Source organism: Hippoglossus hippoglossus, chromosome 16 (assembly GCF_009819705.1).
Source record: "Hippoglossus hippoglossus isolate fHipHip1 chromosome 16, fHipHip1.pri, whole genome shotgun sequence".
Classification (NCBI taxonomy): Eukaryota; Metazoa; Chordata; class Actinopteri; order Pleuronectiformes; family Pleuronectidae; genus Hippoglossus; species Hippoglossus hippoglossus.
The window spans coordinates 7,056,217-7,200,395 of NC_047166.1; the positions used below are offsets into that span (position 1 = coordinate 7,056,217).

The window sequence follows — 144,179 nt, forward strand, 5'->3', positions numbered from 1 at the left end:
GTTGTGATACTGTACTTCTTAGGTGGTCTAACTTACCAATTTGCGACCTCTCTTCATAGGATATTTTGCCAATGTTGAAATTTCTCCCTTGTGTCCTATGGTCGTCTCACTTGAAATATTCAATACAGTGCCCCCCCAGTGGTACTACTTTGCTCTGTCTGTCTCTTCTGTATCGGTAAGCTTTCACAAAAAGTGCAAAAATACAGACAAAATTAAGGTAAAGTACGTACTAACTTTCCTCAACATCAAACCTTCCTCATCATCTCCAAAAAATAACTCTGACCATCATACGTTATTTGTTTATAGCTTGATCAGCTGACCCCTTTAGGCTTTAAGATAAAACATAGTATTTTTATTCGGAAACATCAAAAAGTCTAAATCAAGAATTAGGGTATAAATCATTTAAAATAGATTTAGAGGATCCACTCAACCATTGGTCCATGAGATCTTCAGGTCTATAGGCTCCTGCAGAAGAATCTGAATAAAACCTAGCTTGTTTCCAGCTTTTGCTTGAATAAAGCACTAACGAGATAGCGATCACAGGGCCCAACTCCAAAGGCAGCCTGCTTGCCTGGCAGCGCTTGATAATCTCTTCGTTGGTTTCACTCAGCTTCCTTTAATCTGAGTTCACATAATCCTTTTTTCCCCTCCTGATCAAGTAAATGCTTAATTATGGCTAATGAATTCCATCCAGAGCTTGGGTAAACACGTCTATCAAACAAGATCATGCTGATTTTGAAGAGAGAAGAGACGGGACAACAACAAAAAAAACGGATATAGGAGAACAGTCACTAACGGTGAACATTTTAGCACCAAAATGACTGTGGTCCCACTTAGTACTTGGAAGAGAGATGGTTCTGTATCTCTAATAGCAGCAATTTACTGCTAAAAGGGGAGAAAAAAAGTGCCGTATACTGAATTCCCCTATGAAGGAATTTATGTGAGCACATTATCTTTTCCAGGATCAATCAATCCTGTAATGATATGCACTGTTCACTCCTTTGATTTACAAGTTATAACTAGTTTCAGCTAAGAGCTGCACTAGGAAGGGAGAGTAATGTTAGTGGAAGACATTCAGCAATACGGCATCTTTACTGTGGATTTGTAATGTACAACATATGCATGTAAAGATTGGATTTTTTCCAAAAACAATAGATAGAAATATGAGGTTTACTGTGTTCATCTGAGGGATAACTTTCATTGAACAAATTTAAGCTGCATTCAGACATGCACTCAAGTCTGGACATTCAATTTTCAGGAGGGGCTGAATTTGAGGATGCAAATGTCACAGTCAGTTGCTGCAGACATTTTCCTGAAGTGTTCCGTCCAGCCCCCTTGTAAAAATGTCTGGAAGATATGAGTGAGTGGATGTAAGGATACAGCCAGAAAATGCATGAAATTTCACAGCAAGCGAGTGGGTGTGTTGATGACATCAACGAAGAATACAAATATCTTGAGATGAAAAGACGGTTACATGCACGTAGAGGACACTAGCAAAGATGTCAACTTGGAAAAACAAGGAGTTATGAGGAAAATGCCGGTGTCGATGTGCTGTACACAAACATGAGATTTCCACAGCAGAGTTTATACATAATGTTCAGCCTCCTACATGCGCTACCTGAGCCTGAGCTGTCTGTACATTTTCCTATTTTTGTGAACATGTCTGACCCGGTCAATCTCTTGCATCTCTTGCTGCATTCTTCATATGTGAAAGGCATGTGTTTTGAGTTCATGTCTGAAAACAGCTTCATACTCGCAATAGTCAATGTGAAGGAAGAATATCAAGCATATTCTACGAAATGTGTCATATTTCCGACTGGTATCGGGCGTTGTTAGGGGAATTGGAACTTTCGTTATGTTGGTTTCTCATATACAGTAGATGCTTGTTGTTCTTGGCCTCTGTGCCTATGTGTGAATAAAGTTCATAAATTGTTGATAAGGAGTCCGCCGATGGCAGGAAAGCCAGAGAAAAAGCATAAAGCACTGGCAAGGCACCACTGTGTCATTACAAATGTGGTAGTCGACTAATTTGGAGGACTTGCTGCTTTTTGTGCCATTGGTTGGAACCATGTAGTGAATGCAAGTTGAAATTGTTATTCCATGGAGTTTAACACTGGCATTTATTTATGTCAGTGAAAATCAACAGATCTCGGCTGAAATAAAAGTAGTGCAATTAAGGTTTGTGTTTTGTAAGCCATTATACATAAAAATACACAACAAATGGAAGTGTGTGCATGTGTGTTCATGTCTCAGTAGTCAGTTGATTGGCGACCAAGCTGCCCTTCCCAAGATTTTATTTATTTCGAGGGGGCGACCACATTGAACCAATTTACCATGGTGCTACACAGGTGATGATTATGACACACTCCATCAGTTTTAGAAGCTCATTGCTTATCTTGGCTCTGAATGTTGTTTACTGTAGGATTTCAGCGATCTGCAAGAAGTGACTGTTTACTTTGGATTGCCATTGTCATTCTCTACCTATGCGTGACAGTTTGGTCTGAGCAATTTGTGCTTGGCATCCTTGAATAGGTTTCCCCTAATGAGGCTGATAGAATGACCATTCATCCACAGGGGGGCTCTTGATGTGCCACAGTTCAAATGTTAATCACCCGAGCTACTTTGGCAAATTGACAGAGCTCCATTCACTGCTTGCTCTGTGAATGTGTTCTCTCTAAAAGCTAGGCCTGTGTGTTTTCTCTCATCTCTTGATGTGGGACTCAACACAGGGAGTCCCCACTGACCCTGTTTTACAGTCCTCAGCTTACCTCTCCCTCATTTTTTCTATGTTAACGGACAGAGCGGTGGCACCCTCATCCGCTGTGGCACTGCTCTTGGGGATTGGCGGTGTGGCCTGCTGACAAGGTCCCATCCGGACTCCCTCCATCATTATGTCAGCTTTCAGTGGGAGTTCAGTCTCCTGAACAAAAGGGTCTTGTTTATACGTACAACTCAGCTAACCTCCCTGGCCCGGGTGTTTACAACCCCCTTCATTGAATGTGGATAACCAAACATTTTTATTCAAACTGATGCCTGAAAAAAATATTATAATAATAATTATATATATATATATATATTATTGCAATTAAATTACAGGGATAATCTGTTAACATCCTCCGTTTTATTTTTATCAAATTGAATAATTCATTCTGACTAGTATTTTTTAAATAACACTTTCATGTCATCATATCGCTGCATACCTGCACTGAAAGTAAATATCACATTGTCATAAATCTCTAATCATCCATGTCATGGTATCTACAGAAGTTGTACAAATGTACATAGGCAGCTGGACTTGCTTGTGTTTCTTGAAGATGGTTCACCTCTCATCCAAAAGGCTTTGTCAGTTCTCCACTGAAGTCCAGTTGTCTATGTACACTATGCAACTTCTGAAGACAACCAGAAATACTCTTTTGATCTAGACTCTGGTCATGAAGGTTTGCCCTATTCATCTCCTCCCTTAACATCTTACTCCAGATGAAATACAACGCTCCCTCATAAAACAAACAACCAGTCAAGTATCAACCAACTTCTGTCTGCCGTGTCGTACATCCACAAATCTCCTCCCTCCACTGAACCTGCTCAAAAGTACAAGCGCACCAGTCAAATCCATAGAGGTTATGTTTCTTTATAGATTGACCTGTTTACCTTGTGCAAACAAAACTGGCCTTGGTCATATGTTGGCAGAGATCAAACCCTCCCAGGTCTTGGTTATGGATTTTTCCTCCATGAGAGCAGAACAATATATATTTATAAAGCATGAAGTCCAAATGATCCAACGAGATTCAGTGTAGTCTGGGTACTCCATCACAGAGTGCACAACCTGCTCACACAGATCCACATGATTACACTCGAGTAGTGTATGACTACACCTCATTTCTGGGCTGTGGTTAAACCCTCAGTGGTCCTAATGGCCAGCAGCAGTGTACCTCCCTTGAAACAGGTGATGAATTACAGCAAGTGTTACATTTCAGCTGGGGAATCCCGAAGTAAATGGGCTCCTTTCTTGTCTGAGGCATTTTTGTGACACCAAATTGAGCCAAACATCAGGGGGACACTTGTTGAGGATGATACAATACCTCCTCTATCAACACATATAGCTAGATTGATATTCTTTTCAGAATAACACACACAGAGGAAGTCTTTCTGCGCTTGTCATGTTAGTCTATTTTGAAGAGCCTCTTCGGCGGCAGCTCGGTGTGTCAGGTTGGGGATCGCGCCATCTGTCGCTGACAGTAATGAAACAGCCGTTTAACGCAAGGCGACAACCAACACGTGTAGAATCATCACTTTCTCAAGGTGTGGAAGTGGCAATGTCATATTCTTAATCATAATATTCATCCCTGCTCTGAGGCCAGATTAAACAGACCGTTACACAGAATCTCATTAAAGTGCAGACAGACACCTTCATAGGTAGAATCCATTGTCCACAGTGGAGGGATATTTTTCACATAATTCTTGGAAGTATGGCTCTCAATGAAATCCTTCTCAGTATTATAATTATGTCAAAAATATTTACCAGTGATGGATGTGTCCTTTTTGTACAGTTTCATGACTTACAACCAAGGGGATAAACTAGTGCTGTCACAATTGACCAAAAAGTCATTGTTCCTTCTTAACAACCTAATGTTACATTTATTTTTGTGCATTATGTCGAGTGGAAATTTAGCAGTTTTTTGGGGATTTCTGGACCTCAGGCCATGCAATGCAGAGCACATCTTTGCCACAACAGATCTTGATATGTGTAACTGACTTAAATAGAGAGCAAGACCACAGTCCTGTTCAGTATCGAGCACTGATCTCTGAACAGATGTTGTCTGGTGCAAGAAGAGGAAGAAACAGCAAGCGCCAAACAACTGATGTCTCGGCAGGAGTTCGGCTGATGAACGGATATATTGTTCTGGACAAGCTGCCTGTCAGTGAGCCCAATGTGGCTACAATTAGCCCTGCTAGTGCAGACGTTAATGCGGAATTAAACAACTGCTCTGGAGTTGCTAAGCTAATATCACATCAGAGGATGGGCACAGCAGTAATATACACTGCTCTTGATACAGACCACCCCAGGAAGCTATTCCTGTTCCAACCAGCATCCGCGCACAGCTTTTAATAATAGACAGATTGTGCCAGATGATGCTTTTAATACTCTGAACATGGTTATATTAAATATCATGTCATTGGCTGGCAAGTAATAATAAATGATTTTATTATCGAGAAATACTTTGAATCTATGATTTGAATCAACTCCCCCAATCCTGAAAATCCTGAATATTTTCAGGAATAACTGATAAATTGCTGCTGAATACCTGTATTGAAAAGAACACCTGTTCTGACATGAGCTTTACTGACACATTGAATATCTGAATATCCAGGCTGTAAATGTCGAATCAATACAGCTGCAACACAGCTGCAGAGGAACATTTAAAGGGGACATATTATGAAAATTCCACTTTTTTAGTGCTTCTACACGTTAATTTGGGTATCTGGCATGTCTACCAACCCAAAAACTCTGGAAAAAAACCACTCGCGCGTTTTGTTATGGTTTCTCTAAGTCAGAAACGTCATGCTTGAGTGACTCGAATGAGCTTCCTATGTATTGTGTTGTCACAATACAGTGGGAGTCTCCCTACATGGCCTTGGCCCGCCCCCCCACACTCGTTACGCCGGGTTTACACCGGACGCGGAAGCGCCGCGCAGCAATTTATATTGTTTAAAATCATGGGGGGGGGGCGCATTTGCATTTAAAGGAACAGGCACTCAAAACAGGTCACTCTGTGGAGGGCTGTTTTAGACAGGGTAAAAAGGGTGCTGTTTTAAATGATCCTTGTGGTATTTTGACCAAAGTATGTTACAGACATTTTATTAAGACCCCAAGGAACTGTATCAACTTGTGGTAAAATGGGCATACGATGTCGCCTTTAAGACAAATTACTTTTGATTAATGGTGCATATTAGTTAAAACAAAAAAAAATGTTTTCCAATAAGAGTCAAGAGACAATTCAATATCATAGTTTTGCATATTAATACACTTCTTTGCGATTTTGACATTGCGACTCTAAATATAAGAATAAATTAATGTGTAGCTGTTTGTGTCGACATTACTTTTTACATTTAGAGAACATAATTACACTCTTAACTTATATTAAGACAGTGATCTAATAACTTTTCAACAAATCATGAGACTATACCTGATTTAGAATGGACTTAAAATAAAATAATAATAAAAAGAGAACAGAAAACATACATTTCAATGTCACACAGCTGGAAAGTTTGGTGGGATAAACTCCATGAAGCTATTAGTAGATAAGGAAGAAAATGAAAAAGATTATAGATAAAAAAAATGAGTTTTCCTTGCTGACATTTGGACAGACAAGTGTCAGTATACGTTCCCCTGGATCCCAGAGCATTTCAGGAAATGAGAACACACGCAATATGAGGGCAATATCCAGTAAACACTCATGAACAGGATTAAGATTTTCACTTCACTAAAAGAAGCAATGACGGACTCAGTCAAACCTGTCAGCTATTTTGTAAGTACACACTTGAATATGATTACTGCTCACACATTTGGGTTTTTAACATATTAATTATCGAAAATGTTTGAAAAAGAGATCGGTTTGAAAAAATAAATCTTTGGAATTTGCAAAAAAAATCTGTTCACTGTAAACACTATAGGTAAACAAGATCTTATTTTATTTTAATGAAAACAGCCAAGAAAAAAAATGGTCCATGTTATTTGAAGTTAAAGGAGACATATCCTCATATTCAGGTTCATAATTAAAATGTTGGTTATTGCTTTAAAAGGTTTACATGCTCTAATCTTCAGATTCCTGTCTCTTTAAGGCATCCCTTCCGATCAAGCCCAGTCTACTCTTATTGGCCCACTCTGTTTTAATGGGTCAACTGTTTGTAACCAGGAAGAGAAAATGTCGTCCTGTGCTCTCACTTTACCTGGCTCTGTTGGGGGGCATGCAAGACCAGCCGCTGGGTGTGCACAATGCAAAAGTGGAGCATTGTCATGTGACATCACAATGTACCTTTGCAGACCTTTTAAATAAACAAAAACTTATAAAACACACCAAAAGAAAGAGAAAATTAAAAAGTACAAATCCGGTTGCAAATCCTGGACAATAAATAAAAATCCTCAATTTGTATCCGTTACTATCACTGAAACATAATTGTATGAAGACAATCTCATATTAAATATTATGATGTTTTATGTTTCTTAACTCTGTAGAATGTTTTCTTTAGAGTGAGTAATTTACACTAAACAGTAGATCCACACATGAATACTAGACGTAGAGGGGAAAATAAAGCAGCCTTCCTAAAGTTTTTACCTCCTCCCTCGGGCGCTGAAACTTTTAAGGCAAATCTGCCAGTGGGTGGAGAGGGAGGCTATGCTCTTCATGCTACAGCTCACCTGGGAGCCTGACAAGACCTTGCTTTATGGGTCTGCAATTCCCTTCATGTACAACATTTGAGTTAATAGAAGTCTTCATCCCTGACCAACCTCATCAGGAGCTTACTGCCAAGGAAATTATGGGGCTAAAAATGGCGGCACGGCAGCAGCAGGGTAACTGTGGGGGGAGGGGGAGGCCTGCTGAGGTAGGACAAGGGAATATCATTACAAGGTTAGATGAGATACAGATATCACAAAAAATAATAATCAGAGGTGCGTTCATACACAGAGTGTGGCAGTGGGATACTTCAGATTAGCACATTGTAGTGGAGTGCCATTAACAAATTGCAGCACAGTGACATTACAAACCTCCTAAAAAGCATATTTTTATATTATATGACTACTCCACAATTTTTAGTTTTCTATCGAAAAATGAGGAAATATTCATGAATGTATTTGCCATGTTAAGAAAGGAGTATTTGTTTTCACTCCTGTATGCTTGTTGGTTGGCTAGTGGGATGGTTTGTTATCAGGATTACTCATAATATACGGAGCTTATTTCTATGATACTTGTTGGAAGGATGGGATATGAGACAAGAAAAAGAACCATTACATGTTGACAGAGAGTGGGGGGGGGGGTTCACTGATCAGTTAAGTAAAAACCTCTCGATTTGAGCTTTTATTAGTGGTAGTTTGTATGTTGAGCTCAACAGTGGAAAACCTCTGGGCAGATACATTATCAGACATACCAAGTGAGTAGAAGGTGGCGATCTAACAACCAAATAAAACCCCCAGTTTATTTTTGTGTGTGGCGTCTGGGAAGTGACTGCCTAAATGAGCTTTTGGGATTGATGCATTATAGGAAGGACAAAGGGAGTGCCAAAACTATGCCGTCAGTGCCACTTATGAGGGGAAAAGCTCCAGATTAACATATGGTGTATTCAATCTTGCTAAGCCTTGTGGGGGGGCAGCAATGAGTGATACAGTGAGGAGTTCCATTAAGGAACGGCTGCTTGTATTTGCACTTTATTATTACAAATAGATGCTCTCGCTCCTTCTCTTCCATTGTTTCACGAGCGCTCCATTTTCTCTGCTGATGTCCCCCTTGACAAAGCGCTGTTCGGGTTCTGCAATTTAGATTTTTGCTCATATTTACTTCCATTATTTTGTTGAGTGGAAAGCTTGTACACCAATTGATCAAGTTGTCTGCATAGCATAGAGTGGTCAAGTACAACGCACTGCTTTCCATTTAAGACAAACCTGCCAAAGAAGTAAATGTTTGTCTAACATATGAGAATGTCAAGCCCTGAAATCAGTCACTCAGGGTGCAGAGTACGAGAGTAACTAAAAGCAAACATTCCTGTGAGTACCGGGGACAGATTCATTCTCTTTGTCAGGAGCACCGTAAGCAGTAAGCAGGCGTCTCACTTCAGGGTTTATGGTTTTTTCCAAACAGTTTTGAATCCAGGATTCTTGCCAAGTGTTTTGATATATGACACCGCTATTCACCCAGATTACAGACCTCAAGCTCTGCCAAGTTAATGTCCCAACCCTTGCTAAAGATTGGTTAAAAGAGAAGGTAAACCTCCTCACAATCATTCCGACCTGCGAAAAAGACATCTGTCAAAAGCATCGGACAAATTGGGGTCATACATTATATTTTCCTCGTTGTTTATTCAACCCGGTAGATGTCAGGAGAAGGTATTTAATTCTCCTTATGTTGAAGCAATTCCTCCATAGAGCCAGCTGCAATGTGTCAGGAGCTTATAAATGACACCTAGCGTTTTCGAGGAAATAAGAAGTGATAACCTTCAACTATTCCAACAGCTGTTGTTCTCCAGTAGTCATATCATCACAGTAATATGTTAAGACACGGTGAAAGGTGTTTTCTGGAAACCTTGTCAGGTAATCGTTTGATTGACAATGAAAACATGGTCTGTCTGTGTCATGGCGCTGCATGGGAGGAGGGAAGAAACAGGGTGAATATAATCAGAGTGAGAGGAAAAACAAAACATCCTCCGCACCTGATTTGCAAAATATTTGTAGTGACATCCAAAATACTCGGCACACATGTGCGGCGAAGACAGTGCTGGCTGTAAGCACTGTCATTTTTAGCTGCTTGGGGAATCGGCTTGGCAGGGCTGACATGTTGCCATTCCTCAACATGTACAACACGCGCTCCAGCCAAATGAAATGTTCCCTCGAAATTGAGGTCATTTCTATTCAAATATTTGTTGTCCTGACGATCCAATGGTAAGGGAAACGCATTACGAAAATAACTGTGATGACAGTGGAAATATTCAGCCTAATCATAACATTGTCGGGCAGCAACCCGTGAAGAGAAATCTTTTTTTTTGTGTGTGTGTGTGTGTGTGTACCAAATTATTTTACACAATTACATGGGAGGAATGAAACATGAATAAATGCATGCCAGTTTTATTTACATTAATGGTGTCCGTTTATAATCTCGACATTTGTGGAAGGGTCAGTCTTTATAGTTATCCATAACTGCTGACAGATGAAGCCTGTTGTTTATGTAGGAAATATTTGCACATTCATTAAAAAAAATATTATTTGAAAGATTTGCAATGCAACATAAATTGGCTGAGCATCGGCCATAATATTTTACTTGCTTAATCAAACTGCACGAAAGGGTAATACACAGTACTAATTGGATTTTGTCATTTAATTTAATAATGAACACGAGAGAAAAAAAATAAACAATGAGCTACCCTACTCATTTATGCAATGTATTCAAAATTATACTGTCAGTGTCAGTAATGCAGTTATGTTAAAAGCTTGTATAATGCCAATACATGGTCAAGTGAAGTAGCTGTACTCCATTTGATTACGTTCAGTTCCTCATACAGATACAGTAATGCTCAGAGATGTAGTACAGCCGTGCTGGGGTTTCCCTGCTTTAATCCATCACCTGTATCACTCTGCACCTGCAGTTTGCATCCACCGTGAACCATATTTCATCTTACACACTTCTGTATCAAGTTTCACATTGAGGCCAATGAGATGATTAGCTACAGAAACTTTCTATCCTCGCTCCCTTAATATCAATGTTTCATCGACTGAATATTTGATACGGATTCTGCACCGCACCCTTTGGCATTATAGCCCTCTGTGACACGTCGTTATTTGCACAGCTGTAAAACACAAGTTGAAGTCCTGACGTTATGGTAGCACGGCTGAGTTTAAGTACCTCATAAAACATGGCTTTGGATGTCATGATCTGATTCTGATAAAATAAAGTCAGATTTTATTATGCTTTTAAAGTAAGGCAGCATAGTCATGATACTCCACCAGATCACGCACAGTATGAATCATCACACAGCTCGTTGTTGATTTTTATTCAGATTACGAAGCAAAGTAGCTCATCTTGATCCATCTTTGCAGAACAACATAAAGTTATCAGGCTTGTCCTGCCTGAAACTGACAGGATGGAAATGGGCTGTGGTTTGCCGGAGGCGTCTTCCCCAGGGAACACCCAGGACATATGGCTGTTGCGATGCAGAGACTTGTTATTCTGCAGTAAAGGAGTCCCACAGGACCAGTTAAGTAGTAATGACAGTACGAAATGAATTGACGAGAGTCATATTTCCACAGGTGCTGCACTGAAGTCCCACCCAAGGTTTGTGTGGGCTCTTTTAAACCGATGCCCTGGTTCATCAAAGAGCGTATTTCCCTTTAGAAAAATGGAGTGATATCTGTTGTGGTATTTCCTGAATAGTGTGAGCTCGCAGCGTTGGCTGGGGTTGTTATGGTGCTAGAGGCTAGTGCTTACCTTCCCTAGGCTAATAAGACTCTGATCACAGTTAGTACATCCTGATCTGGCAGGTCAACAAGCGTGTAAAAACCAGTGTTCTCATTAGAGCACGGAACATTGATTAAGATTAAAATGCGCAACGGCACAGTGAAGCCCAAGGACCATGCATAGGAACATCAGCAAGTTTCAATGCAACACAGCCTCTGTTTACTTTAGTATATATTTTAAGTTTTTCTTTGACTATTCTCCCCAATTATTATTAAAAAAAAAAAAAGTCAGCTATTTATACTATTAGAAAAAAAACATCACATTAAAAATAATAGTGAACGATACTATAAACACATGTACAGACATTGCTAAATCCTTTTTACCGAATCATCATGTATGTGAATGTGAGTTAATAAAGAGGGGATGGGTTTGTTTCCTCAGAGACAACCAGACTGGACATGTAGGGCCAGCTGAGAGCTGCAGAGAGGTGAGCAGCTTCTCGACTGTCTTGTGTCCACTGATTATGATCTGCCTGCGTCAAGCAGCTCCCAGCAGATATCAGCACATTATCTCAGGTTTAGTACAGCCTCTTAATCACACCAGGCACAGAATTCCATTAGTCTCTGTCACTTTCTCCCCAACTCAGGAAGCTAGATCCCAATCTGCCATTTGAACGTTATGGTCTCTCCCTCTCTGTCTATTTTCCCTCCAACTTTTTTTTTGCTCCATCCCTCAAGATGTTTCCCAAACACACTGGCTTACCATTACCTTTTCTGCATTTGTTGCATACTGTGTATTTCCATTTGTGTCCGGGCAGGAATCTCCCTGTATATCATCCCACGGTTCTATCAGCTTTATCCCTCCCAAAACACATTTTCTCCTCACACCTGTGTCAACAAGATGTATAGCGTACAAGGCAATCTTGCAGCTGGAGAGCTGACATTCTTTCCGATGTCATGCCTTGGGCATGTGAAGTTGTGATGCGACAACATTTATTTCCCCAAAAATTGATATAACCTTACAGAAAATATTGTCTTTATTTCTAGAAATAATGCATCAATTGAAAAAGATTGGCAAATCATTTCAATATGTATACACAGTGAATATACAACAGTATCAGAAGTTACAATGTCCCACATGAACCAAACAAAAACATTTAAATCTTGATCTTTAAAAAAACATGGAATATATTTTTGTTTATGCCTTCTGCAGACTATTTTTGCCTATAGAAAAATCAATAGAGCTTGAGTTATCAAATCCAACGTGTGTTGGAAGAGAGCGCAAAGGGGAGAGCGAGCGGCAGCAAAATCAATCCTGAGATATTGCCTTATTTAACAGGTGCCATAAATAGCAGCATTATGATGTTAACTATTGCTGAAGTTACAGAGAGGGCGAGGAGAGGTCAGACTACATGTTACACTCACTCTTTGCCCACTCAAATGCGTCCAGTGTCTCATCCAAGTATACAGTAGCCTCTCCTGTCTAACTTCACTCCTGTAGCCAGGTGCATTTCCAGTGTCTTCCGCATTATACGGCAACCAGATCACACTCATCAGATTTCATCAGCTAAACAGGGATCACTCATCTCCCTATGATATGGTAATCTGTAAACCAAACCTTCCTGGAGGAGCCAGAGCATGCACACATACAAAAATAAATGTTCAACCTAAATAAAGGAGACATTTGTGACAGGATAGTGAAAATGAATCAATGGAGACAATTAGGGGAACTCATGCAGTTTACAGAAATCAGTCTATCAATAAGGCAATAGATCATTTTGAAGAGGACTGGCAGGGCTAAATGGATTCCATTAGGTAAATAAATGTATAATCAGTGTGATTAATTGACAGATGAGGTGCATTAATAGAAGAAACCACTATAATAAAAGAGAGAATGAAGGTTAGGAGGGTCTAAATGCTCAGAAGAAATGACTGTTGTTAACTGCACAGTAGCACCAGCAGCAGATTTATGTTGCATGAATGTACTTTAAGAGGGGAATGCATGCATTTATTTTAAATTTGGTTTCATTCATTAACTCCACTGTGGATTTATATTACTATTGTGGTGAGGCAACTGTCAGCTAGTGCTTTTCTTATAATTAGCTGGGGCCTCCATACATAATATGTGACTATGTGGCAATGCTCCAGCAGCATCTGCTGAAGCTGTGCTTCCACCCTTAGTATGAACTACTGCAAGTGAGCCTCAGATTTAACCTCTTCCTAATCCTTCCACCACCTCCCTCCTCTGCACATGAGCCATCTTGGCAGAACTACAGAGAAAAAGGGGGCTTATTTGAAATTTTATTCATGTTGCCCAACGTCACAACTAGGTCTGCTTGCCATTCAAGTATAAATCGTGTTCCCCAAGTCTAAAAGTAACAGGATTAAAATGGGTAAACTAAACATGGGTAGTAACATCTGTAGTGTTGTGCATTTCAAACTAATGCAATGAAGAGTAGGTTTGCATTAGCTCTATTGTAGACAGACATTGATTCCATAATCTTAACTACGGAGAGAAATCTCATGATCACACTATATTGCAGTTACAACCATTCTCTCAATTGTATCACCCAAGATCAAACTCCTCCGAAGGTATTTTTGTAAATTGAAACTGTAGTAGTTCATATTTGGTGTTTTTGTGGCCAGATGTGCATACAACATCTGTACTACAGCTATACATTAGGTAGAATATATCATTCAGGTTGATTGGAACTAGCAATAGCCATAGCAAATCAAATCTCTCTTCTCTTTTTCTGTTTAACAGTGCTGCACCCCCTGCCACAGTGCACTGACAGCTTTATAATGGATAGTCGACGGGAGCTTCTGTGCAGATGAAACTACTTATGAAAGAACTTGCAGAGTTGCAAGGTGCAAATAAAGTATAGGGTACCGCACAACTAATCTAGGACACCTAGAGCGTAATGCCGATGACAGGTGTGGTCCATAAGTCATTTGAAAATGCATTTCAAGAGGGAAGGTACATTTCTAAGCAACTTAAAGAGCACTGTTATCATTAGATTTAAACAGATAAGCCATCTAACCGTTACTTTGCTTTAGATCTAAAATAGACAATCTGACAATGTTGCACAATTTCAACACATTTCAAATACTGCTGTCACTTTCTTACACATATAGTAATATATTTATGAACAAACCAATGCGATACAAAGCCCAGCTAATCAGCTTTCAGTGTTCTCCGAATATTTAATTATCCAGATCTTTTAAGGATTAAGATATCCTCACAGGCCGTTATCCCATTTCCTGCATATATATATATATATATATATATATATATATATATATATATATATGCAGGAAATGTGTATATATATATATATATATATATATATAGTGGAGACGTTAGAAGCCCGCAAACAAACAAATATAAAAATCCTGCAGCATTTCAGCACATGTACTTCTGGCAAGTGTATGAATTGCGCTGGATGTTCTCTGACTGCAGGTTCAACCTAGACATTCATAAAACAGTATTCCCTAGAAAGGCTTTCTGAGTATGCTGGCAGACATTTTGTTTCTGGCGAGTAGAGTTGCACCTGTTTTGTGTCTTTGTGTGTTTCTTTATCCAAACAGGAAGGGACTGTTGGCTCCATCCATAACAGGGAGAAAGGGAGAGAGAAAGACGAGTATTGCTGTCTTTGCTCTGACAGCTACAGAGGCACAAGAAGAATCTTGAGGTTACAGGTGCCATGCTGCAAATGTCACACTAGTAGATGAGCTCATGGGGTGTCCAACACGGAGACAGGGGAGGGAGATGGACGAAGGGGTCAACCATGCAATGATGATGAAAACCAATACTTTATACTCAATACAAGACTAAAGCTTGACGTTGACATGTTTCAGGGTAGGAAATTGAGAATCAGAAGTCATCCATCCAAATTGTGCCACTGATATCACAACCTGAAGGTCACTGCTGCCTTTTCAAGCCAACAGCAGCAAGACACCACAAACCAAGCAGTCAAGACAAATGTTCTCTCCAATGAGGAATAATGACGAAGCCTGCATCCGAGTCGATCCATCAGTAGTGAATGTTATCTCAGATGCTGCTAATCAGGATTCGAACATCTAGGAATGATGAATGTCATTGCTTGAGAAACACATCTTCAAAATCCCACTTGACAAGTGAGGGTAATGCTACTGTTTTTGAATATTTGTGTGTCTCTGTGGTTAAAAACACAGACAAAATAATTAATTACAAAAAATGCTTCACCTGCCTGTGGGTGGTGCTTAAATGTTTGTTTACTTCTTCCTGATTGGTCCAAAGTAAATGCATCCTTTGTAGAGGATGACAGCTTGTTTACTGTTGCCTTGTTTTAGAAATCTCATTCTTGCAACTGACTATCCCTGAGGGATTAAGTTTTCAAGTTTCTCATTTGTTGTCATTCCTGTCATTTTTTAAATCTACTGCCGTTCCACCATTTAATGGTTCATAGTCAAGCACTGCTGCATGTTCCATACAATACCCCTCATTATTTTGGAGCTGTTTGTTCAGTTACAGCAGAGTCACTGGTGGTTTGAGCTCAACAGATGAGGTCTCTCTCTCTGAGCAGCTGTTGCAGGTTATTGATGACCTCATTAGAATGCTGCCTGCGGCACAACGGCTGACTTTGAAGGACTTCCCATATGCAATGGCACAAACTGCCATCGAAGCCCGTGCCACTCGTTTCATGCCAGACAGCATTTCCTAACGGTCTTTTAGTCGCAGAAGTCAAAGGAAAGGAACTGTAGAGGGGTATTGTGGTTCTGAATCCTCGCTCTGAACTGGAGACTCTTTATACTAAAGTATAACTTGAGAGCTTGGACAAATTCCAGTTAGCAGCTTTCCAAGTTTCAGTCCTGACACAAATAAATCCACATCCCCTTCATTTAGCACATCAACAATACCCACAAAATTTTGTTTTTCATATAATTGAACTCAGAATTATAGTTAGCACATTATATCTCCAAATGGGCTCTTAAATTGAATTACTCAGCTATTCCATGCGGACAAAAGAGGTAATACACCATCCCATTTATGCTCGGCTACAGGTGCTGCCTCTTTATCTTTTATATCTGAGACACTAGCTTGCATTAACAAAGCCTCATTGAGCAATAATGCTCTGTAATTAAATATGACTTTACATTTGGCCCTACTCATAAATACAGGCAAGAAGGATCCACAAAAATAAAACACAGTGGGGGACATAAATTGTGATTTTCAGAGGCTACACATTAACATTTCTGCAACTTTGTGTGGACATTAAAACTAGTCTAGCTCAACGGAAGTCATCTGCCATAAATACTGAAAGTGCAACACACGTTTTAATCATGCACTTTACAGCTACAGTGTGTGACTTTGTTTGCTACCGCAGTATTTATTGTGGTATAAGGTGATAGTTAAATGTCTTAAACAAGGGAAACCCTGTCAAGAAAACATTCAAAAGAGTTGAAATCAACTCTTAACAGATGTTTATCACAGTATAATTCGAAAGACTAAATTAATTGTAGTAAACTAATTAAAATCGTTATTATTAAGATGTCCAGAGTCTATTCATTTTAGATAAAATGCCATTAAAATAGGTGTTTGTGAGATATAAAACAAAAGTACTTGTTTGGTCATCGAAGTCCGAAGCAGCTGTTCTGTCTCTTAACCACCACATTTTGGGTTAAACAAAGCTCCCAGCCATCGCTCGCAATCCCGCTTAAGGTGCCAAGAGAGTTGTATGCCAAGTCCCTCCAACTGTCACTTCCTTATTTAATATTAATGAGCAGTTTACGGTACACACATCCATGCCACTACCTCTCAAAATGTCAGACAGTTTTGAACAGGAGTTTTGATCGCTCAGTGATCGTCCTTTTCCTTCAACGTTCCATTGGAGCGCGACAGAGGGAGGAAGGTGACAGTTCTGTTTTGGCCTCCATCTGCACGCAGCTCAAATTGGCCTTCACAGCCCATAAACTTTCCCCCAGCTAGCCAGACACCCTCTAGCACCTTCCCTGTGGACAGGCCATATAATGTCCTCTTATAGAGGAGAGGAAAAAAGGAGAGACTGTCTGACTTCCATCATTGGGGATTTATCATGTTTTACTAAGGAGACAAAGAGAGTTTTGAAAAAGACACTCTTGAATTTAGCTGGTGGAATAATTACTTTTTCTCTGCAATAGTGATGCAAAATTGGCCTCAACATCTTGTACTAAAAGAGAGCCTCCATTTCACTTATCATCATAATCAAGTCGTTATAATTAATATACCAAGTAAGGACAGATGCTGCTATGCTGCCAATACTCAAAATGTGCTTTCAGCACATAAATGGCTTTGCAGAGACAAACCCAGACATCCGTAATGGTCATAGATAAGTCAAAACATATTGATTCTATACAATCTATATGTGTTGGATATGCACACTTTAGGGAGACATGAAAGAATATTGCTGCATGCATTGGCAGCTTCCCAAGCCAAAGTATTGAAATGTGGGGACACAGTCTGATAGAGAATACCAAATCATCTGCTGGTGAACTTCATCCCCATGTGGAACCAAATGGAATCTGGTCCTGGGCCAACATCAAACAGCCTTGCTGTAGGCTGCAGGCAACCGTGGGATAAAACACTGACAGCATTTCCTCAGGTAGAAACGAGTAAAGAGGTTTGGAGTTCCTGTCTGATGAAGAGAGACTTGCTTTGCACTAAAAATCCAGACATACCATCCTGCCATTTTATTTACGAATTCTAGCCAGTAACACTCAAGCTCATCTGTTAATGTTGACGATGTGAACGCAACTCAAGACACTAGCTCGTAACTTGTAATCCTCGCTTACAAACAGATGTGTTTACTAGGGTGTTGATTCACCAGAAGAGGGCGCTGTTCAGCTATCGGAACAGAAGTTCTTGTTTTAATCTATGCCACCTAGAGAAAAGGAAAGCTACAATAATAAAAGCAGAGTAATCCTGTGATTGGCCAATGAGCCACACTACGCTGTCATGCTTACACTAACTGGCAGGTATCCTGAGAGGGCTATCAATTCACTGAATTTGGTATACCTGCCTGTTAAGGACCGTACAAACATGATGGATTTTTTTATTTTTAAATGCATGGGCCTGCTGATTCAGTGAGATTTGTACTGGTCCCCCTGCTGGTCAGGTAAGAAGCAACTAAGTTAATAGATGTGCTGTGCACAGCTCTGCAATAAAGAAACAGTACACGATACTACATGAGAGATATTTTATCTTATTGTAAGAGGTGGGACATTTTTTTGTTGTTTATTATGAGACCGTTGCAGGACAAATTAAACTGTGGTGGTTCACCACAGTCAAGGTGATTAATGGGGGACACTAAGATATGGTGATGGTATATCCCACTGGCAAAGAAAGTAATAGCTGCTGCAATTTTAACTGGAATACCTCCTGCAGGCAACAAGCATTGCAGCTCTACAATTAGATGAAGCTTGCTTGCAACTGCATTGCAATGACAAAGCTGTCCCTGTTTCATCAAGAACAGACTCAATTCTTCAATGCTTGGACTCAACCAAATGCTTGAGGGTTTCAAGGGAATCTCAGTCTTTGATGACAGGATAACATCTAGCATTTTCTGAAGTAACTACAATGAAACATGCTCTGCTACCGTTTCAACCAGCTCATCTCAAAGGTATACTGCTGGTTTGTGATCCGTTGTTTGGGCTGATGGTCGGTCTTGTTGCAGCAGAAAAACACAGCAATTTCTGGATGTTTTGGAGACGTGTAATCTGGGTGAAATCACTTTGAATCTGCACCGTTTAAAAAATCCCAGTTATGACAGTTGAGAAAAACTGAAGACGATGAGTGTTATAGGTTATGAAGGCTGTTGGCATCCTTAATGCATGACATCTTTGTGGGGCAGGAAGTGTCAGCTTTTTACCATGGTAAAATGTTTTTTCTTGTTTAACTCTTTATTTTTGTGTCATTATTGTCCAGATGTTTTCAAATGTTATTGTACATATGTTTAAAATGTTCCTGACATCGACCTTTGTCCGGGATATTTAATAGTACTGTAATGGAGTAACATACAAATGCACACAACTTGAAACATCAATTTGGAAAAAGTTGATTAAAAAAACGGGCCAATTATATCTTATTGATTTGAAACGATGAGACAAAAACAATCCACTATTATAACAAGCCCTTTACCCTTTCACCACCACTGCTACTACAAGCATTAGGCGTTTTGTTTAGATTACAAACTGACTCTTTTCTGCTTTAACCAAGCACTGTTAAGGTATAATGAGCTGTGTACAAAAGAAATGTCCTTCGTGCGTAACTGCTGTATTTCAATATTGTTTGTGTTCTTGCGACCCATCTTCTTGACGCCTCATGAACCTGGTGTTTTTGCAATTGTTTGTGTTTCGTCTGCTGTGTAATTTCTTGGTAAGTCTTCAGATGTAAGCAGTAAACAATTACTCAGTTTCAAATTTAAAAGCACATCATTACTGCATCATTTCAATGTTAACCATTTAGTTTGATACTGTGTGTAATTGGGCCGACCCAAACCTTTGACCATTGCTATTGTAGTAATCAACATCCAAATCAGTATTCGAAAGCATCGAGTACTTTCATTATTATAAGCCTATATTATTTATGACAGAACAATCCCAAATGGCCTTTGAAATACTAAATAGTAATCCAAAATTACTCATCATGCATTATCATTAGATATTAGATGTTTGTTCTCAGACAAGGACGTTCGATAGTTTTGTGCATCACATAATGAAATCACACTAGCAGCAGTAACACTGGGACAGAGACACATGAGCACGTGACAAGTTTACAAGTTACATCTACACTACCAAGATACGGGAAAAAGACAATGTCTGGAATGAATTTCAAATTTATGAAGGTTATCCCTGCAAAAAGTCATGTTTGCCAAAGAAAAAAGACTAAATGCTAAATGTTTAGCAAATGTCCTAAAACTGTAGGTAAAATCAGAGCCATCTTGCAAATACTAAAATATACTGTCCATTTATTACAATAAAGCTGATGTAAGTGGATGCTGCTGCATGCTAACAATAAAACATTGAATAACATACACACACTCTGTAGAGGAGTGAATGATTTACATAAATGAAGAGGTGAATCTAGAGTGTCTATACTGAGTGCATAATACGATGTTAAACGGCAAAAGTACAGTACCTTCTTGACAAACACTCCTCTGCATTAAACGTTCATGAGTTTTGTTTTATGTACACTGGAGAAAAAATGCCTTTCATCCAATTCTATATTTATATTCATGAAAGCCTTTATTCCAGTCATTATCAGGGTCAAAGACGGAACAGAAAGAGCAAGTCACTAAGGCATTTCATGGGCAATGTCTCTAACGGGCTATTTCACATAAAGTCAAATGGATAATTCAACATGATAGTACGAAGATAAAACTCTGATACTGGTGCTGTGAGGGATTTTGCAATGAAAGAGACGGGGTCTGGGATAAACAATTGTTTTCTCTCATTCAGCCATATGGCGTCTCCCGGTACAAACACAATACATGTAATGCCAAACTCATTATGGAAGGGAGAATATGCACAAGTATTCCCACTATGGTACCACTTCATTCGAGCAGTGCGGTGTACTGTAATTACACACCCATTAATTGTTCATCCTTTTTAATGTTATTGGGATGGGCAGTGTTATCGACCTTCTATTAGTCTTGTAATCCAGCTCTGGCACGCTGCCCATGTATGAAAGTGAAAATTTATTCGTAGTTTCATATCTGACCTGGAGCACGTAAATACATGTGATGAGTCTCTGGTTTTCCTTTTTGTTACAAGGGCAAAGTTAGGATTTTGAATGTCCCTCTAATGAGTGAATAAAACTAAATGTTTGTTACCCATTATCTCTCATTTTAAAGTTATTTTTTCCCTCCAAGAAAAGCTGGATGTGCAGTTTGTCACTTGCAGCTCACTGATTCCTTTCATTACTCCCTGGTGAAAATTCAATAATGCACTATTGAAAAGGCACAGTTAATTTTCTATTGTGCAGGTCACATATTTAAGATTAAAAACTATTATACTGAGAAATAATTATAGAATGTAAATACAATCAAAACAATGAAATATCATTAAAATCCTCAGGAAGGAGTTAAATTCCCATGCCCAGTTTTTTAATACCGTCTTTTATTTGAAGGTGTTATCGACAGCCATTCCTCCAGAACAATTGTCTTTTAGCTTCATATCCTATTACAGCTACATATCCTGTGCTTCTTGAATTGAATTCATTTTTCTTGGATGATGACATTGCCCATAATAAGGTTCAGTGCACACTCGCCCTCCCATCAAGCCAATCCTCTGGTGCAGCTTCAGCCAGGATAGGTCTCTCACCCACTGGGTCCACGGAGATGGGCATGGCACGGGTCAGCCATTCATTCACCCCCAAATGGTCAATGATGCGCAGCCATTGGGCTCCAGCACATCACCCCGGAGTGTGAAGCAGAACATCACGCATTGACGGCACTGTCAAGGTCAACAAAAAGAGCACTGGTCTGGACATGTGCCATCAGAGTGAGAAATCCACCACCAGCCTGCATGAGCAACCGACCAGGGCAGGTCAGCTTTAGGTTGGACTTTCACCATGCAGAATCTCATTTGTACACTATATTGAAATATGTGAGGATAAATCTGAGGACATGAAGATGAATCTGTAAAGGTAACGCAAAGTCCTATTCACAACATTAGGGACACAATGTAACACCACTCTAGATAAATAGTTTATGGTTCTGCATTAGGCTGCAGCCCATTAACATTAAATCAAACATAGACTTTCCATTATAAAAAATGAGGGAAAAAACGTCCATTTAAATGTCGCCTTAAAAGCCGCTCTAACATAATTGAGCACCACCACATACAATTGGCTTTGAATAAAATGATTCATTTTAATAAAATCCATTTTGTAACTGTGTAGTTTATTTTCAGGAAGGCCTGTGTCTTAAAATAGTCTATATTCACTGACCTACATTATGGCAGCACTCAGTTTTCCAGCTGAACATATAGCTAATCTTAAAAGGCTTGTGCACACAGTAGCTTGTGGTGTTGTATCAGTCTTTCAACTAATTTAATTTTTTCTACGTTTGGTGTGGATCTAGGAGTTTTTTTCTCTTCTTTTAACATTGCGAGATATGATGTTTTTAGACATTTTTTGATTTCTCTGAGAACGATATTAAATAATAAAAATCTTAAGGGAACTGAGTGTATGTAATTTTTAGATCTTACAGATTTCAAATGTGCCTTCATAGGAAGAATGCAAGGCCTTGGTAGAGGTATATGCTCTTTTGAGTGCCATTCTAAATTCACTAAATTTCTTTTTATATTTATCTCATTTGATTCCTGACCTGTCTTCCATTGCTTATATCCTATAACAAAATCTTCCTCTCTTCACATTGTCGCTGATCCATTTTTCTTCTCTCTTCACTCTCAAACTGTTGTGGGTGTTCCTTTGAAATCATTCCCTCATTCTCCTTGGCTTTTTTCCTAATGTCATCCCATCTTTTTTCATTTTGCCCCACTGCTCCTGCTCCCTCCACCTCTCATGTCCTTTCACATCTTTCTCTCTTCATCTGGTTGGCTCCTATCCTCCCTCTGTTTCCCTCTCTCTCTCTCTTTTACATACTCCCGATGTGCTCCTGCTGGCCCCGGTCTGTCCAAAGGGATTAATTGATAGTGAAAGATAATAAATCTTCCCATTAGGCGCAAGGCCCCTGCCCATCGCTCATTATGAACCCGCTGCTCCTCAACGCCATGGCCTGGGGTTTCCCCTGCTTTTTTAACAGGCACGTCTGCCATCTCGACGCCAGCAAGGTTAATCTCTCTCTATCGCGGTTGATTGGCTACCTCACGTCACGACACATTCTCATTCATGCATGAGCACCGTTTGTGGCGGGTGTTTATTCCTTCCTTTCTCTCTCGATTTGCAGCGCACCGGGTTTTACATGAGAGATCCGAGCCTCGCCGGGCAGCAGCTGTTGCACGTGACTGCAAAGGTACTCTGCTGTAGGGGTTTGAATTTTATGGATCTCAAAGAAAGGACCTATATAAAAATTCTCATCTAGCAATGTGCATTTTTCCTTATTTACTAGTGATATGATGGATAAGAAATATAGAAACTATTCTAGTATCTGGGAGTTGTACTGAATTATTGCTACCTTGAGACCTGTTTGTGGGATCCTCAGACATTCAATCTTCAATGGTTCCTCCTTCTTTTTTCAGACCACAGATCTCCTACCTGCATTAGCCAGTAACTGTATCCTTCTCCCAGTCTGGGCAGCTACCTTCCTTATCTATCCTCACATCTGTTTCGCTTTGTTCCTGAATAATAACTGTGACAAAACACACTATGAATAATTGATCCTGCTCATCAGGCGATTTGAGTTTATGTTGTTTACCATTAGTCCTTGTAGTACTATTTCAGTAGAATAATCCCACTGCGATTACAGTTCAGTACATCCTTGTAGCTTTAAACTGTGGGCATCAACAGTACAGTTGATCTCGAGCAGTCAGAAACCAAAGGTCTTCTGAATTTGTAAATTATTGAAGATTTTTCCCTGAAGACATAGAGATGAAAACCTACACAATTTTGTTGGAAAAGAATCTCTTCATATTTGACTTAATAAACTTGTTAACTTCTGCAACACTTTAATAAGTACCAAGTACCTGTACCAAGCAAGCAAATATACAGTATTGGTGATAATCCTATTAAGTTGAATTTAATTGCAATGGTGGAGAAAATGATACTCACTGCACATTATAAGTGACTGTCACATGTTTTACTTAAACATGCTAAACCCATGTTTGCCTACATGATTTAAGCACGGAAGCACAACACAAATCAATCAGCAGCTGAACAGGAGATATAGATAGTTTGTATTTTTTATTTAAAACTTCATATAACCCATACAGCAAACTGTACAATTGAATTATTCACAGTGAGTTAAAAAGAAAATAATTCAATAGCTTTTCTTAAACATTTTGTTGAATTTCCCCGTGTTTTACTCAGATGTCGCTTATTCTAAGGTTCTCTTAACACATACAGTTACTAGGAAAACAAAATCTTTTTTTCCCTTTGTTTTTTACAAAACCTTACAAAAAACTATATTCATATAAATTCTGCATGTCCACAAGGAAAACCCTGGTTGGCACCAACATATTAATCATATCGTTTGAGAGGTTTTCTGCCAAATGATAGAAGCTTTGCAACTGAAAAGAAAGGAATACATAAAAAGGCATACCGTCATGACCGTTGGAAAATCAAAACTCACACACTGCTAATGGAACACAGGTTATGTAGCTTACATGTTGCATTACTTTTCTCTCACAGTTCATACAATTTTGTGTAAAATGACATTATTATTAACATTGATTTATAAAAAGATATATATATATATTTATATATTCAGTAACCAAACTGACTGAATCAGCCAAATCAGAAACCCTGTTGTAACTAATTTTGATTATGATGACTTCAGTTCTTTTCACATATCAGAGACGTGAAATACAGGCAAACTTGAGTCTTTGACCTGCATGAAAAGCTACAGTACACATGAGGGTAACGTTATGTAGTATAGCCACGTTTCAACTGTGGCCACACAATAGACCAGGGGCCCTATTCACAAACATTCTGAGAACACTCTCATACAACTCCAAACTCAGCCTAAAACTTTCCAGCAAGGGAAGTTCTCTGAGCAGCTCAGTAAGAATAAGACAAAAACTGTTACTCGCGAGTGTGACAAGCTCTTTTAAAAGGTGTGGGAAAAAATGGATTAAAAAAAGAGTGGAAGCACTGGAGAGATGAGCAATGTTTAATCTTAACTTAGTTTGTGGACACGTGTAAAACCATTTTATGAATAGACTTCAAACCTGATGTTACAGGGCAAGCAGAGAGGCAGGTGAGGGAGAATATAGCAAAGCGAGTTAACGCCTCCTTCCCGTGCAGCACCAGTGTCATAGCCATGTGTTCTGCAGTCTAAAAGCAAAAAAAACGGAGATTGCAGCATAGAAATTGGATTCTTCATGCACAGGTGAGCGCTGTGTCACTTACTTACAACCACTGGCAACGTTATCTTAAAAAAAACGTAATAACACAATTTTCTCGTCAGCTTAAGGAATTTTAAAGCCTCTTAAAAAATCCTTGTCCCTGCTCCTAACAGTTTTTCACTCAAGGAGGCTCTCTTAAGGGCTCAGACTCTTGGTGAATAGCAGGATCTTGTCTTACCTGTAACAAGTTTCAATTCAAGTAACAATTTTCCGTAGAAGTTCGTCACCAGCTTCATGAATATGGCCCCTGGTCCTTATTGGATTCTCAAGAGAAGTATAGGGGCAGTTACATAAGATTAAACCTTACTCTAAGGGAGTGTCCGCTAAATTCTTGGGAAAGTTAAACATTTTCATTTCACGTTCACCTTGTAGAAATATACTAGCCATCAAATAATATAATGCATTAAAGAGTTTTGGGGCTATGGAACTGGGGAAGTAGTTTAAAGTGAACTCTCTAATGAAATAAATAGCATCTATAACATATTTGACTGTGAACAGAATTCATTTATAACAGTATAAATTTAGCAAAATACATTTTCTCCTGCTGATCTTATCTACATACTCTACTTTGCAGAAGGGAATCGATAAACAATTATACAGTGACTCTCTACCAAACCAACGCTAAGTTTTACAGATCGGAGTTTCCTTGAATCATATATTTAGTCATAGATTTTTTTTTTTTTTCCTCGACATTTCCACAACTTGAATCTCACAGAGGTTTGTTGTTTGTTCAGCTCCCACGTGGCAGCAGCTCACAGACTCTTCGAATCTTCACACAGCTCTCAATTACACTCGCTTTACATATATACTTACTCGACAGACATTAAAGTCAACATGAACACACAAAACGTCTGTCCTCAGTCTATTCACCATCTATTCATCACTTTGTCCTTCAGCATGTTACAAGTATGGAATTACTCTGTTCACACCAGGTAATGGGGTAAAAAAAAGATAATCTTCGAAGTCTTTCCTCAGTTAAAAGCAAACCTTGGCCAGTTTTCATTACACTTAGTGAAAAACAAAAAGCCTCTTGATTCAGGCCTGTAAAATAAAGTAACTGTTCAACAACATGTTCAGAAATACTGGGGACATTGAGCAGTCATGTAGCCATGGAAAAAGACCAGCGCATATTTTGATGGTCACAATTAAATGCACTCAAAAATGCATTTCAGTTTTAAGGTCACAGTCTCTGTGCCTTACAATTCTTTATTGATACAATGCCTTCCATCCCATTCTGTAGCATGCTATCATTTTAATCATGGTGAAAAACTGAACCTGGACTTTTGGAATTGATTAACGGATTGGGAAGTTCATCCAGTAGTTTTCTTATTTTTTGATTGCTTTGTTGATAATGATAGTTTGAAGTGAGGTGTTTTTTTTTTTTTAACCAAGCAAAGACAATGCCACAACTGTCCCAAATACAATTCCCCTTCTACATATTACCCTGCACCAAGGGATTCGTAGAACCCCTTGATAGTCCAATTTACACCACTCCAATTTCCTTTGCATGGACTACAAGGTGAGTGCTCTCTAAGAAGCTGAGTGAGCAGTTATGGCTCTAACTTGTCAGTATATAATTCTGTTTAATGATCAGATCTTTGGCAATTTAAATGATTAAAATTCAGTCATGTACAAAATCCTTTCTGAAATAATTTGTGTTTCTGGCCAAATTTATCACATAAAACTGATCCAGTCATCAATAGTGGAATTTCCTGTTTGTGAGGAACAATATACACATCACAACTTTAACCAACGAACTGCTGAACAGTTGTCTTGCTAAGGGTTTTCACCAATAACAACACTGCAAATGCTGATCGAGTACTTTTACAATGTCCCTGTGAACCAAGCCTTCAAACGATCCTTTATCATATCCTACTGCCTTTAACTCAAAAATAATCATATAAGCCTAGACAACTGGTTTGAGGTAACTTTATTTTCTGCTGTCAAAGGCCATTTAGGAGTTTGTATAAATCAACAGGATAAAGGTTAGAACGTGATATTTAACAAAACTGAACTTCAATGAAAACTGCCCTTCCTTGTCCTTGTATATCTGTCTTTTATTGCCATTCTCATCAAAGCCTTTCGTCTCACTTCGGTCCAGTACAATTCTCAGTCTTTTCACTGATGAGGATTCCTTAAAATTATGTGTATTTTCTTGTGTTTTTATGTTGCGCACGTAAACATCAGACTTAAAACTGAATATTTGGGTGTACTCTTTTCCCGGAACCGCCCCCGCATATTTCTTATTTTCAAATCTTTTGTGGTTTGGATTAAAGTGGTGAATGTTGTCATACCTGTGTGGCTGATGCTGCCATTTTGAGATGCCCGTGTTTTGTTAGTGTCCCCATGTCACTGTGGTTGATGATGTATCTGGTGATTCCGTCTATGCCATTGTCTCTAGTCTCTGGCACTGCCCCTGACACATTGCTTATGAGGTTCTTGCCCTGGGGGGAACACAATGTCATGGGAACACAGGAGTCATCCCAGTGCTGCAGCTCATGTTGTCCTTTCCTGGGAGTCGTCGGTCGTTGTAGGCGTGCATGTTTATCACTGCATCCGTCTTCGCCATGACTGGAGGCTGAGGCTTGTGTTTCACTCGCCTCTCGCAGGTGAACGACAGTCTGATCTCGTCCACCATGGCACTGCACAAAGACCTCTGGGCAAAAAGGGAGGATGCGGGGAGGAGAATAAAAGGAGAAGAGGGGAAAGGGATGGGGGGTAAATGCCTTAGCTTTAAATTGTTCTGACAGCAGAGAGTGTCAACACTCTAAAGAGTACAAAATACATTAGAACACAACATTCATATTGTGTTAACGCTTGTGTGTGTGCGTGTGTGTCCGTGGCTGTCAGCAATGTCAAATCGCAGCTTCACCACATGAAGCCTGCACACAGTTCATTATTGTTGCTGTGTCAGAAAGCGTGAACAAATATGGTGCACGCAACAACTCGCTTAGCTTGAGTCAAATTAGCTATTTACAACAGTAAAGGGTTCATGCTATTCTGATATATCCAATGACTAATAATGGATTAATTCTCTATGCTCCAATTTGCAATTATGCCTGTTAAAATAAGTAAATGTTGTAGTGTTACGGCCAAGTACTCCTGGGGATTAGCCACAGACATGCAAATCCTTTTACAACATGTTTAAACTAAAAGGCATGAATAGAGCACAGCTTTGGTTTGGAGGCTATGTGCAGAGGATCAAAAACAAAATGGCATGTTAAGCAACTTCTTTGGTAATTAAATGTAATTTAAGTGTAATTAAAGTGTAATTAAATTAATTCTAGATTAATTTCCCATCTATTCAGCCAAACCACAGAAGAGAGATCAAATTAAGATAAAATAGCATGTTGTGTGTGTGATTTATGGGGATATACACCTGCTCACGTTCTGCAGTCTTCCTTAGCTTGTAGATGAATTCAGCAATCGCCACGAAGACAGACAGCACTAGGCCAGAAGCCAGCACGATGAATATACCACCCAGGTTCTGGATACCCATGGGGCCTGTCTCACGACGCTCTTCATCCAAGCAGCTGTTCCCGCTCCACCACTTCTCCTTCAGCATGTGTAGGCGCCCATCCTCCAAGATGCTTAGGATCGCTATGGTGATTTTGTCCCTGTATGGAGAGCCTGGAAGCAACATAAGGCCGGTTTTACTTGGAAGAAATGCCAGCTGCAGTCTGTGATTATGAGGCTCATAAAAACGTTGTGGCACACAGTCTGACTAGTAGAGAGAAAGAACCATCTTGTCCTGCTGCATTGTCTAAAAAGCATCCCCCTCATACTTCAAAAGGCGACACACAACTCATAAAAGAGCTGGAGTTTTTTGTACCACTTTGATTCTCAAATATATTCGCAGGTCATTTGCATGTCTTACCGAGGGGAGTGCCGATGCCGTAGCCTTTGCTGTCGATGAGCCCTCCCACCTGGGTCAGGTTACAGTTCCTCCTAGTGATGTAGTCAATAGTGGTGGACTCCATTATGAGGGCATAGTCTGACTTCAGCACCCTCTGAATCCCATCCTCAATAGACTTCACCAGTGACGTGCTTGGCCTGCTGCTCATGAATGCCCACATCTTCTCAAAAGTAGAAACCTTAGATTTCTGAAAGGGAAGGAAAAAGTACTTTTAAAAGAAATTGAACCTTATTTGAACAATCTTTCTCCCTTCAGAAAAAACAGTTGATAAATTTAAAATACTTTTATCACAGAGAAATAGTTAATTACCTTGTAGCCCAAATTATTGAAGCTTGAATCACTGCTAACTTTGAAATATTGCTAGTGCCCCTGATGAAGGGCAGAATAACTGTACACCCATGGGGAGTTTTAAATGCCTGATTAAAAACTGTCAAAGGCGATACACTATTGTAACACTATAGACACAGTTTTTTACGAATATGGATTCTTTAGCCAGTGACCAAACAGATTTATGTGATTACTCCCACAGATCTCCACTGTTACAGGATTAAAGGGGGGTAAATTGAAGCTTTGTGCACATCTATTCTCATAAGTGCTACTGAAGCAGCAATAATAGAATGCCTCTCCATTAGTCTTGCATCAGGCTATGTGGTATTTCATGCAATTTTATGTGAGGTCACATTTATGCCATGTCTAATCCTAGATAATTACTGTCTAAAGACTTTAAGCCATTTCAAATTGTGAAAGATGCTGTTATAAGAAGCCCTCCATTATGTGTAACTCCAGTACAAACACGGTATTTGTTGTTTTAAACTGTGGAAATAGTCTGATATTAAAACTTAAAAGCACCAATTAGGATTACTTGCAAGTGTCCTTCTTATAAGTCGGTAAATTTAGAAAAGACTTAGGCAACTTAGGACAACTGATGCTGGTTTGAATTTTAACAGTATGTGATTCAAAAGGTCTCCTGATGATGCATGCTTCCCTATAGATCCCTTCTCCCTGCTCAGAGTACAAAATGGCATACGGCCACATCCAGCAATTTCTTTCAACCTTTTAACAGCATATGAAAACTTCATTCTTTGGAAGCAGTTGACTCGTCTACATGTGCCCTTCAGTGCTCTTGATATCCTGTGCAATTTAACAAAACAACAGCCCCTCATAGGAGGGCATTCAATTGACATGGCAACCTTCTATCCAAATCTTAAATTCTGTCTAACGTGATGTATTTGTTTGAACAGTTTCATTACGACACCGACACTGTGACTTGCAAAGTGTGCCTTCTTATATCTTGTCATCACTAAATGATTATCTTGGTGAACATTTATAGAAGTTAGCATCACAGTGTATTGGGTCTTTTGGGGTCAGTGTATTTATTGACTGCATTTCATACCATGAATATTAAAGGATGTGTAATGATGCATATTTAGAGTTACATATGTCTGGAGGTGACTACAGTGTCTCCAAACATAAAGTTATATTACATATATTATACATACATGTAATGACTTAAAAAGTACATCAATTTAGGTTATTTAATCACATGCAACTTTAATATAACTTTATTACAATATCTGGTCCAATGTTTTCAAGTTTATTGCCACAGGAAACAATTTTCCTTTGACAACTGAATTTTTTCTATCCATTTCCACAAAAATCGATGACACACAAAACCTTCCATGCTATGGGAGGAATTTCTACAGCAGTCCATTTCCTTTAGTCCATTTCATTTGAGTGGTCTTATCCTAAACTACGAATCATATCACATTTAATAGATTTAAAGCAAAACACATAATTTAGTATGTTACCCTAACTATAACTTTAGGGCCAAATCCTTCTGGTTACATACATCTGCAAAGCCCTTATCCTCAGTATTTATCCTGCTTCTCTGCCTCACTGAGTCGACATCATCAGGGCTTTTCTGTGAGCGCAGGCGAGAGCAGAGGGCACTCGAGCCTTGCAGCTTTGATGAGGTAATTAGACACCTGTGTCGCCTTCTATTTATGATGCGACAATCACAACTGCAATTTAGAAAAGTTCACAGAAAGATCTAAAATAACTTTACATGGCTAATCAGAGGAAGCGAAGGTTGATTTCTTTTCAAAGGGTCAATGAGTCGAGTTGGATCCAGGCTCCCTCTTTATCATTACACTCCATTTAATATTCATGGGATGAAATGTAATAAGTAAGCAAACTTACATTGTTATATTTAACTAAATAATTTTCTTAAAGAAGACAGGTTTTTTCAGTTTTTCCAATTCCTCTTGTGTGTTATATACGCTCCCTACTAAAGCCAGGTAAAGCAAGAGTAGAGAAAACTTTTCCTTTATGTGCTTGAAGCGTTTGACCGATCACAACATATTGGTCCAGCTGGCCAATCAGAGCAGACTGGGCTTTACAGTGAGGGGGGCCTCAAAGACACAGCAGCTAAAATCAAGCACATCATATGAGCAAATATCCCGAGCCCAATCACGTTCTTGATTCTGCGGGATCCAAATCATCAACCTTTCAGCAAACTCAACAATGAAGCTTACAACATTTATGAGCTCAACTAAAACATTTTCAGGGCATACAAACTATGGGAGGAGGGTGCCCAAGAAGAATCCCTTCTCTTTTTCGTGTCTTTCTATTGACTGTTGTAAACTTATGGACTATCTTCAATATAAATGCGTAGTGTTTTCATTTTCTTACTTGGAGAAACTGTAAGTCTGTTACATGTGTTATTTAGCACCAGAGCAGCAGCAGCAGCAACATCTATTGCTCAAAAATAATAAAATAAAGTGAAGGACCCTGCAGGCAAACGCTGAAACTTTGGAATAAAAAAATCATTATGGAGGAACACATCAAACAGTGTAGAGGAGTGGAGAAGCTGAAGAATGTGTCTTTGCTGTGGGACTTAAGATCTAACTGGGGAAAGATAAATAAATAATAAAGATATAGAAAGAAAAGATATAGAATATTTTTCAAAAAGTCCACTTAAAAACTCAAGATTCAACATCTTGCCACGTTTCTGAACACACACATTTTACAGCATTATTACTGTGTGAGTTTATTGTTGACATACTCTAGGTACAGTATGTTTTCACATTGGAAAAAGACATGATTACAACAATTCCACTATCGATAAAATGATAGTGGAACCTTCAGTTTTTTTAAATATATTTTTAAATATAAATGAAATCGATTTTAAGAATAGATAAATGGCTTGATTCAATCATAGCTGCTCATGTTGGTACCGTACCTTGAAGAAGGACATGGTTGCGGCATCTTTGACGACTCCATACTCGATCTTTGTCTGCTTGGCGATGTCGTCAGCTGAGTCCACAGCCGAGTCCATTCTCTCCACAGTGAGAAAAGCTGTTAAATTCGCTGTGTAGGATGATATGATGATCAGTGTGAAGAACCACCATATCCCTCCAATGATCCTGGTTGACAGGGCTTTGGGCATCAGTTCTGAGCCTGTAAGCAACACAAAGTGAGAAAGATGAAATTGTAGCTGCCAACTCTGTAACAAAATTTAACAAATGCAGAAACATGATCACTGACATTTCTGTTAATTAGCCTGCAAACATTACTGGCAGTGCAACTGGTGTTGATCAAGGTACCGTCAGTGTTTGGCAGATTAAAAAATCCAACCTAAGAATATCAAATAGGCAGATCAGACCTGTAAGTGTAAGTTTCCAAGGATTTGACACTGGGTGTAAAAAACCTCTCAGTTCAGGCTTTTGTTGCAGATGACTACAATCTTATTTCAACAACACACGACCCATAGTTTGTGTGTCACTACCATAGACTGTATATAGAGATAGATGACACATCTCTACTTCCTCCTACTATCAAGAAATGTAAATATCCCGGATATGAACAGTTGCACATTTGGAGCCAGAGTCTGGGTGGAAGCAATCGGGGGATGGAGTCGCAGTACCGAGGTTTGATCGTGAGCCATCTCGGGTGCATCTCGGGAAGAGTCGGTACTTTGACTCTTCAGTTGGGTCCATGTCCCATCCACTAACATGGAGGAGGGTTCATGCCCTATAATGCAGCTAGCCATCAGGGATCGATCAAGTCCCTTTGGCTTCACTTTTGGGGAGCAGTCTGCTGTTACGACCCATGAGAGTGTGTCCTGAAATGCTGCCCTTACATGGCGAGAATATAAACTAAACTGTGGTAGTTTGATTTGGTTTTCGCACAAAAGACTACTTTATTTGACTTAAGAAATCATCATTGTTTGGGTTTTTATTTTGCCTTTAGATCTAACTTCAATAACAAGATGTCTTAATTGAAAATAAAATATGCATCAACAACCTTTAATGAGCGAATTTAGAAAACTCCTGAATCCCAGATTGGCAATAAATTCCCGATTTAGATTTATCTTTTGATGATTAATAGCAGTTGATCCTCCTTCCATTGTTAATTAATCTTTTGAATATTTTTGTCTGAAATGAGTTTGGTGAACATACGAGTTGATGTCAGATCAAATATAAATGAGACACATTACACTGCAGTAGCTCTGTGAATGTCTTGTTTAACATGTCACATGTAACAGACATGATTATAATTCAATCAGTTTACTTCTCTGTTTCTATCTTGTCACTTCGTCAGGTTTACTAGACGTGCACGCGGGTCTATTTTGCAAACAAATCATCACAGTCTGTATAAATAATTGCAAAAAGAATCAAGATATACAATTGTGTGGAGCCCGAGTGACAATACAGCTCTGAATCAGCCTTGACTTTGAGTGGTCCTCTGCTGAGTAATACTATGTTTACAATGGTACACTGACTGGTACTAAAGTTACTTTATATCTCATCTCTGACAACCTTTAAAGTACCCTTGTGCTTTGTGCACTCTGTTACTTTACTGAGAAGATTTATGAGGGCAATTCTGAAGAGTAACAAGCCCACAGAAGGGGGGCAGAGTGGTCAGCTCTTTAACCTCTCCCACCAAATTTGATTGGATTTGTCCTTTGAGGTTTGACAAAGACTACATGGTTGCAAACAAGGGACGACAGGAGCGTCCCTTAATTCACTCTGACTTCAGAGGGGGAAGATCCAGATGCATTCCCTGGTCGCACTAAAAATGAAGTGAAGCAACGGGTAACTCAATTGAATTCCACACTATAAAGCCCTGTTGTCAGCAGGGAACGGTGTGTGGCGCTGCATCAGAAGACTAATAAATTCAAAAAACAGATCAGTCGTATTGTGCCAGGGAAACAAAACGATGTCAAAATGGCACATGTTTACTCTAAGAAGGACTTCAAGGAAACCAAGGAAAATGTAACGTTCTTTCAGGGAAGACAACACTGACTCTGCTACAGTAAATATCACATATCTCACTGACTGCTGTGCTGCTCATTCACATGAATGCCGTAAATGGTTGTGTACAATTATGAATACTATTATAAAAAAATAGTGGGACCTATGTGTTTGTGACCAAGTTCAGGATTTTATACAATATTATTAAAGATATAATATAAGAGATAAGATACAAACAAATATACAAAAAACATAAGAAAAGGAGTTTACATTACATTTATAATTATATTACATACATAATAATATTACAGCAATAGTCTGATTCATAGAGACTCAGATTAACTGTATTACACTGTGTTTAGTTTTTGTGTTAGCCTCATACTTAGGAAATCTGAAAATCTAAAGTTTATTTTAGTTCAGGTCTGAGAGAAAATTCACTGCATTTTGAACTCCTGTTATATTTATCTTTTCATGCAGTCTCATGATTAATGTATCAAGTTAAATATGGAGTTTTGAGTCTTTACATTTCCACATGTGAGAGTTAAATAATTCCATTTGACTACTAATTGATTCTGTATGTCTTACAGAATCAGTGAATACTTTAGCATGTGTAGTTTCTATATAGATATTTCTGTAGCGTCTACTAACACGACAGAGCCCCACATTTCTAAAGAGGAGATCATAAAGAAGTCACTCTGCAATTCTCCTTTGTGTAAATGAACAGACTGTTTTGCATCTAATGATGCTTTTTGTATTGTCAGTCTTTTGGGACACAAAAAGCTGTTCTCTGTGCCATGTGCTTAACATGATGCCCCCAATGTCTGAAGTGTTTCTCCCCACTAGCAATGCCTCACATTAATATGAGAGAACTGGGCTTTCCCATGAAAACATTACCTGCACTTAGCTTGTTCTCTATAGAATCATCACACAAAAGCTTCCGTTCAGTGCTGGGGGCTTTTACTCATTGTTAATTACTTTGGAATTATGTCAATTGTGAATGGAAATGTTTATTGCATCGCAAGTAAATCTTGATCTGAATCTCAAGAAGAGGCTCCAGTTTCTTAACCACAGACAAAATGCCACCGCAAATTAAATCTTGCATGAAAAACCAAATAAAGAATATAATATTCCAGGCTTAAAAACTACGGGTAGAAAATAAAAGCAATAATGTCACAGAGATTGAGAGAATTGGGAATAAATCAACTCATAAATCAAATGTGCTTTCAAAAATTATTTTATATGGGGAAACCAATTTGCGGAAAATGATCAGACATATGTTTGTTGTGAGCAAAAGTCTACTGAGACCCCCAGGAATGCATTTGAAGCGCACAAAGTGTTTGCTTTTGCACCTCCTCGTATTTTGTGTTCTTTGTGTTATCTGTGACACCTCCCTCCCACAGACAAGCTGGTTGATTTTTTTTTTGGATCCCCTCAAACACGCCATTTGCATTTTAAACATGTCACGGAAATGGCTCCCGTCTCGGCTGCTGTCACAGTTTGGCAGACGAGCAGGAGATGCCTGTTTATGTGACACAAACAAAATATACATCGGTGCGGATACCAGTGGCAGCATGTGCTACGAGAGGCTGTAGGACAACTGGGTGTCGCAGGATCCCAGAATCAGTTGTGTCAAATCGAAAGACAGACGACTTACATGTTCAATCTCCCTGTCAAGATATTTTGACAGTGTTTCATTTAAAGATCATGTCAAAACGGTAATGTGCTATGACAGAAAATATGCACCATATGTTCAGACATGAACTTCATGTTAACTCTGATTTCCCAGTGAGATTTTTTTCTCCATATATTTTCAGGGAGCTATGGATACGAGCTGATTAGCAGCTGCTTTAGTCAGCCACGGTAAATATGAGACACACAGAAGCTCAGGCATTGACAGACAACACTCTGGGCCACTGTATACATTATAATAGTGAATTCTCTACTGTTTAGTTTAATAATATGGGCTACTAACTAGCTCATTTTGTTTTGATTCCCTCTCCTCTCCCTCCTCTGCACGCTGCAGCTACATCCGTAGCCCTCTGTCTGCACCAGCAAATTGGCAGAGCTGCTATGCAGTTTCACAAGAGTGCTGCCGAGCTTCTGTGCTTAATGAATTGCTGAATGTGTTTGCTATCCTTACGGGCACAGATCCACTCCCGGGTCTCTCGGAGCCTCCTTGATTTGTCTTGTTACATTGAGGTTAAACATTTTATTACTTGGGTCTTTTTCCCTCCACAGTTGACTTCATTAAGTTATTTCTGGGGCCTTCATTTGCTTACCTATCCCTTTAAGCCTTTAACCCTAACACCTACCGATTGAAAACCTATTTGTAATCCTTTGGTTTCTACCGTCCAAAGGTAGAATTTAATCTGCAGCTGGAATTTTTGCATGTTGGGTTTTTCCTGTTAAGAAGAAATTGGTGCTGTTGTTTTTATGCTATACATGTGTGCATTACATGATACGGCTGCAGTGCCGTTCTAAACCTGCCTGTTTGGAATGGGCTTGACTTGTGATAATGCTGGTTGCAGCTTTCTCTCTGAAAATGTAAAAGTTAAAACAACAGCACTAGAGCTGCAGCTAGTAAAGACCTGCTGCTGGACTCACTCTGCATAACCCTGAGCCTGCACCACCACTGAGCTTTTCACCTGTTCATTTAAAGCTTGATAAAGCTCGACTCAGTGTGCAGAATCCCCCCAATTGGAGAATCTGTTGCTGTTGTTGTGATCGACAACATCACTTGCGTTGAAGAGTCCCAGCCGCCACTGTCACAGAGCGCTGATCGCCTGTTTATTCAAATGTTGTTATCATTGAACATTTCAAATCGTACCAAATTCAACTTTGCACTTCCTTGGTTTTTCAGTTTCCTTAACAATACACTTGCCAAGTGCTACCCTAAAAAAGATGAGGGGTTCTCTAAATATATGAGCCACATACAGACAGACAGATTATTATTACATAGATATACAGCCCACTTGACCATTCAAGTGAATGGGAGCTATCACATTGTCCATATTTATATACAATCATAAATATATATATATTTAATTGATAGGCTATGTTTTTAACTGTTCTGACTGAGACATATGGATTCTCTACAGCGGGTCACTAAAAGTCCATTTCATACGGCGCTGAAAACATCACACCAGCCAGTTGGAGCATGGCTGACAGCTGGCATTTGTCAGACATGTACTTCGAGTTACCCTTTTCTGTCCTGACACTCAGAAAGCTCTTGTGCAGGGCCAGCGACTGTGTTATGGACAAATAAATGCGGCAATGTTTTCCATCCTTACCTGCCAATCTCTGACAAGTGGCTGGCACCTACTCTTCTCTTTTTAAACAGCAGGTAGCTGACAACAGCCTTCCTTTGTCATGAGCTCGGCAGTTGTTCTTGACAGGTAAATGTCTTATGAAACAGTCACGGAATGGAAATCATGGAGCTTAAAGAGGCAGAAAGTGGGAGCTAGCCATGCACAGGAGAAGAGGGGTGGTGTGACAGTATTGTTTTTGACAGGAAAGGGAATGTGTGTGCCGCTGTACCTTGTTGCATTAAGGAGCCGACACCGAACCAGAAGCTGTTGAAGAGGGTGAAGTTGTTTTCCACCACATCTGATCCAGGGTTACACGGATGTGCATCGTACCATTCATATGGACTGAACCTTGGAACGAGACAAGAAGTTAGAAAGCTGTTTTTAAAGCTCTACCGATCTGAAAAAATGCAAAACTTCCTCTAGTATTTATCCTTTGTGAACACTGTTCCTTCCTCAAGAAGAATTTGAAAATCTGAAATATATTAGCATACGGGCTATTCTGAGAGTTGCTGCTATTTTCGAGTTTCACCTTTCGTGTCGAGTAAAAAGAGAAAGAACTATTAGGAAGGCAGCTCGACAAAGTAGTACTTAAAACAATCTGAATTTATTGTTCCACTTGTGGCAGTGGAACAAGTATCTTGATAAGGGGAACATTTAGAGTCAGTTACTTATATCCAAATACAGCAGATAATGATCCACCTTTTCAACACTCTATAGTTTTGTTTGTTGTTTGTCTGCCATTTGGAGGTGGGCACTCAATGTACATTTGGTTTGTCTAAGCTTTTTAGCTGCAAATTGCTGCTTGCTGCTGCTAGAAATGAGTTTGACATTAAAACAGCAAGGCTATTGGCTCTAAAACAAACAATGAGCTAAAAACACACTCACACAAAAACTTGGTATGGCTTGAACTTGTTTATCTACTCATCACTGCAAGCAACAGCTTTCAAATTACACACATTTGTTTGAACCGTTCATATAAACAGTGACTCATGCCGCTTTGTGTATGACTATAACATGGGCATGTAGGGAACAATCTACAAGAGACAGTTTTATATGTTTGAAAAATTAAAACAGTTAAATCCTTAATAAAATGTCAAGTCAAAAACATTTTAAATCAAAATGCTGTTGGTCTTACCTTTAGAAACCCCCTGAACTGTTTATGTGCTTTGTAGTTAAATGTGACCAACGAGGCAAAAGAGTATTTTTCAGATGGTTTAAAATGGCACGTTTGACAATGTGAGGCCTTCTCTTAAAGTAACATGAAACCAAAAAGCAATATTTCCATATCTCTGCCATTTAATGTGACACTTGCCTGATAATGCTTCACACTTTTATTGCTCAAGTCATTTTAAAAGGCAGACGTTGAGATAAAACACGCTTAATGTCACAGCTTTCCCCCTTTTGAAATATATATTTATATAATGTGTGAGTATTCCAGGTGAATTCCAGTAGAATTGAATCCCTTAAACTGCAGATACTATCTCAGATAGAAATGTGGCATATTTATTACTTTAAGGAGATACAGAAAGTGCTAATGGCTAAAAAAACAGATAAGTAAAAGGGTCCATATCCCTGGAACCCACCAAGGTGAATCCTCAAGATTACATTCTCCATTGTGATGGGCGATAGTGAATATAACAATATTTTGTATTGTTCAAGAGACAGATACACTTCTGTCTAATTACATTCTGCAGAAATATTTGGTAAAGTTATCCATTTTAATCAGATGCTGAAAAGAATCGTTGGCTAATCATGAAACTGCTTCACAATGATGTCTCTATTCAAATAGTTCTAATTTTATGTGAGCAGTTTAATTGCTGAACTTTTGAGCAAAAGGGTGTATTTTGGTCCAACGTTGATTCGTCTAAGCGCAGTCTCTTGTGCATTAAAATTATAACTATCAAATATACTCACTAGTGTTTCCATTTCAGAGTGTTTCTCTTAAGACTCCAGAGAGGCCTTGGGCTACTGCCGTACTAATATGGTGCTCCCTACTATTTCAATTAATTCCCCCAGTCTAATTTTTGTTTTACTTTAATGTGGAATTGAAAGCCATGGTCAGATAACTTAAGCAGGTTGATAGTGAAGAGGCATGGTAAATGTGCTCCGTACATCCAAACCTCTCATGACAAGGACATAAACATGACACAAATGAATGAATATTATTTTTAAATCTATTTTAAGTGCGGTCTTGACACAGAAAATGTTACAAGGCTGATTTGCATCGTGCTGATTCTCTGCTAATTTCTAAAAAGCACATTCAAAATCACATTCAGACTGTGCATCCACGTACAGAATTGCCTGCTAAACAACACTATTAACCATCGGCCAGGAGAACAGCCTCCATGCAAGAAGAGGTCTGGAAACCTGCTTGGCATCCAAACATCATATAAGGCAAAAACCGCCATGTTTGCATTTACAGACATTATATATAATTTGTACACTGCAGCCGATGATGCAAACTGCACTTTCCACTAATGTTTCAGTTCTGTGCTAGTCATTAAATTTCACTCATTTCCACACTACAACAACACTGACAGCATTTTTTTATTCCCCTGTGATAATTTTTTTCAAACAAACCTCTAATGCATTTGTGATTTATAGTCGTCAGCAAGAATTCACAAGTTTACTGAAAAACACAAACAGCTATGGATCAATTAGATCACAGATGCATTTTATAACAAATTTGAGCTGGTTACAACAAAATGCTTTTCAACCGCATTCCCGTTAGTCTTTCAAATTTAAAAATTAAAAGTAAAATCTTTACTCACCCAATGCTTTTGGTTTTGAATAATATGATTTAAATTATAAATGTTCTCTTATACTTAACAAATCTTACCCTACCCTAAAGAGAACCTGTGTTAGCCTTCAATAGATCCCTTTCACCTAAATCTTACACACTGAATCTCTGCGTACCATGATGATAAAATATTTATATTCGCACATTGAATATACAGATGACAACTAATTCTCACTCCTGGCAAACCAACATATCTTAACCTCTGTATTTTGGGGAATATTTTTAAGTATTGTATTATGGACTTACATTCTCTTAAATCATTCTTATTTCAAAGGTAAACGTTAATACAAGCATTACATTCCATTTTATTCATCTTCAGTTATGCCATGTGTACTTTTGAACAAATAAATATAATGTACCTTGCAGCATGATTAACAGGATCTAGCAGATGTTTTGTATGACCAAACCTTGACAACTCTGTCCAGCATTGAGAATTGCCTACTGGTGCTGAAGTAGCCCTCTCATTGTTCACTATTCTGTATCGTTGCATGATGCACATTTGAAGATGAAGCTTTTCAGCTATTTCGGCCGACATCCAAAACCCCCCCTCAAAAAACTGATGCAACAATTTAAGATGATTTTGTATTTATGTCAAGCCACTCCAGAATTTGTTTGGTCTCACAACAACGAATGAGGAAAGAGGAGCGCAGCTGTTTGCTCTCAAACCCCAGAACTCCTTTCAACGCCCGGTTTTCAAGAACTTCCTCAAGCACCACTTTGCATGAGAAGCAGCAGGAAATACTGACAATGATACTAACAGGATATTCATCATGTTCATGACCAAAAAGAAAGAAAAATACAAGTGAAGTACTCTTTAGTCACATTGATAATCTCTATCCATAATAACTTTCACTTATTGCTGCCAGTAATTTAGTTTTTTTATGCTAAAGATGAACAATAAATACTGTAGATTCTACTCATGGAGTTTCACATCAGGTGTGTATATTTGTTGCTTTTTGTTCTGCTGAAAATCATAATTTTGGCTTTTGCCAGTATTTCAATTTTTTTTAAACGATCTTCTAAAGGCAAATCGTTTGAAGCTGCATTGTTATTCCAAAGACATCTCACAGGAAACAAGTAATTTGACAATGAATAGGACTTTGCAACTCAAGTGGATGGAGTGGGTTGTATTCCTCCTCCCACTTCTGGGCTGTGGAGAACTCATGCAGACATAACTGCCTTGATCACTACCTGGCAGCTAACACAGTATGAGAAACTGGCTGATGTCCTCAAACGTCTGCAGTAATAGCTGAGTAAATTATGTAAATTCAAGGGTCCTATGGACAAATGCATGCAGAAATAATTGCATATAGACATTTTACACTTACCTGGCAATGACAAAAAGGACACAGCTAACCCCGAGGTAGGCGAGCAGGATGTAGACCCAGATGTCAGGAGTCATGGGATTCAGGAAGGAGAAGAAGCCGTTGTTGGTGGTATTGGGTTTGCGATACAGGATACTGATGCCCATGCTCATGAAGGGCTTGGAGAAGTCAATAAACTTTTCACGCACGTAGGTTATGGTAAGAGGAGACACTGCCAAGTCTGCTCTCTGTAGAGGACAAACAAAAACAGTTAATTTGCTCTTTGTTGTCTGTTAGTTTGTTAGTCACACAATTGGGGATTGCCAAGACATTTGGTAGAAAGATTCATGGTACCCAGAGGATGAATCCTAATAACACTGGTGATGAACCTGACTGTATTATATATCACTTTTCTAGTCTTTTCGACCACTCATAGCAAGTCACATTCACCCTTTACAGACACATTGAATAGTTTGCTTTTATACACAGACCTTTTTCTAACACACCATTCACACACTGCCAGCACAGCCATCGGGGGCCATTTTAAACTCATTGTCTTGCTCAAGAACACGTCAGCATGCGGAATAGTTGAAACGGGGATAGAAGCAACAACCTTCTTAATATAGTGGATGACCGTGTTCCTTTAGTACAACCATGAAGTTGATATTTATAACTTTGATAAATATATCTCAACAAAAATTGTTTCCCATTACAACAGCATGTTAGCATTGCTTTTATAAGCCTGCTAACATGCTGACATTAGCATTACTCTGAATGGGTAAAATCTCCCGAGAATATTCTTTTAAGTATTAGTCATGTTATATCATTGATACTGTGACTTATATGTCAGGAGGCTATATGATTTTATTTTTAAGATTTCTTTTATTTAAAGTGTGGAGACACACAAGCATCATTAATTTTAAATATGATAATAAAATCGGTAAATAGTAAAAGTGAAACATGTTTCTGTCTCCAATGAAAACAGACATTGTTCTAATGTATCACATGCTGCTCCATCTTTACAGCCATTACCTAATGTCAATAGAATAATGACACGATTATGGCATTATACAAAGGACTTGCTGAGCATGACAGATAAGTTTCAGTCACCTATTGTGTGCGTATCACTGCATATTCGGAAGGTTACTGTTCATTTCAACGCCCCTCACAACTCCCCCTGCACCATGTCTGGACAGGAGGTTAATGAAACCAGCTGCTTGGTTCACGCTCGAATACCTCTTTCTTCCAAGAAACCAGACCCATCACAAAGGGAGGCTTTTTTTCTTCCTACACATCGAGCAGTGGAAGAGGAAAAGGACCTGTTCGTACAGCAGTTCACTGTACAGCCTTTTTACCAAGTAATATGAGACAGCTTGTGTGTTTTAGTATTTTATGCAAAACCCTGACATCTAACCCTACAGGACTGGAATGTGCTGGTTCCACAAACACATTCAATCTTAATGAGATGAAAAGCTGAGCTGAGTGATGCAGCTATGTCCTGCCCTCCTCTTGTGAGCTGATGTATTCTATGTCATCTTCTCTGTTTTTTACCAGCCTAACCATCGTTTCTATTCACTTTCGGGGCCCTACGGCTATTCATAACATGAATTTAGCTTCCCCTGTGGCTCAAACAGCTCTTCCCACAGATTCACTTGATAACTACCACACAGCAGTAAACAAAGGTCAGAAAGAAAACATTTCCACTTTGCATGTGGCACTGTGGATTATGTACTCCTGTGGTCAGCACCATGGTGGTTAAATGCACAGTGGCCTCTGAAGAGATGGAAAGATGGGAAAACCAGTGCATCCTGCCGTGCCTCTGCTGTCTCTCTTAAAATATTCAAATTTGTACATCACATACTGCTCCCTCTGTTCTCTGCTGCCAACTGCAGCTCTGAACCAACCTGCCACTCAGCCGGAAGATCAACCAGCATGCGATTGCAGACATCCCTACGGCAAGCTAATATACATGCTGCATGTCCTTGTTCTGCTTGCCGCTTAGGCACACAAACTGGGCATATGCAAGATAACCTGATAGTGCATGCCACATGGCTTGGTGTTATCTGGGTTTGCAGATGGTCGGCTTAGTGGTATTCTCCCTCTGGACCTTCTCACCTGACAACAGCCTGGAGGATTCATGAAGTTAAAACTAAGATAGTCTGACTCGCTGAATATAGGCTGCAGGTGTAAGCCAGCCATTCTCCCCCTGTCCACTTCCCGGTTGAGAACCTTTTCAAAGTCCATTTCACTCTTGCGAGCTAATGTATTCTAAATACAAAAACCTCTGAGCCAGCAACCTACAAAGGCAAGTTTTGACGATCACTTGGATCATAAAATCACTCCTTTACTGTTTTGTACTGTTATATTTCTGTAAATTGTCATTTTCAGTGCAGTGATCACTTCCCCATATGCAAATGTTCCAAAAGTCCCTCCCCTTCAATAATGTTTTGCAGGGGCAGCGTAACTGCATCCTTGGCTTAGTGGGACCCAAGACAATTGTGATTAAAAGACAATTGTGTGTGGTTAAAAATAAATATAAACAAGCCACAGCATTTTCCCCCTATTAATTGTGTTGCAAATTTGTTATCCTAATGATTTAGAATGATTTGCTGAAACAGTTGGTCGGACAACAAAAAGCTATTTTTGGTGTTTGGATGCTGAAGGAATGTAAAAAGAAAAAAGGTTTTATTAGCCAGTTGTACACTTATACAAAAAATGAAACAAATGCACAGCGTGACATTTATGTACTGACAACACACAGTAATATAGATACACACGAACACTCTCATATGCTGTAGTCTGGTATCAAAACATACAAAGAGCTAATGATGAAGCGCACTTACTGTAATCAAGAAATTGGTACTTTGCATAAGCAGCGGGCTTCAGAGTGAGGTCGTCTGGAATGTGATTTACTCAAGGGAAATGTTTGCTGCTGTGGCAGTTTAACTCATGCTCTTACAGCTATTGGTTAGCCACTCTCACAACTACCTAATCCTGCTTCTGAGATTAAAATCAAAGTCGCACACACTTGCAGTTACACGTTTCCCCCATGAAATACCCAATTATGGGCGTTTCTACCTGAATACAAATGAATGACGTTGCTTCAGCTTATCATTCAGGCTCAAGTCTCGTCCACTATCTATATGTGTAAGAGGATTTGGACCGGCTATAACTTATCTGTTGAAGCAAAGATTAATTGCCATGACTGAAACAAATGATGCGCTAAGCACGCTGTTAACATTTGCATCACAGCATGATTAAAGTGATCATCTATTGTGGCTAAATCAAGTTTAACAAGGCCTGTTGCATCATTTAGCACCTTCTAAACAATGCCCTTTGGCACCACAGCAAGCTTTGAGACTACACAGAGGCCAATAAAGGGCTGTATGTTACACAATATTAAATCGCTGCACTTGGCAATGTCTCAGTTACTCATTCAGAAGCATCAGTAACACGAGGATTGAAATGTGTAATAGTATCACATTCAAAACACATAAAAAAACTCACACACACTCTCACACACAGATTTCTACTCTCTGTCACATCTCCTTCTCTGCAACAAATCTTAATGAATTACAGACATGAATGGAGGCTTACAACTGATTTTAATAAACCCAAGTCATGTTCTCTTAAAAATATGTCAGTCAAACAGTTTTGTGTAATTTATATAATGCAACTATGATTTATGAGGCTACACTATGGGAGCTGATAGTTTTAACGCATGAGTCTTAGTGTTTCAGCACCATTTTATCAGCTTAAACCAACACTTTTCCCTGTTTTCTACACTACCACAGACCTTATCTAATGTCATGACCCTTTTTTAAGTAAAGCCACTGATCCCCAGTAAACTATTACAGATCTTATTTATCTGTTTTACAGTGGCGGGACAATGGGTTTTTAAGAGGTTAATAGAAAGTAGTTATGAATACAAATCGAACAGATAAAAACTATGACTTTGGACGTCTACTACCTTCTCTATGTATTTGTATGTGGTGTACACAATGGATTCTTACAATACGTTTTTCAAATAGACCATTTTGTATGGATACCGACTTACTGCATAGTACATTTCACAAGTTTAGAAGAAATACAGCTGCAGTAGTTTGTAGTTAGCTACGTCGCCTCACTGGCCTCTCATATCACTCCAGGGTCAGATCTCTTGAGCTTGCCTTAACGTTTATGTTTCAGGTCTGCTGAATCACGGACAGCTTATCCATACCGACAAGGGTAAGGAAAGCACTAGACCACAAAATAGAACTGACTAAAAATCCACAAAGGCAACGTCATGCATCCTTGGTCATGTGATAAGGAACAGTAAAAGCAATAACTGGCAGTAGAGATTCTAATCTACACTTCTGCTGCTATTTACAAAGGCAATAGACCTAAAAAAGGCTCCAATATATAGGTGTCTTATCAAAAGAATCATGTTTAAAGGCATTTCGTGAACTGAATTTGTCTATTGCTTTATGATTTCTAACTTTTTAAAGATGTAAACCAAATGCAAATGGAGCAAACATAGAAGATGGGCTACACTGTTTTCAGAAGGTCTCAATCACCAGATGCTACATCTCCTCAAAACACATGTAAACCTCACTCACACTCATTCTTTTTCTCTATTTGACTGAGTTAATGAACAAACTAAATGGACACCTGCACCAACTCCCTTTAAACCTTAGAACTGACTAATACAACGAGTGAATGTGCAATTTAATGAGGGAACCATTCATCTTCATCTTGGTGCCAGCGTTCTCTGCCTTTAGTAATCCATTTGTTCCCTTCAAGGTTATTGTTATCAACATGGATCTAGCAAAAAGCTTGGATGGTGATACAAAGTGTAGTGGAAGTCCACCTTTCTCAACCCTTTCAGCACCAAGCCATTGACTCCTGCCATACGATTCCCTGCACTAAATGCCACTTAAGCTATTACAAGTTTTCAGCTGAGTACAGCACTGACCTGATGGGGCTGAGGACAAAGAGAGAGCACTGACAGGGACGCTTATGAAATGCCAGCAGGGAATTGCCACCATGACTTTGGTGTAGCCGCTGCTTCATGGCCGCTGGATGTATGAGTTTGATACACACAGCTGCGATTGCCCACTATGCATTAACAAGATGATCGGTATCCTTACAATATGCAATGCATTTGCATTGCTCCTCCCAGATCTAGAGTGGTTTGTCTGGCATCAACACACTTTTAACATTTAGGCAACCTTGACATAATTGTGCCATAAATGTAACTGACAGCTTTGCAGGCTCCCCCTGACTCGTACTTCATCATAACTATGTCACTGTCCACACAGAGGACATAACCAGCAGTTCACTTCAATGGCATGCTTTTGTAAGTTCATGTGATAATTGTAAAAAACATTTACAGTATAGGGAGCTGCCTGATTGCAGAGATGCAGCATATTCAAGGAATAGTTTGACATTTTGAAGAAAAGTGCTCATTTGCTTACCAAGAATAGGCTGAGAGGATTAATATCACCCTCTTGACTGTGTGGAGAATAAATAAAAATAGCTTAGCTGAGCAATAAGACTGGGAACAAGGGGTAACAGCTTGCCTGGATTTATGTGAATCTTTATAGCAACACCTCTAAAGGTCACCAATTAACATGTAACACCTCATTTGGAACACGAAGCAAAACATAAACACAAAACTTCATGTTGTATACCTGGGGTGGAAGAGTAACTTCTTCTCTAGTTGCCTGGCAACTGCTAAGCTAACTGGCTGCTCGATCCAGCTACTTAGTTTCTGTATAGTGAGAGTGGCATCCATCTTTTTATCTAATTTCTAATCTAATCTATATCTATATATTCCAGAAATGTCAAACTGTTACTTTAGGGAAAAAATTTGAAGCAGACAATATAAAGTACAACTTACGTGTTCAATAAGTTCCCTGATCATGCCGTTCCACTGGCCCTTGTCATCCTGCGAGCCGTATTTTCCATCAGGCACCAGGCGGATCTCATACGTGAAGCCCAGGATGTTGGAGAGCTCTTTTAACAAGTCGATGCAAAACCCTTCGAAGCGGTCGTTCCCAACCAGCGCCTTGTCAGACTTCTTAAGCATGACATATGGCTCCTCCTGCGCAGACCCAAAAGATCAAATGAAAAGCAATGGTGAGGTCAGCTTTTTCAATTTGTTTCAGCACATCCACCTAATTGAAGCAAAGTGATATGAGCTGATGAGCCGCTGTTGCATTTAACAGGCAGTGACAGCAGATTCCAGCTCGGTGTAAGGCTACAGGGAGTGTTAAAATATGAAAGAAGGCTGAGGTTTCTCCTACATTGATGTATTAGTGAAAGGAGACCTGAGCTACTTTGAGACTCTAATGCAAGTAAATGTCTTTTAAATTGCAAAGCCCTAACCAGTCTTTGCGATAGTGATGGTAATGCACAGAGAGCGAATGTTTGCTATCGGTTTGTACTATATTTGTAATGTTGAGCTGACTGAACCTGCCGTCGTCCCCACGCTGCTGTGTGTTGACCTATATACTTGAAGCTGGTGCACAGGTTGTTTATTTAATGGTCAGGTAGCTGCCACCTTTTACTGGCCTGTAATATCCTGTCTGGCTGCCCATTGTTTTGGTCTGTGTAAAAGCTTGATCAGGGACAGAATACAGCATCATAATGTAACATCCCCACAACTTTACCTTCATCAACTGTCACCAAACTCCAAAGGACAGCAAGTGAGCTGACGCCTGCAGTGACAATGACTAACAGAACAGCTCATAAATGATTTCCTTTATTTAGTGCCTGTTACCTTTTTGCTGCCAGAAAGACTTGCATATCCTGCTGTGCATTTCAGGACATATGTTGGTCTATTCATGCAAAGGTTGTAATATAATTTATTGCCTCCAATAGCCAGATGTATAATTTACAAACTCGCTCAGAAACAGAGTAATTATCTAGTAAAGGTGAACCTTTGCTTTTAAATTTTTTTTTGTCAAAGACGAGAAAACAGGCAAAGTGCCCTTCATTACACAAAAAAATAGTTATTCATGGAGTCAAGTATCGGTGATAACACTTATCACCGATACTTGACCCCATGAATAACTATTTTTTAGGTGGGGAGAACGAAAGTTATCATAACTAAAATACAACATCATGTGCAGGTGGCTTTTAGACATAGTTTTGTTTTGTGGTCTGTAAACACAACCTGACGTGAAACACAGCATAAAATAAAAATGCCTGGAAAAACATACAGCGAAAGATACATGTCTTTAATTGTTTGCTATTAAAACACAGCACCACTTGGACACTACTATTGCGATGGCCTTTTAAATAAATGATAAGATATAAATACTTGATGACAGTGCATTTAGAGAGTAAGCGCTTAGTCACAAAGTTTGCTTAAGTTGTTCAATTAACTTCATCAAAAAGTTTGCATGTTAAGGGAAAAAAGTCATTACCATCTGTTTCTAGCCTTCCAATTCTTGCTATTCCCCAAGGTTTGAACTCAAATCAAAGTGTTTATACCAGTTCTACCCTCGCAGTCGCAGCATGGGCTAGCATAACAGAAAGAAGGAGGGAGGTGGGCCTGTGAAGAGACATTACAGGCAATGGAGTGCAAACAATTAATGTAAGGAGGAAAACACATTAAGTGCCTAATCTCTTCGACAAAGTTATCACTATAAAGCTGTCAGACGTCTTGTTCATGCATCACTGGAATCAGTTTGATGCAATATCATTATGCCGAGAGGAGAGATTGATATTAAGACTGAACTCTCTTCAGCGATTTGAAAGTAGCTAGTTTTATGACCTTAAACTAATGATTCCCAGTTAAATAGCAAATCAAAGAACATGTCAGAGATATTCAAATGTATTCTGAATTTTTGGAAAAGTTAAATTGAACTTGAAACACTTGAAGTACTTAGTGATGAACACATCTATCACCACTCAAACTCTGAGGTTAAATCATAAAAACAGTAGCTGGCACTTCCTTGTACACAAGTTAAATATTGCACCACTAAAACTTCATTCGATTTCTCCTCTTTGAGATGGAATGAGCAATAGCATCTGATAAGCATTAATTATGTCATGACTTGACCTCAGTCGTCAAAATTACAGTCTTGTGGTCGAACATAGGCATAATGATAGTGTTTATTCTTGTAGCTTGTATATCTGTCCCGAAAAGGTGCATCGGGGGGAACATCTGCGTCAGAAACCCCCCCAGCATCCAGTGGCAGTCTAGTACTCAGGGGATCTACATGATGTGAAGCTGTGGTAGGGATCACCCAGTTCTTTCCTGAACATCTGAACATGTATTTAATTCCATTCTAAACAGCAGTTCATTATAACTTATAACTATAATGACACTCAGTAGAGCACATACCTCTGCCAATGCCCAAAATGTCCCTTCAATTCAATGAAGCCACACTTAAGTACCCACACATTGATATCAGCTCCCTAAATGTGCCTGATATATATATATATATATATATATATATATATATATATATATATATATATATATATATATATTAGTTTTTCATCACGATGCATTATTCCCTGGGAAATATGAGAAAAAGTTAAAAAAAAGTAGTATTACACAGACTTTGTGTTTTCAGACACTTGGCCATTGCCAGCTGAAACGTCAACTGGAGCTGTCACACTTCATCAGCTGTAGTTAACTTGCTAATTAAGCTAACATGAGTTGTTAAAAAATGCCGTCCCCATCTCTGACTTTTTAATGTTTCCAGCTGACTCATTTTAAATTTGGAACCCTGTAAAAGGGTGTTAAATATGAAATTAATCGCTGCATATGTGATATTGTGCTAAAAGAATGTGGGGCTGAAGCTGCATGCATGATCCAGGCACAGACTCCTCACCAGTTGTGATGATTCGAGACATTAAAATGAAGATGCAATATTATTCTTATATTGCAGTAAAGGATTTTAACGTAAAGCTATTTCTGGTACTACATTTAAGCTTCTTCAAATCCAGTAAAGAGCAGAACAGAACAGCCTCTAATATGAGCCAAAATTCTGAATTAGCAGCATCCTCGCCACAAAGAAATATTACACAGTGGCTGTGCTGTGGTGAACAGAGCTTAAAATGAATGCAACCTTAAAAACTGTTGATGATGAAATGCTCCTTGGCCTTAGAATTAATGCTGGGTTCGTTTATGGTACATAAGGCTCAGGAGTAGGCCGATGAAAGTGGTTCGAGTAAGATCAGGTTCAGGTTAAGGTAAAAGGAGACGTAAATCAACATCGACAACAGACCTGGACTCAACAACACCTCCTCCTGATCCTTCAAATCTAATCAAGTCCTTAACCGTAAGCAGGCAGCTTGCTGGGCAACATTTGCAGCTTATGTTAGAGCACATAAAAAACGCTGCTTGATCCATTCTTACAGTTGTTTTTAGTGGGCAATATACACACAAGTAAAAAGTGATATTTCAAATCATACATGCAATAAACAACGCACTTGAACAATGTACTTCTTTTTCAGGTATTCTGTGCCTGGTTATAGCTGTTAAGCTATGACTGCACAATGGAGGGTGGAGGGGGTTTAGCAAAACATCAATTATAGTAAAATTTTAGTACAGTATCTGATCTATAATCTGTGATTTGTGTGCTATGTTTAGATCTAGCAAATATAATATGTCACAAAGATATGTTGTAAACTGTGTGAATCTCTTTTTTAGTGTTGCAGTAAATCTAGAATATAACATGGCTGATGCCCTCTGGATGACAATGAATATCTCTACTGGAGAGAGATAGATATAAGACCTTATGCTGAATTTCAAGGTATTATCTTTCACACCAGGGTGCACAGGTGACCTACCAGGATGGTGGTGATGACGAGGGAGCGGTTAGCCAGGGAATCGGTGATGTTCATCCCCTTTCGCTTTGGCGCTTCTGTGATGTTAAGACCCCCTGACGGACTCCACTTCCCCACCTGCGGAAGATGAAAAGCCTGTAGTTAAGTGTTCTGTGTCTGTTGTTGGGCTGTGACCCCAGCAGAGAACCCGTCCCACGCATTAGAGCCAGGTTGAACACATCTCCTGCAGCATATGATGAGTCACCTTCATATCAGCAGGTCAGGGGGTTTTGGAAATTGTATGTTATAAACCAGATTTTATATATATTTCAAAATATTAAATTTGGTTATAGTACACAAATAATAATATAATGTCTAATATGGCACTTTATTGGTGTTGTGAGTATCTGACATCCATGTAAATTTGAATAACAAAGAAAGAAAGTCTAAACAATGACACTAAAACAAACAGAAAGATTATTAAAATGGCAAATACTGCAGCAAGGGTACAGTTCATTTGTATGAAGGTACATCATGGGGCTGCAATTTGGATTACACTGTGAAAGTAATTCTGCTCCGCAGTCTCGGAAAGAAAAGCCAAGAGATTTGAACAAATAAAAGGAGTTATACATGCGAGAAGCCCTCAGGCAAAAACCTCTGCATATTGTGGAGACACACTCTGGAACGTATCATTAGCACAAATAGTCCTCTGGCTGTCAGTTACAATCTCTGTTTGCAAGTCAAACCCTCTACCAAAACCCGCCCTCCATCTTTACTGCGTTCTCTATTACCACAGACACAGCTTTTAATAATCACAGGGGTTTCTGCTCGAGGTGGATCCATTTAAAGACACACAGCGCCCCACAAAAAAAGCATGAAAAATGTCTGTTAATGTCCTCCCTGCCTAATCCAGAGAGAGGCATATGCTCTAATTTGAAAAGCACATTAGTTACAGCTTGTCACACAACCAAAGAGGACTCCAGGAGAGAGATTTAAAAATATCTGTGAATGCTTTCCGCTTTGCAAAACTCTTTGTAATTGTACCCAGTTACAATTAGCTCAATTCATTAAACATGATTAGCAAAAAGACTTGATTCAAAAGTTATTTACTCATGCAACCACACAGCAAGCATTACATTTATTTCACCCTCCTGAGCGCGCCGGCATGGACTGAAAAGTGGTACTCTAAGAAACTGTTCATAAATCCAGCACAAGCTCACATTTGGGCTAATATTCAATTACAGTGGATTAGTTGAGAAAAGTCCACATCTTAACAGGCTCAAATAGTTAAAGCCGATTCCATGGATATTAAAAAACTGCATTCCGCAGCACAAGGCTGGATCAACATGAACATGCATGAGTATAGGACTTGTCAATCATGTGAAGATGCAAATATGCCATCAGATACTTTTTTTCAATTTGACTGTGCTTCAACTTAATTGACTGCTTGCAGGACAAGATGCCAGTAAAAGGGAGAAGAGGAATAATTTCAAGGCAGCAGTGTTACAAGTGAATATCTCCGTTCTTGAACAGAAGGGTTACAAGCTGAAAAGCCCCTGCTATTATATGGTCCTGAGCCTTTGGGGAGTACTTGAGGAAGTCATAATGGGACTTATCCCTATTTGATGTATTCATAATGTATGAAAGCCCTCTACTAGAGAAAAGCTGTTATAGTCCAGAGGGTACTTTGCCTTACACTATAATAAAATAAGTTCTACATTACCAACCTCTTAGTTCGTTTTTTTCCCCCTTTTTGGAAAACATGTTTATACAGCTCATTACCGCCAAACAGCATTTTGGGCATCACCTCGAATTATCATTAAGAGAGGCTGCAATTAACACCCTAATGTGTACCCTAATCCAATTTGCTTTATGATCCACTAACTTATGCTTATGTTGAAGCAGCCAATTTGCTTCCTTGTTAGGAGGTAAATGATACTGTCAAATCTGCATTATCCTTTCCACCTCAGGAAGCAAATATGAGATGTATTTCTGAAATCAATATTCCATTAACTTCTTTTCATGGTGTAATCGTCACAGAAGTTGTACTTTTTTATACGCTGTGTGGGGTAATATACATTGCTATAAGTTTTATTCCATCATAGCAAAGAACGCATTGTAAAGGAAGCTGGAATTTCAATAAGTTACCTTTTCAAGTCCGTCCTCCTTTAGACTGACGATGTCTAGGTCGAAGTCTGTACGAAGACCAGTTGTCTTGTTGAATGAGAGTCTCCCGGTCAAACCATCCCAGTGGGACTGAAAGATAATACATATTTAAAACCATATTCATTGATCAAATTCCACATTGTCAATGTACAATGATGCACACAGCATTCTAAACTACGGCACAACCAAATGCAACTAATACAGGAATCTAACATCATTATTCACTGTCGCCCAGTCAGATTGGTTCAGATTTAACTGTTTTAATAGTTATGGTGCTGTTGCAGTGCATTTTGTCACCACTAGGTGCACTGACTTATGTTTGGAACAAAGTATTTGTTGCACATTGCAATTTGGCAAAACATAATGAAGAACAAATTGCAGTGAAATATGCAAGTGCTGTCAACAGAACACACTACAACATCCTCTGTCTTCCACTGAGAGAAAATTCACACTCACACTCGCATGAACACCCATAGACCAAAAGTACGAGCACGAATTGTACAGGCTGCATTTCCTTTTTTTAAATTGCATTTTACATCTCAACGCCTCCAAAGCATTTTCCCTCCAGACCACAGAGTTAATTAACAACCATCTCCTTTTGCTTGATTTCCCATGAGGGGGAAAAACACATAACTGCCCCCATTACGATTCCCTGATACCCGCCACCTCCATGGATGTGCGCGTATGCAAACACGGCAGTCCCTGCTAAGTACCTGTTTTTCTCACACTTAGGCTAATAGAGGTAGCCATCTATCAGCAGTAATGGAACTACATCTTCTTTTGTCATTGGTCTTGTCAGCTTTGGTTTAGTCTTGGCATTTGTATTGCATGCCATGCTATACAATTGATTTTTTATTTAGTATTTTATTAGTTTGATCTCCTTGAATTATTGTCATATTTGTATCCATTGGTGTCCATTCCATCCAGTCACAGTCTGTATTGGACAAGACCATATCTTTAATAGATCTTGTAGTTTGCTGATATTTCAAATCCAAATTGTAACAACCGCACAGGCTATAACTCTATTGTTCCCTCCTGTCGCTTGTCAGAACTTGTTGTGAGGAGATTCAAGCTTCAAGGAGAAGTTTGTGGCACTCTCCTTCTTCCAAGCCTCGTACCGCATTTCATCTTGCCTATCGCTGCAGAGGTGGGTGTCATGTTCAAACTGCTCTAATTCAAAGAGTGACATAAATGCCTCAGCCACATCACATCTGAAGGACCAATTCGACCTTCAGAACATGTCAGACACTTATCTTGGAGCAATCGTAAATCAGGTCTGAGTAAGGGTTTTTATAGCCTCACACGACAGTCTGTTTGCATAGGAACAACACTGTAATGATATCTTATTGACTTCACTCATTATCACAACAAATTGCTAACATGAGTGCTAATGGTACATCTCAGTCTCACAATGCTCATTGTTTCAACTGACCGCACACACACACACACACAACATTGTTTGTCTTGCATTGTAATGGTGTAAGCCTATGTGATATTGTGTTTGCGCATTTGGCAGACAAGCAGATATTGTTCCTGCAACTCAGACACAAACAATAGTATTCGTGGATCTTGTGCCAGATGGGGATGTGTAGCTGAGAGACATGATAATATGGGGCATCAGTTTTCAGAGCACACTTTACACAATGAATTCTGGGTGTTGTGGGAATGGTTGGAAACAGTTGCATCGTGAGCGCAAGGACAAAAATTACATTTTCTCCCAGGGTGTTCATCATGGATATGTCATTATAAATGAATGGTTACATATTGTTGCTCTAATTCTATTTACTCAGGGAAACTACTCTTAACATTGGATGCTTTATACCCTGGGCCCTAATTTTTGCCAAACAACAAACTGAAAATTGGATTTTGTGTGCTTTTAAATCCTCCTGAAAAACACTGCCTGTACCTTTACTAACTGTGTTAGAGTGATATACCTCAGTTCATATCAACAAGGTGACAATAATCATTGTGACAATAATAATCGTTCACACAAACCTTTTATTACAACCAGCCACTCTAAGCTAAGAGGAAATGCACAATAACTGTACCCCACAATGCTAACTGGTCAGATAACTGTGCCTCACTGGAAATCTCAACACCTTACTGGTCTTAGTGCACTTATGTAGCTTTCTATATCCTGGTAGCCCAAAAGGTATGGTGAATATTAACTGATATAATACAATCACCTTGAATTCTATTGTTATGGTAAGCACCCTGTCAAGTGGACAAACAACAAAATGTTTCACAGGCATGTCAAGTCCCTCCCCCTAACTGAATCAAAGGTACAGGTCATTGGACCAAGAGTATGTGGGAGAGCAACCAACTGGGACCAACTGACACTGGGTGAGAGGTGGGATACACCCTGGACAGGTCACCAGCAAACCACAGGGCTGATGCATTTTAGACAGACAACTGTTCACAGTAATACTTGTGACATTTAAAGGCGGCCAGGCTAGGTACAGTGACGATCTGCTTTGCGACTTCGACCCTAGGGAATGAAACAGGGTGCCACATGGTAGTAACTTGTTGGAAAGGATGCTGCCATTTTGAGGATGGGTGGGATGGCTCAGGTTACCTATGACCACACTGTCCCTCTCTGTCATCAAAGTGAGGCTCAAGAAATCATTCGAATCAGTTGAATTGTTTTAGAGAAAAGTGGATGAGGAATAGCGTTTAGCTTTACCCTTTTATATGGACAGCCCCCTGTTGCTATCACTCTTATTGCTCTGTGGGCATATCCAAATTAATCGGGCAGTTCCCACAAATGATGGATCCTGGTTACAAGCCGGAGCCTTGATGAAATACTGTAGCTTGAGGTTAATGCTTTATTTCTGCAGTAATGTGAGTGATTATAAGATGGAAAGAGAAACAAATGGAATTCCTGCCTTTTCTAGACCACACCCAAGACAAAAAAATCCTAATGATTTTGTTGTTTGAACAGATCAAGATACAAATAGTAGCATCGCTGCACACCCTTCATCTGCCATTTTGCAAAGACTTGTTTGTGTATTCTGAGGCACTGTCAGACTCTCATGTTAGATGAAATAAGAGCTGATTACACAAGTTGCACTCTCAAAAGGTGACAGTACGTGCTTTCTGGAAAATAGGTTATGAATACAGGGAATTTATAAAGCTGACAACAATGCTGCTTTGATGTGTCTATCAAGGCTTGGTTTTCTTTATATGTGGATATTATTGATTTACTGGGTAAATATCTAAGCCTCAAATGACTACACGGTCCTCACTCCACTCCTATTGTCATGTTCACCACTCAATCAGTACGCTTTAAAATGAATTACACTCAATTCAAAATATAGCAGCGTGCAAAAGGTGTTACATCACCTCTTTGATGAAACTCATGAAGCGACCTCCAAATCTCCAGGGTTTGTGGCGGTGGCACTGCAGCGAGTTGACTGTCATCTGCGGAGCGTGCTGGTATGACACGGATACAATGTGGACCGCATCATAGGTCAGAGCTGCATCTGTCTGGAATAAGGGGTGAACATTATTTCAGCTGATGCCTGTGGAAAGATGAAACAGTCGGGTATCCATCAATCTAAAATTCATGCTGATATGGGACAATCTAAAGATAAGATTTTGTTTTTCTAATACCGTCACTTTTACACTTTACATTTTTATGATACATTCTTTGCCACACTTTTGGTGCAGACATTGTATTTTTGAGATAAATTATATACTGTGACGATTAAGCCTTCCTTCAAGTACATGAGTGTTTCACTCTCTTTAAACTCCCATCATACAAATTTTCAGCAAATTAAATTGAGATAAATGTACTTGTAAATTACCATCCTCAACTGGTAATTGAAAGTATAGTCCTACCTTTGTAAACCCAAAAATTTACTTTACACAGAGTTGCAAATTAAGACATTAGAAAGTTGGATTTAGTTGCTGTATACTGCTTATTCATTATACCTATCAGTCAGATTTAGGAGTAATCAGGCTTCAGAAACTTTATTTTTTTTCCAAAATAATGAAACTGTCCTGTTCTTGCAAGGATTGACCAGGATTGCCCCTTCTATTATTTTACCGGAACAGAGCCAGGATTTCCGAGCAGGTGGACATCATGTTCTCCTGTTCAGTCATGTAGCTTCAGATACAAACCTTTGTGTAAGCTTCACTTGCTTTGTCTACTAGGGTGAGGTTAGTCAATAAGTTTAATCAAAGCTTTTATCCAAAAACTAAATTGCCCACTGTCACTGACTACAAATAGCATGCACATGGAACCCATGAACAATTGTTTAGAAGAGGCTGGAACCAGTACAAATGATTTTACCTTTAAAAAATATATTAATAATACATTCATATATCTCTGTCTTTCCCAGTCAATATTTAGTGAAGCAACACAAACTACACAAGTCTGTCCAAATACTAAATAAATCATTTTTTGTATTCATACATGAGCAAAGCCTCAGTCTGTGTAAATTAGAATCATGTATTGTGTGCATTGTGTGAATTGCTGAGGTAAAAGCTTTGATTCTAAAAGTAAAACACAGCGAAATCTAATTCTCACCATGGGCAGAAGCCACTGATCCTTATGTTGACATTTTGATTGAGTGACTGACTTTAAATGGAACAACACAGAAGTAATAAAACATACCGTCATGATGCCCTCCAGCAGGCCCGAGTCAGGTTTGTGTGGTAGCTGCCTCTCCATCGACCATTTCTCCACAATGGATGCAACCTGGGGATTATCCACGTTGAGGATGCGGAAGCCGGTCATGTTGACACCACAGAAGCGATATGGCTCCAGGTCAATGGCCATCAGGTCCTTTTTTTGAGAGACAGCAGTATATGGATTTTCATTGAGTGTACCAGTGCTGAGCATCTTTATTTTAAGTATTTCTCCTGGATGCATCCTCCTCACATATAAAAGGAGTGACGCAGCAGCTGATTAAAGAGATACTATATTAAGACCAAATCGAGGGAAAGAAAGAAGAGATACAGTTTTCAATGTCACATCAGGAAATTTAAGTATGGTGTCTAAAGCAGTGTCTGTACAATATATGAAATCTTAAAAGGCTCTTGTGGCGGAGTCATTTTTCTGCAGGCAAATCCTTTTAGAATTGACAAATTGTTATTGGCTTTGTACCTACATAGCAATGAATTACACTGCACAAACAACAGGCTTGTGTCATATAACTTGTTTTTCTTTATTATGATCAATCATGCAAAATGTATAGATTCATATTTGTAGCTAAGGAAAAATTTGCAAACAAGAAAATAACAAAAAAAAAAACACCAGTTCTGTTGGATCATGTTAATAATTCAACACTTGCATTCCCCCAGCAACTTCTGAGCAAAAAGCAATTCAATTTGAGTCGCTGTAATTTCTGGGGCAGCCGTTGTAGCTGAAGTGTGAAGTCACATGTTGACACATGTCGTGTCGGAATGGGCCAGGGGGCTTGGAAAAGACATTTGGATGAACATAGATATTTCATTAGCACCCTGTGGGGTTAGTGCTGAGGGAACAAGAGCGTGTAAGACACTTACTAAAGAACGGCCGCCGCCAGTCACTGAAATATTTCTCCTCATTTCTTTTTTCTCTCCCAATAGAATCTAGTACTGTACTATCTTTCATGAACAGAGATCAAAGTAAATCACTATTGTTCTATATGACATTCAGAAGCACTCAGCAAAGTAGATCAGGTTACGAGTTTTGTATCTTTGAAGCTAAGAATACAAACTAACTGGGACAGAATTGTTTGTAAAATATAATGCATCTTTTGCGACATCCTCATTTTGTCTCAGGGCATTTTCGAAAGTCGGAGAAGTAAGTTGTTCCAATTATAAGTTGACTTTTCGCTGCACTGCCTTTTTACACACGTCGATGAGACAGAAACAACATTATCCAACAACAACAACATTACACAGCAGTGTTCTTTACCTGAGGAACACGCCCCATATCTCTGAGTACAAGTAGAAGTGTTCTGTATGTGCTCAGCTTTAGGTTCTCAGAGATAGCTGCTGTGAGACGAGAGCTATGACAGACTCATTTCACAAGGACAAGGAAGTTATTACCCCATACCACTCTGCTGTTGCCTTTTCATGCTCTAATAAGTCGCCATTTCCCTCAGCTCAGAGGATAAAACACAGACATCAGGAGATTCCATCGAGGGGAAATTGTATTGCTATGTAAAACCATGTATTCATCATTTTCAATCAAATCAAGCCACTAGGTATAATCATATTAATGGTGTGGCAATCAGTATGACAACATATTTAGATAGATCCCACAATGAGATTGTATAAAGATACCCTTAATGAAAAAATATCTTGTTCCAGAAAATCATATCAAATACGAGTTTTTAAGTCAAACTGCAAGTAAATATATTTTTCTCTTCCATTTATTTAGAAACTTTTACAGTTAACACATCAACCAGTGCACTGATGATAAAAGGGAATTTCCCTATTAAAGCAATACACATGCTACACCAACATGACGCATGGCAGAACAATATCATTGCCACGCTGTTGAGCGTGAAAGATGACACCCATCATGCCTGGACCTCTATGTCATATCGCATTATCACAACAGTCGGGCCGAGTCCAGAGAGACAGCCAGTGTGTGTGTGTGCAAGGGAGGCAGGCACAGACAATAACAGAGAGTGAAAGGAGCAGCATCGAACATGCTGCTATTCATTCCCGCTCAGTCTGTTGTCACCAGATAGCCAGTGTCACAGTGAAGAGCAGCCATGGCTCCCTGCTGGGACTGCTTATTTTAGCCCAACAAGATCATTTTAGCAGAGTAAAAACAGTGACAGATATAATGTTTGGGTTTATATCAGATATATATGATACATATACATACAGGTGCCAGTTTATTAGGTACACCTAGCTCAAACTACTGCTCTGATACAGCTGCCATATCTTCATAGAGGTTACAATTTTTAGAGTTTAATACTTTTAAGGATGGAGGCGAGTTATTACTGAGGATAGGTCTATTTTAGGCCTACTAATGATTTAATTGGTGTAAACAAACCTTTCATAGAGCCTGAAATCAATAACTTATTTTTATATAGTTTATTGATTTAAAAGCCAATAAACTGAGGAATTATATTCAGTTTGAAATCTGGTTTATGTTGGTGCTGTATTGCAAGCAAGTTCATTAAATTACTACATATGGCATCATTTTGTAAAAGCTCACGATGAACCACTTTTTGTAAAATTGGAAATTTCGTTCAGTTTTGAATCTCAGGCTGTTGTTTTTTTTCCCTTCTGCCACCTCAAAGACTTTTGTTGACTTTACATAAAGCAGAGTGTTTTCTACAGCACACTGAAGACTCCATTAAGCCTGCAGTTTGTCAAACAAAATTGATATAATGGACTGGATCCAAAGCCCATTGGCAATTAGCCACTATTCATCACGAACCTCAAGCGGTGGGGAGATGAGAACAAACAAGACCCTATTTGCATTAACAAGCATGATACATTACCAGAGTGGTGAAGATATAGTGGTAATACTCTGTCATCATCCCCATGGTCTGTGCCTGGAAGGAGATGGAGACAGAGGATGGGAGAGGAAGGTGTGAATGAATGGAGACAGGGGAGAGAAAATGGTCATTTCGTTACGTCGGGGTATTTTAGAATCAACAGCACGGTGAGAACAAACAAAACCAAAGAGCCACACGGAATGGCTTTCATCAGCAAAGGAAAAACATATCCAGATTTTAATGAACATATTGACGAACATGCTGTTCATTTTGTGGGCAAGTGTCTGCTATCACTTGCCGAGATTCCTGCGCCATATGTGTTCCAGAGAATTACATAATAGCAATTGTAGTCAATGCTTTTCTATGCATTTAAACGGTTCGCAATGGCTCAGGACTTGTGACGTTATCCCAGCAGAGGCGAGCCTTCAATCAGAAGAGCTCGGTAATCTTTGTCTCATAGCCCAACACTCCATCACTGCCACTTGTTTCACTCAATCTACATTCAAAGGCACCACATTCCCATGGCGGCTGTGCTTCCCTCTTAATTGTACCATCTGCCGTGGAGGAAAAAAAAAAAGCCAAGGTTATGTAAATAAGATGCTGTGCTTATGTGGAGGCAAATTTCCCTTCTCCATCTATAGACATCAAGCCAAATGCATGACATTGAAAACATGAGTGATGTTTTGTATTGTGTGCAGGAGATTTCATTAATTACAGTAATGTATTTACCAACTGCAGGATGAATTTAGAGTGTGATGCAATGTGATTCTGTCAACATTTCTTTTTTTCATCGGGCATCTTATTGTAGCTTATCTCCATATGTCCCTGTTCTCGCCAGTGGCCCAATCACGTTTTAAGATTAATACTTAAGAAATGACACAATGAAGGGCAAAAGGAGAGGTTTGATTTTCAAAGGCAGCAGGGACAGACTTCTTATTTTCTTGCATCCTGTCAGAGAGCGAGTGCGACCTGACAGAGGCGTGTTGAGTGCAGGTGAGCTTGTCAAAACAAAGACGGGACCCAACATACTGTTGACAATCACAGCGTGACAAATGAAACATCCCAAGGGCACAATACAGTAGTTTCAGACGTGATGTTTCAAACCTTTAAAAATACAATTGCGTCAGATTCTCCTTTATACGTACGCACCCCGCACCACTCAGGTCACATTAAATTCAGCGCATCAGATTTTCACTTATTGTCTTAGAGATGAGCTGCTTTTCAGTAAAGCTGGAGTTGAGAATCTTGACATACTGTTGTTCATGAGATGATCTGTTTTGTCACACTACAAATCAAAACTCTCGTGATATGAATTCAAGTTTTTGCCCTTAGAAAGAAAGTTTCTTTTATTTCTGCTTCCAGCTTGTCAAATGTCAGTATTTCTTGTTTAAAGAAATATATTAATTAATATATTATTATTAAATATGTGGAACTGAATGCATTTTTTGGTTTGGTGGGTTAATTTATCATTAAATTAGTACAATTCAGATCTCAATTGTCCTACAACAGGGAATTATTTTTGCAGCACATTTGATACCGCTTGAACACCAAAGATATTAAAGTCATCCCATAATACAACATTCACACAACTCAAAATAAATAAAGACAAATACAGGTATTCTTAGTGGTTGCCCTAATCTTTATCTAATAATTATGATTGACAGGAATTATTGCTGTGTTTTATCTAACGCTGTATTTTGTAAATGAAATATGCACAGAGCTGCTCTAGAAGGCATCACAGCAAAGTGTCAAAACAACACATATTTTCATTTACTACATGTTAGTACTGTATGGTATTGAATTAAATGAGCTTTCTCATGATCACACTTAAATACGTCTGTAACACGACGTCCTGATAATTTGTTGATGGAGAAGAACTGTCTGGAGCAGTTTTGCCCCTAAACTTTCTCTCACTTCTTCTGTCAAGTGGACACTGATTTCATGGTGCGAGATGTGTCGACTGGCCACGAGCACACATGTGTCATCTTAGATCTCAGTAACTTGGGAGGACTGAGTTATTTAAATAACTTGGAAGGAGATGAAGCATTTGGTAAACATGTTAATAGAGGATGACAGCAACTGAATGGAGGGGGGGGGGGTATCCAGCAGCATGCCACTGACATCTATAGAGCATCAGACCACCTACACAATCTCCGTTCATTTCTTGTTGACAGCTCTTTGTTGACTGACGGTTGTTTATATCAAAACACGTGTATAAACAGGATGTATATTAAAGTCAAATTGGGCGGCAATTCGTCCATAACAATCACCCTCTGCTTCTCTCCTCCCACCCACCCACTTAAGTTCTTGGTAAGTCAAACCCTCCATATGTTCGTCCACCACAAATACAATAAGATTTAACTGGTGTCAAACAAAGCTTTGTGGCAGAGGACCAGGAGATTGAATTTGTCCGGTTCTATCAATAGAGGGCTGAATGCCATTTTATGAAAGGCTCACACTAACCTGTTTGAGAATCTGTGCCGCCATTTGGTGACTGCAGTCGAAGATGATGCGGAACTCGCGACTTCTCTTCATTTCTTTGAGAAGGGGTCTCGTGTCCTGCGAGTCAAGAGGAAGCTGACGTATCTTTAGCCTGATGTTGTACCTGGACGGGGCCATTATCAGCTCCTGTAGCCTTATAAGGCCTGAAGCAGAGAAACAGCACTAATGACGGCATGGCCACACAGAAAATGCTCTGACAATGAGGTACATGACGTAGATTCTGTAACATTACAGTAACATTATATAGAAGTGCAGTAAACACGTTAAATGGACACCAATATTCCAATATTAACCTGATTAAGACATGTAAACAGCATTGTCAGATTACCTTAACCTGAGTAATATTATACTCAAAATAAGCAATGACCAAATTAAGAGAGGTGGAGTATTCTGACCTTATTCTCATTATTTAGACATGTATACATCTTAATCCCATTACGTCTTATTGGAGTTTGCACAATATTTTGCGATATCGACATAGGGCAGTTACCAACTGCTTGACTCATGCCCTGATTTTAAATGTAAACTTTTGCAAAATTAGACAGAAAACACTCAATCCCTGCTGGAGGGGACGTCAGACAGACAGACTAAACTCTGCAAAATGGAAATGGAAATATGAACGGTATATTCTATTAGCAGCTTACGTAAACATCATAATCCAAATAAGGTCAAACGTCAGAATATTGCTGTCCATGTAAACACAGTCAATGTCTTCACCTGTGCTGTCATCATATACCACGGTGGCTGTTTTCCATTTGAGAAACTGCACTAAGTCCAGGATGGCATAGCTGAGTGATGAGTAATCCGGGTATAGGTTTGCGTAGAAGGCGTCCCTGTTGTCCAGAGGGTGGTGTTTCCATCGCACCTGGACGTGCGGCACTTCCAACGCATTGCAGATGGACTGCACAGCATTTGACGATGAGCTGTGTGAGGGCCCAAATATTGCAACCACTCCTAAAGACAGCTGGTCGCAAGCTAGAGAAGAAAAAGACGGAAGAAACGCTTGAGAAGAAAGCAACTCCCAATAACTTACATAAAGCTTCTAAGGAATTATAGTTCTGAAACATATCCTTGTTTCTTTGACCAACCAGCTTCTTGTCGTCCTTCCACAGTGTGATCACAGTCCTTGAACAAACACCATAGAAGTCACTCACCTTTCCTCGATGCCTCAAAGCTGTCGTAGATATTAATCCTCTGTATGTCATATGTTAATGTTGTGTTTGGCAACAAAGTCCTGTTTCTGTTGATGTTATTGACAGCAAATTTAAAGGCAAGCTCCTCCGCGCTGACAAGTGAAACAGGTCCATCTGTTTGCTCGAAAATCCCACCTGAAAGAAAAAAAACAGAAGGACACGTAAAGCCCATGACAGTTGGTCTCAAACATTAGCACAAGCAGAGGTAGAAAACACAGGATTCCAGATATAGGACTAAATGATATCGAGAGGCATTTGCACTTAGGATTGGCAGAGAGGGAAGCAGTGCACATTACACAAGGTATTGAATTTGCTCAGCAAACATGGAGCAACCCTCTCTATTTTCAGGGAATGTGGAAAAAACCAATATCAGCTTTGAAGTCCAAAGCCATAATGGATTTAATAATGTGTGTGTGTGTGTGTGTGTGTGTGTGTGTGTGTGTGTTCCATCAGTCCAGCAGAGTAGTTTAGGCTGCTGTCTCTCCATTAAAATGTCCTTTTATTTCAACATACAACCACATTGGTGGAGCACATATCTGGGCTCTGTACTCTTCTTTTACATAAAATTCAAAGTAAAGTATTTTTTAGATGGAATGGACTGCTGCTCAAAGCTCACAAAGGGGGCTCACATCAAAGTAGACATGAGACATCAGTGCTGCACTACATCCTTCAGATAAGGGAAAGAAGAAAAAGCTTATTTTCTGTAGTTTACGAGATGAACATTACTTTACATCATATGCTAGACCTAAATTTCAAATGCCAAAAAAACATACACTATCAAAAAGAAGGATTTTATATTTACGTTAGGTCCTTAGCGCTGGTTTTATACATTAATTCAAGTACATTTTTAAAAGAACGTAAACTGCTAAATCTATGAACAGTCATACAAATTGAAGCACTTAAATGAAATTTCGGTATCTTAAATAAGTAACCCTGATGATGTCATTCTGATAGAGTGTAGTATTGATTTAAAATGTGACTAATGTTAATTGTTTACATTGAAACATATTCAATCCGTTAAACTATTTACAAAAATCCAGTTATTTTTGTTTCATTTAAGCACATTATTTGATATTCAGAGTGTTTACTTTGGAAATACTCCACTGTCGTGTCCTCATCTACCACATCTGACAATTGTCTAAGTTCCACAAATTGTGTGTAATCGGTGAAGTAAGAAACGCAAGTCCTGTCAAATGTGAGACAACAAAGTTCGTCTGTGGCTCAGCTGCAGCTTTGAAGACGACAGCTTCGACAGCTTCCTGAACAGACGCCTGTAGGAACATCAGCTTATGGAGAGACCAGCTCCTCCACCTCCACTCTCATCATATTATCCCTTTCAATAACAAGGCAGAATGCCTCGGCCTTCTTCTATCACATCTAAAAAGAATGTTCACTGTCTTCAAAAGTCTGTATCTGTATTTTAGTTGAACTTTAATGGCTATAATTGAGGCAACCTTTTAAAACAAGCTTCTTCTGCATCCAGATCACACATTTATAAACCCTGAATCATCACAGTGGAAGTAATTGTTAAGACATATTGAACTGATTTTAAATGATTCGTCTTAAAATGTTGATAATCATTTGAAAACTCTGTCCACTCTCTCAGGACTCTGCTTTATGGTAGTTACTAGTTGGTTTTGTGTTGCATCATATTCCAAAGTTACTTTTCAAATACTTCCTTATTGAAAACTGTTTTCTTGGTTCAATTAAATTTTAATCCAGTCATTTCTGTCTTGACAATTGGCCCATTTTCATAAATCACATGCTGTTTGTGTGGCAGCTAACCATTATTTTTAATGATCCATTTATCAATTGACGATGTCCAAGGCGACAACATCTGGCTGGTTTTTCCCCGAAAAGAGTATAAAACTTAAAGATATCCAGTTATAACACATCAGAGAGAAAAGCTGTAAAAAAGCTGGAACCATGAAAATATTTGGCATTTATTCCCACATGGAAGACAATTTATTGCTGATTTAAATTGTTACTTGTTCATTTTGTGTTGGCTAAAGTCTAGGAAAGACTGTTTATATTGTTATGGGATGTGAACTATAGTAACACTATATATTATCTACAGTTATTGGCTTTATGCAAACCTTAACCAATATTGAAACATAGCAAAATAATCAATTAAAAAGACTCTATTGTAATATGGCCCAAAAGGCAATGGATTTGTATTGTTCTATATTCCTGTTTTGCTGTATTATTTGTTCTGTAGGATTTTGCCCTTCCATGGCCTAGTGCACATTTCACTAATCCGAGAGAATACCTGGTTGCAGAGAGCTGAGCATGTAAATAGCATCTGTGACCCACTGATGCCCCTGAACAGACCCCCAGTGCCCGGATCACAGAACCATATATCTGCTGCTGCTATGGGCACAGTGGCAAGTCTGGGAGCCAAGATCATCTCACTATTTATGACTCAAAGCCTTCCCAGATTGCGGGGGGGACATGATGCATAAACCGCCCGGTGGAATGCGTCACATTAAAATAAATGAATCCTTCCATTTCATAGGGAAATCTCATTAGAGTACATTAAGTAATCACTGGAGTATATAGTCATTTGACTGTTAAGAGGATAAAATGTGCATTGCTCAGAAACACTCTAACAAATTTAATAAACAAGAGGAAACCTGCTCCTTGGGAAGAAAGTCCTGCGGATAATTTGGTTTCCCACTTTTAGAATTCTGCCATAAATACAATAGCAAGAGCTGCTGCAACTCCATCAGATGAGGGCAAATCAGTTCTTTTTAGCATCACGCCAACTTAACTCTAATGATGTAGAGATTGGAATATTATGGATGGAGCGATTTTTACCAGCTCCCATTTAAACAACTACCCTGAATGCGCACACGAATTGAGATGCATAAATACGAGACTTGATTTTGTGAATCATCGTCAAAAGGCCTGAAATTAGCATGTCTATAGACACACACACAAAGGCCTTTAATTAGTCTCTAAGGTCCCCCCACAATATATAAATCCGCCACTAATTGCAGCTGTTTCCATAATTTGTGGATTGGCTGCATTCATAAACCATAGACTGATGCATGTGGAGAGAGGAATATGCTACAGTGGCAAAAAGTACATTAAACTCGACCACCCAAACTTTGAGACATGAGGAGGGGCTTCTAGTACTTGTGCTGTATGATATCATCACAATCTGATTCTGACTCTTATATTGTGCAAAATTATACACAATACAACACACGTAATTACTCAGTTACTTCAGTTTTACTGTATTCAAGTCATTTCCTAATTTCCTAATTCCTAATCTGACATATTTAGGGGACTGATATCTATGAGTATGCACAATTTGGTGCAGTTTGAATGATTTTAGGATTGAATTTAAAGACTGTTGTGCCGTGGTGCAGGTATTAGCTGTATTTAATGCCATTCTACTGCATTCCGCTTATCGTCAGTGTTGCTGGTGCCAAAATCCATTACCATTCATTAAATGTGTTAAGCTTACAAGATTTGCAGATGTAATTATACGAAACAAAGGCATCAAGAAAGTAGAAAGCCAGGGTATGTTGATGGGGTTACAAATGAATCGTTTATACAATGTACAATGTACATCGTAAAGTACATCACATAGTTAAATATTGATATTGGAACAAAAACACATGTTCATCACGACATAAAACTGTTCACCTGATCATAGCGATGAGTACAAGTGCATGGAATGTAATTTTTCAAGCTAATAAATTATACATTATCAAAACATTTGGCCTGCATGCAAATGAAAGCCTTAGGTGATCTGTAGTGAATGAAAAATCAAGCTGAATTTAATTCTTAAACAGTAGCTGTGAGTGCAGAGGGGTCTGCGGGGCCTAAAGGATGCAGGCTCAAGTTTCACGTTTCAGCTGTAAAAATCCATGCTATAGCTTCAGAGCCCTACACGTCATGAACCTGCAAACAAAGTGGGCAAACGCACAAGCATAAGCCCACTCTCTCTGCTGTTGTGCGTTGACAAGCTGCCTGCAAGCCAACTTGTAGTTGGTTAGGTTGGAATCATCTGGGTACCACAGAAAATACAGATTTTTAACATGTACTGCATTTACTGATAGAAGACTTCAAAGACTGCAATCTGAGTGACAGGGCGACAATCTGCCAAATCCAGCTGCAATGTTGAAATAGAATTATATCAAGGGTTGTTTTTGCTATTTGTTTGTCTTATTTCCCACATTAACATTAAAGCTGTCAGGTTTGGATGAAATATACTTTAGATGAATTTAGTGTTACCTCGTGTCGGATTTCCTGATTTCTGGTGAGGCAGGATTACTCTGAAGAAATGTTTTATTGTATGTTTTGTTTTCCAATTTTCCGAGTTGATTCATTTGTTGGAGAAACACGCTGCATTTTTCTTTCTGAATTTATCCGAATTAATTCATCATGGAAACTAAATGCAATCTCATCTAACAGCTGTCGTTTTATTGTGGAGCCATTCAAAGAACAATCTTTTTCATCTATTGTCATCCAATAGTTTGTAATTGTAATGCAATGTAAACACGAGTGTTGGAAATGTGTTCGTCCCGATTCTAATAGTAATCACACAAACACACAACTCAAAGATGATTTGTGCATCTATTCTTTGAAGGAATCATAACATTTTCACTTTTGTCTGAAAATGAGTCCTTCCTAGTTTAAGCAGTTGACTTGAACAGAGTTTAACAGTGTCAACAACTCTTAAAAGCAAAGCGAGGTCACATTTGACAACTGCACAGTTTTACTACTGGGTTAAAACTACTGGATACCATTACCACTACAGGATAAGGGGCCTTTTTGTTATTTTTCTGCTAAGCAAGAATCTGACCCTACATGTGGTACCAAACAACTCTGATGACCTCACCCCACTAGTCCTTCTAAACTTTGCTAAACCCATTTTTAGACAAGACTACCTTGGAGAAAAAGAAAAGTTGAAATAGATAAATAATTAAAACATTTTGTATATAAATACAATGAATAATACATATGTAGAGACATGTAGGTACATGGAGTAAATATTATTTATATTGCCCTCCATTGCATTATACCTTGAGCTTGTAAAATCCAACTCTTTGCTGCCAGCGCTCCAGCCTAAACAATGAAACTAGCTCATTATGCTCTTGGATACATGTGCGCTCGCCCACTGCATTTCTGAGTGTTGCTCTTTTGTACTTTCTTTTCACTGGTGGGATTCCCAATCTCCCTGTGAATAGCTCCCTGTCTCGCTGGACGTACAACAGCACTCAGTTTCACAATGATGGCAGCAAACAATGACCGGCGCAAAGCACACACGCAAACTGCCACGAACACTCGGAAACGCAGCCAATTTTGGGAAGAATATGTTTCTTCATAATTACGGGTAACAACAGAACACTCGGGACCATCAGTTGCGTTTTGCTGGGCCCAGTAGCTGAGTTAGCCAATGCTGTGCTTGCTATCCGAGAAAACACAGGCCAGCAATCTTTTACATTTAATCAATGATAAGTATCATGGCAGGAAATTAAGGGTGCTGGTTAATTAATGGTGTCTGGCAGCGTGTCGGCTCATTAGTCAGCAGAGACACCTCACAGCAAGAAGGTTTCAGGTTTGATCTTAGCTGTGGTTCTTCTCCACACGTTCACCTGGGTTTCACCCCAACACTCTGGTTTCCTCCCTGTAGTCGGAACACACGCGGCTCAGGTGAATCAAAGACTCTAAATTGCCTGTGGGTGTTAGTGTGAATGTGTTTCTCTGTGTGTCAACCCCGCGGTGGATCAGTGACCTGTTCAATGTGTTCCTGTGTATTTCTCGTAATGCTCCAGCCCGTCTGTAACCCTTATCAGGAAGAATTGATAATAGGTGAGTGGGTGATTAATTACTCTGGTGAATTCAACCAGGACTCAGAATCTCAAAAAATTTATATTTGAATGTTAATTTGGAGGAAAAATCTGGGCAAGTGTGCATTGAAATATGAGCCACTATCTAGTATGAATAATGTGAATGGAAGTTCTATCTCAAACATGTTAGTGTGATTGCAGCCTTGCATTGTAATTGCATTGCATATAAAACAACTAAAATATATCACATTAACTTATTAATATAGAATGAGGTCTTTTGAATATTTAAAAACCTAAAACATATCACTTTGCCCTCTAACATGATGTGTTTAGCTTTATTCTTTCCAGTACTGTACATATGTTTACAGACATAAGATTAAACAACGTTAGGACCACGAGCTCCGTGTTCTCTCTGTAGATCAATAGGCTGGACATGATTATCTCACAGAGCCTTCTTACTGTGTTTTGGTAATGTGGGCGATTACATTACAAACTAAAGCTAAAGCACAGTATAGCTTAAAGGATTAAATGGGCCATGTTACTTTATGGGTGGCATCCGCTCTTATGTAAGCGTCTGTGTACACTGGTAATGCATGTACATTTACATAACTAGAAGAATAAAGCCTTAATTCTCAGAACAATTGTTATAATTTAACAATAAAAAATGACTTTTAAACTTATATCAGCTGAGTGATATATTGTACATCTGATCTTTTGTTGTTTTCCAACAATATTTAAGTTCACACACATTTAACAGTGGATTGAAATTCAGCTTTGCTTGGTAAAAAATGACAGCAATGTTTAATAGTTTACTTTGATTTATAACCTCAGATTATGAAGTATTTAGCTGTTTGCTTTAACTTAATCTATGTCAAATGCATGCAAATATGTACAGTGAGTCTTGCTTCCCCGTTCAGTTTGCACAAGTGGCATCTGGTAAAGATTTGACAATGTTAGCATAACTAATATTTGAAAAACTTACTTCCAAATGCACTGCAATGAAAGAAGCTGTTACAAATTTGCAGAAATAAAAGAATGTTATTGTTTTTATTCATATTTTCTTTTTGAAATATCAAGCAACAGACATCCAGTAAAATATTTTCCCCATAAATATATCACCTCAGAATAAATATATATTAAACATGTTCACATACACATTGTTTCTTGCAGCGTGCTATAGATAACGTGACTTGTCTCACACACACACTGCCTGTCTGCTAAGCTGACGTCCATTCATCATTCAGACTGATTCATTCTGTCTCCATTCATGTCTTAATGATTTATTTTCCTTCGTATTGTAGCCACCAATAACATGGCAAATAATTGTCTCCTCCAACGCTCAGTCTCAAAGCGATCCATTAGGAGGAATGACAGTTTACATTTCTTACTTTTGACAGACTGTCAACATAATTGTATATACATTGTATAAATGTGTATATATTACTTATATATAGCAGCTTATAACAATCAATATTGATAATTGATCGCAGCAGGAGAATCTGGTCTTGGATGGAGAATAATGACAGAAATGCACAGAAAGGAGACAAATATCACTGGAAGCAGCTTTTCTTCCAAATTTGACATCAACAGTCAATGACAATGTTTGAAGTGTCACAGCATTTAGACGGATGTGTTGTAATGTGCACAGCTTTCAAAGGGCATAATAGATTATCATATAAATTGAATTTGGCCTGTAATGAGAAAGGATGTTTTAATTATGTTATTTCTCCCCCTAACTCACTGTCCACATTGGATCTTCGTCCGGCTCTATCACAGCTGAGAGGCATTCTTATTTATTTGATACGATTAGTAGCACTCTTGCTGCCCTATAATGTTGTGATATCTCCTCTGTCAGTGGACTGTCAGGTAACAACACATTTGTAAAATCTAATTTTATGCTCAAGTGGTTCTGCTTCTGCAATTTATCGCAGCTATCGCTCACCCTCTCCCCTGCTCGCTCCTGCTCGCTTCCCCTCGCTCCCGCTCCCTCTCCAGTCTCCACCCTCTCTTCCCAGCTTAGTGAGGTGTTTTGATCTCATTATCATTCCCAAACATTCACACCGGATAATCTGTCAGGGCGGGAGCCTGTGCTGTGCACCGTGCAGGGCACCCTGGTCATGATTAGGGGTGTCGGGGCGTGCTTGCAATGAAAATACCTTTTTCTTCAAATTAGAAGTAATCTCTGTATCTTTCTCCCTGTATGCTACAAAAACTCAGCTCTGTCAATGAGATTCTGTAGTCAAGAGAATCTGCCTCATACTGTATGAGAACAGCTGTGGGACAACCCGGTGAGGACACTGAATTGATTAGCCAAACGGAGCAGTGGGATTCAGGTGCCCTTTCAGAAGCCACAAATCCCTTTCCAGAAACACTGCACAATGCACAGTGAACCTGCATTAGACAATCCCGTTCCACAATGCACGATACAAACAGCCACCTCTCTCCTGTCTGTGGCCTATTGTTATCACAGACTTAAAACCCACCTCATGCCAAATCCTCACCTCGCTGCCAGTTCAATCAAACATTGTGCCAAGGAAACGGGGAGCGAGACAATGGCGACTAATGCCAGGTGGATGGGGGCTCTGGATGTGCCAAGCTACCTGTGTCCATCACCATCCCTACCCCATCTATATCCTCACCCGCTGCCACCTTTCTTTGTCCACATATGGTGGTAGAAAATGCAGACCTGCAGCCCTGGCACTTTGTCACAGTGGGACACAAAGGTGTCCAGCAGCAGGGAAAAGCTCCACGCTGTGCATAAACAACAGCTTTAGAAGGTACATCTTCAACAATCCCTGTGTGTGTGAGTGTGTTTCTGTTTTGGAAGTGGACCTATATAGAGATAACCACAACAACATAAGTAAAGTTTATACTTACCAGCTAACCAAGGCTGTATTTTAAAAAATAGAGTACAGATACTCTGCTGTTATCTGTTTTGTGAGAAATACAAAGCTTATAAACTCAAGTTAATGTATACATGTAGTTTTAACAATAATTCTTCAAGGCCTCAATGTAAATACATATTCTAAATTAAAATCTTATGAGCAGGGACCCTGGAAGTCAGTCAGAGTTGGGTGTGCTTAGAGAAAGTCTGTTTACGGTTATTACATCATATTAAATGCAGTGCAGCTGTGTTGTGATTTTAGTATTCATTTGAATGGCCGACAGCATCATATACCAGTTTAAACACAGACATTGAAGAAATCACAGATTCATTTTTTTCATGTCTGACCCACTAACAACACCAATGAAATTATCTAATTTAGGACTTTACATTATTTACGTCACATTTACACGTGAGAAAGGCGACACAACAAAAACACAGAATATTATGAAATGTAATTAATTATTAGATCAATTGCCAAATAAAAATTTTTTTTACCATAAAGATTACCATACTGCTATGTTACTCTAAAATTAACGTTTTTTAAAATTGATATATTCAGTGAACTTTTTGCCCTTGCCAGTGAAGGGTGATGCACCCTCCTGTGCAACCCCCCTTCCAGCCTCTTTGCTTATCAGGCTATACTGACTTAAGTCTTTAATCCCACTGCAACATGATTTTGTACCTATAACTTACTGTTTCCCATTCACCAGCTCTGATGTCTCATAACCGTTGGCCATATATTCACTCCCCTGCAGTCACAACAAACCCCAAAATAATAATTGAGTGTTGGAAATGGGAGAACTCCAGAAATACTTCAACTACTTATAATTTTTAATGGCAATGTAACGCTAAAACCAAAACTCTCAAGTCCCCTGCACTACTGAAGTGATGTTTTTTCCCATCAGCTATGAAAAGAAAAATGTCAGTCATCTCTGCATGAAAATCATTTTGCGGAACAAATGTGAGCAAACAGTATAACAGCATGAAATAAAAGTGACAGCGCATGTCCTTTTCTCCCAGTCCGAGTACTTGAAAGAAAGGATTTACTATACGTAAGTGTGCAAGCTAGTGGGCCTCATCTGCCAGGCGAGCAAACAAAAGGAGAGGTTTTCTCTTTGCTGCTGCTGCTGCTGCTGCTGCTGCTGCTGCAGAGTAAAGCAGCGTTTGTACAACAGCACAGTGTAGAATAAATACCAGCCCCTTCCTTTGTTTCAATTAGATCACTCTGTTAGTGCAGCAGAGGTTTTATTTTTTGCTTTGCTCATACAGCCCTCAGCAAATGTAATCTCTTCTTTTTATTGTATGTCATTTAAATCAGGTAATACAAGAATAGCTGCAGTGAAAAGTTAGCACTCATTCGTACTGGAAATAAATAAATAAATAAAATGTGTGAAGAATAACTTTTACTTTTAAGTCTTTCAAATTTCATTCTATTAGATTTTATGTCAGAATCAATATAATGTGATGATTGTCAGTAAAACAGCGGCACTGAGGGCTTAGTGTAATGACCTCGTACCTCAAGTCCTCTCCATCCAGTTTTATGTTCATATTCTTTGTGTTGGGTCACTTTGGGGCTGGAGGGTTTCATTTTCATTAGCGGCACTTTGAAGGGGACCTTTTAATTTTACGGTCACAAACCTGCTGCTGACCAATTGACTCAACCTGAGAGTTAGAGCTCCACGCTTCGATGTATATGGGCTCCAAAGGGGAAGGCTATAGGAAACTACTTTGGGTCACAAAACCACGCAGTGGAATTGACATTGATTTTACAACTAAAGGTGCAATTAATATCAAGGCCTTTGTTTATTGCTGCGAGCGGCTTCAAAGTCCATACTAAAACGGAAAGGCATTGTTTAATCTAGGCCACCTTATTACCGTGCAGTTTTGACAACCACTTAGTTGCTTTAATGCTCAACATAATTAGAACAAGAGTTTGAGTTCAGCTACGTATAAAACTCTTTGACAGCGCTATTACTGTCCCCCACCCATAGAAGTTAGCGCCTTTTGCCAGAGGCATAATGAAAACAGGACAAAGTATCTTCTATGATCTTTTCTCTTTCAAAGATCTTTGACAGAAAGAAAGAAAAAAAAGCTTGATTGCAACCAAATTAATTCCAAGCAGTATTTATAATAAAACGGTTAAATATCAAACTTATGTATGAAGTTTGAATATATGTTATAGCGATGGGAAAAAGGCCCTGGAGCAGAGAGGTTGAAAGAGGTCTGAATAGTCACCCTGATTTTCAAAGTCATTGCAGGCGCGGCTAAATATAAATCTGCCCCACTTATTGCTGGACGGACCACACATGCAAAGTTAATGTAGACAAATGAAGGGGAGGTGCAGGTCAGATCATTTGGGACACCTCTGGCTAGTTTCTGGGACAGGAGGCACTCAAATGGAAATTAACTTCACTATGTCTGCAACAGCGTTCACATCCTCGGGAAGAAGCCCAATCTCCCAGCATCTGAATTGAGGCCCTGGGCGCTCGTTTTTTATCCACGTTCCCTCAAGTTTGCTGGTGGTTTGAGGAGGACGGTTATTCCCCGCGGGGCGCGTATAGAGGGCCATGTACTCAGCGGGATTAGCAGAGAGCAAGAGAGCAATGAATGTGAAGGACCAGTCGACCGAGGAGCATTTAACTGATCGCTTCTGAATGAAAATCAACATTTAGAGAATCAGAATTACAGATACTGCTGGTAGGCTTTTCTCACTTTAACACAAAATATACATAGAAGGACATTCCTTCATGTGTAAATCAACATTTGTGACTGACAGCCAACATGAAACCTCTCTTGTAAAAAGTAGATCTATATTTGAATCAGGCTCTCGTACGAGGATTATATTTCTCTTTTTTTTAGGATCTCTGTTTCAAAACATTCTTGTCAAATCACCATATCAATCTACAGCTTTGTCCTGAGGATGATCAAACGAAACACAATAAAATGAGACATTGTGTGTGTGAAAACTGTTGCATACACATCGTGTCCCGAGTCATTCATTCCCTGTGTGCAGAACAAAATGCACAGAGATTATATTTTCGTTATTTTTCAAACATGGTTTGACTATTGTAGGTTTGTAATAAAAGCTGCCTGTTTTATCACAGAGCACAAGCATTATTCCTAAGCACTTTGCACCGTCTTTTCAAAGCCGATTAGAGCACGGAGAAGGAAGCAAGCTCATCCTCGCAGAAGCAGGATATTTACATTTCAGTGCCATGTGCAGGGAATTTAAATTTGGCTGCTACGATTTAAAAAACGCCGGCTTCCTAGCAGTTTCACACATGAGTGCTTAATGGCTTCGTTAACATCCTGAGGGACTTTCCTCATTACCTGATCTGGTCAGCTCTGACAGGTGCAACGAGTCTCATCACTGATCTTTGTTCATTGTGCCAAGTTCCCTCGCACCAGCGATTGCGGTGGAATCGGAATCAAAGAAACACGTGTGAGTCAAAAAGCCAATGCACGGAAATAAATGTCAGTCAGAGGCACAGGGGGAAAAATTCTAATGAGATCAGTGCCCTTGACAAAAAATTTACGGCCCAAAGTTAAATCTAGTCTAAATTATTCCTGCATTGCCTTTCTGAGACTCTTTGGACACAGACCAAGAACACCATTAGGCCATTTTAAACAAACCCATTAAGTATGTGTTTCATTACACAGGCACTGATAAAGTCCCGGAGCAATGCTGTAGAAAAATGCTTAAGATTTTTATGTTTTCTCTATTAAATTCACCAAAGATATCAGATAATAGTCTCCTAGCATCCCATGGATTTATCTCTACCTCATATACTTGAAAATCCCCTTACAGCACATCATTTATAATATTTTAATTCAACATCACTTATCAGATTTTTATCCTGAAGGTCAGAGAATTTCCCTATCACAGAGGACAGCTTATGTTCCCAGTAATAATTCAGTAATTCAAAAGCCTTGTTTGCATTTTTTCTTCAAAATACAAAACATGTGCTGTATATGTAATGTAAATAGAGGATTTCCACATAAGCAAGGTTGACAGCCTCGGTTTGAAACTGTAAAACCTGTGACCTGCAGTAATTGAGTAAAGATCGGCTGCAGGACTCGGTCCACAGAACCCTGACACTGCGCCACCGCTGCTGCACAAAGAGCTGTTCCATTGTCATTGTGATGAACATGATTGTGCTGTTGTCGTGATCCACATTGTCAGTTACGTTGAGTCCCAGCCACGGCTACAGAGCGCTGGTCATCTGTTTATTCAGAGATTATTAATATTGAACGTATTGTGTGTCCAAATTGCAACAGATGCGACACTGCACTTGCTTGGGCCCAAAACAATACACATCACACGTCTGAAAAAGATAAAACTAATGGTTCTTGAGATATGTGTTTTACATACAGACAGAGATTTCTAGAATTATTTAATTGATGAAAACACAAGGTTTCTCTATTTATGCCCATCCTTATTGCAAATCGCATAGTAATACTTGTTTGGACAAAATATGATTGGAAGATGAAGGAGTCAGAGAGGCATCCTAACAACAGCGCTGTCTTCTTGCCAACATCCTCCGACCACGGCAACAACTTGTTTTCTCACACTGCTCCCTCCACCCTCGCCCTCAGAGTGATGGTCACACACGCTGCACAGCATAAATTGTCTTCAGTGTTTGCTTTGATCCCTGACATGAACATGGCACCCCGCTAAAGCAGCTCCATGTGGAGTACTGACAATCAGCCAACACTTTGTTGTGGAGAGAACACAACATGTGTGCGCCTTGTGAATTGCCCATACAACAGGCTGTGCATCATGTCTGATCACCCACCTGAAAAACACAGTGGAAATACTCACCTGTCTGAAGTATGGTAATGATTTCTGCTCAGGCTCCAGACAACTTTCAAACTCGACACCGAACACAGACTACATGTGCAGAACTACTGGAACAGCACGGCCAATCTCTTTGTTTTTGTTCTACACTGAGAGTATTTGGGTTTAAAACCATATTTAGATGTGTTACTCTAAGATATAGAACCTTTTTCAACCCACCTATTTTTGTAGTTAGGAAATATATTGGAATGAGTGTTTACTGTTGGTTGTTTAAATATAATCGGGCTCTCAATGTTTAGACTTGGTTCTAGCCTTGGGTTTCACCTGTTTATGTTCAAGAGGATAAACCAACGTGAAGACCAGGGTCTTAAATCAGGGAATATCTTCCACTTGTGTGCTGAACAACATTAAACAGGTCGACCAAGGAGAACGACAGCAGTTGAAGGCACAAATATAAGGAGACATCACCACCAACCTCCACAATGAAGGTTTTACAAGCCACTGTTTGAAGAAGGCTTCAGGAGCAGAAATACAGAGGCCTCTCCGCATGATGCCAACCACTCGTCAGCAGAAAGAATCTGAGGGTCACAGTGAGATTTACAAAGAAGGGATGAAAAAGCTCTGGAACTTTTTTCTGGACTTATGTGACCATGATTTACTTCTACCACAGTGACGGAAAGAAAGGATGAGCTCATGATCCAGAACATAGAAGCTCATCCGTGACGCAGAGTGGAGGTGGTGTCATGTCTGAATCTGGAACATGCCCAACAATATTAATTTATAATTTTGCAGCAGAATGAATTCAGAAATCAACAGAAACAATTGTCTGCCAATAATTATTCAAATATTAAATGTTACTTTTGTCACTTTACTTTTTTGCTCACTTAAACAGGGGTGGGTTCATAGAAATGGTGCAACGTCCTTAGTTTATTAACAAATCAAATTCTGAACATGTGTCTATTATTCTAACCCTCAATCCAAAATAAGTAAATGCATTGGCCTTGCTCTTCCAATAGTGTATTTACTGAAAGAACATGAATTATGATATCGTTATTGTTCATAGAAAATCTGCATATTTGTAAAATAAATGTAACTACAATTGAGCAACGTCAGGTTCAGCACTCAGTAATGGCAAGCATTAAATAAGAGGAAATATGTCGGCTGTTAATAACCTTTAATAAACCTGGCTCTTTATTATGATCTTTATTTTGCAATAAAACCTGCTATAAGATCTCGACCTTGTTTAAATGCTCACTTGGGTTGATCCATCATTTCAGAGAATAATGTTGCTTCTGATTTTTTGGGGGTTGTTATCTGTTTTTGCCTATTTGTTTTTATTATTGTCCTTTAAAAGTTCCATGAAATGTATAAAACATTTGTAATAGGCTAAATAACTTATGTTGATTGAATATTCAATTTAATTACATTTTCAACTATATATGTTAATGTATGTAACTGTTGCTGATTAGTGAAATATGAACAATATAGAGTCCCAATTTTAATGAAAACATTTTAAACGTAGAATATTAGCACCAACAATGAATTAGTACTGGCTTGTTAATGTCATATTGTGTTAGTCAGGTTTTGTTGCATTCTCTGTGCACTTGGAGTGACACTGTGTAGTTAAACTGATGTTTTATTGTTGTTTTATTATGCGATCACGTAGTTATTATTTAATCAGAAGCTTTACTCCTTTTTGTCCATTGAATAAGCTTTAAAGTATCACAAGGCCATACAAGGTATAATAAAAACTTCATCCCACCCACTGCAGAGTAATGTATGCTGCCTGAGCCGATGGCATTTTCCTCTGCCAAATGAAAAAGGCAAGAAATCTCAAATGAAGTGAAAAAGGACCGAGGCAAATCCATACCTCATACTAACCTCAGCTTATTGTGCAGTCAAGTCTCAGTGCTTTTATCTGGCAGACCTAATACTATTGATGGGCTCTTGAGAAAGAACAGAAAATACTGTTGCAACAACAGCATTTTGGCTTCTTAGCATTTGTGGGAATACACAGTACGAGCATTATGGGAGCAGATTATTTATTTTGAATGAGAGGCAATTCAATACGTTGGGTCCAATGGGAGAAGCTAAAATGTGTTCCCGGTGCAAAACAAGCAGCCAAGCAGAGACTTGAGAAATCAAGGTGCTGAATTGAATAATAACGGAAAACGACAAAGCCAACAAACTCTGAAACCTCAGAGCTGACAAGTTCATTACCCGCTGAAACCAGCAGGCTAACAGCTTTTCTTATGAGGTTTTATACTAATAAAAGGTTTCAAAAAGAACTGCACACACTGCGATTTCTGTCTGGCCACCACAATGCCGGTGGCTTGGTGTCAAATCAAGGTCATGTTTTTAATCCCATATTTCCCCTTTTCACATTCAAGCTTTTCTTTAGCTGCTGTAACATATCAAACCCAGTGTGTTGTTGTTCCATTATTCAACCACAGAGGCTGCAGCTTGTCCAGTTCATACAAAATGCATTTTGATGGATGGCAATGAGAAATAAACCAAGATATTTCTCATGATTAGACAGATTTGAGAGAATACAAAATATCACTGGTCCTCAGTAGAAGGATCAGGGTACGTACACAAATGTACAACACACATGTGCATACTAACTGGAAAAAACACAGAAGAGATACCACAGGAAACATCACTGTAGCTCCCCTGAACAAATGATTTTGTCCATATTAGTGTTTTGTTATCCCAATGCCTTTATTTCAGAGTGGTCCACCTTTTTAAGTTTATATGCTTCTAGTAACAAACATGATGGTGTCGTCAGTGTAGCTTGTTTTTCATGCATCCGATCCGATGGGGGGGGGGGGGACTCATCACCCTGGTAACTAAGAAAATGGAGAAGCTTGCTCTGGCCGTGTCTATCCTGAGCTGTATGATATGTCAGACACTACAACAAAGAGAAAAAAGGCCTGTTTGTGGGAGCAAATCTTCCAGGAACTGACTGTTGTTGGTGAGTGTGTTTGTGCTTTTGTTTAGTTGTCATAGAAACAAATTCCACGCAAAGTGCTTCATTTTTTTTCTCGATGAAGCACTGGGGTGAAATGCTCCCCAGTGCTGTGCCAACACATTTCGGCAAGAGGAAAAACTATATGGACACACAATCTGATGCATCGCAAAGTAAAAGAAAAGGTTTTATCAACAAAATGAGACAGTTATTGTTCAGTGTTAATGTTAATACTGATAATACTGGCAAAATGTTCACTGTCTAAATTTGTAGCGTATCTTTAGCCTAAGTGCTCTAGTTTCCTAATGTTTGGAGTTCTAACCCTGATCTATTGTGTCTGGGTCTTTGTGTACATTCACTTTTTGTACTACAATAATGTTGTGTACAGGCACGATTACATTTCTCCTTGAAATAAATCTGGCACATTCGCAGTATGAAAACTTCTAGGAGACAGGGTTGCTCAGAATTGGTGAATTCTTCTCTCCTGTTTGGTATGTGTCTCGGACACACTTGAAAATCAGTGGAACTCTGCCCTCAAGCCTCTGTGAGAGAAACCAAGGAGTGCCATTGTTTTTTTATGTCTATCTAACACTATAATAAAAGCCATATGTGAGGAGGCTACAGCTAAATCCACCATGCCAATCTCAAGGGTGCTTGTGGGATCAAGAGACCAAAGCTAGCATAGCGCCTGGTTTAAAGAGAGCGGGCTGTGTGGCAAGAAGGGAGAGGAGCACCTGGCAAAACAACCGTGATGCACTCGCTTCCTTAAGCACTTTCACGTGGCACTAGTTTAGTAACAGTCACTCCAACGGCAGCACTTGGAATGTGAAAGCACAGGTGCTGTAAAGCTAGTGTGAGTGGCTGCAGTCAAGGACCTGTTTTGTCATTCAAAGCAGAGATGGCCCGAAGCGCTAAGATGTTTGAAGAAACTTAAATATGAACGGCTCTACCTTGGCCATAATATCCTGTTACAGTTTTCCGAGGACGGTCTGACAGACTGTAGAAAATCAAGTTGTACAGCTGCGTAACTGTTGTGCAATCACTGAGACCAAATCCCAAACATCAAAGGGGCCTCACTGTCAACTTTTAGAGGACGCACGCATGTGATGTGCAGCGTTTCATGCGCTGTCGTAATCCGTTAACACTCTTAATTAAAAATCTGAGTGGCGATGCAATCATGATTCGGTCGACTGCCGCAACGACGTCCACTGTTTGTTTGTGCAACCTGGATTCAAATGGGGATAGTCGGTGAAAATCAAGTCATCACTCGGTAATGCCCTTGTGAATGCGACACGCGTCACCAATGACTCATGAAATGTGTTACTCCGATCACAGGTTAAATCCACATCATCAATCCTCGAGATTAATTTGACTTGGGAGATGAGTTATTCAATAATTCATGGTGTAATATTTGCCTGCAAATTAATTCTTATTCAATGTGACAAGGAAAATTAAATGATTGCTTACCAGGTAAATTGAACATAATTATTCTTATTTCAAGCTGTGGTCGGCGCTACAAAAAAACCTTCAGGCTTTGTCGTTGTTTCTGCCAGGTGCTGCTGTTAAGACAAAGAACCAGCATGTTTGTATTTCCCAGAAGATAAAACAGCTAAGTTTAGACTGGAGCATATGAAAATGATTCATGTGCTTTAGATGTTGTTCATCTCACTGGAAGATTTATGATTGGTATGTTACACAGTGTACAAAATGATCATGCTTTTGCCAAATGCCCTGAAAAAATCTAATGTTACCACATTTTTTGGGAAGTTTTTGTGACTTTATACTAGTTTACACAGTGAGAACAGTTTTACTTTCTTCCCCTTCAAACCTTCAAACATACAAAGAAGTAGAGGGTTGGTAATCCTGGGAAAGCTAGCGAGTTAGAGCAGGCTACACTTAGATAATGCAAACAACATCCTCCCCCTCCCATCAGCCCACTCGCCAAGACTACGCTTCCAAAACACACAAATGCACACTTCTGCTGGAAGCCGACTTCTCTGGGACTCGCTCGCTAACTTCAGCCTCTGATTCAACGGCCCATGCCTCTCCGGCTAAAGACTCTGCTCATGTGCTGTGAGAGCAGGCAGAGTATTTCAACAAATTAGATAACAAATGTTTCAGAAACAATCTGTTTCATAATTTTAAAAAAAACTGATACCCACTGCTATGTTGCTCAAACTTCATAATATCACATTTTCCAGTCAGACAATAAAGTATTTTACACTTTGAAATTGCTGCCGTACTTGTGAATGCTATTCAAACTGAAGGTCAGCGTGATTAAGAGTAAAGTTGTTAAAGCCTGTTAACTCCAGAGTGAACTGTAATTATACGGGTCTACAGAATGGAAGCAGCAGCACTTCTACGAAGGGACCTCAAAGGCAGTTTCTCATTCACCGCCTGACAGAGTTATTACACCAGGTCGTTACAATTACTGCTGAACAACAATCCTGTACTCTGACATTTTAAAAGTGCAACTTTAAATCGACAAAGCGCACCACTGGAACAGGAGGAATTAATGCATTTATTATGTTAATTGAAAGTGAATTGAGTGAGAACCATCACAATTCATGCACCAGAAATGCCCCAGCTTTACAAGTAGTGTACTGATAAAAAAAAAAGTGCTATCAGAAACACTGTGATACAGCACAGGAACAAGTATCTCCACTTTACTCACACCTGCTGTCTACCTGTCAAAAGCCTTCACTGAACTGCTGGTTCGCCTCCTTCACCACAAACCCCCCACTCACGCGTGGAGCCTATTCACAATTGCAGGCCCCCTATTGCGGTCCGTCAGATGCCAGCCTCAGACATAGTGCACCACTGCGCTGCGGTCTCCGGAGCTAAGTGTCACTTATTCCTCCCGTGCTTCTCTTGAGGAGAGGGAGCGAAAAGCACAAAAACACACTCGGGGAGGAAAGATAGCTGTCAGCCGGTGCTAGAAATCATTAAGGCAAACACATAGTTGAGGCCATGTAATGTTAGTATTGTCAGTGATGCTGCTGCTGCAGTCTGCTAAGTGAGAATATGTATGCAAAGACGAGAGCTCTGGGTGTTGGCTATGATTATCCCTGACTTCTTATCTACCTATATTTCTCTTACATAAAAAGGGAAGAGGGCGATAACTTTTTAAAATTTTTAATCCATTCCATCTTTTCCACCTCAGTCCATTTGTTTAGTCTGTTTTCTTATTGGTTTGTCAGCAGGGAAAAAAACTGCTGAATTGAAACAAAAACTTGGTGGAAGGATTATCATCAACATTGAGAGGGAAAGTGTGTTTTTTTACATTTTCATCAATTTTACATCATGGACATTGATGACTGATATATTTTTATATTTAGGGGACTGATATCTATCAGTGCAATTTGGTGCAGCTTGATTAAACTTAAGGGGACTGTTGGGTCTTAGTGATGGTATGTGCTGAACTAAGTATCATTCTAATTTGGAAAGGTAGCCACCATTTTCACATGAAACTATTTGACTATCTCATTACATTAACTAATGCTAAAGGCATCAACATTAACAAGTATTGTTTCGTCTTTCAGCTCATTGTTTTGGTTTTAAAGCCTATACATTTTCTATGTTGGTTCAGTCCTGTTGCTCCAATCAACTCCATTTTCAGTCACACTGTTTTCAGCAGAAATGCTCTGACATTCACTGCACACTACACCAGCATGGAACACTACACAGACAGTGTCAGAGACGAGCTACGAGCTGCTGAGCGTAGTAGAGCACTTACATCCATCACATGACCAGAAACATGACTCCTAATGAATGTTAATGTCGCTCCCCACCAGATGTGTGCCAACACATCTTTATAAGGTGAATGTGTCAATGTTGTGTTTACAGCTCGTCTCCATCGAGGAAAAGTCAATAATAAATGCAGGTTCAAACCTCCATCAGTTAATGTCTATGTAGCCTTTGTGGCTCATATGGGAGCTGCAGTGAAATAATGGAACCTCTTGTGGTTTCTGGCTCAGTAACTCAGGGTTTATCTATGGATGGAATAATAAGATGTCCCTCAGAAAAACCTCATCCTGACAAATGTCTTTATGGTCAGGACGTCAATATGTGGACCTGCCCATTCCCTGAAAAACTCAAAATGATTCATATGATCAATTTAAATTCAAGCTGAAACATTCTTTAAATATACCAGATGGAGTCATGGATGATTGTGTGCCTTACATTATAGCTTTGAATGGATTTGTATATTGTATTGTATTTGTGTTGTGTATTTGTACAGCAATCTACATTCATTACAAATTCTACAAACCTTTCTTAAATTATCTGTTAGATCTTTTGAATATATATTTTTGAAGGTAGTCAATTAATTTATAAAATACACATCACAAGCAGACACGTAATTAAATGTTCAAAAATAACTTGATGCTGCAATGATGATTCATTTTATTAATTAACTTTCATCACTACTATGTGCCTGAAATTATTTTGTGGACATATGAATATACGTTATTTCATGAGACCTGTCCAAACTATTGTAATGTAATGTAATGACAGTGGATCGCAGTCAATGGCAATTTTTAAAGTATATATTCCATATTTCTATGTTTATATTCCATATTTTATATAAAATGAAGCAATATAAAAATAGTTAAACTGCAACAACCAACCAGATACTGCTGTACTGTGTACATAGTATTTATACTGTATGCTACCATACATTCATAGCAACACCTTCTCTGCCAATCATGGATCCCTCCTGTACTCTCTGTCCTCAACCACCACTTGAGGTGTTGCTTTTGTTGTACATGATATTGGGCGAGTGCAGCCCAGCTGAGTTAATCTGTTTTCTGCATCAGTGACTTGCAACAAGTCCACTCTCTTTTTCATTAAGTGACTGAGTGATCCTGGAGGCTGAGCACAGCAGAGCTGCTGTCAAATCGGCCTGCCCATCCATCACACATTATTAGCAGGCGCCCATTTTCAGAAATAACAGGTCTTGCTTACATTTGTGTCTATAAACAGACACACACACACAAACATCATACACTCTCCCTTGTATTCTTGCAACAAGTTTGCATCTTAAGATTTCCCCAGCAGAGGAATCTAGTTGGAAATGTTTCCAAAACTGTGTATAGTATATAAAAAAAGACATATCAGATGGATTACCCGAGGCAAAAGTCTTTGGCAATCTGTTTGTGTTTAGGTTTCCCTGTTGTTCCCTGCTTAGAAAACTATTGTTTACAACTTATTTTCTTTTAGAGGAAAGAATAGGAGGGATCAGCGTCCCAGGCCACGAGGTGCCATCATCTCCTCTCTCCATCTGTCTGCCCACTCTTCCGAGGGCTAATTATCCTAATCCCTTGAATCCAGAATGTAGGCTGGTGGCACACGCCTCAGTCCCAGGACGCAAGCATTTTGCCTCCCAGTTAAAATGTGGAAATTAATTACCGCCTGCCCTGCTGCCAGTGGGAGGAGGAAGAGGAGCGGCAACCGCAGGAAGGCTTGTCCCTAGCAGGTGTGGGTGGGTGCTAGGGAGTTCTCCTGTGAGCCTGATATAGGGGCTACGACAGCAGCTCAGTTTGTTGAGAGCTGTACTCTACTACCAGAGCCTTGTTGGCCATTTGAAGTCTCTGTAGGACACCATACTGTTGAGTTCACCAAGCCCCATGCATGGCATAGCATGAGATACAATAGTTTTTAAGTGTGAGGAATGGAAAAATAACAGTGATACAAAATGAAATGTGCTGAACAGAAAAGTCTTCATTTGCCATTATGAAAAAAGGGTGAGAATAACTTCATCCTGTGTAAACTATGGTGGGCCATTTTCAAATTATTTTTATATTGAGAAAAAAAACATAATAACTGATGTATGGCATATGTTTCTGCCATTTCTTTAACACAGTTGACTGGATGGAAAAATAACCTGCGAGATATGTGAAAGCTTGCAGTCGATTCCAAAACACCCACATGGCCAAATGACATAGACATACTTAGTCACGCTTCTACTTTGCCAAGAGAAACGGGGTGAGAAATACCACTATTAAAATGATATTCATTGCTGAAAAATTGCAGTTTCTGGCATCCACACTTTCTATTTTTCTCAGGGGGGTTTGCTCTCATTAACACAAGTACTGGTCTTGAAAATGAACTGCCTGAAATGATGCCAGTTTCTAGACATGGATCCTTATGAATTTATAATCTAAACCCTTAAGACCAACCGAGGAAGAGAAGTTCTGTTGACATTTGATCTGCTTTGGAGCCCGAAAGTTCTGCTGAACAGCGGAAAGCCTTACACCTGTGGACATATCTGATGAGAAAGTAATTGGAGAGAGCATTTTATCACATGGACATTGACAACAGACCTTCACAAGCCAGAATGTGTGTAAAAAAGTTTAGCCTCATGATTCACATGTAGTTTCACTGAGGAGCTGTTCTTCTTTGTGTTTATATCACAGATTTGATCCTAAAAAACTACTCTACTATCACTCTTGTGGTTGTTGGTAACTCTACGGGCAGTATTGACCTTGAGAGACAATATAATGCATTGTCCAAGAAGAAAAGACAAATGTCTATACTAAAGTCCAGCCAATAAAACGAATAAAAAACCTTGTCCACACAATAGTAATTTTACAAAATATCCGTCAAGACGAGAACACACAAATTGCAACAAATCCTCAAACAAGCATGCCTGGCCAGTAGGTGGCCATAAAATCTAGATCAACGACCCATCAAATACTAGAGAGGGACATTGTAAGTATGCTCTGTGAGCTTCCTCTTCTATCAACTGCTATGTAGCTGCCATTGTTGTTTCTGGTGCATGCTCATTACAAAAAGCAACAGTGGGCTCGTACAAAGTAAGCTATGATGTAATTATTTCCCAAACATGCTGTTTTACACTTAAAATGCAGTTTTGCATGTGGATGAAAGGTCCAAAATATCCACATTAGTATGGACAGGGTGTCAGCTCAGCAAGGAGGTTCTCTAAGGATCCCTCATTATTCATAAACTGTGTGTAAATATCTTTCAACGGCAGAATCATGTTGTGATATCCCTTTGCTTATCCGTTAAAATAGATGTGTGTTGTTATTTTAGAATCTTTTAGGATTGAATTTTGTTTTTTGACTTTACCATGTGAGAGAATGGAGTGTAAAGGAGGATTTTGCATTTGAGGATGTCAACAGCTTCCAATGCCCCTATATAAACACATGAAAGTTAAAAAAATACATTTAGCTCCTCACAGACATCTGGGAGGAATAACACACTAGCAGTGTAGCTTATGATTAAATGAACCTGTAGATGCACAGATGGTTCCATTGTAGTCGAGGACTCCTTCCAGCCTCTCCACATTTTCTTTGGCCTTGAGTGTGAGATTGTCAGGAAGTACATTTTATTTGACGCAATACATGGCTGACCTGAGTGTCAGGTGGGTAATGGGGGTCATCAGTGAGCAGGTTGCTACAGAGATAATCAAATACCCAGAGGTGCTGAGCGGGTGTGCAGTGTCAGTGGTATCATGCTCTTTCCTGCCCAGACAATGTTCTCTTCCTAAAGCCAAGATAGAGCTGGCTTAATCCACACTGCTCATATGCTGATGAGTTTAAGAACTGAACAATTTATCAAAGGCAGGTTTCTCATTGAAAGAAATGTGTTCATGTACAATGATCAGGCACTGCATTAATTTTCATGTTGAGTCTGATAGGTGTTATATTGTGAAAAGGCCAAAATAAGACATTCTTTTTTAAGAGTTGATCCAAACCCAGATACACTAATAATGCTTTGTATAAGGAAAGTTGTATATTGAGTTCGGTAGGTAGTCGCATGCATTACTGTCTTTCTGATAGGAAGTCCCCATTGTCAGAAATGTTATAAGCCCACCCTTTTCTGATTATTAATCTGGCTGTCCGAATCTTTTCTGAAGCTTTTTTTGTCATAATGTCTTTAAAAAGTCATCACTCATCAGACCTTTGTGTAATATTTTGTCATAATAAACACAAGAATTCTTAACACCAAAACCATATTTTGTAACATCACACTGACCTTTGAACACCAAATCAATTCATTATTGAGTCCAAGCGAACACGTGTGCCAGATGTAAATAAATTCCCTTCTGGAGTTCCTGATAAATTGTATTCACAAGAATGTGTCTCACATGAGGTTGCTGTGACCTTGACCTTTGAAGACTAATCCCTTAGACATTGAGTCCAAGTCAATGTTGCCAAATTTGATTAAACCCCCCCAGGCCACTGAGATATCATGCTTATGAATGAGATGGATGCGTGGACAGATAAACCCACAAACATAATTTCTCCAACTGCTGCTGTCCCAGCCACTGACCAGAGATGGACAATGTGTCTCCACTTCCCCGTACTGTAGAAAATGAAGCCAAAATATCTTGGATAGCTGCCGTCTGCATTGCAGTGATTGGGGAATGGAGCCGTAGTATCGAGGTCCCAGTGATACACATGCTCAACCGAATGCGAGTCCGTCTCAGCTGTCAATCACGATGTTTTATCAAATTTTTAAGGTGTCAAATAGTTGATTAAAACCATGTATAGGCTACACTTGAACTTTCATCTGTGTGATAAGCACTAGCTAAAGTGTCAGACACCATCTTTAACCATCAAACGGATTTCTTTGTCAGGTACATGACTTTTTAGTTTAGCTAATGTTCCACTTCCAATATGGAGGCTTCCAATATGGAGGATACAGCCAGCCACCAAGATGGTTTGGCTTCACTTTTGGGCAGCTATCATGTCATCCATCTTTATACATTATACAGTCAATGATGCAGGATGAGTTAAAAATAAATAATCTAGTCATAATTTAAAATTCATCACTTAAACAGTGTTTTTTTTAATGGTGTTTAATATACATTTTACAAAATAATACACATGTACATGCTCTTGTACAGCAGTATTCTATGTATGTTTTGCATATGGACATATTCAAACCTTTTTATCGTAGATGCCTGACAAGACCAGGCTGGCACTTTCTCCAATTCTCCATTATAACCTAGGGATAAGCAGCCGTGTGACAGGAAATGGCCGAGAGTTTACAAGTTTTTATTCCATCCAAACACTGCAGAAGGTGGTTTCACTGATTAGCATGCCTTCTAGCTGACAGAAGGAACCAATTAGCGTAATCACCTGCTGTACCACGGCACATGGTTTTTCCATCGCCGCTTTAGAGTGAGGCAACAGAAACAGTGCTAGCTAAGTTGATTACAGCATCTAATGACCTTGATAGTGTGACGAGTGGGCCTGTGTGCATTCATGGCTTTTAGCATACTGCTGGAATCTTAACACTCCACTTGACTTTCAGAGATGTGATCCCACCTTCACATTTCCTCATTAGGAACCCTTTGCTGATCATTAGCACCGTAAGTGCCTTTAATTGATAGTCATCTCTCACAGATGACTTTCCCATTATTTGCTGACTAGCCCCTGCCCGAGTCAGCCGTACGATTCCTCCACTTTTCCACCTCTCCCCTCCGACGAGATTGGACAGTGATGCATTGAAACGTCACTTATCATTCCTTGGAAACTGAAGCATGTCCTGCTCCACAGTACATGACAGTGCTGCAGGACAGAGCAGGTCATTTGTTTTACCATTCAAAAATCATTTCCCCATAATGCAGCATATGATGCCTCCGATGGAGCGTATCAATTTGAAGGTGAGTCAAATTAGATGATATTTTGAGGTTGGGTCCCATCAACGGAGTGCTATGGAGTGAGTGACAGATGCGTGGCTGCTACAGTCGCAGCCCTTGTCAGTTTTTCTCTCTTTCTCCTTTATAACCAGTCCCCGCACGGCCATCTATCTTTCTTGTCCTCCACCACCATCTACATCATCTGTTACCGTGGTTTCCTTCCATCTTCCTGTGAATCTCGGCTGAACTGCTCTGTAATTTACATCAGTGACGCAACGCCTTTTGTGCTGCTTCACAAGTTTATGACAGTCTTACCGTACAGTTTTTCTCTCATATCTTACACAAGGAGAATATAATATAAACGCATGAGGGCAAATTCCTCCAGGCTGTAGAATGAATTCGCTATTACCAACTTTCACCATAAATTATTTGCTATGATTGATGCAATGGACCTATAATTAACTTACATTTGCTGAGCTGTGACTAGTGACATTTAAAAAGGAATAGATGCAGTGAATAAAATGTTTGCTCCAGTATGTTTTTCTGGACCTATCATTATTTCCTTGGACTATAACTGACTTTCTTCATATGGAAATACTAATACAGTTTTCAGTGCATTTCAAGTGAGAGCCCGAATACAATTTACTGTTGCAGTTGCCTACATTTAAGCATAAGGTACTGAGCTTCTGCTGGTATGAAGTCACCACTTGGTTTGAGACGACTATGAATCCATTTTTACTGAGTTCGTCGATTCTTGATACAATAGATGTGATTGTATTAATCATCATCCCAACTAAATCCTGATGAAATATTCAAAATCTCATAGAGACATGCCGGCGCTGCTGTTTTATCTGTTCACAAATGAATGAACAGACATCTAGAGCCAGCTCCTGTTTTTCTACGGCAGCATGAATTTGGCAGCCAGTGTCTGACCTCCAGGCACGCTAACAGGCTAATGATACGCTAATGTGTCCCATTACGCCCGATTTGCCAGAAGGGGATTCTTTTGGTTGAGCATCACGCTGCTGGTGGATTTCAGATGGGCAGTGTATAATGATGTGCGCCTTTCTTCCTGGCTCATAAAAGATAGAAGGAGCAGTCCTGCTGAGAGTCATTAGAGGGCCATTTACACTGTGGTTTTCTTATTCACACACTTTTTTGTGGTCTTTGAAGAGAGCCACAAGGCTACGCAGACATCATGAAAATGAAACGTAAGCCACCACTCGGGCAGAAAGTAGTTCCTGTGAAGGAGAACTAAAACAGCTGTTCAGCTCTCACAATGATCACCAAAACCAGTGTTTGAGGTTAATGCTTTCCAAGTAGCCAAATAAATAAATAAAGTACATGGAAAACCCAAAAAATCTAATTGTGTACACAATTGAGGAGGGGAATCACAGTTTTGGCTTGCATTTCCAGAGCATAAAACACAAATTAGCATGGTGTGATGCAAGCGAGTGGGGCGAAATCACATACCATTTTCTGCCTCCTCTCTCAAGCCTTCCTATTACCATTCCATCGACAAATTGAATCCAAGGCTGATTTGAATTGCACCACCGTATAACCTCTTATTTATTCATTGCTTTTTTTTCCCTCCCCTACGTACTATTAAATCTAATAATTCTTTTTCTCAGTACAGCAGCCACCACAAACTCTGAACACCAGAGTGACTTCATGCGTCCCAGTGCAGGCTTTCAAGCGAAAAAGGAAAAGTGAGATTATGTTTATTAACTTCATCATATTTATCATGGACCCAACTTTGGCATCATTTTCCATTCCATTCCATCGATTTCGACCAAAATTGGGACACCTGCTTTGCTATGGGAGCTTATTTCTTATTGGTGTAAGTGAGCCTGTGGCTCCAGAGGTTGATCATATGGCAGTATATATTCATGTCCTGTTATTAAGGATATTTAAAACAATATCCCCCCCAAAACACCTGTAATGTGCTTCTCTCTATAAACTGACCAACGGTGCACGAGAACAAGCAAAAGAAAGAAAACAAGTTCTAAAACAACGACCAATGTTGCATCAAAGTGCCGTGAGAGAGCCACGACCAGTCTGTTTCTAAAACAACACTTTGCATTATCAATTCTTTGGTGCTGGATGAGGAAACGGCATCATGGGAAAAAATGGACTGACCTCTGCTTAAACAAACAAAGCTACAAAAGGAAGCGAGTGATGAAAATATAAACCTTATATGAAGATTTGTTTTGATTCCTATGAACCAGTGTTGTTGAGCGGCCATGTCCAGTCCACCACTGACAGGTAATTACTCCATTACAGTGATACATCTAAGATCTGTCCACTGTTTACTCTGTGCTTGCCCTCGCACATTACACTGCTGTGCTTGACAAGAAAATTATGAAAGAGGCAGTGCTGAGGCGTAGGGTTTGTGTGTGTGTGTGTGTGTGTGTGTGTGTGTGCACGGTGTTAGTGTTAAATGAGGCTGTGATATTTGCCACTTCAGAACCAATAACGTTTTATATAATGGATGTCTTGTCTCATATCCATGCTCTCCTGATGTCATAGAAAATAGCCTGGAAAACACAAATGTCTTATCTGAGTGTAAAAGCCTGTGTGTTCATAGGAAAGAGAGGGAAATAGAAGAATGGAGCCCAGAGAAAGACGGAGGGTTTCAACAAACTCTTATCAGCAGTGCTGATCATGAATTTTCCACAAATTTATGATTACCCTTTTTTCGGATAAACACTGTCAAAGAGCATGACAACCATGGGGTGATGTGTGAGGGAATGTAATGCCAGCCCGTTTTGTTCATTAGGAAGAAAGTAGAGTGAAGAGCAGTATCACTCCTCCTTATATTTGAACAAACTTTCCGCTGATTACATTTGGAGATACACTGACATCACTTTGACAGGAATTTAATTGAAGGTCATTTCTCACACTTGAGCGTCAGTTGGAGACATGCAGGCTGAAACTGTGGGCGCCATTACACCTTAATAATAAGTTTGTTGAAGTGATAATGTTTACACTCAGCTGGATATGGGCAAAATGACAAAGCACCATGACGGTTTAAAGTGAAAGAGGCTGCAAGGAGGGGAAAGTTTCTCAGCTTTAGAAAAGACATTGAATCACCACAAAGTGACAGCCGGTAGCCACAGAACTGACTTGGCAATTCTCAAATAAGTGGTAACCCACCATGATGTTGCCCATTGGTTTGTGAGTCGCTGTTTTAAAGCTGTGAGTCTGGCATTTTGTCCAGCGCCATTCATACCATAGGAGAATTGAGAGAATACAGGTTTCTGACACTTTCACATTGGTTTCACTTTCTGGACCCGGAATCTACATCCATTTTTATACACAGTCTCTGTACCCAACATATTTCCGTGACCATACACAATCAGTGCACAGTACCTCAAGCCACAGCACAAGTTCATCATAATGTCCACATGCTACACTATCAACTAGTGACTCCCACACTCCCTGTTGCTCCAGAAAGTTTATGAAATTAAAATGTTGTCTGCCAAACACCAGTTAAACTGATATATGTGCATAAACATTGACCTTTCTCACTGGTGAGGGCCAAGGTCATAATGCGCATAATCCCCACCAGGCACTGCTTTTCTATTCAACAATCATGATCCTTGATATGAGGTTGGCTAAGTGGGTCAACACAAAAATTGGGCTTAAAATCTTTCATTGTGAACTAGGCATTAAATGATAGCTGTTTAAGTGACTAATCATAATATCTCTACACCAAACGTGATCATAAACAAAGCTGGTTTGTCTATGAAATAAGAGGGAATTTTGGTCAGAACATTAATATTTAGCCCGTCTCTTTCGACCTATATACTAACGTTGGACTGTACCGTACATACTGCTCCATACATCTCAGAGAGAAAGGCTGAAATGGCGTTGAATTGTAAAGCATGTATAAATTCTCCTCCCCCACATGCTGTGTCCCTGTGTTATCAGTGTGAATAAGCAGGTTTGTTCTCTATCATTACTTGGCCTTTGATTTCCAGCCACATCTCGATGCTCCAGTTAAGTGATCTGAACACACAGCACTGGCAGACTTTCTGTCACAATGCTGATTTTTCTGAGAGAGAATACAGAAACATTCGTTAAGAAACCGTGTCTTCCCAGGCAGAAGCTTGCTCACAGACACCCAGCTACAGCTTGTCAACAAAATGACATGCCTTACTTTGAACTGAGGGGAGTGTATCTGGCTCCAGCAGTGACACATTACCAAGGAGGTGGGAAGCTTTGCAAGGTATTACATACCATTCAGCCCGTATAGGAGGAAGACGCTAAGGGTAGACAGTGGACTCAGGAGTCATGTTTCAGACGAATCCACAGTAGGTGAAAATCAACCCACATTTTTTTCCACATTGAAAATTCTGTGTATTGTAAGGTAGATGCAGCAATGTTTCAAGAATGAGGACTGAGTGTTATTTAGATAGAGATAGATAGATATTAAACTGTATTTGAGTCATAAAAGACACCAAAAAAAGTTGAAAGCAAAAAACTCTTATTACACATTTATTTTGAGCATTGAACTATTTGACATAACAGTTTGTGTCATATTTCCACCACATGCTTTAGCACCATCCACAATCAGGCAACACTTTGGAGGAAGCAGATTTAATGTTTAGTATCTGCTCAGCACAGATCAGTAATGAGGTCTGATTCAGGTAAGTGTATGCTAATGAAAACACAATACCTCTTGTCACAACTTCTTGTAGCCTTAGTCATCAGTGTTAGTGCCTTCTTGCTCTCCAATGCATATTAAATAACCCTACATAGGAGGGATTATATAAACAGCAGCACCAGCATTGAGGTGATGTGAGGTTTACTGCAGCTTGCATGAAAACATAAGACTTATAACCATGTAGCATAGAAAAGCAACGTCTTACGGTTCAGTTACATCAGATTTTTTTGTCCAAAATAATGTTAATGAGAAAGCTAGAGTCCTATGATTAAGATGCAGATGTGTCTGCAAAACAAAATCAGCCAAAATGCTGGTAAACATTGCTGCCAAATGAACTATTTGGCTAATACAAGGAAAATCTTGTTTCACAGCCGGCTTAATTAAAATTTTTAATCAATTGCTATCATCATCATTTGTATCTCTGTTGTCTTCCTGCTGCACAATCAGACACATACAGCTAAGCAGAGTTGGTATAAACCAACATGTCATCTTTACCCTGGTTACAGTACTCTTTAGGGACCCTTGACAAAGCCAATATTTTCTCACTGGCCTCCCCTTTGATGCACTGCGAACACCTAGACTAAATTCTGGAATTTAACTTCTGAAAGCTTACAGACACGGATGAAAAAAACAAAATGAAGCAGTAGCACCACAAATCATGGGGGGGGCAGTGACACCAATAGTTCAAGTGAGATGACCGTTGAGCACGAGGAAGAAATGCTCTTTTTGAGGAGAGACTTTGTGAGTTGGTAAGAAACTACAGAATTTACTGCTACTTCAACAGAGCAAAGAGACAAACTGGGTATATTATCGCAACCTCCTTCACCATCGCCATGTTTGTTATCGTCAGAAACGCTCGACTCTTTGCTGCCCTAGAGTGGTTACATTGATTAACAATCATGCCAATGTAAAGGATGCAAGGAAGTATCTTGGCAGTGACTTTCACATTGTTTGAAACAGACATATCTCTTTTCGAATGCTAAGGCAGCTTGTATGTGAGCCTTAATAATGACAAGTCACTTATGTGCTACAGCCCTGTTGGATTTTCTTTTTAATACAAGACTCTGGAAAGTCTATCACCAAGGTCTGTAACTGACTAATTTCATTCAAGAGCTGTGACACTATCTTTATCAAGCAAAAGCAAGGAAGCTCAGTCTTGTAAACATGCCACAGGTAAAATTACTAAGACTGTAATGGGTGTACAAAGTAAATGAACCAATATAGAGAGACGATAACACAATGCCAGAAGAGCAAGAAAAAAAAAACTAGTGTAGAAGTAAAACGTTTGGTATTTCTTTCCTCTCCTCTTGTTTTTGTATTTCCCGCTGCAGGGGTTGTGGATAAGAAATAAAAGATGGAAAATGTACCAACAATCGCAAATTATTTCATCCAAAGGTTGACAACAGGAAAAAGCCTATTTGGTGCGTAAAAAGTCAGGACATGAATACACCTGTGGCTGCAGTCATCACTTCTTTGGTAGAAAGTAAGATAAAAGCTGGGATGCAGTTAAATGTAATTGCACACATCAAGAACAGTGGGCAAGTTTTTCTACAAAACATGGGGGTCGTCTTTTAAATTTGAAGTCTCACACGATCGTGTGTGTCGGTGTGTGTCGTGAACACAGGGAATGACTCCTAGGAAATGAGAAAGAAGGAGGAAAAGAGATGTTGTTTCGTGTGCCTTGGTTGAGTTAAAAGCAGCTGCTGGGCTGAGTGACAGGAGGCCATCTCAACTATCTGATGAATGGAAACGTCTTATAGTTACGTATAGACTTTACCTGCTGGGCCTTTTACCAGAGGCAGAGAGAGAGACCAATCGAAAGCATAAACACAGAGCCTGAGACAGGGCTGATACATGCAAGGCACAATCATTCTTGCTGAACCAACACATGAATGAATAGTCCAGGCTTTTGCCTCAGAAGACTCTAAAAGATGTGATGATTCATATTATTTTTTGCAGGGTTGCAAAGCTGATGGAACCTAACTGTAAAGACTTGGTGCTTTGGTCATGTGGGCAGTCTCACCTCCAACAACTTCATCCTGTACAAGAATGTGGCCTCATGCTGGATCCCCTGTGCACGGTGAGGATAAGTGAGAAATAAACTCCACTCTCTCATATGTTGTTGACACTGTACTTATAGGCCAGATCACCAACAATGATCAGAAGGCTTACATTGAAGAGGCAACTGTGGTGCCCAGTGTATTGTAAGAGGACACTTGTGGAGAGGGTGTGCACCTTTAGGTATCTGGGAGTCCACATAACAAGACTCAGATATGGTCCACACCCGGGGATCTTGGTAAGAAAGGCATTACCCTGAGCACCTCAGACATCTTAAGAAAGAATCTCTCTAGGCCTCCTATAGCCCTTCCTTGGTGTGTGGAAAGCATCCTTACAGGGTGTCACCAAATGGTCTAGAAACTACAGAGAGTGATTTGCTCGACTGAATTACTTTTTTATCCTTAGGTTTCTCAGCGTGTGACAAATAAACCTTTGAATCCTGGAATCCATTTCACACATTTCCTTTGTGTTCCGACCCATTAAGTTTGATAAGTCTAAAGATTTGCTTCAAACTAATGTCCACTAGATGTCTTACAGTCACGGGTGCAAGTCTCAATTTTAAGAAATTCAAGTGTCACTGGAGGCTGACGCCACGACATAAAAATAATTAATACAGTTTTCGATGTGATGAGTTCCACACCGAGGGCAGCTCAAGCTGTATGAATCAATAACCTCAGGGATCCCTGTTCTTACTGCTTTAACTTTCAATCACGGATACCAACTCCATGATTATGAATGGCAAGATGGGAATTATTTTCCAATTGCCTGACTAAAACAGACATTATACTGGGCCCATTCTGGTGCTGACCGAGACGAGGAGAAAGCAAATGATGTCCCACATTTCTTTAGCTGCATCTATACAATTCAATATGTTATTATAAGGCACCATTTGACTAGCATCTATAATTGATAGGCCTTCATAGACATAGAGGATTATTTATCATGTTGTCACCTGTTAACTGGAAGCTTATGAATGGATGAAATTCTTATGACACCTCCCTTTTTGTGTGGAGACATTTCAAGTGTGTTCTGAATAGCGACGGGAAAAGTCAAGCCTCGTGTGGCACCTTCTCTGACACGAAGACGAGATGGCAGCCCACTGGACACTAAAGCGGAATGAGGGGGACAATTATGAAATTCAGCGCAATCAAGGGGGTCCCTGACAGGCTGAGCGAAGTCTGATGAGCCAGTGTGTCACTCCGGAGCTCCAGGGCTCCACAGCTAATCAACCACCAAGGAGGGGCTTGAAGAGCGCGATCACTCAAGCCCTCAAATAACCACAAGCACAGGACGGCAATCACCAGCCCATTTCCATGTGCTGCTATTCCCACAGCCACCCCCTACCTCTGAGTCTCAAATCAAGGTGCACAGGGACATGAACAGGGAAGCACCGGGTGGAGGCAAAGTTGGCTCGTTGTTGCAATCAAATGAAGTGTTGAGAAAAAGAAAGAGAAAACTTTTTTTGCATTGAAAGCAGTTTGTTCAAGCTATTAAATGTCTATTAAACAATCATAAATTGACTGAAAGCACAAGGGGAAGAGTTTAAATGAGCCTCAGCTTCCCAACCAGCAGCTCATGAGAGCCTAGTGATTGGGCTTGCAAATTAAAATGCAAGTCTTGTAATGCAAGTGCACTGAGGAGACAGAAGGGGTGTGGGTCAGGAAAGGTGAGAGAAAGGTGTTCTCGTTTTACCCTGACAAGGGATTAACACAATGAGTGTGTGTTAGCAAGGTCACATCTTCTGTCTGGTGAGAAAAGAGTGAGAGCAAGTGAGTGAAACCCAAACAAAAGCTTATCTGTGACCCTCTTAAAAGAACATGACTTCAAATAAATGGTTATTTCTTTTCCCAAAGAAAAGACGTTGGGGGGAATAGGAGGAGGAGAAAAGAAAGGAGTGAGAGAGCATTCCTTTTGTATCATCATGATACATGTAATGTCAAAGAAAAATGATTTAATAAACGGACTAAACTTTGACGCACAAGCAGGTTGATGGTGCTCAGATGCACCACAGCGTGTAATTGGAGGTAATATCTCCTCCTGTCCTCTGTTTTTACTTTGACAGTGGCTGGAGAGGCTTCCTGCACTAATGGGCTTCATTCAGAAAAGCACACACCAGGCCGTCCTGTCATCTCATACTGTCCCCCGATGCTTAGGCAGAATATTGACAAAGAACGTGAGGTCTCTGATCTATCTGGGCTTGAGCCAGCCACATTAAAGACTGGAAATCCAGCTCACAAAACCCTGCTGATTGTCCCCTGCCCCCACAAAGACCCTGATAGAGGGAAAAAAATCCAGCCTCTTTAAAGTCCACCCTCCTCTTTGTATGGTGAAATCTCTGATTTTCTATCACGCTGGGCTGAAGGGAGGTATGAACATCTGAAACAGGGATCTTTGATTTGGCTACTCTGTCAACGTGACGCTCAGTTTTTACTTTAAATTAGGGCTGCACGTAAACAATTAGCCTTATCATTGATTAGCTGGCTGATTTCTTTGGGGCTGCAACTAATGTTTATTCTCATTAATGATAAATTTGTCGATTATGTTTGGTCTGAAGAATAAAATGTCAAAATAGTAAAAAATACCCATCACAATATCCTAAAACCAAGGCCCTAATATCTGCCCAAGAAACAATACAGACAGTACAGACTTGCCATGTATGAACATACTAACAAACCCATAATAAAGAAAAACAGAAACTTAAATATGTATATAACATTGCTGTAAATCTTTTATAAATTTCTAATCAATAATAATCATTCCAATTAATTCAAATTATTTCAACTGTTGTGTTTCTTTATTTTTTATTTAAAAAACGGTTATTTCATATATTAAACACTAGAATAAATCTAAAATGCCAGTTGTAAATGTGTATTGACCAACAGCCAAAAAAGTATTACATTATGATCATATGAAAATTTAATGTTCTGTATTTTTACTAAATGTCTATTCTGTTGAAATATTCTGTTGAGTGTTAACAATGTTATTGATTAACTGATTAATTATTTCATCTTTATATGGCATTTCCTCATTAAGAGACTGCTCTTTTCTGTATGCTGTAAGCCTGTGTTCCCCACACAATAGGAGTGGTCCTAACCACATTTGTGGTAATTACCCCTCTGGCAGACGGGCAGATGGGATTCCTATGTGAACAGTGCAGGGGGAGGCTGAGCAGGACATTAACAGAGCATTAGTCCTGTGATGCCAGTGTGATGCCAATTATTTTAAATGTGGTCAGTGTTCTGATGGTTGTAAATTTCTCCAAATACCACTGAAGATAAAATAAATGCTCCTTAATGTAAATGAAAAGGAAAAAGTATTGGACCAAAGAGAGAACAGCATTTTTTTTGTCTAAGGAATAAAGAAAATAATTTTTTGAGTTTTTAATTAAAATAAAAAATGTAATCCAGTAACGTAAGACCCATTTTATTTACCTCTGTTGCACCCACTTTCTTACAAATTGTGGCATTACTCATGAACCTTTCAGGCCTTTTACAATACTGACATTTTCTAAACAGTGTTACTGTCTAAGTTTTCTTAATAGTTAAGTCTAGACATGTAATCACGGTGAAGAGCTCTTTCCTTGTTTTGCATTGCAGAAGCCTTCAGCCACGCCGGCCACTCAAGGCCTAAAATTACCCATAGCATTTATTAAAGGAGATGAGTCAGATTTTGTGATTTTTTTCCACAGTTTACTGATACAAAATATTCTGCATGTTGAAACCACTGGAGACGTGTGTTTTAAGACCCTGATAATATCTGCTGTTAATATTTCATGGCGTTTTTAGACTAAAATAGCGAGCGACAGTGCCGTGCAATGTTTGCTTTACCAATGAGAATAATCAGCAGCATTTATACACTGTAAATGTCTCATTAAATTTGCATATGATTATTGCAGCATCGGTTCAATTGATCCTTTTCATCAAACCATATAATACTCACTGATTGCAGACTATTTTTTGGCACAGGCAGATTTCATGGTATTATGTTCGCTCTCGGTGAAAAACAAATTCAGGAGCATAGTTTTGAGAGTTAGCCCGGTTTTATTCATAAATTAGCCAGCTTTCACAAAATTAATTCTCTTTTTTTTCTTCCTCTGGACATCTCTGAGGTTGAGGGGTTAACTGAAAGAGGATTAAATGAAGTTGCATTCTCCTTTTCTCTGAATTCGTTGCATCTGAAGTTTTCCTGGTGAATTTTGATCATCTATCACAGAGGAAAAGGAAAAAAGAAGCAGTGGCAGATTTATTTCTTAATGTCAGTAAAGGAGCAAAAACCTTTACAAAGGGTCACACAAATACCCGTGTTTAGTGTCAGAACTATATAAATACTGTGTACCCTCTAATTTATGTTTAGGGGCATTAAAATGATTAGTTGTAGTCTGTAATGATTTCCATAATTTGTATAAAATAATAAATTCATGCTTAAACTGACGTCGGGCACAAAAACAACACAAGCAACACACAAGACTGATCAGTAAAAGAAGAAAGAAAACACACTGGAGACTGGAAAACATGATTTAGGAACAAAACAATCAGAAGCCTAATTTTTCATTAACTCTGTGATAGGGAATTGATTAGTGAAAAACAAACCCTGCTGCTCAGATGATAAGCAGTCCCATGCTATAATCTCCAGCATTCACATTCTAGTTTGCCAACTACGTGAGCTGCCGTTACTATGACAGCCATCTCTCCTCCTCAAACCCCACCTGAAATAGTGAAAACCTGCAGGGACCATTAGTTACTACCCTTTTCTGGCTCTAAATTAAAGGCGCTAATTCATATGAGCATCACGAACCGCTTTACTAAAATGTACTGCCAGCCTCAAACCGCCCACAATCTCTCCTCCTCTTTCTCTTCCCTGTCAATGATAATGTCTGTCTTGTTCCATATATCTAAAGCCGGTCACATGCAGACAAGCTGTCTTCAGATGAGTCACGGGGGAACGTTTTGTGGTTAACCACAGTGCTCTCTGGGGGCAACCTGGGCAGTAGATCGGCAGCCGCTAAAACATTTGCCGAGACCGGAGAGGCTATCCCAGATTGTCTTGCCTGCACACAGCATGAGTGCTGAGTGGAATCTTCTGGGTATTGGCTGTGTTAACTAAATTGACATTGGCTTCCAACCTCCTGGCTATCCATCAGGGGCGAGGGAAGCAACCCCCGAGCCTTGTGCACTTCCTGTGGTTGTGCTCGCAGGGATGAAAAGAGAGGGGGATGTGTGGAGGAGAGGATCTATGCTTCCCCCGATATTTTTGGTGATAGCCATTCATTTGTAGTGGTTTTGGCCTGAAGAGGTTTGTCTTATCTGTTCCTTCTCCTTCGTCTCTGGGGGGAAAATAGAGGGTGAGTCTTCTCTAGCCTACTCTCTCACAGATGATTAGTAACTCCTGCTCTACCCCTACGCTCCAGGGATTGTATGCCAGCTCCCCTTATACATCCCCTTGTCATGCACACACTCGCACTTCCTCTCTTTCTCTCTCTCCGAAACACACACACTCATGCACACGCAGTCATGGAACGGCAATTTGAGGGAATCACACAACCAAGACCTGACATTTGCGGTGCACCTATAACAATGAGAGCTTGATTAAAAGGGCAAAATGAAACCGTGTCACCCTCCATTCATTGTCCTTATCCCAAGTTAAATAGGATTTAAAACCTGGGCACTGCAGCTGATACCTCCACTGTTGAATCCTGATACCTTTAAAGCGTTGAGAAGAAAAGGTCTTGTTATTCTAATGCATGCATGTAACTGTATGTAACTGAGGTGTCAGAGGTGACCAAGTTTACATGGAGCGTCTGGGAATAGATAAGGACGATACTAATGTGGGGAGGGAAAGCAAAGCTAATACTGCTCCGGCGAACGCTGTGGTGTTTGAAAGGCACGGAAATACAGCTAGGTTTTATCTGGCTTGGGGCGACACACAAAAGGCACCAACATTGCAACGTGGCGGGTTTTAAAATTGGGATCAAAAGGTTCAAGCTAATTAAAAAGCTAAATAAGAGTCCCCTAGCTTCATCTAAGTACCCTCTCGCTTTCTCCCTCCCTCTGTCTCTCCTGCTGCTTTACGTTCTGTGACTATATGGTGTGAGTGTGCCGTTTGCCAGTTTATACAGTGTGTCTGGAAAAGTGAAGACAAATTGCTCTGCATGTTGAAATGTGAAAAAAAAATCACCAAATTACCACCAACAAGATGGTTCTAATTAACTATGTTACATGACCCTGAGAGAGAAATGCCCTGAGATCAAGCTTTCTTCTCAAACTGTTTTGATGTTTCCGGCAGAGCCCCGAGGAGGGCTGCTATGGGAGAGTCAAATAGAAAGGACAAGGGCATGTAATAAAGACAAATGGCTAGAGCATGAAATTTGATTCATTGCCTTGGTACAGAAATATTCATAGGGAAATGGCCAACATTGACATGCCATGAATTTCAAAACACTGTCAAATCCAAAACGCGCACGTCCTGCTGTAATGACATTGAGTCCCTGAGGGACCTGCAGGGGGACTCCAGGCATATTGTGGATCTAATCAATCAGGCTATTGTTTCTGATGGACATATATATATATACTCATATTTTCATATTCTCATGTTTTTATTAACCAGTTTTTCATCTGAATCAAATGAAGGTGACAGAAATGTTGTTCAGTGTGTTCATTTATCATTTATCTTTCAGAAACATTGTCCTAATCACTCTGCATAATCCAGAGATGTCATAGTTTTTATCTGAACTATTTACTCTCAAAAACTCAGGAAAATTGTATATCCTATATATATATCAAACTGTATTGTGCGTATTATTTCAAGGGAACATGTTTAAATACAAATTGTCTAATGGCTGTAAGCGCCACTAAAGAAAATGTCATTCACATCTATTGTAATAGTGTGGAAGTATAAACCTCAAATGTGACATTAGACCAAAACTATCAACATGGTTTTACAGTGCTAAGGAATAATAGGATAGATTTTGTTATTATCATTATTCGGGTAAAGACAAAGTAGTGACAAAAAACAAGCAGTGAACTATTTTCTGTAAAATATCATCTTGTGTCCATTAAGAGCAAAATGATTGCCTCACTTTTTGAATGAATATGATGAAATTTACAGCCATAATGCACTCAGCGCCTTCTTTATTTCAATAGGCATCAGAAGCATATGCTTGCAGCAGACCTTTCACTGCAGAGCACCCTCTTTGTAGTACGATATGAAAACACCATCTGGTGTGTGAGCAGCAGCTAGGCTAAGCTAACTGGGGCTAGATAGGGCCCTGCTGTGTCAAAGGATTATCTTACTGGTTGGTAGATCCGCTCTATTAGCCCCTAGTGGCTGGGATTATTGGATGATCATTATTATGTGTGACTGAACAAGGAGCTAAGTACCTGCACTTCCCCGATGCAGTTAAGTCTTGTTAGTATTAGTGATCAGACACATTACGAGCACATTTCGGAGCATTACGTATTTATTGCACCTATTCTGGGACATAAACAAACTGTTTATTTAATACACTTTGAGCTGGACTCAACAGCGCATTTAATACAGGCTGACTGGCTTTACTGACTCAACTCAACAAAAAGGCACAGTGCTTCAGAAAAACACAGTATACGGCGCGCCTGGAACACATATTTGTTTGTGGAAGTAGGATTTTCCTTTCTAATGCATCTAAAGAGGATCACAGGCGAGTACAGAAGACAGCACGTTCAGAGATGGACCCTCTGCTCAACAAAACGAACATCTGCCGTTTCCCATCAGCGAGATTGAAGCTAATGACGAGCCGTGAGTGTGCTGACAGAGAGAATGGAATTGGATTGTGTACAAGAGGCCCACTGAGACCAGACATATGTTTTGGAAAATGTTGTGGATCGAGTATGGGTTTTACATAGTGTGTGTCCTTGTGTGTGTGTGTGTGTGTGTGTGTGTGTGTGTGTGTGTGTGTGTGTGTGTGTGTGTGTGTGTGTGTGTGTGTGTGTGTGTGTGTGTGTGTGTGTGAGTGGAGATGCCGGAGAGTGGGAGAGGCAGAAAATAGGCCTCAGCTATTTCTTTTGCAGTTCGTTTATCTGTCCATGTTTATACAAGTGGATGAAGGGGAGTGTGATAGCGCAGGTAAAACAAGTGCTGCATCCCTCTCCCTTCAATCTCTGCTTTCACTAACAGATAATGGAATTACACATCAGAGAAGCTTCTCCCTGTATCCAATTCTTCTGTGACCTCTACCAGCCTTTGTTCATATTCACCACGACAACTCCCCGGGACCGAGCCTCCACCAGCAGGCTTCTCCCTGTTTCCTCCCTCTGTGTAGGGAGAGATTAAATTTAGACGCAAATGAAATATTCATCTCCACTCAGCAACTGATGGCCATCTTAATTTGATACAACTTTTTGATGCAACGTCCCGTCATTGTTTTGCATCATGAAACACTTTTTCCTTAATGTCCCTCCCTATGCCGACCGTACCATCCTCTTGTGGGTGATCTCGATACAAGCGCCCCTTTGGGTGCGACTTTGTTAAAACTGGAATTCCAAAGAACCATTACAGCCTTTTACAGTCTCTTGAAATATGTCTGAGTCATTTCAGATGAGATGTTCGCACAGACCCTCGGCGAGGAGGAACTCGGGGAGCATGCGAGTGGAGAGTGCACTCTCTGTAGCTCGCTGGAAGAGTTAATCACATGAAAACTTCTCAGTCTCTCTCTGCTGCTGGTGCGGGGATAACGACAAGCCTCTGAAGTGGCTGTGTTTGGAGACTTCAACCAAAAGTGGTGACCACAAACCCAATTTATCCCTCTGAAGCCTCTGAGTGGTCACACTGCATGCAGCTTCGAGTGCTGCACATTTGTCAGCTTACATTTACTGTAAGTCTCCGGGCCGTTTCACACACAATAATTAAGTCTGGAGTCATGGCCGCTCCGAAGCATTTTAGGGAGGCTAAATGAAAAATGCATGTGAGCAGGTGTAAGGGAAGAGTGAGTAGCTGAGGAAATGAAATCAACATGAAATCATGAGGGAGATTGATTAACTGGCACTGATTAAGTGCTTTAAGTATTAGGTAGATAAAGTAATTGATTATTCAATAAATCCCTGTCAGGCAGCAAATAACCTCACTAAGAGAAAAGAGAGGCAACAAATGATGAATTAGTTTCATTAAATCACAGATGAAGGAGACGACGTAAAGTAATCTATAATTACTAGATATATAATATATTTCCTATCAGTTCCTGTACAGTTCCTATCTGATGGAGATGAGAGCAATGTAAAGGCAGAAAGATGTTCACTGGAGTAACAGAGCAAGGCACAAAAAGTCACATTCAATGAATTCATCAGTGTGATTCTTCAATATCCATATTAATGTTTTCATGTTGGCAAAGATACAAATAATTTGCAGACACGCTATCTCCAGGGAGAAAAATCACATCCACATGCTTGAGAATATTTGTCTTTATTAAAGCAAAATTGGATGATGAACTCAAATGGTTCCTAGATGGGATTAGAGGTTGAAAACATGTCAGGAGGACAAAACAGACGAATAATGAAAAGGCAGGCAGAGGGAGAGTAGAGAGAAAACCTCAGCGTGTAAGAGCACAAATACTGGAGGAGCAGTCTTTTATTCCCTCCGACAAATAGAAGCTCCAGAATGAGACGGAGCGACCATCTGGCCCCAACTTAGAGCAATGCACTTTAAAAGCACTAAAATCAATGGCAACAACTCTACTGTGGATGCCCACCATTACCCAGATGGAGCACAGGCCACCTAACTAAGAGCAGACACAGCACACACCGAGAGCGCCGCGCTCAAATACCACCGCCGCCCACCTTGATGATTTCCACTGGTTTATTTTGTGTTTGTAACCAGTGCTGAGGAGCCGTTGTTCACAGACTAAAAGAGAGCCCTCTGTTGGTTTTGTGACACAGAACACACACACACACACACACACACACACACACACACACACACACACACACACACACACACACACACACACACACACTTGCACGCTAAGAACCAAATTACAAAAAAATGGCAAAAAGGTCCAGTAAACATTGAAAAGAATACGCTCATCCCCAAACACAACAACAAACAGTGAATATTAACTGCAGCATGTCTGCAATAATAATACACACACAACACACACACACACACACTGCATCTTCTATTCACACCCTCAAGCTTATCCTGCATTAAAACTGAAATTTTGTAAATTAAATTATAAAGATTATTATATTTATTTTATGTGATTTTCACGTGTATTTTTTTTAATGGACGAATTAAAATGGATACACACGTGGATGTTGCACGTAAACACTCTGCTTCAAAAGATCATATGAAGACATAAGCCCTTTGAATTTTTTTTTTCTTTTTCACACAGAGGCAAATTCAGAAACCATCTCTTGCATGTCCCTCTTCTCAGGATGTCAAAAAAACAATCCCAGGAACACACACACACACACACACACACACACACACACACACACACACACACACACACACACACACACACACACAAACAAACTGCTCCTGCACCACAAGCAGTGATATATTCTATAAAAAGCAATAGTGCGACTGTAGCACATTTCAAGGTAAATTTGTCTCAGCACTTTGACATTTTTTTTAAAAACAAAGCCTGCCAAGTCTATTTCAGGTCTTCATTTGAGCTGCTGCTACAGTAAGAAGGAGAAAAAAAAATGTTCCTTTGACCGAACGATTTCAGATCAGTCGAGAGGGAGCTTTAAGGATTTATGCAGTTTCGCAAGACATCGCCAAAGTCCATACACAGCAATGTCAGAGAAGTCATGGCTCCACAGACTGCAGCAGTCAATCACAGGGACGAGCCGGGCCCTGCATCTGACAGCTGCGTGTGATGCTCGGCAGTAAACAGCATTCTGTGCTCCTACACTTTTCAGCTGAAACTTATTTTTAAAATTTATAGAAAATGTAGAAAAGGTCCTTAAAGGTTCTGGAGCTGTGAAATGTCCAGGCTCTACTCCATCCAACTTCAATTGAATGGGCTTCCCTTTGTCGACCCACTGAGCTTGACAGGAATCATGAATCAAAAAAATCCCGAGTGGAATCTTGCTGACGTGTCACACGAAAAGACGATGGGTTTCTGAGACACCAGTGACCTCAGTTACAGAGCACAAGAGAATGGATTTTTGCAACGTCCCTCCACTTTCACCCATCGAGACAAACTCGCTCCCTGCCTGCCCCGGTTCTCCAGCCTGTTGAAAGTGCTCTGTGTTAATGAGGGCCAGTGCCATTTTGAGTAATTGTCCTGCATGGCACTCCGCCAAATGTCAAAAACGATTTGCCTTGTGACAAAAAACCCCTATTGATCTTCATTCTGCTCCTGTCTCTTCTCGGGGCAAAATGTTTCATCGCTTCGTCAGCATCAGAATGACAATTCTCACATTGTTCCTCAGTGAGGGATCGAGCCGGCTTCTTTCTCTCTATGTCTCACATGGATGATCAGGAGGAGGAACACAGGACTTTACTGTGCTTTTTCATCAGTTGGACCATGTTTATGTATGTGTGTGTCTGTGTGTGTGTTCATTTGCAGTGGTGATAGAAGATGGAAGAGATAATAAATAAACTGAACTAACCTCCCTGAATAAACTAGTTAGAAACTTTCTGATGGTGTGTAAACTGAAAACTGTAGCTTTTAATCCATCAGACTGTTCTTTAAAAATAAACTTACTTCCAGAAGGCAAGGCATTGAGCCTGATGACTCAACACACTGGCTGCAGAAAATGGAACAGACAAAGCAGGGTGCGTAGAGGTCACACTAACCCACAAGATCTCGCTGCGCGGAGCAGGCATCCTCAAATTTATAGGCAATCGTCTACTATTACTGCACTGCTCTCCTGTTGCTCCCTGCCTGCTCTCCGTTTAAGCACAATGTCATTCACACGCGCATACGCACACTGCGTGGAAGAGACGGACGTTAAATGAAAGAGACTTATTCTCATTTACTCCAAAAACTACCCGCTGCAGCTGAGCGCGCACGGGTGAGACGCACTGAAATGAGCCGAATAGGGAGCAAATTTGAAGGTTACAAACGCGCGCGCCTGTGTGAGTGAGTGTGTGCGTGCAATAGCAGATGCGAACTTACCTATTCGAATAACATGAGGCATCCCGTAAGAGTACTGAATCCAAAAGAGACATAGAATCAGCGAGGTCCAGTATTCCCAAATCGCGCTCCGGGGACACAGCCAAGTATTTCGCATGGTTGTAAAGTCGTTGGATCCACTTTTTTAAAATTCCAAAGACGGCTCTGAATTGCTCCTAAAAACTGAATTCGACGGAGCATATATGGATTTTGGTGTCTGCGACAAATCTGCGCTCATTGTACTTGGTGCGACATTCTTCCAGGATTTGTCTCTCTCTCTCTCTCTCTCTGTTACTCACAAGTCTGAGCGCGTCTCGGTCAGGATGAAGCTCCAAGTCCCTCACAGGCGGATCAGTGATACACCTGCGAACACTGGCCGCTACAATTAGCCTGCAGGAGTCTCTGTATCCCCTCCTACAGCCGATGCTATCTGTCTATTGGCAAGTGCAGCGGCAGCAGCCGAGCCAGACCCCTGCACCGCTGTGGAGGAGAACTGCGCCTGCGGAACTTTGGGTCGCCTCGAAATGAGTCTGTCTCCTGAAAGACAAAACCCAGAGAAGCGTTGCACGATGAGAGACGATGGATGTGCACACGCACTTGAGACGTTGAGAAAAAAAAGCGGTTGCCGCGGTCTAATCACTCCAGTCTCTCATTCCAGTTCGTAAACCACAGGGAGACTTTGTGAAGGTGGAGGAGCCGACGTGTCCAGTTGCGCGCGGTGATGGCACGAGGCAGTTTATTGAGGAGCGTCCAGATGTGTTAAAAGAAAAGTCTTTGTTACAGCGTCCATCAAAATAAACCTTGCAGTTTGTGCTGATTTGAAATGAAGTGCAGAGAGTCGTGCATCTGCGTGCGTCTGACGACCATCCTTCCGCGGTGCCACTAGAGGCACGCGTCGTTACGCATTGTTGTCAACTATGTCCAAGAAGTATTTTATGGAGGTGAACGGGAGCGATGACCCGATTCTCCACTTTGTCAGATGCTGCATGCACTGGCATTATGTTTACGTCTTCCTATTTTATATGTTATGATTTATAACCCCTTTTTTTTTTTTTTTTTTTTCGGCAATGGCAAAGATGGACATTCAAAAATGTGTATTTACTGCACAGAAATAGAGAAGGAAATCCCCCGGGATGCACAGTGTGCTGTGAATGGGATGAATTCTTTGCACGAGGGAAATAAGTGTCAGCTGAGGATTGGTCCATTGACAAAAGAGGCTGCTTATCGCTGTTATTTGAGACATTCTGTCTGTGTCAATAAGTGTATTAAAACCCCCGGTTACTGCTGGGTGACTATCTGCTTCCCCATTTTTCATGCCTCACAAAGAGCCGTCAAATACAAACTGCAAGTTAGATATACAATCACACACACACGCACACACACACACACACACACACACACACACACACACACACACACACACACACACACACACACACACACACACACACACACACGCACACACACACACACACGCACACTGCTCCTGTCTGTCTCACCACTCCAATAGAGGAGGCACCTATATGGTTTGTGGATCTCAATAAATGTGTTGTGTATTTAGTGAGAATGAAAGTTGTAGCAAGATTTTTTTTTTAAAGTTTGGAGGTGAAAGCTTATCAGGGATTCATTTGTGACTACTTACTTTAAATTTAGATAGATGGATAGATAGATGAGAACAGAAATAAAAACATTTATATTTTTATCATTCCAAATTTCTAATGGCCCTAATACCAAAAAAACTGCATGTTCCCCATCAATGATATGAAGTTATTAAAGATAATCTAAAAAATGCACTGCTACATTATTTGGGCCTAATAGAACGCAGTTGATGAGATAGTACTGCGGCTCATTGGTTTTATTTTTCTGTTTGGAATGGGGGAGAGGAATAAACTGTGCATCAGGGGGCATGCAAGCAAGAACAAGCCAGACTGACTGCCACTGCATATTCATGTCTCCCAGAGCAGATTTATCGCCTCTTGGCACAATGTAAGGACTATCAACGTGAGTTATGTGGCCCAGCTCTCGCATTATCGAGATTCATTGACTTGCTGCTCTTTCAAATACAAAATGTACACAGCTCTAGCAAACAAGACATTCTGGGTGTGCGGGTGCCCTCTATAGAGAGACGGCGGTGTTTGCTCTCAATCACCTGGGCTGATAACTGCAGGGTCGGCCCCGGAGTGAGAGGGCTACCCCGCTGTGACACGCAGAGGAAATGTGAAGCACAAGATGATGATCTCTGCTAATTTTCGACATTTTGAAGAGCCGCTGGAGCAAACTGGATTTGAATTGTTTGTGTTTCTTGCAGCAGTTGGCAATAACTCTCCCATGAAGCTATCGGCTTTGTCTTTCTGCCCCTCCCCTGTCATTGTAAGGAGACATGAAGACAAGAAGACAAGACATTATATCGCAGTGTCTCCTGCTATTATCACAAATAGTAGGAATGCACTTTGGCAGTGGTGCCACAAGGGGAGCAAACCAGGAGGATTATTAGAAGAGACCACAGCAGTGCCGGTGTGTCCTGTGTCGTACACATGACTTTAAATCAGTGGTAGAAGATGTAATCAGATTTCCATTACAAGTCATTCAAAACCATATCTAAAATGTACACATAAAGTGTATATATATGTATGTGTATATATATGTATGTGTATATATATATATATATATATATATATATATATATATATATATATATATATATATATATAAAACATACAATGCTATGCTGTGCAGAAATGTTTCCCTGTTAGGGTAATTTTATCATATTTTATAGTATGATTATATAACTGATAACAACTGCTGCCATAATGCATAAGTAGTATTTTACTATTCTGGCCGGGTGAGTATAGTGTTCAGTAAAGTAAGTTGTACTCATCCAGTGGTTCCCAACCTTTGTGCTGGGCCCCTCCAAAGTGTCACAAGATGAATCTGAGGGGTCATGAGAGGATGGGAGGAGAAAGAAGAAATAACAAAGTTCTTCAACACAAATTGAACTTGATTTAACAAATTGTTGCTCTATGGGCTCAAATTGTATTTCATTGAAACCATAAAAGAAGTTAGAGGTAGAATGTGTCGAAACTATTGAAACTAACAACTGAACATCTCCTCATGTACAGGATCAAAAGCCACAAAGATACAGGAGTCTGATCCTATAAGCATACACAAATTTGATCATAAATTTCACATAATTCTACTCATTAACTCCTCTAACATTGAAGTAAAAAATACTATCAAGTGAGAACCCTTGCAAAGTACAATACTTAACAGGTAAATTAACCTGTGCATTCCAAAACCGTTATAAATACAAATGCCAAAATCTTGAATTCTATTTAAAATAACATAAGGCATATGTATGCACACGCTGTCTTTCAGGAGCACAAGAACATCCATCGACAAACTGTACAAGGAATAAACCAGACGGCTCACTGCTCTCACAGATTCCTACTGTATTTTCTGAGGGTTGTCAAATGATATCTGAAGTGGCTGTGCAAGGCCCCATTGAAGCAACAAAGACACTGAAGGACACTGGGGACTATTACAACAGCACGAAACCATCGCTGAGATAACCAGTCTCTGTACTTTGAGAAAAAATTAAAAGTCGTTTAAGTTGACACTTTCTAAGCAGGTCACACATCCATATACAGCAGCCTTATTTCTTCAAATGATTGCTGTTACCTTTACAACTGGACAGCGATCAATGCCTCGTCTGGCAAGTTGCTCGTAACAAATGGCTCGAGAAGCATCAAGTCCATTGTAAAGCTGGAGTCATTGACAAGACGTGTACTTAGTTGACTGGATTGATCAGAACATTTTGTTTATTTTTGAAGAGCGTGAGAGAGAAGAAAGAGGACAATCAATTTCCACACGGCGCCTTTCACTGCTTGCGTATACACCTGATGATTGCCTGGAGAAGATGTGCGAGCCAAGATTGTACATAATTATTTGAAGAAATTGCAGCGCTTTGATTGAGCCTCAAGAATGAATCGTGCGAAATGTGTTCGACATTGATTTTGCTTTTCTCTTCACTAGAAACACAAAGAACTTTGTCACCAGACTGAAGATCGAACATCTCCCGTCAACAATGAGTCAATAGGAACTCATCTCTAGGTCTAATGTGGTTATAAATTAGATGCCGTTTTCGGGTCCTCTTTGATGTGACAAACTTTCTTTTTTGACGAAGCTGTGGCTTTGTTAAAAGAAAAGAAGATTGTTTCATCAAAAGGCCGCAGTCAACTTTTCAAACTCTGAGGGAGTTGTGTTGATCTCTCAGAAGTAAAGATAGACAAATAAAAAATGGGGTTGAAGGCATAGAATCTTGTTTTTATTGCTCATTCATCATTTCACAGACAAGTAACATGTTGTATGTTTCTTTCCTATATGTTCGCAGTACCTGTCCACCTCACCTTACAACAGCCTTAAAGAATCCAGCTGCTCGGTCGCATATCTGCTGCTTGGGGTTTGTGGCAGCTCCATTACATCAGCTCCACAATGCCTATGCAGCTTTTGTGGGCAGAGGCAGATAATTAAATGACGATTTACCCTCTTCGGTTGTACGGGGGCAACAACATCGCTGCTTTGCTGACAGATTGAACACTTGCTAAAGCCTCACACTCTTATGATTCAAAGCAAGGTGCCATGCGCAGACAAGGTTATGAGGAATTGGCCCAATTCTGGCCCTGATTGCACCGTTTACTGGGGCTCTACACCGCTCTGGCTCGGAGTTAGAGACTGCTCAAGATATATGTGCTGCCGTTGACGTGGCGCTGGTGTGTCGGGGCGAGGGGAGACAATCACAACCCTGATCAGTCATCCAGACAGTCTGTGAGATGGGAAATGACTGCTGGCGGGGTTCAGCCACTGGTTATAGATGAGAAAGGCACAGAGTAATAATAGATTTCTGACCAACCTGATTTATCAATTGAATTATTAGTGTTATCATCCTTATCACACCCATCATCTATCTTCAATAACCACTGAATGTCGGCTTAAAATTGTGAAATAGTTCTGAAGCGTTTATAAGGGAAAAAATCTCTGCAGCCACATTTTCATGACCATTAAATCAACATGTCTATATGTAAGTGAATTAAAGTTCATTGATATTTCAGTAAAACCCAATTAATACCATAGTTAGAGAGATGATTATTCTTTATTCTCCTGCTTAAACAAAATCCAAAGTGGCTCAGCTCTGAAGTGACTGGTCCTCGATGTGCAAGAAGACCCACGAGGTCAAGGAGGCAAAGTGGTGAATTAAAATCCCACTGGAACTGGAGAACCTATGGAGTGCAATCAGGGAGAGATTAATTTTCCCGCAAAACTCTCAGTGATTATACTTGACCCTGCGTGCATTGTCTGCGTCACCTGTCCTGACCTGTACTCCAGCTCTCATCAGAATACAGTCAGGACCAGGATGTTGTTTTTAGTCCCGAGCAGAGGTCACATAATTTGCATAGTTTGTCTTTCCTTTTTTTTTTTACATTATTGTATCGTGTTATATTTGTCTGAGCTCTCAGGGCTTCAATTAGTTACTGTTATGTTCAAGTGTTCTTGATGTACATGATGTACTGCTGTGCACGGTGCAATGCGTAACTTGTAATCCTCTACATTTCCTGTCTGTCTCCACTGTCAATTTATTATAAGTCAAAAATACCTTTTAAAGGAAATTATACATACTTAAGATAGGAGTCAAAGTTAAATTCAGTCTATATGCTCATTCTCTATCATCACATTCTCAGATTATATTTTAAAAAGATATGAAGATGCAACTTTAAAGCAACTTTAAATATTTCACCTTCCTCTCGTGTCTGCTTTGTACAGTTGGAGAAAAATGCACTCGTTAATTAATCAGGCTATTATTAGAATTTTTGATCATGCACAGTTATAAATGTCAGACAACAGAAGCTAAAACCTCAGTGAATTTGCTGAATATTTACAATATAATCAAAACCACCCAACCACAAACACAAATAATCAGGAATTTCAAGCAAAACAAACTGTAAGCAAACATCATCAAAACGGTCATAAACCCAAATAAATGATGTTTTTTACAGAAAGTTTATATTTTCTCATCAAAAAACAAACAAACGATTCATTGAATGTCAAAGTTGCTTTAAAATTAACAAATTAATGAATTGACTGATCGATTCAGCTCGACAAACAAGAGCGGAATCTTACTGAAACACTTTGGCATCAAGTCTTTATGTTATTTATCTCAATTATCTTCAATAAAACTGTGTGTAGAGTGATGCTGGTCCTTCCAGTCTCACCACAGTCACACATTTTCCCCCAGAGAGCCAGACTTGTGTCTGTGCTGAGATCAGTGCAGAGCGTCAGGTTTGAACGTTGGCACAGTGAGAATCTTTGTAAAAACATATGGCTAATTATTTAGTGTGGAACTAAGAGAAGACGGCCATCATAAGCCAAGTGTCCTTAAAGTGTGTTTACCATCTCAGAGTTTGTTCAGCGCTTCAAAGTGAGGCAGAACGAGAGGCCAGTATCATGACATGCCTTGCAAATACTCAAGCAGCCAATACCCATAAGGCTTTGTTTCGGAGGTTATCTTCGCTCGCCACTCGGTTCACTCGAGTAGCATATCTATCAGTGACGGAAAGGGAGCAGTGGTGACAGCCGCAGTACGATTAGAAACTCTGTCGGCTAATATTGCGCAGGCAGTCGAACAGGGCCAGCCTTTGTTGTTGTTTACACAGCGTTTGCCCATCATTAGACTTGGCAAGGCTGGCTGCCTGCTCCTTTTATATTAATTAAAATGAATATACAGTAAAGGCCACACGTGTGGCTCCCGGCCAGAATTTTGAAGTAAGACTCAATTAACCTCAATGACCCAGTCGAACACAAACAAAGAGAATTATATGCTGCATCCAACCCAAACAAGCTGAGAGGCTTCAAAACTACATTATAAATGATTCAGAATGCATTTGCACCTTATTTTTGTTTGTGTCTGCCAAATCAATGGCCCATTAAAAATCTGCAGTAACATAAAGTGGATATCATGAAAGAGCAGGTGTCTACAGGGCAAGAGAGTTTAGAGAATCAGTCGGCTTTCGTATATATGATTATCTTAACGTAGGTAAATCACTGCATTGGCTTTAATGTAAGACAGACATGAGCTTGTCAAATAATTTGAGACAAGGATGAACACAATGTCTGTTTGCGCTGTGTCTTTTTTTACCTTAAGGAATTTCGCATTTAAAATCAACTCGACGCTTGAAGATTGTGCGTGCCTTTGTACATGTGTGTGTGTGTGTGTAAACAAGCTCCACACCGACACTTGTGTACACACATTCAGACAACCTGTGAAAGAAAGTGTCTCACTAATCTGAAACGTGTTTGAATTTGTGCACAATACAGTGATCCGCACACTTTCATGTTATCACATTGGCAGTTATGAGTAATTGCACCCTGCAGCAGTCCCTACCCCTGGACAGCTTTTAATTATGTTACAAAGTGCACATGCTCTCCTGCATTAATGTCTCCGCTGGAGTCCCACGTGATTACATTCACTCTGGTGTGGTGCGAGGGCCCAGCTTCCCTAAATCACGAAAACATGTTTTTTAATCTCGGGAGATAAACTCACACCCTGGTATTTGTTGATCTGAGTCAGGGATTACCCTTTGTGTTATTTATGATAAGGAATTTGAAAAAAAAACATGTAGCAAAGCAGTGGGATGCTGACAAAACCTGAAAGACAGCAGGGGAGCTGAAGTTTATTTATTTATTTATCTCTAAAGAAAGAGAATAGCAGAGAGAGAGAGAGAGAGAGAGAGAGAGAGAGAGAGCGCTGACAACATGAGTGAATGAACCCACTGTAACATATTCTTCAGGCACCATGGATCATTTATGTCTTGTATGGCCTGTGCCTGAAACATCTCTCCCTGTGGAGCGGGATGTGTGTGTGTGCCGTCCATCACTGTAGGAGCAGATGAGTGTGAAGTGAGGCACATACCAACCAGCAGCTTGTCACTCACACTTTCATGTCGGGCAAGTCCCTCCTGTCACACTTGAGCCGAGGAACGTGTGGAGGCATGATCGCTTCACAACCAGTTTTGACCAACACATCAACAAAATATATAAGAACAAGAAGAAAACAACATTTTAGTAGTATTCCTACTTTGTGACTGTGTTTTATTATGCAACTCATGTCATGAAACCACAGACTAATGACAAATGGACGTAGACTTGGGGTCTGGAAAGTGAAGCCAATGCAGAAGTAATCTGTATTCTCTCCAATGAACAGCAGAGGGCGACTGCACTAGTTGCAAAAATATTTCAGTTCTAATTGAACATAATGACCCAACTTCTCACTTGATTTATAACGTCAGTAAACATTTTCATACAGAGTTTATGGGCACGATTTCTAGTTTCACATCTTCTTCAATACAGCGTGATGTTCATTTAATAAATTATGAAAAAGCTTGTGATTCGAGTGGGGCGTGGATACCATGTGATTTTTAAAATTACTTTATAGTCACAAAATTGTACATTTGCTTGTAATATGTGGATAATACTAATAGCAGACTTACAAAATATTTTATGGTTGATTAAAAAAGGATTGTGAAGAAAATTCTATATTTGTAATAATTGTTATTCTCTTGCTCTGTATATGTTTTTTACTTTTGACTGGATCCCTGCGGCGATCTGTGAAGTCGATCTGATTATTTGTTTGCGGTTGGTTTGAGTTTGAGTTGTTGATAATACGTTTAGAAATATTCCGGTTTATCTCTTTTGTGAGCAAAACATTGAGGACATAAATCATAAAAGATTTATTCGATTATTTTATAGATGATGCCCTTGTTTACATGTTGACTTATCCATGCATACATAAAGCACACTGTAAAAATGACCAACACACTTACTGAAGTAATCGTTGACTGGGTTTGGAAAAAAAGAAACTGTAATGAGAGACAGGGGTCGTTTGGAAATGTGCTCTTTCAATCAATGTACACTGCTCCGCGCTTGCTTAATCAAAGATCTTGTACATGGATAATCACTACAAGTGAACCTTGCCTGGCTGACATTTGCATATATTGAGTTACAGGAGTCAGTCTCTCTCCAACGATATCTGGTGGATCATCTCATGTGATGTTATCTGTTGCGGAGCAGCAAACATCAGAAGCGCGTTTTTTTTTTTTTATAAATAAACCATCGGTGTGGTTATAGTTCGATTGTAAATCTGCTTAATGGAGCTGGAGCACAATTCTAATTCTATTATACAGCTACCGCAATTTAGTTAAAGTGGATGTGGAAAATGTTACAGCTTTATATATTATTTTGGAAGTGAACTCATAAGTGCAGTTAATGTTCAGACCTTTGAACGACCATTAATTCAAAAACACTTGTGCATTAATTCATGATTCATGTCCTGCAGGTCTGGTAGCTTTCAGTCTAAGTCAGTGGTACCTGACCTTGGGTTCAGAGACACTGACATGGTTTGGAGAAATTAATCTTGGGGGTCACAAAGGATTGATTGGAAAGAAAAACAGAAAATAATAGATTATTATAGTGTAGTGTATTTGTAAATGAAATAAATATTCAGAGAGAAATACAGAACCACTGCCTCACAGAGAAAACAATAGAAATTACAATAAAATCAGTAAGTTACATGAAACAACGAAACTAATACTAAACACAAGTGGCAGTATGCAGTAACGATAAGAGTGAGTATTATAGGATACTGCGCCTACTACATTGATATGACACAACCACAATTAAATGTTCAGATAAAGGAAAAACGATTTAAGCATGTTTCTAGGTAAAGATATTTTTACCTCTGATCAGTAGAAAGACACACGAGAGCTAAATTAGTTCCAATGGTTTCAAAGGAGATTCTAACTGAGAGTAAATTCCCAGTGGAAGTTCTTGGATCTTTTTCGGATAAATAAACCAAACAAGCAAAAAAAGAAAAATCGTACAAGGTTGATTGAATACATTTACAATGGGAAGTTCTGACTTGAGTCTCTTCTTAGATTATTAATGTAATGTGGCAGAGGGCAGAATTTATAAGACTTAAATCAGCAATTTTCAAGGGGAAGTTTTGACTTGAGTCTCTTTTGCAAATAATAACAATAATTATAATGAGGAAGAAGAAACTGTCATACAAGAAATGTACTTCAAAGTGCTTTACAATATAAATATTACAATTACCTCCTCATGGCTGTATGCCTCTGCGAAGGAGTCAAGAAATATATGCAGTGAAGACTTTGACCTTTGACTAATTCTAATCCAGTCATTCCTGAGTCCAAGCGGACGTTTGTGTGAAATCTGAAGATGTTCCCTCGAGGTGTTTCTGAGAATACGACAGACGGACGGACAAGCTGAAAACACAAAGCCTTTGGCCACAACTGTTGCCATGGTGGAGGTGTAATTACATGCCCAGAGTGCTTCACAGTAAAGTACACATTGAATGAGCATATTTAATGTAACATACCATGGAAAATATACTCCCTTAATGGAAATAATTAATATAATTGATGGAAAACCTTTTTCAGTACGTGTTTCACAAGGCAGCACAAGGCAGCAAAATAAAACGTCAAAGTCATAAAATCATCAGATTTAAAAGACAGTTAAAGCCAGTTCAAAGAAAATTAAAAGTCAAGTAAAATCCGAAAAGCCTCTGTGATAAAAGTACATCTCAAGGAGGGACTTGAAAGAAATGACTGAGTCAGCAGACCTGGTTTCCTCAGGCAGATTGTTGCAGAGCCTCGAGGCCTTGACTACACACACTCCGTCCCCTTTAGTTTCCGACCATGTGCAATAAAAATGAGCTCGGAAATAAAGATAAAACACAGTACATCCAATGCATACGATAAGGTGAAAATATAGTATTAATATTATTGACAATGAAGGGATAATCGAAAACAAAGTAGAAAAATTACAATAATTACAATAAATGCATTAAATCAAGTTCAGCCTGTATCAGGAAAGTCATAACTAGTTAAAGGCTAAAGTGACTAAAAATATTTTCCAGGTTTATTTTGAAAATATTAAGGTGGCTGGTTTCCCTAATATCTATAATTAACATGTTGTATAACTTTGGGGGGGTCATTGACAAATTTCTATCGGCTGTTGATGGGAACCTCTGCTAACCAAGAAGCAGATGATGTCACTCTTCTTGAGGCAAATATTAATACAATAAAAGTTACAAGAAGCCAGTGCAGTGCAGATCATGGTCAACTGAGTCAAACGCTCCACTTAGATCCAAGAAGACGAGCATTGTGAAGTTACATTCATCAGAGTTTAGCCTGAAGTCGCTGAGGATTTTATGTGCTGTGGTATATTTTGACATTCGACTTAAATTCCTCCAGGATATTTGATAAATAGAGAAAATAAGACCCTGTACATTAGAAAGACTGTAGTTGAATTATCAGGAAGGAAAACACAAAAAAACATCATGTTCATCTTTTTAGATTTTAGTCTAATAATAATATCTAACATTACATCAAATAAAAATAGCCATAGCATCTTTAAAGGCTTCAAGATAAGGATGAAGGTTGTGTTTTTGAAGGAAGTTGGAACCAATGCTAATGATCTAGAAAGCGGATGTTGCTTCCACTGACGCTCCTGTTGCAGCAGAACTTCCACTCAATCAGTATCTAAGCTTTTTTTTCCAGTGTCTCTCTGTTGACACATGAATCCCTGTGAAGATAGTCATCATGGACCAGTACAAGTGTCATGGGAATTAATTAACCTATATTGTTTATGGTGACATCCCTTGAAGGCCCCGTGGGAAATAGTGCAACTGAGTCGCTCCTCCTTTACCAGCCTAGTCAATAAGAGGGAGTGACCTGACAAGGGCGTACATTTTATTCAAGCTGTTGCACACAAATTTTCTAATGAAGCTCAAGGCTGCTCATTTCTTTTGCATCTCCGGCGGTCATATCCCAACACTCTTTGAAATGACGGTTAGATAGTAAATGGCCTATTGCCACTGGCAACCGAGAAGAGTATACAGGTCTGTTATCAGTCATGTTATATCTTGACATCCCTCTCCACTGTCAGAGTGGAAGAGCTTCAGTTCCAAGTAAGCATCCACCATCCTGTTAAACAAACCACCAAGCTGTGGCTCCACCGGGAAGCAGCCGCACACATCGGGGCTTCAACTCAAAGACCAGACATTTAAGTGTTTCACCACCGGGAGGTTGCAAAGGTCTAATTAGCCACCGTGTCTGCTCTGTCAGCGATGGCAGACCTGTACAAGGCCCTTCCTTCCACTGCCAAGTAAACTCCACAATAAAGTTTGCTCCATATTACGGCGTCAAGCAGAACTGTGCCTGTTTGATGAGTGCTGCTCGGGTTCTCCCCATGGGAAAGCTTCTGAGAAGAGGATACAGCAATTATCCATGGGCTGCAAAGTGAAAGGTGAAAGGCTTTGTATTTACCGGCCGGCGAGTGGTTAATGACAATACAATATGCTGGAATTATGGGGATTAGAAGCCAGGGATTTGTGTACAGGCAAAGAAATTTCAATCAACACCTTAGTGTTACCTCAGTAAATTGGTGAGGGACGGGAGTTGTGAGCTGTGGGAAAGGACAAATGAGCAGACAATGAGGTTTTATTTTATTTCACTCATGGGTTGAATGTCTTGTCTATGAGCTATGTAGAGAAACAGGACAACATGGGAGACATTAGCTGACATTAACGTGACCCAGGAGGGTTTTCTAGTCAAGTTGAGTTTATCCCTTAATTACAAGTTCACACTCACTTTCATCTGCCCCTAAATAATGAAAGAAGAATGGCAAGGAAAAACTAATTTGTTAATATTTCAGATGAGTAAATCACAAAAAAGGAACAATAATGTTCGATGAATGTGGCTTTAAGCATTTTGTCTTACGTTTGGGCGTCTCGTTCACACACAAACTGCGTTTTGAGTCACCAAGGTTTTTGTTTGGGAAACCATGACATCACAGCTCACCCAACATTACTGATATTTACAGGCGTCTGCCTCGCCCAATATTAATCGGAACACAGAAGATAATTTTGTAACATCATGGGCGTGTGAACGGAGATTTCTTAAAAACAGAAGGGAAAAAAATGCACAAGGAAACAAGCAAATGCCATCAACACCGGATGGAGAACCAATGGGAAAAAACATGATTTTGCGACTTTTGTAAAACCCATTAACTGAGACTGTAATGGAAACACAATTATCTTGTACTGAAACATTTATTCATGGTATATTTCTATAGAAAATGGTTTTGTAAATCAAAACAAGAAGGAATAAGGCAGCAAATATATTCCCTTCTGAAATACATCATTTCTTTACACAAGTCCCTTGCTCCCATGTGGATGGAGTCGTTGGAGTTGGCAGTAGCTACTGATTCAAAACTCAGTTAGCCAACTTAGTCTTCATCACGACGGTTGCCAACAGCTTGGCATGGAAGTACTTTAAAAGAGTTGACGACAAAGATGCATGAAGTGTGTGCGCTGTGAGCGTCTTATAAAATGTGCTGGACATTTGGAAAGTGAAAGCATGAGAGTGGATTCATACCTGATCCCAAGCACTTCCCTGCACAAAATACTGGCAGAGACTGCAGCATATGATGGATTTACATTCAACAGTCTGGTGGAATACATCTATCTCAGAGCGGCACTGAAGAAAAACCAACATATTCTCAATTTGCTTACTCAAAGCTGGAGCAAAATCTAAGATGCATGTGAATTTTAAGTTACATTCATTCTAACATTTATTAAAACAAATGGCTTGGTTTTGCCTTAATGATTATTAATACAAACTAATAATACACCAAAGCTTTTACATCTTGGATGCCATAGATTAATTCATATTTCCTCTTTAAGCATTTAGTGTTGTTCAAAATATGATCAATGTATAAAAGTCTAATGTTTGGAAAAGATATTAACCTTCATGCAGTGATAGTAATTAAAAGTTTATTACCTGATGGAGCTGCCTGACGAAATATATTCTCTCATTATGTGTACATAGATTTCTCTTTGCCTTCCTGTCATTGGTAATGTTTGAAGTAGTGTTTCCATTGTACAGGACACAACGACCAGATTGAAGAGTGCATTTACACAAAAAGCAGCAGCACTTTGTGGGAGGCTACTACACTAGACATCTAATATTTGCCCTTAATTTCAGGAGGAGCGTCGCTGCTTTACTCAAACAGCACCAACCACTCTGCAGAGAGTGGTAAAATGGCAAAATCTGAATTTGATAAAACAGTTATGTGTGGGACTTTTAACTCATTATGCTTAGTACACTTGATCTAAATCATATAGTTGAATAAAGAACCCATATATATTTTTGGGCTAAACCCAGCCAGGCCTGTCGTAATAAACAGAAGAGTGGAGCCAAAAGGGCTTTTCCTCATTAGCTGTCTCATGTTTTCAAGGGGTGAAAGGTGGTGAAGAGTACGCGGAAAAATGCAAATCACATCGCCGGTTTGTTTCAGTTTAATTCAAAAATGTGTCAGCGATTCTGTAGTTTTTATCTAAAGGACCACATGAACATTAAATGCAGACCCTATTGTCAGAAAACTGTCGTGGTTACATACATGCACTTTCTACTGTGATATATTTAAATGGCACACAAGACTAGTCTGGGATAACCAGGACTGTTTCAAGGGACAAAAGGGACCTGGTACATGGAATGTGACAGACATTTGTGTCTTTGAATCAAACCTCTAAAATTACGAAACGTTTGGTAGACAATAGTGGCATGGGGCCTCATTACGGGGTTTCCAACCATAGTGTTGTTACCTCCTGTACAGCGATCGTAGAATTCAAAGGGGTTCTCAGAAAGTTTCATTGCTGTTGATCAGCCTTTCTTGAGGGGCGCCCTCTCCGCTCGGGGCCTCAGGCAATTGTCTGCTTTGCTTTCTGTGTTCAGTACTACAATAGCCCTATGTGCACCTTTTCTGAAATTCATACCTTCGGCAACCACTTTTCCGCACCATAATTATAGTGTTATGTCTGCTTCTTAGAATTTGAGGTCTTTCAGTAAGCTTTCAACCAACAAGTTAGTTACAGTGAGGGGAGCTTCAGTTCAAGAAGCGACTCAGTTGACAATGTTGGTGGTTCATTAACTGAAAAGTGACAAATGCTTAGTCTCTCCAGGAAGTCACGATACTGCCCAAGTGACATCCTGTAAGTAGCATGTGCCCTAGCTTCATAACTGTTTGATTCCAGGTGTTTTTCTGATCACTGAATTCCTTACCACCCAGAGAAAGCTAATTTAGCCTCTGTATCATAATTTATTCCTAATGGTAACGAGCCAAAGCCCCGTTGATGAGGGTTGATCCAAAGACCAACAGCTTTACCACCACAGTCAAATGCAGAGCCTGTGTTACTCTAGTGCCAGACTACAGTGGCATATTATGAAAGAAGCATTTGTCTGAAAAATAAGTTTTTTACAACACTTACAACTTGAATGATTTTCACAAAGGTTGACTCGGAGTAGCACATCAATTGTGACAACGCTATGGTCCAACCGCGCATGTAATTGAAACAATCGATTCCAATTTCATAAACACAAATGTGCATAAAGCACAGGACCGGTAAAGTAAGCTTCTGTTGGTTGAGCGATCAGAGCGGCGTGCCTATCAATCTCTCTGTCCCCCCCCCCCCCCACCCCCAGGCTTGTTTATTGCTTTCCCATTGCATGCTGAATAGGGAGCCACTGCAAGGGTCTTTTACCATCACAGGGAGAGGCAGTTTCTGAGCTCCGCCTATAGGATCAGTTCACTCACTCCAACAGAACAAATGTCTTGTGTTACAGACGAGAAAAATGACATTGATCAGTTGGAATCGTCATAGATCAGTTGGGATAAATAGATTTTAGTTTTAACTTCTATCCCCTATTGATCAATCTTTTTATGAATCTTCAAGCCAAACCAGTATTTGCTCTCCACATTCACATCCGTTATCATTCTCCTTATTGGCCTCATCGAACTCTAATGGTGAAAACAGTTCACTTGTAACAAAATAAATCACACCAGTATGAATTACTGCATATTTTAAGACATTATGGTGTAGTTATATCATCTATCGAAGTCACTAAGCTGTTGCTCTTTGAATTTCCTTCCAACACATTGTCACATCTGTTGGTGAAATGCTCTGCTAGGTTTGTGTTGCCTCCCGTAGTCTGCGTTTGTTTCAATACATTTTTTTCTGTTGACTATGTAAGTGAAATAATTCCATATCTTACTTCTTGCATCTCAATTAAAAATGTGACAGGTGATTGTTCGCCAGATGGATTTTACATTGTTGTCATGATCCCAGACACTGGATTTCCTGCCTGACATATGTTTACTATTTAATAATCACAGCCATCGAGGTAACGCTCCCAGGCAGTTACTTTGTGCTACCAAGACCAGACAGCTTTCTAAATGAATGGGGAAAAGAGCCATAACTGCACTTTCAATGGTCACCACCGGAAATACACATTATGGAAACAACAGTCATACTTATTCTCTGCACAGGAACATTTCAAGGGACTGTGGGAGCCCCACGTAAATGGGACCTGGGAACCCTTCACCAAACAAAACCTCTAAATGTATTAAGCTTTTGGCTGAAACCTAGTGACATGGGACCTTTTTAGTGAGTCTCTAACCATGGTGTTGTTTAGTCTGCTGTACTTAGCTGATTGAGGGATTTCTCAGAAGTTGTCGTTGCAGTGGACTAATGTAATCAGCTGTTCTCAGAGCCCCCTCTCAGCTCGGTGCCCAAAGCAATTGCCTACTTTGCATACCCTGTTACGATGTCCCTGACTTTGCATGTGCAAGGTTGTGCAACAACACAATCTGCTTGATATGTTTCAATTGCTATGAACCAGCTGATTGGCTTATCTTTGGTTTGATGGACTTTTCTATAAAGCATTTTAAAAGTTGTTTGTCTCTCTGTTTTAATGTCTCTGGTGTCGCCATTACCTTTTGAAATGGATTTAGTTTTGTCTGTTTTTTACCTACAACCAACTGACCAATGAAAACGTTCAAATGACAAACTGTACTGTACTGTGTGGCATTACTCATCACTTGTCTCTCTGGCTTTTCTCAATCTATTTGTCAGTTCCTCTCTCTTTCTCCATCTGTCTATCCTGGTGTTAAATTAGATGGGAATAGGTAATGAGAACATTTCATGCCAGGAGCATTGGTAACAATGATAATTAATGTCAATTGTTTTTGGGATCTGCTAAATATAAGGCATCAGGCTGAATTATCTCCTTGTATCAAATCACATTAATCAACATTTGTGGCCTCCTGCTAATCACACTAATGTGCTCCATGGCCTGAAAATTGGAAAAGGGGTCTGCGTGAATGCATAAGGAATCAAATGTGGTGGTTAGCATTCAGATTTCACAAATGTGTAGAAAGCTGGATTCTCTTAGGATCTGTTTGAGCAAATGAGAGTGCAGTCATTTTCTTTTAATCACGTCTGCATTTTAGTATTTGTTGTATTTTATACTTTATAGGAAATTCCATCAAAACTCCATTCATCAGTTTTATATCGGCCAGTTTTTCCATCTGGTTGTGGATAACTGGTCAACTGTGAACTATGTGAGAAATCTTCAGTGCAGCAACATTGGAGATTAGATTTTTAAAAGATCTCAGCTATCTACAACATGTAAAGATCAGGTTCCCTGAGACACAGAGGGCAAGAGGCTCTTTTTAGATGCACCCTCTTGCCTCGGTGCTCAGCAGTCATACAGGACGAAATCCATTACAGATGACGGGCAGGTTTTTGAGTAATAGGTGCATCTCACCTTTTTGTGACCTGAAAAAATTCTCACTTTATTACTTGTACTGTTTTCCTAGCGCTGCTTTTAACCAAACGGACTGAATGAAAGTTCAGGTGCTTCTTTCTATGGCAATGTAGAAAATCACCCAGGGAAACCGTACAGAATAAATGTTACAGAAGGAAAGGCTAAAAGAGAGTAGAAGGTAAATTCAAACTCTGTCTCGAAACCACAAGAATCGTGATAAAATAAATGATATCTGAGACTGGGATTTATAAGGCATCTCCTGTATTTGAGGGAGCTGATGTGTTGATCTGTGAAGTTCTTGAGGATGTTTTTGGTCCACATTGTTTGGACTGCTGCCACCTCTCTCTGCCATTGTAAATCCCCCCCAGATTTGCACTTTTGAGGTTTTGCCAGCTGGCGTATGTATGATAAAAGCCACACCTAACTAAATCCTGCACAATGTGGTGTGACCGAAAACAGCTCAGGTTGCAGCCAAATTGTTGCTCTGCTCCAGGTGATTCAAAAAGCTCAAATGTCAGCCAGGGAAGACCCAGCTGCTATCGATGGCTGAAATAGGACTCCTGTTTTTATTCTAAAGCATGTTATCAAGGAGATATAGGAGACATTTGTATCGGATGTATTGTAGATATCATTATTTTGTCAGAGTGGACTCCTCCCCACCTCAACACTGCGAGTCCATGTTGTGCTATGGGTAATTTCAGACTGTACATCAGATTATCTGAGGCAATGTGGCTAAGGATAGTGTTTGCAGTAGTTATTGGTGACGTGGGAGTAATCATGGAGGATTTGGAGGAACAGCGGTCTTATTTTGGACTTATTGACTTTTTTTACCGCCACTGGCAATGTTAGGAATTCCAACCCTCCAACTGTTTTTTGCGAGGAGTAATAGAGCCCCTCCTGCGGCCACAACAGCACACTCACACTCATTGTGTTCTCTGGTAATACTTTTAGATATTTTAGGGTAACTTCAAACCTCAGTTGCATTCGTTGCCCGTCGGCTGTGTTTCGTTGCCAGTTCAATTTACATGTTATGCATCTGGTACACATTCTGACAAGTATAAAAATTGCACAGCTCTGTCAAACCCCAGGCTTTCAGAGGAAAGCTTAGCGAAGAGCTCTTCTAATTTCTCTTCCCGATCCAGTCCCTCCCCGTTTTGGATCGCTGCACGCATACTGTGGTGCATTACAACCAGCGTGTATGCTCTCAAGCCCCTGCTGCCTGCCTCTCCTCTTCTTCTACATCTAATTCTGGAAAACTGTGAGCGAATGCCACTGTAATATTCCACCACTTCTAAAATGCAACTCACTGGAATCCTACACTTTTTATAATACAACAATGAGATTAATATATAGTGTAATTCTCTGTGTGAAATATAGTTTGCTGAATTTCTATGGTAATTTATTAAAGGTTTTGTGGCTCTGGGGATGGCTGGTGAGTCGGTCAGTGTGTTCCCCAAAACAATGTCTCTGCAGCAATTAGAGGGATTGTTGTGAGTTCCTTTGCACCTTAGTTTCAACTGTACTGATTATCTGACCTTACTCCTAACGCCTAACGCCTTACTGTGTTGGCAACTACATGAATGCTGTGGACATTTGTGTCATACCTAAAACATCAACAGTGTGCTAGCATTGTCAGTAAGAGGATGTTAGCATGTGAAAGCATTTCAGCATTTTGTTTAAAGCCCTGTTGTGCCTACATATTCCATAGAATGTATATAAAGATGGACGACACGTCTCCACTTCCTGCCACGATCCAGAATTGAACCCAAAATAACCAGGATATGAACGCTGCCATCTTGAATTCGTCATTTGAAACCAGGGTCTGCTTAGTAGTGATCAGGGGATGGAGCTGTGGTATCGAGGTCCTACCGTTACACATGCTCGACCAATTGTAAGTCTGTATCAGCTGTCCAACTTTGACAAAAATCTATTTCCTGTGTACTTTTACTTTTTAGTTGGTCCCATCTGCTAACATGGAATTGGTGGGGTTTACCTACACTGTAGTGAACCACCAGAAGGCAATTGACATGTAATGTTGACCATCATTACATACAGTCTATGATACATCCTCGCAGTTACTGTCATAGCAATGAGCATTAGTCTTATTTAAATATTATTTTTCATCTCTGGGTTCCTGTTTGCACAGTGATAACTACTTACTCACTTATATTCACATAAATCAGCCTGGATCACTAATTCAATAGGCTCTGATTTCAGACTGATTAACAGGCATTGTGAAGGGGGCTTGCATGTTGAATGTCCCTGATGTGAGCTCAACCCAGTCAGAGGTTTTCTCATCCCTCTCACTGGACCAGGAAGGATGCCTCTGCTGAGATCATGAAGTGCACAGCAACAGACACTTCTACATCAGGAATCATCTTGTAATTACTGTAATGCTAATCAGCCAGTAATCACCTTAAGAGCCTGTCGAGCCCTTGACGGAGCATCGCGGGGGACATCATTCTCATCAATGTGACCACACAGCTGACACAAGTCTCATCCTGTTACAGGGCCTCATTTGAACTCCCTCCAGCAGGAATATGCTGACGGGATATCCATCCTCCAGCTATTGTTCCTCGTCTAATCTCCTCAAACAGAACAGTTTCAAATCGAGCTTTTCACAGAAGTAAGTGTGAGGAGAGGACCTCCACGGCTGGTCTCTAATTTCTCAAACAAAACGGTATTTTCAGATGGATGTGGATGAGGGAGAGAATAATGATACTTTTTTCCTACTAATTAAGCTCAAGGTGACAACTTCCAACAACCAGTGGTCAAATACCTCAGGAAGATCAATTTATAATCATATGGCTCTCAGTAGAGTGCATACTTTACCTAACAGTACCCTTATGAAACCACATTTAAATTCACTTGATCTAGATGTTTATTTACAGTAGATCTGCATCTAATTGCACACACTCAGTCCTTTAACTATGCCAGATTTTTCCCCCATCGAGATTTTAAAAATTGTCATACCCCACCCCTCTACAAAATTGAATGGAAATCTGTTGGGTAATTGTTGTGTAATCCTGCTCACCGACAAACATACGCAGATGAAAAACTACCCTCCTCACATTTAAAAAAAGTTAAATAACAATAAGATCTGTGCTTGTTGAATTAATTTATCAAGTATTAGTCATTTTTTCTTGCTGATCAAGTGATGTCAATAGCACAACAACTCTTTTAGCTTCTGCTCGATCATAAATTAGAGCTATTTTCCCAAAAGCCCCTCTCATAGGCTCCATGTCCATTCAATGAAAATAAGAGCTGTTTTTTAGTGTTGCAGTGCCAAATGGAACATGAGGTTGTTTGATGAACAGAATGATAAGTCAGGCATGAGTGACTCATTTGTCCCAGAAGACTATACAGCATTATGGTAACTGCTCATTTGGTAGTCTCTGCTCAATTGCATAGCTATGCATTCTGTTGCTACTCTTTGCCAACATGTTATCGCTTTATTGCAGAGCTGCCACTATTTCATGGGAGTAAACATTTGGGCTACAGCCTATTAAAATGGTTAGGGAAAAAAAACACACACAGTGAGTCGTTGTCAAGGTGTATTTGCTCCTCATTTGTGAGCGATATGAAGGTAAATTTAATATCTGAACTTTTAAACACTTTCATTCAGACAGTGTGGGTTTTCCTGAATATTAATGAGAAGCAAGCGACCCTGGAGAGTATCTTGAGTGAGTGACTGGTGAGCATGCTCTGCCCCACTGCCCTATGTTCAGCTGTGGCATTGTTCATTAAAATCCCCTGAGAAACAAATGAAACTGTGGAAATAGCTTAATGGATTTGGCTTTTCTTTCGCTCTCGTATTAAGACGTATTTTGCGAATGCAAATACACATTCAGTGGACCTCCCGAGCTTTCGTTTAATTAGGGGTTTATGTATTATATTTTTCATGGCTGCTCAGAGGCAGAGTTAAAAAAGCACTCAGAAGTCAAACTGCAAATAAGGCACATAGAGCAAGTCGTGGGGTTTTATTCTGTGTCAACCGCAGCCTGTGGTGCTATCTGTTCCAGAGCTCTTTTTAAAATTACTCCTCCTTACCTCCTTCTAAGGCCAATTTTTCCACCATTAAGCTGACAGATTTACTCTGGTGATTTAATTCAATCAATTGGAAAGGGCAATGAGATATATTCCAGCCATGGGACAAAGGTCTGCATCATTCGTCTGCACTCAGTCCAAGCAAAACAATTATACAAATAACCTTTGAACACATTACCTTATTTACTTCATTAGGTTAAGTGGTTCCCTTTGAGCTACAAGGCCGGATAATCTTCACTTGACTCTGATTTGGCCACGACAATGAGCTTTATTTTAAGAAAATGCAACGAATATAAAAGGTCAAAAGTCATCTAGCCGCATAAATCTGTCAGTCTACATCCACGCCAACTTCCTTACTTTCATGCACTCACATTGAAATCTTGCTTCAATGCGGGTAAGAGCTTTTAGTCACCTTTTTATTGTGCAGCTCTACAGATTGAAAAAAAAGGAGTGCAGCATTCTGAGGTGAAAGTGGTTAGTAGTGAATATAGACTGTCACTGCTGGGAGAGAAAGAGGGAACGAAATGAGAGAAAACAGGTACATCTCCCCCAGGTCTATAATCCTGAGATTACTGTTTGCTCTGGGGCCTGTCTGACTGCACTCCGGGCCGCCTGTGCTTCACTTCTAATCTCCTCGGCCCCAGCTGTCCAAGAATTGATTTGAAGATTCTCTGAATCAATTACTCTTCTGTCCAAGGTCTCATTGCCTGAGAGAGATACTCGCACGTGCACATGCGCACATGTTTACATGCACACATGGAAAAAATATAAAGAGAAAAATGCACACACACACAAAAGGCTATTCATCCCTCCGTAATAAACACTCATTCACAGAGGTTAATTGCAGAACCTCTGACACACCAGTCTTGAACCAGGCCTTGTCTACAGTTGGGTATGAGGCCATTAACTGGCCACAGATGAGATTTGATCTTTTACTTAGTTTACCTTCTCCACTAATTTGGTTGTGAAGGTGGAAACAGATTCCACCTTCATTTCTCATTGAGAAAACATGCTCACATTTTTACCTCTGCCAAGGAGTTTAGGTTTTCGCCCCTGTGCATTTGTTTGTTTGTTTGATTGTCAGAACGATTACGCAAAAACTACTGAATGGATATTTACGATATTTTGTGGAACTATGACACCTGGGCCAAGAAAGACCCGACTAAATTTCGGTGCAGACCTGGGTTAAGGGGTGGATAAATCGGGGTGGGAATAATTCATGCATCTTGACCAAAACGTATCTGGCCTATACCGGTCACTCATATCAATGAATGCAATGTTGGGATGTAATGTAGTTTATTTAGTTACTTTACTTATGTAAATGTTTCATGTATCTGTGCTTTACTTAAAGGTCCAGTGTGTAAGATTAAGGTGAAACGGATCGGTTGGTAGAAGTTTAATGTAAAAATAATCCTAGTGATATTTTCACCAGTGTGTGTGTGTGTGTTTTCATTACCCTTTATATTTAAATACTTTATATTTACCTCTCTACGGAAGCCGCCATGTTTTAACAACTGAAGGCTACCACAGGTTCTCTCTCATGTTTGGAAGGGGAAGGGGAAGGTGAGGGGTATTCAGCTGCAACATGCTACTTCACCAATTCTACACACCGATTATATTATTATATTATAAATATTATATTTTAAAAAGGGCCACCATTGAGACTCAGCCATAATAATGTAATAGACTTTTGCGTTAGGGAATAGGAAACATTCAGGAAGTACTTAAAAAAGTTAATGTGGAACTGTGACTTTCACTTGGGAACATTTGTGTCTATTTATTTTTACTTTAACTTAAGTAAAACGTTTGAGTACTTCCTCCGACACTGTTTGACCTCGGCAAAGGTATGAGCTCTAGTTCCAACCTACTTTGTTTACAGTATGCCATAGTATGGTGCAGTTATTTATAATCTGCAAATATCTACTGCTACCACACCGGATGCTATCATGTACAATACTGAATGTTTTATTCAGTACTTCTGCTCATGACCCTGGATTTTCCAAGTGGTTGTAATAAGATGAAGTGGATAAACACTAACACAAAATGCTAAGGAAATGGAGTGTTTTCAATATACCTACTGTTAAGTTATTTGTGAGTACAATTCCCCATCATCAGCCAGGTTTATAACCACACACTCGCATTCCTAAATGTATGAATAATGCATGTGAGAAGGGAATAGGGAGGTTTCTGTGTAAAGGGAGAAGAAGCTGGAGCATGAATGTTGACCGAGTGCCTTCAATTGAGCTTATTATTTATTCATCTATTTTTTATTGAGTCATGGAAAGCCGCAGACAAGCCCACAAATGTATTATTGTGAAAGCAGGGGAGAAGAAATTGACTCCTTTGGTGCAGGGGAACTTTTAAGATGAACTTGCCCAGCCTCTCAGCAGTAATTATTATCTCTCCATACAGCCATGCAGCGTGGAGGGGGAGAAATCCAGGGAAGCTGGCTTTCTTTTCATTCTCTCGTCCAACACTGTTTGTCGTAGGGTAGAAATGCCGTTTGCAGCTGCAAAATAATTACAGTTTATTGCCAATTAAACTAATGAGTTCTAAAATAGCCTCAAGTGTGTTGTCTGACAAAGCTGTGTAAAACTGCACACTGAGAAAAATCAGTAATGTAGCAAAACCAGCAGGAAGAATTGGTGATAACTAAAGGTAACGAAATTGAAGGTCAGACTAAAAGAACCTGTCAAACACACACTTCTCCCCTCACACCTGTCTGGACTGAAGTACCTGAGCGTGGAAAGAGATGTGCTGCTCTTTGATAGATGTCATCCCCAGGCTTGGCCTCCAGATCCTCCCTAAGCTGCTCATCGTTAATAATGCAGCATGCTCTTACTCAAACCTGCCTGACAGATGTGCATAGATTGAGCCCGAGGTTCCCCGCTGCTTGTAAACAGTCTGCTGTTATTTTTAGGGACAGGTTGTACGACAGTTCTGCAGCGTGTTTTAGGTGGAGGTGACTCAGACAAAACAATAGACTGAGCAAATTTGTCACTTCCCCGTAGTCTGCTCTGAGGAGTCTGAGCGCTACGTCTGCCACTTTGGTCCAAACAGAAATATCTCGACAACTATTGGATGGACTCCTGTGAAACTTAACTGATAATTATGCTCATGAGAGGATAAACTGTAATAACTTTGCTGATCCTTGATTTCTTTTTTTCTTTGCACCAACATGAGATGTGAAGTTTTGCCAAAACTCATTAATATTTGCTTCAGGATGAATTGTTGTGACTTTAGTGATCCTTTAACTTTTCATCCAGCATCATTATGAAGTCAAAATTAAACTTTTTGGAATTCTTTTATACCCAATTACATGAAAAACCAAATAACATTCCCATCAGCCCTACCTACTCTGTATTTTTGTTTATTAGCAAACATTACCATACGAATAGGACAAACCAGACATGCTTAACATTAGAATGTTATCATGATCATCATGTCTTCATGCTGACTTTAGCATTTAGCTCGAAAGACAGATTTACAGAGCCACTTGCATGGCCATGGGCTTTGGTTTTTCCTTCAGCAAATCAGAAGCCAAGTTTTAAAGAGTCTAGTTGACTTTTTTGGGACCCAAACAAGATATAAACCTCCTAATTTTGGTCCCTTGGAATAATTTGACATAGCCTTTGTTTTATCACTTCTACTTTGTTATTTAAAAGAACAACACAAGAGAAATGTCTAAGGGAGATATTAGACAAAATGTATCGTGATCGTTTTGCAGATCCCCATTTGAGGACCACTGCTCTGGAGGACATTTTAGCACATCTCTGTTACATGGCACATTAAGCATGCTGTACAAGCCTTAGATGCAACAACAGAAATCTACAGGAATCTGACAGCCAGGCAGCATATCTGCCTACAGTGTGAGTACCTAAGAAATAAGTAATGTCTTATTTTATAATACAGTGCATTTTGTATTATATATTCTATCATATTATTTATAGTTCAAAATATAGCTGTACCTGAGAGCTGTCAACTTAGTCGACTGGCATCAGAACACATGTATAAATTCAGATTTCATATATTAAATGTGTTTGTTTGCTGATCGTAGCTTGCTATGAGAAAAAATAAGCCAAATGGGAACATGTTGGTTCACAAACAGCATCTACACATGTACAGTAAGTGTTTTAGTATGAACTCTTTTAACTGCGTGTTTGGGTCCCTGTCATTCTTACGCTCCAGTTGTCTCTCAAATGAAAACAGGGCTCGGTACCAATGACAAAAACAATTACTAAACCATTAAGCTGTACTCCATTCACAGTATTTAAACTGTGTACCTCTGAAACATGGAGAAGCTCATAGTACAGCAGCTCTGCAATCCACATCCAATTGCACTGTAGAGTTTTCCATTATTTATAAATGGTCGGTCAATAGCCTTTTCTCTACGGGGGTTTCACTTTCACTCTATACATGCAATATGATATGTGATGGAGAACAAGCGTCTCAGCATGTGTGTGATTTATTGTTTTAAATACTAACTGTAGTTGTTTTAAATGAGGGCTTTCGCTGGATTTCAATCCAGAGGCGGGACTGATCAGTTATGCTGCCGCCAACCTACCGAGCAGTGAGTCATTAGAGCAACAGTAGGATGAGTCCAGGCAATGATTCATAATAGTAATGAAAAACAAGCGTGACTGTTGACATTAGAATTCAGTGCAGTGCTCAGCGCTGGGATCAGTTCACATTAACGCTCTGTGGTCAGTTGTGGCTCGTACTGTAACTGTCAGGGAGACAGTTAAAGCTGCTGAAGCGTGAGAGATGTCACTTTAGCTTCGGGGACGTCACATGGACTGAGATTTGCGACTTAAGATAAATGACTCTGACCTGACGTTGACTGTGTTTACTTGAAGGCTGCGGCACGTGAGTGAACAACAAAGCCTGCCATACCACATGAATCTCATTGTTTTGCCCTCGGGAGCTGTGCATTTAATTGTGTTTAAAATAGGCAGCAGAGGAACGCAAAGCAGTGACCCGACATCTGGCGTTTAAATCTGATCACTAATCGTTCTAAACAAACAGGAAGAGCATATTCCAGAAGTGCCCCTTCTACCGATCTGCTGTTTTTGTGATGCTTGAAACGATGCTGCCACCTTTGCCTCCGCACAGATGTGAAGGGCCAAGAAGGCGCGACAGTGTGGTGTCCCTCGCTGGCACCCCTGTGTCAGCCATCATCGCAGGGCCGCGGTGGCACTGAGGTTATTAAAAACACAGCCTCTCCATCTGTCAGAGCGTGGTGTGTTTCTGGCCTTTTGTCGCTTTGAAGATGCAGCCTGTCAGGCTTTCCACCCCATGAAGTGATTGGAGATAAAACCAAAATCCGTTATCAGCATGTCTGTCAACTATCGACAATCCCATCTGTCTTCCCCGATAAGACTCGTCTCGCATCACGGTTTAGAATTTTCACAAGGCGTAGACGATTCTTACTGATGCTTCGAAAAAAGGGAAATGTGATAAAATTAGAGGCAGCCTCATTAAAGATTAAATGTGGTAAATGTTGAGCCTAATAGAATTTCTACTCACACAGAATTGTGCGGGCAGAAAACACGAGCAGCTACAGTTTGAACTCTTGAGTTGGTTCAGAGTTTGAGATCGAGAGGCCACAGATGTTTTCGTATAAAAATGCTGCTGCCTCAGACCTTAAGAACTTCAGATGGTGAAAATACTGAAAGATGCAGAAAAACAAGACAACTTTTACTGCAAAGCAAAATAGCTTTGACTAATGCATCGGTTTGGGTTCCTTCTGCAGAATATGCTCTACTCAGGACGACTCAGTCTCTCTACATTTTCGCAACGGTTTAATACATTTATTCACCAATTAATGCAGCATCGCTCGTGACATGAACATTTACTATATTTTAGGGCCATCAGTTTCCAAAACTTGTCTCCAAACAACAAGCGGGGATTCAGCCGGCAAATCAGTTTGTGGACTCTCACTGAATGCAACAAGGAAACAAAGCATTGCTGTTACACAACACTGCGCGCGTTAGTATCTGTGTCTGTACACCAGTATGAGCTCTGAATTATTAATATACAGTATGAAGGCAAATGAGCGTTGCCTTTTCAGAAACCAGATAATCAAATGAGAAAGAGTGGAAATAAAAGCTGGATCAATAATGAATGAATTTGTCCCAGATTCTTCTGCTTGCAAAACTCGTCTGCAACCAAAATTAAATATCTTGTGTTGCAGGAATAAAATAATAAACTTTTAATTTCATCATCATGTGTTTTTCAAGTAGTTTAGAGTTCTTACTGTTTTCACTCTCTTGTTGACATCAGTAATAGAAAAGTTCAATTCCAAAGTCTGCATTTTAAAGTGCAATATCTACATTTATAAGTTGTTTCCTCTGCATTATACTCAGAAGATTTGTTTCAATATCTCTTTGACATCTGCACACTATCATACATTTCCATCTCACTAGAAATTCACAGTCATCAAATGCTAATGTTTTATATTGAGCCGCATCTTGGGCTGCGGGTATAGAGAAGAAAGTCATGCTGTTACATTTCACTGACATCCTGTAAATAAAGAATCTAGGACTCACCGTGATAAATCTTCTTTTCAGTGTCACCTTCATGAAACCTAGCCCTAAGTTTTCCACCAAAAAATTTAATATAAATCTCATATTTGACAGAGCATGCTCCAGTTGGACTTACTGCGGCTATTTTAGTTTCTGTTCAGGCATCAGATAAATCTCATGGTCTTATTGAGGTTGACCACAGTAACATAGATTTCACCGAATGCAACACGCTATGGTCGTGTCTTTGCAGTAGGCCCCTGGTGTACTCACATCTGTTAGCACCAGGGTTAAGTCATGAAAAATGTAATCATACTCACGACACATTAATTGTTCGTAAAAGTACATTACTTTATTCATTACTCATCAGTAGAAGTAACTAGTTACTTGTTTCATCAATGTTCTTCCTTACATCTCTATACACTATGTGTAGAAATAGAAGGTGAGATATTCTCATTCAACACATGTATACTATGTACCTGCAGGCGGAAATCTGGATGTTATATTCCCACAGTAAACTGCCCTCTAACCCTCTAACTATGAAATAAGGCAACATTAATACTAGTAAATTTAGTTTTGGAATGCCTTTATAAAACAAAAACATATTGATATATTGTAACAATGCTCAAATTTAAGCCAGTGGTGGCATCCTGGGCTCTAAATTATTAACATTTTTCTCTTTTAGGCTACATTAGCTTTCAAACCTCATATAATATATTTGAACCTTCACATTTGTTGCAGTTTTTAAAGGTTTTCCTCTCACTGTGGATTATCTGCAGAGCTCAGTGGCTCCAGTAATTAGTGTTTGACTTGAACATCCTCTTTTTCACCCCCACATCCCATGAGTGTGGGCATGGTTTCAGTCATACCCTCCCACTATTTCACAATTACAGGCCTCCAGTGTTCTTCAGAGGGAAAAGTAGTAATGGGCCATTATTTCAATGCTCACCAACCATAGCTTTTATCACAGGCTACCCACACTAAAGAGCTGAGGCGGGACCACTGGTGGAGAGGGTGGCTCCTGTCTCTCACAAGGGATCCACAGAAAACCAGAAAATCTCTGATAATATCTGGCCTAAATAAACTGTTGTTGGCCTCAGTGAGACGACATTAAAATTGGCTGGTTGTAAAACTCAGGGTCTCTCAAATAAATGCAGTTAATTGCCAGAATAACGGTTTCAACAACCGGTCAAATTGGCCGTTTAATATGAGCTTTGGATATTAACTTCAGATTGATAAGAGGGAGACTAACTATGCAGTCAAGGGAAAGTCACAGTAAACTCCGAATGAGAGGAAGGACGGGATGATGGGTGGAGAGAACGAGGCTGCTCGGTAAATGAAAAGGGAGAGAGAGAGTGAGTGAGAGAGGACAGTCACCAACTGACTAAAAAGTGGCCTTTTATCATTTATTCATTTGAAATGCAAAATCGTGGCGGCAGACACTGAACATCCCCAACTAAGCCCTCCTCTCCCCTCCTCCCCTCCTCCCCTCTCCTCTCTCATTTGCATTGTAAGGACTGCAGGGTTCATGTGAAGGCTGGAGCTCATGAGCTTCATGGCACCATGTGGGCCCCTTGAGCCGGTTCATACGCCCACATGTTCGTGAACATGCAAGAGCTCTGAGCAAAGGCAAGGCAAACAGCACTCACTGCCCCCACTCACATTTTTGGCAGCTGTGCACATGGAGACGCAAACTGGGATAAATACCCAAGTGTCTTAACATGTTACATGCTAAGAGCCCCACCGCCTGCCTCGCTAGAGTGAATAAATCAGTTTGCATTGAACATATATTAGATTAAATTCTAATTAAATACAAGTTTCAATTTTTAAATAAAGTCAAAATGAACATAACGACTTAAAGTTTTATTTTTGCAAATGAATGTGTCCTTAGTTTGTTTTGACTTTCAATATTTGGTAAAAACCAGAACAATTTTATTAAAGTTATTTTTTGCATCAATCGATGTGCCAGTGATCTCTACATGGTTACTGTATACGTGTAGTTGTGCATGAAAAAAATCTATTATTTGACTGTAGTAACAGCATCCAAGCCCAACATTGGGTTTTGTGCGCTCCTATATTACTCCATGATTATCTCCACCAAGGAGGTTATATTTTTGTCTTTGTTTGTGTGTTTGCTGAATACCGCAGAAACTACTCAACCGATTTCCAGGGGACGAATCCAGGATCTTTTCACTTTCTTTAACATCGAGTGGCGTGAATCTCGCTTTGCCCCTAAAAAATTCAAAGCAATATGCTGAATAATATGCAAACTATAACTGTGGTATCTTTAGAGTTTACAAGCTACATGTTCACATCAACTGTACAATTTCTCTACATTCTAATGTGGCCAAACTAAGCTGCCGGCTAAGACTATCTCTCTAATACCATAAAAATCCAATCTACTCTTGGCAGGAAATTAAATCACAAAACTTAATCAGAAAATTAGGGCAATACCGAAAGGGTGACTGTTCTCACAAGAGTATTATTCATTTGCCTGAGGAAATAAACAGAAACAGAACAGGAGCAAAACGTGTACAAAATGAAAAACACCACAAAAGTATGCACAAGTCGATTTTATTTAGATGTTTGTATTTAAATTGGTACAATGTAATTCATACCATTGCTGTGATATAAATATGTAACCGATTTTATCTTGACTAAAAGAGGTTGCTTTAAATATAACCAGACAAAGAGGAGGAGTAAATGATTTGACTCTGCATGTACATTTAAAAGGATGAAATTGAGCAGAACTGCAGCCACTGTGCAGTGATCACCTGAGCCCGGCTCCAGCTGGACTTTCATTTGGCTCCAGAGATCTCACTAACTACAAAGAACTTTGTGTCCCACTGTGCCGTGTATATGTATGTGTGTGTGTGTGTGTGTGTGTGTGTAGGGGTGTGTGCGCGCACGTGCTTGCACATCCGGCAGAGGCTGTACTAGAGGGAGGGGGCAACATGCTGACCGTCACTTTCCCTTGCTGTCAGGACCAATCAGTGTCTGCCAAGTTAATGGAGAACACAAAACCTATTTAAAAGCTACATTTACCACTTGGCTGATTCCATTACATTGTGTAATTTCCAGGTGTCACATTTCCCCTCCACACGTCTGTCTTAATGCTCTCCCAAGCACCCTCTGATTAGTCAGCCTCGGCTGGCTCCCCGAAATCCAGTCTAGCAGAGCACCCCATCCGTTTACATCCTCCTTAAAGGGAAAAAGTCCTTACTGCACATTTTATTTGGGTGTTCAGCAAGTTACCAAATAATACTGGACACCAGCCTTGCTGTAAAATTCTGAATGGTGCAAGCTTCCTCTGTTCTTGCAAGGGTCGATCCATACGAGTGTCATCCTGATTTTTAAAAGTCCGTCCAGCTTTTCACTACTTTTTGTGTCAAACCCAGAGTTTGATTCAAAGTCTGTGTACTAGAGTGTCATGGGTTGTTGATTTATGAACAAATAATGTAATTTCCTGCAGCCATTGTCAAATATCATAAAGAATACACATATTTATAATATACACAATGTTTCATTTGGCTTCAAAAGGCAGAGTGGCTCCTTTGTTTACTTCAGAAAGGGCAAAATACACATGCAACTGTTTAGGTTTCATATATGAATGTTTCTAAGCCATAGACAGAGGCCAGTTTTTACAGAAGTCATTTGAGCTGAATAATTGAAGGCAAATCATCATGTAAAGGTACATTTTATCTTGTTTTCTGATACATTACGCTTGAGGGACGTGTCTTACTCTGAGGTTTAAACTTCTTTCTTATTATAACTGTATCAAGATCCGTGGTAGCCCACCATTGATTGGTTGATTGCTTAAAAATCAGCGTTTGATTCCCAGCGGTGTAAACGGTGGTCAGGGGATAACCTTCACTACTTTGTCAAACATGGTGCTGATGTATAATCAGTGGCCAGACATTGAATTGTAATCATCCGCAGACCCAGGAAATCAATGTCGCTTGAAAATGCAATCAAGAGCTTCATTTGATTTGTGACATGAAGTGTCACTGTTTTTCGGATTCGGACGGCCACATGGGAGCCGCAGCTACCGACTGTTTGGCCCAGAGAAATCCTGCAACCTAGAAAACATTTCATTTTCTCCATCAGAGTTTATAGTCAATGGAGTGTGGGCACTTCCTCCCCGTAAAGGTCACCAGCCTTTTACAGTGGGTTATGTGTGAGGACACTCATTATAATGGGTCATCTTATGACTCTGTCATTACTATGTGCTCAGAGTGAGGTTGAAGCTGCCACACATGTTTTTTTTTTTGTTTCACGGTTTGCGTATGGATGTGAGCTCTGAAAATCAGGTCATTAGAAATGCAAAGCCTTGCCAACGCAAGGATCCTCTTCGCTCCTTTTAATTACATGCAATACCCTGCAGTTATGAGATCTATCAAGCTGCCAATAGTTACAAGTGGGGAAATAAGGACGTAATTGATTTCAGAATTGGTGATCATTGCTATTGAAGTAGCACAGTCCTCAGTGTGACTCACCAGTCATAACAGATCAACACAACTTACTGCAGAAATGCAGGCAGATAATGAGATATAAACCAATGAGGATTTTTTACTTCAGCTGCTTCTAGGTTGTATTGTACTTGTTAACGCAAAACATCCAATCAATATCATCAGTTAATTCCTCGATACTTAAGGACTATTAATTAATTGTATTTTTGCTACACATTACACGACAGAGATTAATTCCTCTCTTCTAACCGCTCATATAAAAGCAATGGTTGGGAAACACTGGGGGGGGCCTCCTTATTTTTAGTGCAGCTGAATTCCAGCCTACAGCAAATTACAGGTCAGCAAGGTTGGTATGCGTATTGGGTCCTCCCACTCAAGTCACTGCTGAATTGCCCACTGTCGGAGGAGTATATTAAAAGGACCCACAGGGCCACTAATGATCTGCTCTCCATCAATGTGCAGCTTGCCAGGAAATGTCCCGTGCTTTAATTAATGATTCCGAAGCTAACAATCAATTCAGGCGTATGTTAAAGGAATTAAAACTGTCCGCTGAAAATGTTTCCATTTGGTGGGTGGACATGGTAATTGTTAGCATTACTGACAGTCGAGCATGTTGTTTAAAAAAGATAGAGGAAAAATAACAACAAGGCAGGCTGTCCATCTTTCCCTGGGTCAAATGGAGTGCGCGTATAGGGCAGCATTCGTCATGTGAGCTGTGAGCTATTTTCTGTCTGCTGACTGACTGGAGGCGATCCTTTAGGAATTCATCATTTATCAAACCGGTTGAGATCCCCTCCGGCAGGTCGGGAGTGGATGAAGTCTGACACCTCTGGGTTTGCCCGGAGAGAAAAAGGCCAATCGGGATGTATTAGCTCCTAGCCTAACTATGGCATTACTACCGCTTTCATTAAACTGGGCTTACAGATGATAACAAATGAATACTCAGGCACCCTGAGATCTACGGCTTCTTGCACTCATGCAAACAGACACATTTTTAAATCTCTTTTTCCTTTTTCCTCTCTCTTCTCACACATTGAGTCACTGCTATGCACAGCCACATAACTTCAGGGGCAAAGATGTAGCTAAAGTAAATGCTATAATGCTAATAAAACTGTTCACACTGGATATTTTGTGAATATTTTTACATGTAAAAGAATAACTGCAGAAAGTAGATCCTGTAAATGTCATGGCGCAGTATGACTTTACCTCTCAAAATGGATAATAGGCCAACTGACTAGTGGTATTATTAGAATGACAAGGACATTACGTCCATGTCTAAGTGTTTTGAATCAAGTCTATGCAGCTTCATAATACATCTCATGGAGTGATTGAATCGTTACATATTGCACAGTTGGAAAAGGTTTTTCCAGATAACAACAGTTAGAAGAAAGTGTGAATGAAGTGTAAATATAGTCAGGACAAAACTTTTTGCCCTTTTTTCTCACTGCGTGTGCACGAAATAGCACGAAAGAGAGGACATGGCGTGTCATATGGATACAAAAATATAGAAGCTGTGCTGGTCGAGCTGTGGAAACAGCATACTTGCCTGTTCAATGTTTCCATTCCGGAGTGGCATATATGGTCAAGGCAGTCTTCTTCTCCTTTGTTAGCACTGTGAAAGCAAACAAACTTTGACTTTTCCTTCTTTGACAAAA

General features: G+C 39.7%; 1 protein-coding gene across 1 annotated transcript; it reads right to left on the reverse strand.

Annotated features, from left to right (window-relative positions):
- Positions 1-27,115: 27,115 nt before the first annotated feature.
- LOC117776966 (glutamate receptor ionotropic, kainate 3) lies at positions 27,116-110,604 on the reverse strand. The gene is made up of 16 exons (XM_034611401.1): positions 109,756-110,604; positions 64,826-64,999; positions 64,389-64,646; positions 63,633-63,814; positions 61,173-61,226; positions 58,337-58,507; positions 57,061-57,204; positions 53,701-53,808; positions 51,577-51,690; positions 47,666-47,869; positions 41,809-42,032; positions 37,910-38,028; positions 32,359-32,576; positions 29,079-29,304; positions 28,581-28,831; positions 27,116-27,855 (listed from the first exon to the last, which is right to left on the reverse strand). Exons 1-16 carry the CDS (start codon positions 109,868-109,870, stop codon positions 27,490-27,492), a joined length of 2,928 nt encoding a protein of 975 aa, XP_034467292.1. The 5' UTR covers positions 109,871-110,604; the 3' UTR covers positions 27,116-27,489.
- Between the last annotated feature and the right edge of the window lie 33,575 nt (positions 110,605-144,179).

What these genes read in the sequence shown, in the direction of transcription:
- LOC117776966 (XM_034611401.1), bottom strand. Translation starts at nt 109,870, where the DNA reads ATGCGAAATACTTGGCTGTGTCCCCGGAGCGCGATTTGGGAATACTGG. An exon ending in AGGAGGACGGACTTGAAAAG is followed by an intron (nt 51,691 to 53,700) that starts GTAACTTATTGA and finishes CATCTTCCGCAG; the next exon opens with GTGGGGAAGTGGAGTCCGTC. An exon ending in TCAGGGAACTTATTGAACAC is followed by an intron (nt 42,033 to 47,665) that starts GTAAGTTGTACT and finishes TGTCCTCTACAG; the next exon opens with AGAGCAGACTTGGCAGTGTC.